The 121896-nt window shown below is 39.4% G+C and overlaps 1 protein-coding gene and 1 long non-coding RNA gene across 11 annotated transcripts in view; both read left to right on the forward strand.

The window, feature by feature from the left end:
- The window catches only part of LOC102149260 (uncharacterized), an 18371-nt gene extending 14225 nt beyond the window's left edge, over positions 1 to 4146 (forward strand). For both annotated transcript variants that reach the window (XR_011439340.1, XR_002808219.2), the window contains one exon: positions 3783 to 4146. This is a non-coding gene — a long non-coding RNA (uncharacterized lncRNA). The remainder of the gene's footprint in view (positions 1 to 3782) is intronic.
- Positions 4147 to 42653: 38507 nt separating this feature from the next.
- ARHGAP29 (Rho GTPase activating protein 29) lies at positions 42654 to 119460 on the forward strand. 9 transcript variants are annotated; one of them, XM_070268702.1, is made up of 25 exons: positions 42654 to 42741; positions 43461 to 43550; positions 46731 to 46869; positions 64483 to 64719; positions 74860 to 74994; positions 85178 to 85274; positions 85640 to 85712; positions 87915 to 87963; positions 88602 to 88739; positions 89648 to 89712; positions 90145 to 90255; positions 90353 to 90433; positions 90640 to 90828; positions 91773 to 91910; positions 103385 to 103542; positions 104088 to 104227; positions 104504 to 104608; positions 106871 to 106969; positions 107983 to 108122; positions 108396 to 108584; positions 108864 to 109001; positions 112831 to 113063; positions 114314 to 114644; positions 114776 to 114884; positions 117348 to 119460. In XM_070268702.1, the coding sequence occupies exons 4-25, from the start codon at positions 64515 to 64517 to the stop codon at positions 118229 to 118231; spliced, it is 3807 nt and encodes a 1268-aa protein (XP_070124803.1). In that variant the 5' UTR covers positions 42654 to 42741; positions 43461 to 43550; positions 46731 to 46869; positions 64483 to 64514; the 3' UTR covers positions 118232 to 119460. The 9 variants fall into 9 exon arrangements, 7 of the variants coding, with proteins under 7 accessions (XP_070124803.1, XP_070124802.1, XP_070124800.1 ...); XM_070268701.1 differs by lacking the exon at positions 42654 to 42741 and having other exon boundaries at positions 43380 to 43550; XR_011439342.1 differs by lacking the exons at positions 42654 to 42741; positions 43461 to 43550; positions 46731 to 46869 and adding an exon at positions 47088 to 47248 and having other exon boundaries at positions 114208 to 114644.
- The last annotated feature ends 2436 nt before the right edge of the window (positions 119461 to 121896 follow it).

Below are 121896 nucleotides of genomic sequence, written 5' to 3' on the forward strand. Positions count from 1 at the left end.
TTACCAGATTGACTTGTGCATGTGAGGAAGCTTGTCACTGAGCTAACATCTGTGCCCATCTTCCTCTATTTTATGTGGGACGCTGCCACAGCATGGCTTGATGAGCAGTGCTAGGTCTGCACCCAGGACCCGATCCCAGGGCCACCAAAGTGGAGCTCGTGAACTTAACCACTACACGACCAGGCCAGTAGCCTAGGTTGACTTTCTTAAAGGCCAGGTCAGTGTGTATGCCCAATGATAGCCAATTTGTAAAATTTTTTGTTTATTTCTTGGTTTTAAGTCTTGCTTTCTAAGGCCTTTCCCATTATGAAAATTATAAACACTCCCCTATTTTTCCATTTAGTACTTTTATAATTTTATTTTGTATAGAACATACAGTTTTTTGTTTTTTTTTTTTTGAGGAAGATTAGCCCTGAGCTAACTGCTGCCAATCCTCCTCTTTTTGCTAAGGAAGACTGGCCCTGAGCTAACATCCCTGCCCATCTTCCTCTATTTTATATGTGGGATGCCTGCGACAGCATGGCTTGACAAGTGGTGCATAGGTCCATGCAAGGGATGCAAACCGGCGGACCCCAGGCCATAGAAGTGGAACGTGTGAACTTAACCACTGCACCACTGGGCCAGCCCCTACAGCTTTTTAAATACAGTCAATTTTTTTTGAATTGTTGAGAAGTGAATATAAAACTATTTTTTCCCAAATAAGTAGCCAATTTTTCCAACACCATTTGTTGAATATTCTATCCTTTCCCAGTGTTTTGAAATACTACCTTTATCTTACCTTATATTCTTATACGTGGTCTCTGGTCTGTGCCATTGATGTATTATCTATACCAGAAACAACTCCACATTATTTAATTATGATAGTTTCTTTGATAACTGGGAGGGCAATATTGCCCCTGTTGTTTTTGTTTTTCTCATTTTCTTGGTTATTCTTGTGTATTTACTTGTGAGGACAACCTTCGTAATCACTTTCTGTTCCGTTATAAAATCTCTTTAGGGTTTTGGTCATGACTTGCTTATATTTTCCATATGAAATGTTATCCAAAGTCATCCATTTACAATAAGGCGTGGAGGAGAAGATCAGATGTTTGAAGAGAGGGAAGGTAGGACATAATTGTTACAGAACGTGGAAGAGCTAGCTTCTCAGATTGTCCTGCAGATGAGGAGGCAGCCAAGAGTTTACAACAGCATCTGTCTGCAGTTTGGGGGGCTTTTCCTCAATGCTCAGCAGGAGCAGGCGCAAGAATGATTTGATTGGTTCACGCTGGGGTTGGGTGTGGCTGAGACAAGCACAACAGAGGGAGAGGGAGCAGAAGAAATGAAGATATTTTTATTTGTCTTCCTTTCTTAAAGATAGAATAGAAATAATGGTATTTTCTATTCACCAAATAGGAATATATGTGAATAAGTGAAGAGAGGGGCGACATTTTTATTTTCTTGTTCTTTTAAACATCTTAATAAAATAAAAATGTTAACTTGTGGGCAAGAAAGCTAAATTAAAACTGCTGTTTGTATTGTATAAATAATTTATCTTGTGTGTATATATAGATATATTTTATCATGTTATACTTGAGATACTTTCCTTGTGACAAGAGAGCACTTTTGGTGTAAACTCTTATATTTTGAATGTGTATTTCCCTAACATTTTCTTTGGTAGTAAGCATTCTCAAATGTATTCCCAGGGGGATCTAGAAATGTTGGTACACATCCCTTTGGCAGTTTAGGGATTTGTTAGAGTGTGGGAAAATTCCGAGGTTATTTTCAGGTTACGACATCTGAATATTTCTTTGCAGGTCCAAAGACCAGTTTGTTTTTAAAACTTTAAAGATAACATAGTCTTGTTCCTCCATAGAGGAGAAATTGCTGCTGTCTCTGAAGAAATATCATTCAAAATAAAATCCTGAGTTAGAAAATTGAGGACCTAAAATACAGATGAAATATAAAAGTCTACTAATGTTTCAAATTGCTTATTGGTTTACTGGACTTTGCTTTACTTAGACCAGCAAAGTTAAAGCATTATTTTCTGCTTGTTTGTTTTGGTGAGGAAGATTGGCCCTGAGCTAACACTTGTTGCCAATCTTCCTCTTTTTGCTCAAGGAAGATTGTCCATGAGCTAACATTTATGCCAATCTTCCCCTACTTTGCATGTAGGACGCCACCACAGCATGGCTTGATGGGTGGTGCGTAGAACCCAGGGCTGCTGAAGCAGAGTGCATGAACTTAACTGCTACACCACTGGGCTGGCTCTAAAGCAATATTAAAGAAAGTGGTCCTAAGGGACGTGACCATGGATATGATGGATACAATTATGGATATCACATACTAACCTTCTTACATTTTCCTTTCCTGTGAACCTAGGCTTCAGCAGGGTGATTCTCTGTTCCACTCTGTGGATATAATTCAAGATCTCTCTTCTAGGGCTTCCCAGACTCTTGAGATGCTCCCCATTCCTGTCCTGACTGCCTTGTAGCTGGGGAAAGACCTAAAGAAGCTGTAGCAATCCCAATGACACCCAAGGCTCAACTACTGCAAAGAAGAAGACACGTTGCCCTGTTAGTTGGTTAGGAAATGGCCTCATCCGAAGGCATCTGGCTGCTGTTTTCATAATTCCCATCAGCCTTCAGAATATTCTTGATGTCTCCTTAGCCATGGCAAGCTGGACTCGTGAAATTTTAAATGAGTTGTTCTTTGTTCCAGTCTAGACTCTCACTGAACCAAAATATGATCACATGGGGTGACTGCACCAGCAACCTCACATTCAACTGCTCTGCTCATGTATCTTGTGTGTGATCAACCACAACTTATACCCTATACTATGAAGTAAGATGGTGAAAATAAACATGAAACATCAATGTATTCTGACACATACCACCAATTAGAAAATTCGCATTTCAGATTCTGACTCCTCTTCTCCCACTCTCTGGATCCAATCATAAATCCAGTCAATTTTACCTAAAAATGTATCTCTTACAACCATCCCCTCCTATCTGTTGACACTGCCAAGTTCTTGATTCGAGTCTTTATCATCTCTTATCTGGTCCATTATGAAAGCCTGTTAACTAGTCTCTTTCAGTTTTTGAAAATGTGTATCTACTTATAGTACTTCTCCCCTTAACAGTTTCTTGTTTGGGCTTCTCTGCGCAAGTGGTTGATCTTAATTCCTTCAAGTTCTGGTCCTTACCTATGTTTCCTGCCTCATCCCTTCTGTCATTCTCCCATTGATGCTCTGTCCTCCTGCCACATAGAACTGCCTGAACTGGCAGTACTGTTCCCTTTGCGTAGGAGTGATATTTAAATGTTTAAAGAACGGGAACTGACCAATCAAAGCAAACCCCAGCAACCACTCAGAACTACTGCATTAGGGCATTCTGCTGAATGTCGGCTCTGGCTGATGTTTCCAGCACCTTGACCTTGATTCTCTCTCTGGGATCTTCTGTAGATCCTTTACATGGTCCACAGAGGGCTAGCCATTGAGCAGGGGCTGGAGGTAACGGACGGTGTCATTTAGAAGGGTTTATGGACTTGAAGACACCATGGTTAACATTTCCAGTACCTAGGTGGAGACTGAAGATTTGTACAGTAGGCACTATTTGCAGAACCTGAAATGACCTTTTACATTTTTGAGATGTCCTCAGAAAAATCACTGCCTCATCTCTGGTTGCTTCGTAAATAGTTTTGCTTGCTTCTATTTCTCAGGATTTAATCAGCAAGAGACATCCACCTCTCACACGGGCTCACTAGCAGATTGGTTTTTTAACCAGGCTCATTCTTTTAATTTCCAGGCTGACTAGGAAACATGATGTCCTGAAGTGACCTGAAAGTCCAGGGAAAAGTCCCAGTATCTTTTCCAACAAGAAATAAAATAATACACTCTTTTCCTCAACCCAAATCATGGCTGTGTGAACGGTCATCATTAATCATATTTCCTGCATCAGCATCATTAAGAAGTTATTATCAAGTCTCTGCTCAATGCAAAACACTAAAGTGGCATTGAGAGAAATTTAAACAAGTAACTGATGCAATCCCTGGGTGCCACGAGCTAACAGTCTGCTGCGGAGACAGGACCTGAACAACTGAAGGAAGAACTTTTACCAACGGAGCACATCACGCATGCTGTCAAATAATAAACACTGCAGTAGTTAAGGGGAAGAAGTGACCGTGTCTCTCTGTCAGTTGTGTGAGTCTTTCTGGAGCAGTTGGGTCTTGAGCTGAGCACCGAAAGGTGAGGAGAGTTTCAGCATTATCCCAGTAGGAGAAGCAGTCTATGCTATGGGCACAGATGACACAGGGCAGGGTGAAGCAGGGCCTTGACCTTGAGATGACGCTAGAAAAATAACTGGGGTCAGACTGCAAAGAGAATTGTGCCAGGAGGAGGCATTCGGGCTTTAGACCAGGAGCAGACCACTCAAAGTTTTGTTAAGCAGGAGCTTGACGTAATCAAAGCAGCATTTTGAAATATTAATCAGGCAATATTAATGGACAAGTGGTATGCTGGGAAGAAAAGTGGAATAATAGTAAACAGCAGGGGCTCCTGGGGCAAGCATTGGGTTTGAGTCTGGCACTGCCATGTTCTAGCTGGGCGGGCTTGGACCGGTTACTTAACCTTGAAGTCTCCATTTAATCTCCATTAGTCTTTATAAAAATAGAGATAATACCTCATTCTCAGGGTTATTATGGGACTAATAATATTTCACATTGATGCCTGTTGTCTCTTTTAATTCTTACATCAATGTTTTATTGCTGTAAAATATACGTAACGTAAAATTTACCATTTTATACACTTAAAGTATGCACTTCAAAGATGCTAAGTATATTCTCATTGTTGTGCAACCATCACCACCAACCATTTCCAGAACTTTTCTCCTCTCCCCAAAGTGAAACTCCATGTCCATCAAAAACAACTTCCCCATTCCCGGCCCCCAGCCCCTGGCAACCACCCTTCTACTTTCTGTCTCTATGAATTTGACTACTTTAGGTACTTCATGGAATTATACAATATTTGCCATTTTGTGACTGGCTTATTTCACTTAGCACAGTGTCTTCAAGGCTCATCCATGTTGTAGCATGTGTCAGAACTTCCTTCCCTTTTAAGCCTGAATGATATTCCATTGAATGTCTTACATCACTGTTTTATCATGAGAAAACTGGACTTAGAGAGGTTGACTTGTCCAAAATAACATAGCTAGTTAAAGAAAGAGGTAGGATTTAGACCAAAGCAATCTAATTCCATAGTGCCTCCTCATTTCCCCTCTATATCCTGCCTCGTATAGGCAAAGGGCTTACACTGCACCTGGCGCAGGGTGCCTATTGCAGAAGACATCCTATTTTTCTTGATTATCTAGTACTGCTTCCTCAGCTCATCTTGGTAACACAATTCCTCTTTTCCTTGATGAATTCTTTCTGTGATTGTGCCATCCCCATACAAGGGCCACAAGAGTGAGCATGTTACCCAGGTCAGGCCAACCAGAACCTTGTTTCCTACTCCCCACCAGGGCCCAATTCAGGAGTGGCCACATGGGTGCAATCAGAGTGCTATGAGGAGGTTGTGACCCAGGCTTGTCGCTGTCCATTTTAAGCCAAGCAGGGAGACGGAGGAGGTGGAGTCCTGAGCAATCATCTCATCCCTGCATTCAAACATGTCTAAAGCCAACCGCCCCCATCAACTTCCCAGATATATGATCCAATACATTCCCAGGTTTTGCTTTAAGCTAATTAGATTTGAATTTCTGTAACTTACAAGAGAAAGAAACCTGACTGATACTCTGGATCAAACGGCCCTCATGGGAATGGAAAGGAAAAAACTAACAAGAAGCATCGTGAAGCTGTGTGGTGTGAGGAAAAGGGAAGAGTCAAGAGTCCTTCTGAGGTTTAGATACCTGATGACCAAGAATAATTCTGTTAGTGAAAAAGTGGAAGAAGTTGCTATTTTGGATATGGAAGAGAAAAATTTCTGGTACTCCCAGGGGACCCAAGTGCTAGCTAGCTTCCAAAAGTAAAATGCACTTTACTTATGATTGCTAACCACTTTGCTCTCTTCTAGAATCTCAAACTCATGAAGTGTCCAAGGTCTGATTGGGATAGGGCTTTTGGACTCTGATCTTTATCCTCCATCCCCATTCAGTAACCTAGTGTGAATTCTTCTTCCTAATATAACCTGTTCACCAATCTACTTATTCATTCATGTAACACATACTTGCTGAGTTGCTCTATGTCAGGTACTATGCTAGGTGCTGAGGATACAGTGATGAGAAAACAAACATGGTCCCCTCTCTTTAAGGAGTGTGTAATCTAATGGAGAGAACAGACGTGGGATGGATGATCACACAAAGTAATATAATTAGAAATTGTGGGGTCCGGCTCCGTGGCCAAGTGGTTAAGTTCGAGCGCTCCGCTGCAGTGGCCCAGGGTTCGGATCCTGAGTGTGGACATGGCACCGCTCGTCAGGTCACGTTGAGGCGGTCCCACATCCCACAACTAGAAGGACCTGCAACTAAGATACACAACTGTGTACGGGGGGGTTTGGGGAGATAAAGCAGGAGAAAAAAAAAGAAATTAAGTGCTGTAAGAAAATGGAGTTTCATAAGAGGTATATTGGGCGGATCTAATTTAGATGGAGGAGGGTGAGGGCATTAAGGGATAGCTTCTCTGGGGAAATAATATTTGAGTGAAGGCCAGCCCAGGGTGAGAGGTCAACAATGAAATGAAAAGGAAAGATGGAAACCAGAGGACTTAGTCTCATTTACCCAAAGAAATAAGTGATTCACCCATTAGGAATGTGAGACAGTGGGGCTTGGAACTGGGTTCTTTGAAGTGGAGCTACACAGGTCCCTTAGAGCAGGGACTGGCAAATAGATTAGGTATTGTAGGGACTCCACGCCTGTTTCCCAGTCATCTCTCAATGACTCTGCTATTCATTTGTTCATTTACTTACTCATTCAAGAAATAGTTACAGAATACCCACAGGTGGGGGACATTATGCTAAACAACGAGGATTTGGGAGAAGGAAGACAATCATTAGTCTAGTTCTCAGCAGGAGGGCAGAGGTGCAAGTGGGCCCTTCCTGAAATGGCACCTAGATCTTTCCCTTAGGGAACCCATTAGACACAAACATACAAGTACGTTTGCTAAGCCTTCTTTCTCTAGGCGCTCACCTCTAGCAGACTTGTACAGTTTTTTCTTTCCTCAGAGATTTAAATCTAGTCCTTCCAGCAGAAGCAAACCTCCTTTTCCCACATAAAGCTAAGGAAGCGATCACATGGGGCAACATGGCAGCCTGACACCAAGCACAGCGTGGCTGCCCAGTCCTCCAGATAAACATGAGGAAAGGTCATCCAAACACAGGAAGACAGCCGTCCCCTTCCCTTTTCCTTCACCCCCTCCCCTTCCTCCCTGTGGCTCCCTTATCCCCAGAGGGTGGGCCCAGCCTTTCCCAAGTTTATTCTGAGAGCTCCAGGCTCCCACAGTGGAACGTGCTGTGGACATGGGAATACAACAGCTTAGCCAACAGGGAAAGCCAAAAATATAAATGGAGAGATTTAATAGATTCCTCTCCCTCTCTCCCAAAGTTATGGCAGAAATGTCTGCTATGACTGCTTTTACTGTTCTTGATATAAGTCAGCCCTTCCTTCTGAAGTTTATTGCATCTGTCAGCAAACACTTCGCAGAGAAAAAAGTTCAGCTCTTTCTTTAAGATCTCAGTGCCACTGCCTTGACTCACTAAACAAATGCAATAAAAAATTAAGAAACAAAGTCCAGAAAGCCTTGCATCTCAAACACTGGCAACGAGTTCAACAAGAGTACAAATAACACTCAAACTGCAGGAAAGAATTTATAAGGCTGACTTTCCTTTAAATCCACTATTGGAATTTTATAAATAACCAGGAACCCCGAGCACATAAATAGGAAGTCCTTTTATCTTTTACGGACATATTCTGATCAAAACAGTGGTGAGAACACAGGCTTTGGTTTTTATTCTCCACTTAGGAGAAAAAAAGGTTAATATTACAGGACTGGGTACCTCAATGCTTAGAAACTAGCATTTGTAATGAAACATTCAATATTAATTTCAAAACAGAAACAGTGTTTGAAAGCAAAGCATAATGGTGACCTTTCTCATTAGCTGTTGCTCAAACAAAGATATGTTCCAGCAATATCCGATGCTTCCTTCCTGCCAGGGCCTCCACCCTGTGCAATTTAAAACACTTGTGTAACATCCAAACCAGAGCGGAGGATGTGGTGGAGCTGAGGTTCAGCAGTATTGTGTTTATGATTTACTATTACTTTCTAAGTTTTTTAATGTTTTGTTTTCATAAATTTAATGCCATGAGTTGGATGAGCAAGATGAAATATATGAAATCATGTAAATGAACTCATTAGATACTTATTTACTCTTCTACTTCTCGATCTCTATTTTGTGGCAAATAGCATCATAGTTTTCTTGCCCATAAAGACAGAGATTTAGCTCATTGCTCTTTGGTAAATGTTTTTACGAATACATGGTAAGCAAAAAACAAAAACCATTTTTTTTTTTTTTTGAGGAAGATCAGCCCTGAACTAACATCTGCTGCCAATCCTCCTCTTTTTGCTGAGGAAGACTGGCCCTGAGCTAACATCCATGCTCATCTTCCTCCACTTTGTATGTGGGATGCCTACCACAGCATGGCTTGCCAAGCGGTGCCATGTCTGCACCCGGGATCTGAACCAGTGGACGCCAGGCCACTGAAGCAGAATGTGCACACTTAACTGCTGCGCCACCAGGCCAGCCCCACAAAAACCGTTTTTAAGGACTATGCTTAACCTGTTTTGTGTAAAATGCCATAAACACAAGTAAATACAAATCTAGGAAGAGAATATGATAAAGAAACAGAAAGAGAAGTTGAGAGAATGCTTTAATACAAGTAATCTTCATGTTTATCATGACCGATATTCCTAAATTAGGTAATATAAATTGAAAATGGTCAAAGTCAAGGTGATTTTTCCATGGAACAGTAAATAATGAAGAATTTTTCTCCTGGTCAAAGATCTGATGCTCAATCTTTACAGAAATGACCATAAATATTTAGTCCAACTATAAATGATATAAACTATTTATATTTTCTACAATGGGCATAATTTTATAATAGAAAAAAATGAATATGTGTTATTTTAAAAGTAATTTTATTTCTTTATACTTATGCATTGTAAAGTTTTCTAAAGTATAGTTACGTGAGTTAAAAAGAGCTACACACTAATAAATCCCATGAAAGACCAGGGAGGTGGGTGACTCTGATGAACATAAACCACTCAGGGACTATCCTTGGACCTGAGAGGGGAATCTTTCATTCTTTAACAGTGTTGCTAAGAATGGGGGAGCCCCTATTTCCCCAAGAAAATCTGGGCAGTACTAGGAAAAGGGAAGGAGGAATGAACAGTGGAGAGGCAACCAATGGCCGTCGAGGTCAGTACTTCACAGGGGTCGTCGCGGAGATTCAATACCATTGTGGATATAAGACAGTTTGCATAATGCCTGGTGCACATAAGTGCTTATAAAGTGGCAGCTGTTTTTGGAAGCATCATGAGAACACTGCTTTTTTACTCTTATTAGCCATCATATAGAATTTCAAGAATTGAATAATATGTGTGACAAAAAGGTACTGAGACCTTCAAAGAAACTTGTTAGAGCATGTACATACAATGAGTGTTGTTATGCAAAGCAGTCTTTTTGAGAATCTAAATGAACTTTCAAATGTTACTGCTATGCTTAAGATATTGTACCACTTCCATAATGGGCATCTGCTGCTGTTGTCGTCTCAACATTCCTATTTTGTTTGGAGAAACTTCCCCTCACTTACCCCTTTTGACACTGGAAAATGTGTCAATTACAATATCCCCTCTCCTCATCCTCTCTCCTCCAGGGGTGGTCGCATAACCCGGTTCTGGCCAAGCATGGTAGACCATCCCCCGTCCATGGTGACTGAATCAAGGGATGGGCTGAGACACAAGCAAGGTCAGTCTCCAGAAAATTTGGTCTTTGGACACTGGAAGAGTCTCTCTTTCTAAAGGATCATGAGCTGCAGTAGGTGAGCTTAGAGCTGCCAGTAGCCATCTTTCCATATGGAGCCATATGGAGAAAGTCTGTCTGTTGCAAGGGAAAATAAGGAATAGAAACCTCTTAAAAAAACCCCTTAGAAATGAGAAAAGAGAGTCCTGATAGTGTTCTCCAAACCTATGGATCCAGATGTGTCTGAAGCCACCTCTGCCGTTGGACCTCCCAGTTATACTAGCCAATAAATTTCTTTTTATTTTAAGCTAGTTTGAGTTTCGTTTCTATTGCTCACAACCGGAAGGATGCAGACTAATGCAACCTTCAAGGTCACAAGATCAAGCATCCTGCTCTTTTCCACAACTTGTCATCTTTCCAGCTTGTTTGTTCAACTATGTCTTATCACACAGTCCTCTGTCCACTTCTCCACTTTCGTTATGCATTTATCCTCTCCTGCCTTCACTTTCCTCCCTCTGCAACTTAGACTTATGGCTCACCATTTCAAAAACTCCTTTGCCTTTGCCTACATTTGGCAAAAATTCAATCGATGGAGACTATCTGCTTTCCCCACATCTGAACATGAGCAGTGAAACAAAACCAGAGAAAAATCACACAAAGGGCAGATTGATTTCACCCTAAGTTCATGATCACGCCTCAGATGGCCCCCCAGGCTGGTTCAGCAATCCTGCTACAGTTCTCTCGTTGGCTTTCTCTTGTGTTCCCCAGTGATAGCATCAAACCTTTCATCACTGTCATCTCTTCCCCCTACCCCATCACAATTGGCGACCTCTGCTTCATAGACAAAATGGAAACCATAAAACAATCTGCTAACATAACCCATCCTCTACTAATTCTCTCTTCTCATAGTAAAGGAGTTATCTTTCCTATTTAAGTCCCATTCATCTATCTGAGACTTGGGCCTCATCCCCTCCCACCTTGTCAGAAATTTGCACTATCAGTTTGCGCTCCTCTGCCTGGATCTCTAACCTCACTAGGCTGGATAGCTCTGTTTGCCTTGCCAGAGCCACCTTTTTTTTTTTTTTTAATAAGTTTCTTGCGTGTGTGAGGAAGATTCGCCTTGAGCTAACATCTGTTGACAATCTTCTTTTGCTTGAGGAATATTAGCCCTGAGCTAACATCTGTGCCATCTTCCTCTACTTTGTATGCTGGATGCCTCCACAGCATGGCTGATGAGTGGAGCAGGTCCGCACCCAGGATCCAAACCTGCGAACGCTGGGCCGCCAAAGCAGAGTGCATGGAACTTTAACCACTTGGCCATGGTGCCGGCCCCCAGAGCCGCTTTTTATCCTTCTTTACCTGCTGGTGCTGAGGGAGGCTGAAGTCTGGTGGTGTTGGCCAATGGGAAGCCCCAGCAGGAGATCTGAGAGAGGCAGGAGCATGAGCCAGGAGTATTTATTTCTCTGACTTCCTCCCTTCAAAGTCTTCTTGATTTAGCTGTTTCTTTTGACCAAAGTCATTGTCCTCTCAAGACAGCCCTCTCCTTCCGGGTTCTGGTAATTGCTCCCTTCCCTCATCCCTTTAAATCTAAGTAATTGTTGCGCTGTTTCTTGCCCCAGGGTACTCTACAATCCCTGTGGTCATTCCCTGTATTGTAACTACACCATTCTAAATAGTCGCTTCTTCAAATTACCCTCATATGTGTATTTCATCTGTTTCCAACTGACTGACACATTCTTCCTCTCTAATGAATTCCTCTCATCAACAGAGAAACATGCTCAAGTATCCTAGCCTTGCAGATGCTCAATCTTTACCTATCTGCTTTTTCTATCCTACACTATTGATCACACCATAGATCTTTCCTTAGTTTTAATTGTTCCATTTCTGAAATGTTAAACTCCAGTATCTGAGCACAATATCCTAACCTTATCAATGCATATTTTTTAATTGCATCGAAAGCACTAACCCCTTTGATACCCCTACTCCACCTCTAATTTCTCAGTCTCGTCTCGTCATTTCCTTCTCCAGGCAACTTAAAAACAAAGATACATCTTTTCAAACTTTTTCTTGCTTAATACTCTCAATTCCAGTTCTCCTCATTGTTCTACAAACCCACCTGGAAAAATCCCAGTGGGTCAAACCAACTATCCACCTTCTTAACGTTGATGGAGAGGAACATGCATTTGTACACATTGGTGTCACTATTCTCTTAACATCTCCAACCTCATCTCCAACTCTTCTAGGTGTCCGTACTCAACATCTTCTCTCTTCCCCCTTAACGACATAATTTCAAACCTTCTTAAACTGAAAGGAGGCATCTAAACTTGCCATTTTACCTTTCGCACCTCTTTTCTTGCCTTAATCCATTCCAATCTCTTTCAGTCTAACACTGTCCACTGAAGTTGTTTTTTTGCCACAGTCAGCAATGAAGTCTTGATTTCCCCATACAATTGAAGTTTTAGCTTTTACCTTATTCAGCCTCAAAGACATTTGAGATTGTTGTTGATTTCCTTCTTAAAACTCTCTCCTGCCTGGCCTTCTAGGACAATATTATCTCCTGTCCTCCTCTTCTCTCTTTTACCCAGGGTTCAGTCCTTTTCTCTCTTCTCATCTCCCTGTTATCTCATCTAGACGTTCCTTTTTCAGTTTTTTTTTTCTTTTGGTGAGGAAGATTGTCCCTGAGCTAACAGCTGTGCCAGCTCCCCTCTATTTTGTATGTGGGACACCATTTCAGCAGGGCTTGATGAGCGAACCCCAGGCTGCCGGAGCAGAGTGTGTGAACTTAACCACTACGCCACAGGGCTGGCCCTCATCTAGGCTTTCTCATCTACTGCCAATGGTCACTAGCATGACCAATCAGACACTGATGGTCCCTAAGTCGAGAGGTCAAATTTTACTCCTATGTTCTAAATTAGTGTATCTAATTGCTGAGACTTTTGACTGTATGTCTCACCAGTACCCAGAACTCAATATGTTACAGATTAAATGATTAGCATTTCTCTCCACGTTAGAGTCTGCCCAAGTCCTCCTCCTTTATTGAATGGCACCCTTTTCCATTTTCCCCATCATTGGTATCCAACTTTCTACAGTCATCTTTGACTCATAAGACATCAATTCTCACTCGTTCTTTTGATCACCAAGCCCTTGTTGATTCTGCTGTTTTCTCAATAGTTCTGAAATCCATTCATCCTCTCTATTCCTTCTGATCTCATTATTATTTCTTGCTTAGAATGTTACAACGACCTTCTAATCAATCTCTATAATTCTAATCTACCCATCTTCCATACCACCGAAAGAATGATCATTCCAAAACAAAAGTCTTAGCATGTTACTTCCCTTCTCAGAACCCTTGACTCTACATTGTCTTGAGGGTAAAATCCAGACACACTAGCATAATATAATAATTTCTAATAGTGTAAAATCCTTTGGTGGCAAGGATCAAAAAATAGCTCTTGGCTAGCTCAAGAAAAATAGAGAATAGTTTATTGGAAAGATATTGGAGAAGCTTATGGAACTGGAAGAATTGAACAACAAAGTGCCAGGAAGAACCTGAGCCTAGGCAACTGTGAGGATATCAGCAGCAGAAGTTTGAAAACCAGGGCTACCACTCATAATTGTGCTGATTGTGCACTATTTTTGGTGGCCTTTCTCTCCATGGGGTTGTCATTAACATGTCTCAACTTAAAGACTCCCAGGCTCTGTGTCCCTTGCTTCTAGTTTCAAAATTCCTAGGAATAATTTTCTGATTGGCCTAGCTTGGATAAGTCAATTAATCTCTAGACTCATGGGAGGAGCACATGGCACAGGTATGACCGTTGGGAACTCCCTTCTGTTATAGGGCATTCTCAAAGAACTGGGAATCACGGTGAGCTGAGAGCATATCTAATGGGTGTCCAGTATACTTTGTACTTCTTATCTCTCAATTTTCTTTCTCCACTATTCCTCAAATTCTATTTTATTTTCCAGCCACAGTGTATATTAGGGACTGAATGTTAGTGTCATCTCAATATTCATATATTTAAGCCCTAGCCCCCAATGTGACTGGAAGAAAATAAGTTGCTACTGTTTAAGCCACCTAGTCTATGCTATTTTGTTATGGCAGCCTGAGATGACTAAGACAGTGTGCCACTTGCTGTCTTCCCGAAAAAGTCATGCTCTTTCAGGCTATCTTGTCTTGTGACCTACCTGGTCTTCTCACCCACTGTTCACTGGGGCTTGAATTAACTTCTCCTTCTCTCTACCAGTATATCCCGTTTGCTTCTTTATCTTGCAAAAACTCATTCAGCTGTTAGAAATCAACTTAAGGATCACTTCCTCCAGAAAGGTTTCCTTGATTCTTCCAGGCTGATTTCATATTCCTCCTCTACATATCCATAGCTTCCTGAGCTCCACTTTATCACAGCTCTTATTGTAGTCCCCTATTAATGGGTCTATGTCTCCTACTAGCTTGTGAGATCTTTGAGGTCAGGGACTGGTATTTTTTTATCTGTATCTGCAGAGGCGAGCATAGCACCCAATTCATTATTGATACTCAACATATATTTGTAGGATGAATGACTGAAACTCACGGCTGCCTAGTTCCACACTCGGGCTGCATTCAATAGCACACTCTCTCCAACCCTCTATGCATTGCCTTGTGACACAGGTGGCTGTGAATGCACGACTCTCACTCATGAAATTATGAATACCTGGACAACAATTATTTTTAAGTTTTATTTTTGCATCATCCATGGCATCTCACCATGTACTTTGTACATGGTAGGTAGACAATACATATTTGTTAAAGAAATAAGTATGGTAGACCAAAAAAAAGCATTCTAAGCCTCAATAACAGATGTTCAGTGTAAAAAGAATGTTTATACTCCTAATGATTCTTAGGTGGATCAGATCACATCTGAAATATTGTGTTCAGTTCTGGGCAATGACTATGCATTCCTTCCTTCAAAAAATGTTTGTGGAGTGTCTACTTTGTGCCAAGCACCTTTCTTCTATGCCCAGGGCTTAGAAATTAAATACACTTAGGTTTGAATCCTAGTTTTGCCACTTACTATGTATATTGGTCAAGATAAGCTAGGTTTTGCTGCATAAACAAACAATCCCAAAATGTCAGTGGCTTACCACATCACGGTTATGCTTCTCATTCATGTGACATGTCCATCATGGACTAACTGTGGTTCTACTCACGTAGTCTTCACTCCAGGACCCAGGCTGCCTCATCTGAAACACTACTGGTTTCACAGCAGTGAGAGAAAGCACGGTGAACAATGCACTGGCTCTTAAAGCTTCTGCCAGAGGTGACACACATCATTTCTGCTCAAATTTCATTGGCTGAAGTAAGTCAGATGACCACATCTGGACGGACACAGAGAGGAGTGAATAAGGGTGAACAGGAATGTGATCTACCATGTTATATGCCCTAACCTGTTCAAGGCCCTGTTTTATCATTTGTAAGATAGTAATCATCTCTGCATTAATGACCGAGGTAAGGATGCAAAATAATGTATGAATAGGGTTTGATACATTGAAATCTCTCAGGAAATGGTAGCCATTTCAGTTTGAAAGTTTAAAAATCCTGATATTCAGCTTAAGAAATTACTATAAGCTGGGCCAGCCCTGGCAGCCTAGTGGTTAAGTTCAGTGCACTCCACTTTGGTGGCCTGGGTTTGGTTCCCCAGCGTGGACCTGCACTGCTCTGTTAGCAGCCATGCTGTGCTGGCGGCCCACACACTAAAAAATAGAGGAAGATTGGCATGGATGTTAGCTCACGGTGAATCTTCCTCAGCAAAAAATAAATAAATAAATAAAATAAGGAAAATAAATATTTTTTAAAAGAAGAAATTACTGTACTGAAGCTCTCCAAGCACTTCGGAATAAAGTAAATTAATTCTCTCTTCTGTTGAACTTTGAAGACCCCACTTACACTGTCTGAACTATGTTGTCAGCACTGGGTTGATGTTTCTTCGCATCAAGATGATTTTTGCCAGAATCAAGGTGATCTGTGAAGAAATAGGTTGGATAAAAATGCTATGATTTATTATTCATTTTTTCCGTTTAAGGTCTGCTTTCCAAACAGGATTGAAAGCAACTAGGACAGGGCTGTGTCTGACACCTTTTTGCATCGTTGGAAACTAGCACAATTCCCCGCCCAGGGGATTTCTTGGTACTGATAAAGGTGTTTAGAAACAGAATTGAGACTTTATGTCATTTCAAAGTATCCAGTGATTTTCTAAGTTGATAGTTACATTTTACGGATACTTATTTTTAAAAGGACCTTATTTATTTGTTAAATTTACACACCATTTTCTACCAACTAATATCAGAGCAAAGAGCACGGTTGTCTGACTTGGCACATAGGTCGAGTTAAAAAACTGATGGTAAGATTGCTTCTGGATTCACCCTTTGAAAATGAATAATAATTTACCCCTTTTTCATTGCTCTTCCTAGCATGACTAAAAGAAATTCTGTATATGTAGAAAGTTGAAAATTCTCTCTATGAGGCAATTGCTTCTGGTTCTTTCAAAAATTTGATAACTATGTGAGCTATCAAATGTGATTTTAAAAAATAATTATGCATTTAGGGGCATTCCAAAGTGAGACTTTGAAATACGTATCTTCCAATTGAACCTCTTAAGAAATCTCATTTGAAGTGAGGGACAGGAGTGACGCTTGGAAGTCACATGGGTGGTACCTTTGCAGACTTCTCTACACCACTCAGCCCTGTGAACCGTGCGTGCGTGGCCACCAGGCCATCCCTTAATGTCATCTTAGGCAGAACATCCTTCATGAATACGCAAGACTTTAAAGATAGGAGCAATGGTACCCAGGCTGCCATTCAAAATAATGGCCGCCTTTTTGGTACAAAAAACAGATCCCATGGGCCATGTTTGTAATCTCATTAAAATATGCTCAAAACAAGAATCTTACATCATTGGCATTGGGGTTTAGAATAATGCTTTCATGCGTTTTTTCTTAAGCTTATAAAAAGGATGCTGAAAGTTGGTCTGTGTCTTTGCTAGGATTTTTAACCCAGTGTTTACAAAGCTCTACATACTAGGGCCTAGAGTGTCAAGGGATAGGAAAGTGAGGGAAAGACCATGTCCACAAAAGGGGAAGGAATACATCCTCCCTTACTCATAGAGGGAGAAATACTGGTTTGAACTAGACTTGACTAGCTTAGATTCACTCAGATGCTCAGTCCTAATTGTTGCCTGGGGACAAGCCACACAGAGAGAGAAATCGTCTTAATCAGTTTACAAATAGCTCCTTCTTGGTTCTTCTTCAGCGTGAAGCAGTTCATAAATCTCTAGGTTGCAAGACTTCTTTTCTCATCATCCAGTAAAAAAACCTCAGGGCCACGGACATTCACACAGCAGAGAAGAGCCGTGAATGCTCTGAGAGATAGTAAGGAACTCTCAAACCCTCTTCCACCATCTTTCTCTTTCTGTTCTCTTTCATTTTTGCCAAGCATTAGCAAAAATGGACCATCACTTAAACCAATGCTTCCCAAACCTATTGGATGACAGAACCACCCAGAGAACTTTTTTAAAAAGACAGGGTTCTGGGCTCCAGCCCAGATCTTCTGAATGAGACTCTTTGGGTGGTAGGGCCTAAGAACCTTCTATTTTAAAGGTTTTTAAAGAAGCCTTGGGGATTCTGATTATCTGCCAACTCTGAGAAGTATTGAGAGGCTTGCCAGGCTGTGGGCTGCTTTGGTCTCTACCCTTGGTGAAAGAGCTATACCGGGGCCTTGGATCGTTTTGGCAATTAGAGAGATCTGGTCAGAACTATAGTCTCACTACCACGCTTCTGCTCTGCCTCCTCCCACACATACGCCATGCTCTCTTAGACACTGAGGAGTGCACACCCATAGACTAGAGAATATTCCATGCAGGGGCCTCAGTGACTGCATGTCCATCAACATGACAGTCCTAAACCATCACATCCCAGTGGAAAAAGTCCCCAGCGATGCTGCCAAAGCTGCACTTATTGTTCAGAATTGATTTTCACCTACCCTAGCTGCTTCCCATCCTGCTGTTTACACTGTATAGCATTTGTCCACTTGCGGGTAGCTGGTCCCTAGTTGAGTTTATCCAGAACCCCCTTTCCCTTGAGTGCTTGTAAGCAGTATGTACCTGCCAGAGAAACTTATTTCAAAGGAGAGGCCTGTGTGCACATAATTCAAATTCTACAGTTTCCAATGATAACGCTATTATGTGTGATTGCAATTCTCTAAATTCTTTCAGCTTATTTCCTGCCACCAGAGTGACGAATGCTTTGATACGTTCCTGAGTTTCTGTGATGTGCTGCCATGAAGTCCTGTAACTTGTCTCAATGATGGTGTTGATCTCAGGGTCAGCTTTAAGTGCTGGGCTGTTTCCAGGAAGAGCAGCCTCCAGCGCACCTCCTGCCTTGTGCTTGCCCAGAGAGATATGATAGTGCAAGGGCCCCAATTCCTTCCCTATCATGCTGTCCTGTTTGGCAAACATAAGGATTTAGTGTAATTTTAGAAGATTACAGATCCTTGTTTTAGAAAATGAGTTTAAATGTGTATACACATAAATCTATGTGAATATTTATAAACGCATATATGTAGATACATGTGTGTATGGTTGTGTGTATGTGTGATATTAAGATCTATGTGTACACCAATATACTATAAACACAAATTTTCTATTGTTTTTTGTATCTTAAAGAGCAATATTATAACTGTTTCTATATTTAATAATCATAACAGAGTACAGTTGTCACCTGAGATACAATTAACCCTTGAAATAGTTGAAATGTTTCTATGCCCCTATAAATCATTACACAAAGTTGGGAAGTGATACCTAGAAACTCAGGATTGATGGAAGACCTGGCACAGGAGAATGGAAGGGAGGACCTCAGTCTTTGCTTATCCCACCATTATTCTGTCTGTGAGGTAATTTGACAAATTCATCCCATCCTCCCAGTTATGGAAGAGGAATGGGTCATGCAACAGTTAGAAAATTGAACTGCAGTTTGCAGAAAAGAACAGGATAAACTCTAGGCATTCTTTCTCTCCTTTCTGAAACAACTTTCCTTCCCACTAGTGCCCTCAAGTTGTTTGTCTTCTTTTATTCTTTATTTCCCTAACTCTAGGGCAAAACATTTTTTTTTTTTTTGGAAAAAATATGAATAACATAACATTCATCGTGTTAACCATTTGTAAGTGTACAATTCAGTGGCATTAGATTTCCATACCTAATGGTGAATTCCATGCTCATTGTGGCCAGCTAATGTGGCCTGTGGGAGAGATTAACAAGAAAGTACAAGGGAGAACCCTGGAAGACTCCAGCCTTCCCATTTTCCTCCACAGGTCCTTACTGGTTTACTCACTTTTCAATTCAAGAGACTTTTACTGTAGGAAGGTTACCTGTAAAAGGCTATGCCATATTGGGTGGGAGATACGGCATTGAAGACCATCTGCCATCCTCCAAGAGTTCCTCATCTGCTGGAGAAGAAAGCCAGAACAAAAAACTAATCATTAAACAAAATACAATTTAAAAAAGTGACAAGAGATGGAAGGAGAAGGAAGAATTATGTCTAAGGGAGGAGAAGAGTAGTCCTGGAAGAACACAGTAAGAATAGTGCTTGGCATATAGTAAGTACTCAATAATTATTTATTGAATGAATGAATGAAATGCAAGTATGTGTGAATGAATAAATGAGTAAGGGCCAAATCTGAGCAAAGACCAGCAACTGTGAAAGTGTAAGGGAACTTGGATGAATGGTGTGTATTAGTGGTCAGGATGTATGGTAGGAGACAGCAGCAAGATGATAGGAGACAAAGTTAGAATCAGATTAGGAAAACCATCAGCCCAAAAGAGAAATTCTGACCAAATTCTCATCAAAATGAACAGACAGACCCTGAGGGGAAGACTACAGGTATAGTGAAAGTCCAAATCCACCTCACCCTTAGAGAGCCTCTGGACACTGGGGTGGGAATGCGGGTGGAGGTGGAGTCTGAAAATTTAGATAGAAATTTAGACCATAGAACCGATTCTATGAACACACTTACATAATGAGTCATAAAACAATGAAGTAGCAGTATGCACTTGACAAGCCTACTCAGGCTGTCCCTGTGGCCACAGAGCTGGGAAGACAGTCACTGTCTTCATGGCTCCCATTCCACTCTGAAAGATAGGAGGTAAATTAGTGATTCGATGTGATCTGAAGGGTGCAGTAATAAAGGGTATGTGCTAAATGAAATGGCACATAGTGGAAGGAGAGATTAGCGCCACCCCTCGGGGGTCTGGAAAACCTCATAGACAGATGACTTTTAAATCTAGTCTTTGAAATATGATGTAGAAGCTCATCAGTCAGAGAAGAGGGGCAGGGCATTCCAGGCAGAGGGTAGAGCACAGACAAAGGGGCATGAAATTGCAAGGCGAGTAAAGCATTGCTTCATACTATAAGCAGCTGGCCACTAATCTATGCAGAAATACCAAGACTGCTGGAGATTAACCATCTGGAGGACCCTCACAGCTGTTCTTTGAGAACCACTGTGTGAATGGGCAAAAGGAAAGCATGAGAAATAGCAAACCTGGCCAAAACAATCAAAGAAGCTAGAAAGTAGGACACTGTTGTCCCACATTCATATGAATGTTAGCTGGATTAATAATAAGTTGTTGGTCAACATGGTTCCTTACAAATGTACATTGTAATTAGTCTACTTTGATTCCTCACCAATGCAAATTGATCAATATTCTTACCATCTTGTTCTCCTACACATCAGAAGTTAGTGTTTTTCCTAATGGTCACATTTGTGCATTCCCCCAATAAGCTTGAATACAAGTCCTCATCGCTCCATGTCCTCTGAGACTTGTGATAAACCAAAACAGCAACGGGAGTTCTACCAGGCAGGTGGCCTACTGCTCTGGAACTATTAAGCATTTGCTCCTATTTATTGACAGTTGGGTTAATCCAAACCCATCTTTCCAGGCTGACATGCTTACTTAGTAATTAAAGTGAGGTTTTTATATGGTTTAAAATATTTTAATATGACAGTGCCCTGAGGGTCCTCAGCAAAGAGTTTGGTTCAATAAATTTAACAGCTAATTAAGACACCCTCAATTTCAACCTCCATTAAGTTAATTTTTTAATGAGTTTCAGAATGTCTCTCACGACATTTCTTTCCTAGATGTGGTGAGAAACACACACATGCACACGTGTACCAAGTGTGGATATTAGTTTTTGATTTGCCAGGCGCTAGCTGTGTAACCTTGGGAAAAATGGCAGAAGCTTTCTGGGCTGCTTTTTCCTTGTCTATATAGGAAAAGGTCTGGACAAGATTTTCAAAGTCCCTTCCGGTTCTTACCTTTTATTAAGGCAACAGCCGAACAGAGGTTCTTAGTAGTAAACTGTACGAGTCCTAAACAGAGGACCCTAAACTGTACAAAATACAGCGTGTGTGTGCGTTTAAATGTATCTCAAACTATCTAACGGCTTTGTGCAAGTAGTAGAATTAGGATTGGGTGTGTTATCAGTGTGCAGAAAGATTCCTTGAAAGATTTTATTAACTGGTCAATGTACAGATAAATTTATAGACAATCCGGAGTTGCCAAGATGTGTTTATTTCCCCAAACTACTTAACTCCTCTGCTCATGAGGGCTGAGATTGTTTTCCCCCCAGGAGCTACATGTTGGAGGACCCATCAGCAACTGATGGAGGAGCATAGCTTTAATGGACTCGCCTCTCTCCAGCAGGGATCCCAGGAGAAGGCAAGTCACCAGCCTGTCCTGTCCCCTTCCTTTCTGCTGTCACCATGTCAGGCAGATCACACCGTGGGAAATTTACCTTGATGGGGGAAGGAGGAGAAGATTTCAGAGAAAAGGAAAGAGGAAAATTAAACTGTTAACTATTTCACTGCTACAATTGAACTTCTTCTCCTTGCCATGTAGACTTATTTTTCCTCTTCCACACTAAGACGACACACATACACACACACGAGATAAAATGAAATGCTGAATCTGATCCACTAAGCACTTACAAAAATAATTGGAACTTTAAAAGAATAACTATTTTATAATTTGCTTAAAATCTTGGTCAAATGAGCATTTGCTTTCACCTTAAAAAGTAATTTAGGGGAACACGATCTGAGGAAAAACAAGGTCTGAACTGTCTCATTCAGGACCGCCAAATGTTGATTCTCCAAATCCATGACAAATCTGCCTTTCAGTTTCTTTGTGACATTACTCCCTCCCCCTGCATATTTAACTCATCTTTAAGAATGAGAACTTGGCCTGCTGTCCAGTTTCTTCAGAGCTAGATCTTCCCAGAACGGCAACATTATTTTATTTAAAGTCCATTGAATTCCCAGAATCCTAGAAATATCCCTATTCAAATGTTAGAATAAAAACACATTCCAAAGGAAGATGAAAAAGTGCACTCCACTCCAAAGCATGGAAAATTAAGAGTTGACTGTTTGGGAAAGTTTCTGCTGCGTCAATACCAGTTGAAAGCATGCCTGTTTTCATTTTCAGTCTTCATAAAGGCCTCAGTAACAATTTTGGGGTCACAGCTATGGTGGTTAAACCCTTTGGCTGGTCAATGCTAAGACTCTTAAATTATAATTATTTGCTAAAGTTAGCTGGCCTTTTACAATGCTCAGGATCAGGGTGACAAACATTACAGAAAAGAAACTGAGAAACATCCTGGATGAGTATTTTTTCCAATACGCCCATAACAGAACTACAGTGACAATGGAGAATTGAGACTCAGGACCTTCTAACACCTCTGTTGTATCTTTAAAAAGATCTCTAAAAATCACCTGTATGTATAAATAATTATGGCTTAATCTGGTCATTTAATACCTTTACAGGATTGTCCCTGTAAGACAGTATTCAAATTACAGCAATCTAACAAGACGCCCCCCCTACTCTATACTCTCTGAAGAGACAAATGCAATAATTTAATATCCAGGATGGCTTCCAGAACTTCTGGTAGGTTGAAAACCCTCCTGCAGGGAGTGTGGCTCTGCTTCTGCTTCCAAATGCCCTAATTTGGAATGCCCAAATTCCTAATTTGGAATAGAAGCTGAAAATCCCAGGTCTTTGGAGTACCAGAGTACCCCAAATCCAATAAATGGACTAATTTTTAAGTCAGAATCAGGAAATAGGAGACCTTCTGCCACTCTAATATATCTTTTCTTTCTCATTGCCTTCTAACGCTTCCACTTGTATATGTTCCGTCTCCTTTATTATTTTCCTTCCCCTGCTTATAACTTTTGCCAACTGGCACTCAATGATCCTACTGGACATTAGTTTAAACCAATGTGGGGACGAAGAAGACTCCCAGCCCCTGCCTGTCCAGAACCTGGGGGCAGGAAGAATCTTACTCGTGCTTTGCAAGGCTTGATTTTACACAGGTGCTACTCTTTTGCTATGTAAAGCACGGTTGAAATAAGCATGCAGGCAGGATCCATCCAAGATTCACATTTTTGTTCTGTTACCTAACAAGGAGGAGCTCCTGACCATTCTTCAGCATATTAGGGCAACAGAGTTGACTTCCGCACAACAAGTCTATCAAACAAATCATTGTCCCTATATGGTCGTGATGGGAAGGTAGAAATGGTGGTAAACATCCCTAAAACCAGTTAGATTTTTCCTTCCTTCTTGGTAGGATGTTTGCAAATGTAGTCATGGCAATAAACACAGAATAGCTGGCTGGAAATGTTAAAAGCAACTTTAGAAATCCTCCTGCCCAGCAGTTTCCAAACATAGTTCGTGCACATCAGAATTGCTTGCGGAGCTTGTTAAAAAGTTGGATTCTCAGACACTTAACCAAGACCTTCTAAATCACAGTCTCTAGGGTTAGGGCCCTAGAACGCTATTTCAAGTAAATATCTCATAGACAGCCGGGTTTCCGAAACACTGGCAGGCCTACCCACAGTTACTTGCTCTACGTGCTGTTTTCTGGGGCAGCAGCCGACAACTGAGAGTGAGCACGAAATCTCCTTAGAGAGGGTCAGGGGTCAAGGCAAAGTTAGGGGAACTACGATTCTTAAACATAAACTGATGATTTCTTTGAATAGACAATGTCAAGCTCTAGTGCGTGAGACAGTTACACCGTAAAGAGCCTGAGCCTATGGAGCAAGCTGGAGCCATGCTCCAACTGTTGTTATTCAAATACCCTCTGCTCCTGGAGAGTGGGGCTGAGTGGTGGGAGCATGGAATTGGCAGTGGATCATTGGCCCATCCTGCCAGAAGCCCCCTGATTCTCCAGGAAAGTTTAGTTCCCTTCTTCTATGTTCCTTTGGTACCCATTCACTGTCCCTACCATAGGGCACTTGTACAGTGTATTAAAACAATAATTGTCTATCCACTTGCCTTTTTGTCTACTGTAAACACCATCTAAGTATCTGTTATCACTGTATTGCCAACATCCCCGCAGCAAGCACTCACCTAATAATTGCTGAATGAAAGAGTTTGTATTTTTAGATAGTTCCAACTTGCTTAGAATTTTCTTGGCAGGATTCCAAATACGTTTATTTTGAAAAGCAACCTATGCACTTCACAATTTAAAGCACTGTCCCCTCTCCCGAGAACAGGAAACAACATTCACAAAGGTTAGGCCCACCCGCCAAATCCAGCTGGCCTGTTTTGGTAAATCAAGTCTTATTGGAATGCAGTCACACGCATTCATTTATGTTATCATTTGTTTTCATGATGCCACAGCAGAACTGAGTAGCTGCAATGGAGAGACAGACACCTTATGGCTTGCAGAGCCAAAAATATCTAGATTCTGGCCGTTTGCAGAAGGGTTTGCCCCCCCTGCCCTAGAGACACGTGGAACTGACTGTGTGACTTTAGACACATTGCTTAGCCTCTCTAAATCTCCGGTTTTCTCATCTGGAAAGTGAGGGTGATAAAGGCACTCTTTCTTCTAGGGTTCTTGTTTGGAATAAATGGGATAAACCTTGTAAACCTGCATGTAGTAGGTATTCAGTAAATACTAGCTGCCATTTTTAGAACTTTTGAAAACTTGCCTATGTTCCTTCTTGTCCGTTTTCTGCTATTCCTCATCTGTTTAAAAAATTTTTTTAATAAAAATCTTTTTCAATAATAAATAAAGGCATTCTCTAGCTTTAATGGAGGCCTTGCCATTTGAAAGAACTTTGGATTCAACCACTTCTTGTTGATAAACTACTCAACTCCTCAGAATAAAGACTCTAAAAAATTCCTTAATTCTATAAAAAATCCAAAGCAAGATCTTTGGGTGTTTAATAACCATGTTCAGAAATGAGATATTTGTTTTGCACAAGTTTCAATTATAACAGACATAAGGGGGCTTGACTTCAGATACATTTGTCCCCTCATTTGGGATCTATCTTACATGTTACACTATTGCCTCTAAAATCAAACTTCCATTTTCTTGAAAAAATGCAGAGGCGGGGGTGGAGCATTAAATACATCAAGTGGGTTTTTACAGCAAGAAAGGTCTGAATGATAAATAAGAGACCAAGCCAAGAATCTGAAAGCCATCTTTTACTTCGCATGTAACCCTCATAACCCTCATTGCTGGAAAGCCTGCTGACCACTCTTGTTAAAATAAATTACTTAAGTCCTTTAATCAGACAGATGTCCTCCAGAGTGGATTATAGGTCATGCAAAGGAGGACAGCTCTCTGACTCATCTAACATCTTATTTATTCATTTCTCTTTCTGATCATGGAGCTTAAATGGAATTTCAGTTTTTCCTTTAGCATTCAAGATTTCCAAAGTCTTGGCATTGACCAAGATCCTGCCCTACAGGAATTTATAGCAGCAGGCAACTCCTACCTTGACTCCTTTCGGTACTCATCTATGCCTCTGCGGAGTTATCTGCTTGGGCACTGTATCTAATTGCCCCTAGCAACAGGAACTTACAGTTTTTGTTAATGTGCAAGTCTATGAGGATTTGTATTTGAGATATTCACATGTTGGATTAGAATCTATCTAGATTTAAGAAATTTCTTTGGGGATTTTACCCTGAACTCCAGGGGATAAGCTCACTCTGCTCTGGTGTCAGTTTGAGTGAGGACCGAGAAGAAGCAGTCACTGAGAAGAATTAGACATGTCTGAGATTTACTGGGGGCAGAGCCCATGAAGGATATAGGGGGCAAGAGAGCGGGAGTAGGCAGGAAGAGACTTCAGACTGTGGCGCAAGTCTAACCTATGTGAGAGGAAAGAGGCGGGAGGGAAATTGGGTAGAAGGAACCTCAGACTGCAGCACAACTCCAAGGAAGGTTTGGCCAGGCCAATCCAGAGCTGAGATTGTCCATCAGAGATGTCTCACGTTGGGCAGAAATGGCCCAGCTCTAGGACCCCACCATCTCGGTCATTGACTGAGACCAGAATGGGAAGACTGGCTTCAGAGTGAACACTGGAGTGAATCCAAAGGTGCAATAGAAGGAGGTTATGCTACACATCTTGCGTCTGGTTCTCTTGAAGGGAGACCTGAGCAACACACTCCCATGGTCACCACAGTCCACCCCTTGCACCTCACAGATCCACTTCCACACAAGTTCAAAGAGCAGCTCCTCCATGGTTCCCATAGTCCTTTCTTGCTGAGGAGAAACTTAGAAAAAGAGGCTAGGGACAAACTACAGTCCCATCTCCCCAGTTAGTCTTAGAGTCAAAACTAGTATTCACCCTCTACCTCCTCTACCATCCATTCTAAATCTTTCTCATCCTCAACCTTCACTTCAAGACGTATTGGTGGCTCTCCTGGTGTTTGAACCAAACCCTCATCTCTGAAGGGTATTCATATCCTTCCTGCACCAGGGTCACTACATGCACGCATTCACAGTTACAACTGGATAACAGGTTATCAAGAGGTGCCCAAGTGGGTAATCTGAGTTCTACATGTGTGCATCCCTGCCCCATTGTATAAAAGAAGCCCCATCTCTCTTGCTCAGCAGGGTCAATTATTCTCGCCAAGATGGTATTTCACATTTTGTCTGCTGGTCTCTGGGCACAAGGATTCCAAAGTATCCAGGTGGGAGCTGTGCCTTGTAATTTAATGAGACTCGTTGCTCTCTCCCCTAGCAAGAGGGCATTTCTTTTGAGGACCAGGACTTGCACCCCTGCAGAACCCAGTATTACCAGGATGAGTCATTGGGAGTGATGGTGAGTGAGACTGCTCCTTCTTCCACATTTTGCATTCTTCTTACAGGGGATATAGTTTCATAAAGAGGTCTCTAAAAGGTATTGCATCTTGAAGGATAGCACTCCATTCTGTAGGGCATTGCCACTAAATTGACACTTCCACTGTACGTTCAGGAAGCCATTCCAGTACTCTACTGGGCTGCTGTCACTGGCCATTGTCCAGGAATCTATTGTAGAAGGCAGCTTGTAAGATGGCTCCTAATCATCTCTACCAACTGGTGTTCATGCTCTTTTGTAATTCCCTCCTCTTGAGTGTGAGCTGGACCTAGTGCCTCCCTTCTAACAAATAGAATGCAGCAAAAGTACTGGGATATCACTTCTGAGATTAGTTACAAAAGACTGGCTTCCATCTTGCTCACCTTCTCTTATTCTCTTACTTGCTCACTCTCATGGAAGCCACGCTGTGAGTCATCCTATAGAGAGACCCATGTGGCAAGGAATTGAGGGAGGCCTCTGGCCAACAGTCAGCAAGGACCTGAGGCCCTCAGTGTAACATCCTATGAGAAACTGAGTCTTGTGAACAACCCCATGAGTGAGCTTGGTAGCCGATTCTACCTCAGTCGAGCCTGGAGATGACTCCAACTCAGGTGAAATCTTGGTTGCAGCCTTGTGAGAGACCCTGAGCCACAGGATCCAGGCAAGTCACACCTGGATTCTAACCCACAGAAACTGTGAGATATGTGTTGCTCTAAGCTGCTAAATTTTAAGTTAATTTGTAACAGCAATAAATAATAAATATATATCCTTATCTTAGGCCATTCCTCCTTCTTTGCAAAGTAACTATTCAGGTACGCTGCTTGCAGCTCTGCCCATTGGGAAGATTTCCTTTCTTCACTCTCTTCAAGTCCATCCGTAAGGATGTAATACAGCTGCTCTCTATTTTTGGCTTGCTCCCATATGCAAAGCCAACCCATCCATAACTCAAGATCAAGCATGTTCCTTCTGTTTAAGCTGGTCAACCTGGGAGTCCCAAATGGCATAGGTAGGTGCAAGTTGAGGGAGAGATGCTGGTGTGACTGTGGTGAGTGACATAGGGGTCTGGACTACCCGCTCAAGAAGCTGACCCTCTTGTGCCCTCTGGTGTGGCTTGGGCTCAATCCCGGATGTACCAGTTCCATCTTCTAATGGACTTTACTGTTAGATCTGTCTTACTTTACGATTTGGTGAGTCCAAAATAACCCGACTCATAATGCGTAATTCTGGGTACTTGGTGTCCCATGGTCAAGCATGCCATATCTACCAGGGCTCAGTACCACATCAAGAGCTGTTTCTCAAAAGGGACACAGTGTTTAGCTGCAGATGGCATGACCATGCTCCAGAACTCCAGGGACCTGCACTGTGATTCTCCCACTGGGACTTACCACAACCCAAGCTTGTACTGGACCTGCTGCAAAGCCCTTTTCTGCACTGGGCCCTACTCAAAGCTGGCAGTCTTCCATGACGCTGGTATAAGGACAGGCACAATATTCCTAGGTGTAGGATTTGTTGCTTCCAGAACCCCAAAGGCTTATCAGGCACAAGTGCTTCCTTCTTTGTAGTAGAGGCTGTAAGATGCAATAATGTGTCTCTCCCTTTAGAGGCAGATCACAGTACACTCTTGGCCTCCAGACCCTGAAAACTTGATTGAAGTGGCAGATCGGTTTTTTGCCTGATCAGCATGATGATTACATTGATTCTGAGGGAAGCCCAGTCCTCTTTTTCAAACTTTATTGTGACAAGTGGGATAGTTAACATAGCCCTGGAGCAAATCTGTAATATTATTGTCATTTCCTTGACTTTCCCCACCTCCAACTTCCATGTTTGTCAATCTCAATTATATACTTGAGGATGAGAGAAATGACCCCTGTTTGGATCCATGGGCCCAGTGGACCCACTGTAAACCAGGCTTCAGCCAGGACTCTAATTATAAGCTCATGCAGCTCCCTATTATTTATTCATCTGTTTATTTTATGTCTCCCCAACTATGGTATAAGCTTGTTGAGAGCCACGTCTTTGTAGGTTTTAGTCTCTGCTGTATCTCCAGCACCTTCAACAGTGCCTGGCACACAGTAGGTGCTCAGTAATTGAATAAATTTCTTGCATTATTATTTTAATTTGCATTGCTTTAATTATGAGTAAGATTGTATTGCTTGTTCTGTAAACTGCCTTTTTCTCACTGTCACTGTTATCATTAAAAATATAATAATAATAGTAATAGCCATAATAATAATACATTTTGCTCCCTCTGTTCCTGGCCATCGATAATTACCATCTCAGAGCAGACAAAAGAGCTGATCCCTCTCAAAAATCTCATATCTAAGGTGGAACCTGGAGTGGTCTGGATTACTTAGAGACCATGATATATCCTAACCTCTTGTGTTCCTTTAGCATCCTGTTGTCAGCTGTAAAGAGACTCTTACACTGCATTATAATTGCCTTTTCACTAGTCCATTACTTCCCCTGGATTAGATTCCTTAAAGGAAGGAACTTTGTCCTTTCATCATGTATAACCAGGACCTCACCCAAAGCCTGACAAAGGGTGAGAAATGGATAAGTTAACTAAATGAATGTTCATGAATAAATGAATGAAGTCAGCCTGCCAGGGCTAAGCAGCAAATAATAAGTTTAATTTAGATAAAAACAGATTCCTTCTGAGCGTCACTCTAAAATGATACTCCATATTCAAGCACCAACATGGCAAATGATTCAGTTGTCTAGCTGGACCTGGGCCAGTACTGGATGCAACTCTGAGAGTTTGGGAAAGAAATATTTTCTGGGCTTTCACCCTGGGGCATTCATTGCTCTTTGGGGTATGTGATGAAATATCTATGTCTTTAGAAATAAACATTGCTTCAAAATACAAACAAGAAAAAAGGATTATACTCTGTTAAGACTGAAAAGTTATTACACTATGAAAAAACCTAATCTTACATATGTGTATATATGTGCATTTATATGTACATTATATATGTATATGTGTGTACATATATACACATGCATATATATATAAATAGTCATTACTGAAATCTAGTTTGGCTTAGTAGGAAAATACCAGAAGACAAATAGAAGTTAATGGCTCAGGGATTTGTTTATATTTCTATGATGGAAGATAATCTTTTGTAATTTAAGTAGACTTACTTTAATCAAATATATCAGTATATTCATCTAACAAACATTTGAGTAATATTTATTGTATTTACTGAACACTTACTATGACCCAGGCACTATTCTAGGCACTTAGGATATATTAATGACAGAGAGAAAGAGAAAGAGAGGGAGAGAGGGAGGGAGAAAAAGAGGGAGAGAAAGAAACAGAGAGAAAAATACTACAAAAAAACAAACTGAGGAAGATAAGATGGTTCAGGAATGCCACTGGGGGTCGGGGAGTGGCAGGAGTCGGGGAGGTAGAAGCTTGCAGAATTAAATGGCATGACTAGAATCAGCCCCATTAAGAAGGTGAGATTTGAAAAAACCTTAAAGAAGGGGAGGGAATTATTACAATGGATGTCTTTGAAATCAATGTATCAAATATTGTCTATAGGTCTTGCCATATGATACAAATATCTTAATTAAACTATCTGAATTAAGGCAAACATATTTAATTTTAAAAATCAAAGTTTTAAACAGAACTGTAGTTAATGAAATTTACCAATCATTGTTTCTGTTTTGTCAGAAGAAGCCTATGTTAACTGAAGCTTATACAGTGTGAAAATAAAGAGAGCTAGAGAAAGGGGGAAAAGAGAACAGAACAAATGTTAGCACTGCCAATACGCCAAAGATATGCAGTTAGTTCATCTGGTAGCCTGAGTATTCAAGGTCTCCTATTATATAGTGAAGACTGGGGTGGTTCAAGGGAATGCAATAATAATAAATCATTATTGGGGAGCATTTACTACTTGCCATACCCAGGGTTAAGCCTTTTTCGTGGATTATTTCATATAATTATTTCAAATAATTCTCATTTTATGAATAAGAAAACTGAGTCTTGGAGAGGTTACACAATTTACCCAAGGCCACAGTTAGCAAGTGGTGGGGTCAGGATATGAACCCAGATGTATTCGGCATCAGAACCCACATCTCACTCTTTACGCTATACTATCTCTCTGCTACATTTGACTATGACATCCATGTCTAAGATGGAAGATAAAATGTAGGTGAGTTAAATCTTCCCAAGAACAGATGAGAAATGTAAAGAGGATTTGACAATCACATTGCACTTTGACCTGGTCCCAGAACACAAGAAAGTGTTACTCAAGGACATTATGGCCATAATCTACGTTCAAGGCTTGTGACACTATAGCCTCTGGAAACCAAGGCTGTAGAACTGCATCCTGAGAACACACCAACAAGCCCTTTCCAGGGTTTGGGATTACTAGCACACTTGTTGAGAATCTAAGATAGTCCCATGATGCCCCAGTTCTATACTTTAGCAGGTCATATTATTTTGAGGCTCCATTGTAGAAAGCCAGACAGAAAATGCTGAACAGGCAACTGGCTTATTTCTAAGCTATGGAAGTAATTTTGACTCAAGAGAGTGTTGCATAAGCCAAAGATGAAGAAACCTGAGGAAGCCATGATAGAGTAATGAAAAGATTCCTGCGCTCAGCATAGAAGATCTAAGTTCTTGTCCTGGCTCTACCATTAACTCATGTGACCTTGGGCAAGTCACTTCATCTTTATGAGCCTTGGTTTCCTCATACATACAATGCCCAACACTGTAAAGCTTAAAGAATGCCAATGGGTGTGCTTCCTCCAGGAGTTAATGATTGGTCGTCACAAATAATTTATTTGTATATGTGTTTCTGGAACCAGAAAGTTTGGTTCAGAAAGCGTAGAATGGAAAACTCCAGTGCTGGGGAGACTACTGAATACTAAGAGGCAGGTTATTATTTAGTAAGGATTGGCCAACAGGTTTCCATTGACCTCTTTAGAACCAGAGTTTAGGATTGAGGTGGTTCTCCCAGGCTTTCTCTGTGTTCCACACCCTAAACCCCACCATGACGCAGATGAAAGGAAGCAAATGCCACAGCACTAAGGGGCCTAGTTCATGAAATGGGGATGAAAGAAGAGTGGAAGGGAAAAGAGAAGAGAGGCAGGAGATAGCGTTAGCTCTTAGGTCGGCCCAGCAAACACAATATTCAGGAAAAGTTAGCTCCTCTCTATCAGGAAAGGATAGAGACAGAATCCTATTCAAAGCTCTGATAACTCCTCAACATAGCTGGGCAGTGAGAGAATATTGACTTTGCTGAGAGTGGCTTCTGGAGTAGCACAGGCTTCAGTAGTTCCTATCTTTGCGTGGGCAAGAGGGAGCCCAGGAATAAGCATGCTCCAGAAGGATGGGAAAGACAGTGACCAGTGTCCATGAAGTGTCTGGCATTTGAGGCTAGCTGACCCACTACTCTGGATATGTCAGCCTATTTGCCTCTCATTCCCTACTTCCCTGCTAGCTTTACCTTAGAAGGGCCAGCCCTTCCTCTCATTCCATTTGTCTGAACTCTGAGTAGGTTTCAGTTTCTTTTAATCAAAAGCAGCTTGACCAGAGAGATTACCACCATGTGCCTTGCCTGCTGGCTCATAAAACAGGCCAGAAACAAGAACAGTGCTTCTCTCCAGTCTCCCTACATCCACATTCTTGGTTCTGTGCCAAGTCTGTAACAACTGCTAGAGTGGAGAGGCACCAGACTCTTCTCCTGGATTTTTGGACTTTGGTTTCACAAACTAAGAAACATCTCCTCACCCTCTTGGTTTGGTGTCCCCCGTTGCTTCTGGTGAAATAACCCCTTGCCCTGTAGCGCTTACTAAGGCGACCAGTCATGCCAACCTTTGAAGCAGGGGAATTTAGACAGTCAGCAGTAGTTCTAAGGAAAAAGTCCCTAGGGCTTGGGGAGCAACAGCAAGGAGAACAGATCCCAACTGTGTGATAAAAGCACCATGGTTTATTAATTGATGATATGGAATTGGGTAAGAACATCCCATAGGGGGATGATCAGGGCATTCTAGGCAATAATTGATGGTTTGTTTCTTAGAATTTCTTCAGATCTGAGTGGTTGCCCGTATTCTCCACATTCTTTCCCAAGGCGTGTCCCTGGAAAGGGTTTGCTGGAAAGGGATGAGACCATATGAGCCTGAGCTGCCCATAATCAAGCATTAGGCCTTATCTTCTCAGGAGAAAACTGAAATTCAAGGGGTTAAAATATCCTATCCACATAGCTTCTGGAGCAAGGCCAGAGTCAGGGAGGAGGCAGGGACCTCAGGAATGCCAGGTCATCCTTGCCAGGGCAGCTGATGGATACAGCTTACAGGGAAGCCAGACTAGGCCAGAAATGCCAAGGGAGGAGGGGAGAGCCAAGTGGGGAATGGGGATAGCATACGGTGGGCCAGAGGCCAGAGAGAAGGTCAACCAAGATGCTAATGCCAGAGATGGAGCTTAAACAAATGGGAGGCAGGAAGGACCAAATGGAAATTGGACAGGGAGGGATAAGTCTGGGGAGTGGAATAGAGTTTATTAAGATGAAACTGGCAAACTGCCACAGCCCTTCAGTGCACATTTAGTACACTCCCTTAATATCCTGAAGCAAGGCCTTGAAGTGTCAGTTTCTCACTGGACTTGCAGCACACGGGCTGGGGCGTGCTGCAAACAGAGAGGAAGCCCTGAGCCAAAGAGAAAGGGACTTGTCAGAGTCAGGGAAAAAGCTGGGGCAGAGGTGGCAGCCCAGAGGAGAGGATGGCAATAAGAGACCAAGACCAAACAAGGTATAGAAAATTCTGCCCCATTTCATAGGTGTCAAGGTCAAAGGGACAACGAACACAGGGAAACAGCTTAAGGGAATGGCCTCAGCCGCCTCTAGCAGAGACCATGTGAGGGCGGGATGGAGAGATTGTGAGATGTAAAGCTAAATCTTCCAGAGAAGTCCATCCAATAGGAGGTGGAGAAGAGCAAGAAGTGGTCCAGCCCCAGGAATGGGGCCAGCAAGGGTGATGCAAGGAAAGCAGATACCAGCTTGATGGTGGAGTACAGGGCAGAACTCCCCTGAGCAAACTCAAAAGCCCAAAAGAAGAAAGTGGAGAGGGGCTATAGAGAGCCATCCAGGGGAATTCAGGGAGAACCATTGCCCAAAAACACCAAAGAACCTGGGTCTTATTTCCGTCTGAGAACAGAAGACCATTTCTAAACCTCTGTTGACCATTGACTCGTAGGAGAACGGCCACTGATGTTCTTCCCATTCGGAGCCTTCTCAGGCTTGAAATGGGAGGGGTAGGCTTTGGATGTCTGGGTACCAACTATGAACAGTGGAGGTGAGACAAGGATCTGTATAGAATCTAAGAAAGAAAGACTCAGAGAAGAGCCAACAAGAACTCCTGAAGCTCAATAGGACTTATGCTAACTCATGGAAGAAAGAAATCAAGGGCTGCTATGGCGAGACGGCCACTCCAATGTGCTACCGCCAAGATTATGAATAGGCATATTCTTTCTGGAGACCAGCATGGCAATATGTAGAGTGATCCATAAAAATATGTCCAGCCTTTGACCAAAAACTTCCACTTCTAGGGATCTACTCTAAGGAAACGAGGACTGATGTGAACTCAGCTTTATGTACTAGGAAGCTCCCCATTGTGTTATTCATACCACACCAAATTTGCAAACAATACAAACATTCAACAGGAGAGAACTGAACTAGCTAGAGCAAGAAACTTCCGGAAAATGAACAATTACTTGGCCACACTAAATCATGCTTTTGAAGAATCCAAAATGGCATGAGAAAATGCTTATGTTGTAAAATGCTAAGTAGTAAAAGCAAAAACAAAACAAACAAGCAAAAGTAGAACGTGGCATATACAGAATAATTTCAATTTTGTGAAAAAATTTAAATATATCCATATCAAATATAATCTAATGTAATAATTTAATATTTTAATAGATATATTAAATATATCTATTTAAAACAGATATAAAGTAAATCTATATAAAAATACATGGGGGAAAAAGAGTGAAAGGAGGAATACTCAGGCATTAATAATCACTATCTTGGGTAGTGATATTATAAATTATTTTAAAATTCTCACCAACTTTCTAAAGTGAGCCTCTATTATTATAAACAGAAAACATAAATATATTGTGTAACACCCAAAGGGAATTAGGAGATGGGGTTTCTGCCTCGTTATGTGATACTTCATAATTGTACCTCAAAATTACACATGATCTACAAGGCTTCTGACATCTTCAGAGCACTGCTGTTTCTGACTGCAGATAAACCAGGCTCACAAGACCCCAAATCTTTTACTTCTAAATTACTGAAATCTTTCATTCTGTTGAGATGTAGCTATTCTTGACCTGTATGTATAACACAGTAAAGTCAAATGAGACCCAACCTTGATGGAAAAAACACAAGTGTTTCTTACTTCATCGTTAAATGGGATCAGTGTCATCATGACCCATGTGCCTCGATTTATAAGGCATGCCAGAGCTTCTGCAGGAGGTGTATTGGGAAAGGGGAAGCAGCAGAGCTGGGGGTAAGAAGGTCTACCCAAGCTAGAGTAATGGGCAGTCTCACTGTCAGTGTTTAACAGGGGACTGCATACTCAGGATCACTGGGATGGTATGTAAGAATTCTAACCTGACAGAATCCGGAAGTGGAAGATGAGGGTTTTTAATGTTTCAAGAATAAAGACAAATTTACCTTAGCTGTTGGTGGGAGTCGGGGGGATAAGAAGATGGTGTTGTGGGGATGTAGGATGTAAGGAAGTCAGGGAACACTCTTAACGGCCGCACACCGTGCATCACAGAGACTAGAACGTCATTTAAGAACTAGGAAGTGCTTTAGAAAACAATGCAGCTTGGGTTATCCTGCAGGCCCCTGGGCACTCAACAGTCTGACTCAAATGCTTTGCTATTTTTACAATGATGCAGCTCCTCTTGGTCTTTGTTTTTCCTGTTCCTGCCACTTACTGCCGACTTCCTGTATTCTTCTTGTCTCATGGCTTCTACTCACTAAGAGCATCTGCCACCTCATGGTTTCTGCTTTCTGTGTAAGTTTTTTCTCTGCATTTTCTTTTTTAAAGATTGGCATCTGAGCTAACATCTGTTGCCAATCTTCTTTTTTTTCTTCTTCTTCTTCTCCCCAAAGCCCCCCAGTACACAGATGTATATTCTAGCCGTAGGTCCTTCTATTTCTGCTGTGTGAGATACCGCCTCAGCATGGCCTGATGAGTGGTGCCATGTCTGTGCTAAGGATCGGAACCGGTGAAACCCTGGGCCGCAGAAGCAGAGCGTGCGAACTTAACCATTCGGCCACGGGGCCGGCCCCTCTCTATATGTCTTTACAACTTCTGTACCCACTACCAAAGAAGGAGGTCTCCAAAAACCCCCTATTTAAACTCTCCAACATATGAGGTCTCCTTGGTGCTGCTGTTTATCTTTTTGCTCATTGAGTAGAGCTCACTTGCCAGATTACTTCATAGAACACTGGTAGGCCTATGGATGGGCTACCCTTGGATGAGACATCCAAATTTGGTTGAATCAACTGAGGCCAGGTTGTAGGAGCTATTGCCAGCTTTCCTTAGAAGGGGCAATGGGCCTTCCAGGAATCGAGAGTATAAGAGATTCCTCCCCAATGCAGAGGAGCCCATCTAATCTGAGGCAGACCCTAGCCAGAAGTTAGGGTAAGGTTGGGATTGCCCTTAGAGAAATAAAAGTTGGTGAGGTTGTCAGAATCATGGTGCCAGGAGGGAAACTGAGTCAGGCATCAGGCAGATAGACAAGATACACATGGTAGAGAATGGGAAAAGACTACCACATAATGTACACTCGAATGCCTATGGCTCCCCCAGCCATTTCAGATTTCAGGTTTGGGACAGACAGTATGACAAATGGTGGTAGATTGGTGGATGGACTTCCTATCACAACAAGTTTTGGTCAGGATTATCTTAGAAGTGAGCCATATTGAACCAACACACTGGATGCCTTTGGCCCTTTGTAGAAATTTTTGGTCCTCTACAGATGCTTTGCTTTATATAAGGAGAGAATTTTCCTCCCGGAAGAGTTTACTCTTTAGCTAACAGGGGGTCAGGAAATACTTCCTGAACTTCTGACTTGAGAACTCTGAATTTAAACATTTAACACAGATTCTCCCATTCCCATCCTGAAAGGGCGTTACAGTTTTTAAATTATTTTCTTTAACGTGTGTATCAGTTTCCTGTGGACAAATTATCACAACATGGATGGTTTAAAACAACAGAAATTTATTCTTCCACAGTTCTGAAGCCTAGAAGTCCAAAATCAAGGCATTGGCAGGACCACACTCCCTCTGAAGGCCCCAGAGAAGAATCCTTCCTTACCTCTTCCCTGCTTCTGCTGGTCGCCAGCAGAGCTTGGCGTTCCTTGGCATACAGCTGCATTGCTCTAATTTCTACTTATCTTTATATGGCCATCTCCCATCTGTGTCTCCTTCTCTTCTTATAAGGACTCCAGTCATCAGATTAGGGCCCACCCTAAGCCAGTAAAACCTCATTTCAACTAATTACATCTACAAAGGCCTTATTTCCAAATAAGGTCGCATTCTGAAGTTCCAGGTAGATATGAATTTTGGGGGGACATTATTCAACTCAGTGCAACATGTTAAATGTTTCCCAATCCTTGGTCAAGTCAATAAGGGAAAGACAATCCTACGCTTTTCTTAGTCGCCATTGGATGAAGTCTATTTGTTGCTTGTATCTCTAAAATGGATACAGGATACAGAGATGACTGGGATTACGAAACCTTAAATCGTTTACCAGCTGCCTGGCACCACCATAGATTCTCAAGGGATGTGGGTAGAAAGGACTCTGGCAAATGAATACTGCTTGTGACAAACTGGCACTTTGGCTGTAAATTCCCATGGGGCCCCCCATTCCTAGAAATTTGGGCAGAACCCTGGGCTTCTGGTCTAAAGCCCTGAATAAAAAGAAGACAATGTTTTCTTATAGACCCAGAGTCAAGACTGCAATTTTCCATAGTGACAAAAGGTCAAAAAGGATTTACTCAAATGAAAAATAGCCCAAGGGAAAAAGAAAGTTGATCTGTACCTAGGGGAGCAGCAACACGAAGGATAAAGGTGTGAGCTTTGGAGTCAAGTCTGACATGAGTTCAGATCCTGGTTTGGCCACTTACTAACTGGGCGACCTTGTTCAAACTCATTAGTCTCTTTAAGTCTCAGTTTGGAACAATGGAGATAGTGACATCTTCCTCACGGAGCTATTGTGAAGAGTAAATGAGACAATCTATGTAACACGTGTTTAGTACATGGGAAGTACTAGCTACAATCATTACTAAGGCCTTGAACAACTGGCCTAAACTGCTCATATCAGGCCTTTTATCTCCTGGACCCCAGGCTGATTTCTACTGGAACTTCCTAGAGCAAGAAGGCCCTCTCATGTGGGGGGCACCCTCAGACCTTCTGTTGCCAGCTATGTGAGAGACAAGTTCTCCCAAAAGGCAATCGAAAGAGCACTCTCATATCAGCCAGAAGTTTTTTGTTTTGTTTTGTTTTGAGGAAGATTAGCCCTGAGCTAACACCTGCTGCCAATCCTCCTCTTTTTGCTGAGGAAGACTGGCCCTGAGCTAACATCTGTGCCCATCTTCCTCTACTTTATATGTGGGACGCCTGCCACAACATGGCTTGCCAAGCAGTGCCATGTCTGCACCCGGGATCCGAACCGGCAAACCCCGGGCCGCCAAAGCGGCACGTGCACACTTAACCGCTACGCCACTGGGGCAGCCCCTCAGCCAGAAGTTTTAACCTGGAGGTTGCAAACTGACAGTTCCTGGGCCAGATTCTGCCCCTTGTGAGTTTTTCTTGGCCTGGACAAAATTTTTAAAAGTTAGAATTTTTTTGCCACATTAAAAAATCCAAAGATGTTCTTCAAAAACCCAAATTTCTGGCTTGAAAAATAAGAAGACCAGGCAATACCATGCCTAAATTTTCTTACGACTAGAGTGCCCATATACTGTATTGCACAAATTGGCACACTTTTGAGAGTGAGAGGAGGCTCTATTAATAATTACACCTAAACAGCAGGCATTAACTGAGACTGCCTGGGGCAAACTGGGGTATGTGGTTGGTCACCCTATTAACATTCTCAGTGGTCTGGAGCTAAGTCGGAAAGAATGCCTCCTGTAGGGGGTCTGGCTCTCTCCGTCTGCCCTATCCCTAAGGTTTTGAGTTTTCAACCTCTATTTTAACACTATTTTAACCTAATAATTGGCCCCCTGTCACCAGAATCCAACACGTCTGACCTGGGCTTTTATCATCTTCCTTCTCTAAGAAGAAAGAGTGTGGGACGAGTCATCAATCAATGCATATGCTGGGCTTCATTCAGGTGCTATTAGGGATTCTGCTAGAATTTTCGGTAGTATAGCAACATCTATATAATATCATTAACACTTTGTCATCATCCAGTGTCTTATTAATTAGTTCTTCTCTCTCATTGGGCTATGTCACATGTGTCATAGGCTATGCCACATGTGTCACAATAATCATTTAGAGACATTGCAAGTTTCTTGAAGTACCTTGTGAATCATAAAAGCATTGGTTTGATAGGAACCATAAATCAATTCTTTGAAAATTCTTAATTTTCAAGGAGTCCCCATCCGATAAATGGATTGTGTTCCAAAAGTTTGCTTGTAATTCTAGCATAAAAAAACAAAAGGCATATTCCTATAGAAACAACGCTGTTGCCTTCCCATCACACGCACACCTACACACTCAAAATAAAATGTATTGCATATATTTCAAAATAAATACACCATAGACTATCCAAAGATTAGTACTGTTAAATCTGTCCCTGGGTATTAGTAGTTGGAACTCTGTATTTATGTAAGAAAAAGTATCTTCTTGGCGCTGGCCCAGTGGCGCAGCGGTTAAGTTTGCACATTCTGCTTCGGCTGCCCAGGGTTTGCCTGTTTGGATCCTGGGTAGGGACATGGCACTGCTTGGCACGCCATGCTGTGGTAGGCGTCCCACATATAAAGTAGAGGAAGATGGGCACGGATGTTAGCTCAGGGCCAGCAAAAGAGAGGAGGACTGGCAGTAGTTAGCTCAGGGATAATCTTCCTCAAAAAAAAGAAAAAGAAAAACTATCTTCTAAATATTCTTTTTTTTTAGGTAGTCACTCTTTAGGAATTCTGAACAAAGGCCAGTGGTGTCCATTTTACGGGCAAAATGTTTATTCATGTGGTATTTGCAGGATAGGTACAATCCGTATAATAAATATCAAATCTCCTTATTACCTAGAGTATTTGATGAATGCATAAAATGCTATTTCTTGGTCAAAGTGGATTATTTGAAACTTACAGTGTGGAGTAGAATTATCTAGAGCTGGCGGGTGTATTGGAAAAAGTCCTGCTTGAGGAGGCAGGCGACCTTGGCTTTGAGTTTAATCTCTGCTAATAACTAGTTGTGCAACTCTGGGTAAATAACTTACCCTCATGAGATACAGCTTTCTTATCAGAAATCTGAATAAGGATGACAGCAATAATCTATACTTCACAGACTTGGTTTGAAGATAATCTATGTGATAGAGCTTCATACACTGTGAAATGCTGTAGAACCAAAAATAATAGAAAAGTAAATGAACGCTTATTAAGCTCTTAGTATGAACCAAGCAGTGTGATGGAATTAGTATTATTAACTAGCCACCAATATTAATTGCAGTTGCAGCAATAGTATCCTTAAAATTGCCACTCTAAATCTTCCTCTGTGGAATACAAGTGAAGAGACCAGGGCATCCCATCTACTCTGGGCAGGAACCAGTTGCCTCCTCCCCATGAAAGAACTCACAGAGCACCAGGCTTGTAAACATCCTGCCTTCTGATTTTAATGACAATATTACAATGGCTATCGTGCCGCGGCCTGGCCTACACCCCACAGTAGGAGTGATAGTGACTCACTGAGACTCGTGAAGGTTATGAAGAAGAAAAGTCCCACTTAAAGAGTTGGAGAAGGGCAATTTTCAGTCAGACTTGGACTTAATCTTTCTATGGGTAGGGGAAGGAAAGGCTCTTGGGTCTAACCAGAACCACTAACAGTATTATTATTTGATTCCTAGAACTTAAATGGTATTGCTTTGTGTGTTAGTTTGCTACAGCTGCCATAACAGAGTACTATAGACTGAGTGGCTTAACAGAAATTTATTTTCTTTACAATTTTGGAAGCTAAAAGTCTGAGATCAAGGTGTCGGCATGGTTGATCTCTTCTGAGGCTTCTCTTGGCTTGTAGATGGCTAGCTTCTCCCTGTCTTCACGTTGTCTGTATGTATCTGTGTCCTCATCTCCTCTTCTTATAAGGATCCCAGACATATTCCATTAGGGCCTACACTAATGGCCTCATTTCAACTTAAATACCTCTTCAAAGACCCTATCTCCAAACAAAGTCACATTCTGAGGTACCGGGAGTTAGGATTTCAACATAGGAATTTTGAGGGGACACAATTTGGCCCATAACACCTTGCCAGATAAATCAGTGATTTACTTTGTTTTCAAGGAATTTTCCCTGTGATCTATATCTTCTTTACCTTTTCCTCCTCCCCATAGTCCTGTCTTGACCCCACTTCCGAAACCACCCTCCAGTTTTCACAGCACTTCCAACGCTGATTCACGAATACAGCCTTGCTATTGGCATCTGCAGCTCCATTTCACTGACTTACTGGTGTTCAAGAAAAGCTTGGGTAAATTAAAATACCAGTTCTCTGTGAAAGATCTTCAAAGAAGCCATCTAGAATCCACTGTTCCTTGACCCACATCCTATGCTTCTCCTTTTTTCAGTCTCTAAGTAACTCCAAGGTCTATGTCAAGATCTCCTGTCCACCGTTCTACTCATCTCCTTAGATTCTGGTCTCTTGGTAAGCTCTGTTTATCTTTAGCCATTTTTTCCAGATGGAACTCTTCTTTTTCCTCTTGGATCTTAGTCATTATCCAGAAGGAAGTCATTAGAAGTTGGCCTGATCTTGTTCATTCCACCTAAGAGTATTGTGTCACAGGAGAGATCTAAAGCATGTTTCACCTTGCAGCCCAAGTCAGGCTAACTCCTAAGCAAGGCACTTACTGTCCTGACACCTTGTTTGCCATTCCATCTGTCCTCCACCCTGCATACACTAAGCCGATAGTTTCAGTGGTGTTACATAACAGGTATTTCATCAGTTTTTTTGGCTAGTAGGATATACGGTTACATTTGTGACCTCATATACTCTAGTGCCATGTAGCTCCAGACAAAATTTAGTTACACTGATGAACATTCTAAATTGAATATGTCATCAAGCATAATAAACATGTCAAATCCATCAGTGGCAAAGGATATCAATCCACCAATGATAATCAATCAATACTTTTCACGGTCTTGAAGAAAAGTTTATAGACATTTCAAGATAGCAATATTATAGGATTAGCAACTCATAGTGATTTTTCCTGTATTTTATTTATTTATTTTATTTCTTCTAATTTAAGTCCCAGATTATCAGCTATTGAGATAGTTTCTGAATAAAATCCTTTAAATCCAGGTATCTAAACGATTGGATAATAACAGTTCTTCTGATGCTGTGGTAATGTCCTCTTGAATGAACTTAAAAGGAGACTTTGCTGAAACAGGTTTGTAAAACCAAATATTTTTCAACTTTTACAAGCAGTCACTTCCCAATCCTCTGGCAAGCATGCCACAGGCAGCCACCCCTATATAAATACGCAGTTAGAAAGATAAACACTCATTAAAGGCCCTAGTGGTAGCATTGTTTCTCAAGGTTCAGCAATATTTGTTCAGTGGGTAGATAAAGAAGAGATTAGCAATGTTTCCATTGGGCTCTAGGCCTTCCTAAAGCCAGCCAGCCTTCTCCCTAAGAGAAAGGCAGTAATCTGTGCATGCGTTCCAGAATGCCTCAGGATGACTTTCTACTTCGAGAGCAAACCAAGCTCCTCATCGATTCCATGCTAAGCCACCCGTTTTTTTAGGACCATTATTTTTTGTTAACATAATAAGTTAGACCTCCAAAATAATAAGAGTAAATGCGTAGAACAAATTTCATATTTAAACATTTTAATATAGCTTAAATATGTATACATTAAGCTAAAAATGATTCGGGTAGGTGCTCCAAACTAATTTCACAGTCTTTCAGACATTTTAAAGCCTTAGTCTATCAGTCAGTGTAGAAAGAGCCCTGGCCTTGCTTCCAATCTAATTAGGCCAATGACTAACCATGTGATCTCTGGGAAAGCTGGGCTGGGTTTTCCTTATAAAATAAAGGAGAATGGAGCAGATGAGTTCTAACATTCCTCCGACTCTGCAAATAATGATATTCTTTTGGGAAAAACAGATCTCATCTTCCTACCTCAAGGTTTTCGTGAGGATCAAATGGCACGGTGGGCTCCAAAGCACAGCGTCATCCATTGAACAGAACACACAGGTGAGGAGGAGCTGTATTTGCTTTCTTATCTAGTCAGCCTTTGGTGGAATAGATGAAAGAAAAGCTGTAGCAGAAAATGTTTACCTCTCCACTTTAAAAAAGAAGGAAATAATTTAAGATTCTAGAGTTATTTATGGACGTCTTTCAGAGAAAGATTGGGTGAAATAATTAAACTTGGCACATGTTAGTATGTTGGTTACAAGCAGCTAATGTAAAATCTCTGTCAAACAAAGCAATATGGTTCTCTTACCTGATTAAAACTTTCAAAATGTTAAACTAATCTTTTCAAAAGATAAATCTAGTATTTGGGCACATGCACGGTTATTTTCTTTAAACCTTCTCATTTAAAACAGGCGGAGTCTCTTCCATCACAGAGCTTACATTCCACACTAGTGAGGGGAAATAAAAAATACACAAACTACTAACATTACGAAGTCAGTAGAGGGATAAATGCTATGGCAAAATTTAAAGCAGGGCAAGGAAGACAGTGAACAGCAAAGTGGGGGAATGCTGTTTTCTACGGACTGGTCAGGGAATATGTCAATGATGTGGAACCTTTGAGGAGAGAGTGGAAGGGAGCAAAGAGCAAGTCACGTAGACATCTGGGGGAGTCCATTCCAGGGAGAGGGACTTTACAGTATCAGGGAACAGCAAGAAGGCCAGAGTGGCAGAGGACGAACAAGAAGAGTGACTACCCACTATCTTTTTCCAAGAAAAGTATGGTCAAACTTGTCTTCATCTTAACAGCGATTTTCATTAAGTCCAACAGAAACTGTTTATTGAACTTCTTTTGTTCTGTGCCTCAGTTTTTCACCGTAAAATGGGGATGATAATAGTACCTCACAGGGTTGCTGTGAGGACTAAATGGTGTACCAAATATAAAGAATAATTTAGACAATGTGCAGCACAGAATAAACCAGGGAGGAGCCAGTTTTTATTACTGTCATCATCACCTCATTATTTACAACAATATCAATAATTCAATTTTTTAGGCCAATAGTATTGTCTTGCACAAACCATTAATTACTGGGAGAGTTTGTTACACATCTTGTTAGGACATTAGATCAGGTCACGGTATGTGGTGATTCAAGCACAGAGGTTTATGTCATCATGTATCAGAGAGTTTAAAGTAACATAAACAAATTGGGGTTTGAAATGTAATACCTTAATCTAGACATAAAATGAGTATGATATCATATCCACACACTCGAGTTTCTCTGTGTTTTTTTCAGTCTCACTCAGTTTCCTCTCCTCATGACAACACAGAATTCTTGGATGTTTGCACAGTCTTTCACATTTGTTTCCAGCATGTTGTCTGAATTGATTCCTTGTTTCTCAATTACAACCATTATGGAATCAAGATTAATAACCTGCTTGGTGAGTTTTGTCCACTTTGGAATCTGGAGCCTTTGTACTCACTATGGCCTGTCGGGCTCTCCATGGTTCTTTCTAAATGCTCCAGCAGTGAGGGTCAAGGACAACAGCAGTGACCAGGCACCTGCCTGCATTTGGGCTACCCCTGCCTACTTCCATTATTTCTTCCCCTCTCCCAGGCATTTAACCATTGTCGAGGAGAGTCTGAAAGTGGATTTAAAGTTCACTAACATAACCGCTGTGCTTAGAACAATGCCTGGCATGTTGGAGGTAAACGATAAATATTTGCGGAGTGAATAAAAATAGGGTAGGTCTGCTGGATTATGTTGAGTTGTCTGAATCAGGCTGTAGTCGAAGCATGGCGGAGAGGAAGAGCCCCTGTCTGCTGCACTCTCCTGTGGGGCTGAGCTCCCACCTCCACCACCTTCGTTATCAGCCTCTTCACCATAGGAAACAGGGTAGCTGGGACAAGCTTTGCTTTAAGGCATGTGGTTTTTGTGGCCATTGCATTTGATTTCACTAGTTACAACAGCTTGAGCAGAGCTTACGGTTAAAACAAATGTATCCTGGAAGGATTTTTCATTCCTGGGCCCATTGATCATTCCATCAATATTCCTCCAGAAAATACTTAGTAGGAGCCCTTTCAGGACCCAACACATAATGTAATACTGTAGACCTGCACAATCTAATTAGTATAAATAAACACTACCGAGTAAAATACTGCATGAGAACAAGTGTCGCAAGAATAGGATTCTGTGTACCATGTAATGTCAAATAGGATGATTGATTTTCAGTGAGGACAACAGGAAGACTTCAGAGCAGAGGTGGCATTCTATCACAGAAAGAATGACGAACATTTCAATAGTCAGAGTGGCTATGTGCTATTAATACATCTTGTAATTATAAAATAGCAATACTACACCATCTGTCATATATGTTTCATTATTAATCCAGTATCCAGTTATGCCTCTGATTTTTTGTTTGTTTGCCTGTGATTCCTCATCCTCCACAGCCATGACCTTGAGCCACATTAACCAAGAAGCATTTACAGATAAAAAACAAGTTGGCTTGTAACGGCACGTGCTGGAACACCATTACAGGATTCGGTGGAAGTATTGCTCTTTATTCTTTCTTTTCTTTACCAAACACAAGAGCCACCTGTCCCAGATAACAGATTTTTGACGTTCGTTCTTTCTTGGTTAATAATTGTATTTACTTTATTGCAAAATTGAATTACCACCTTTCTCTGAGAATGTTTTCAAATATCATATTCCTCCTGACCAGTGAAGGAGAGTGGAAAATATGGCAGATTTTGAATATATTTTGAAAAAGATTTAAGGGGAGGATGAACTTGAGGAACTTTTCCAAATTTCCTTCCCATAATTTTACCCATTTATTCAGCTAATATTCATAGAGTGCCTGCTATGTCTCAGCATAGACGACAGGAAGGGTATTCTTGTCAGAGTTAAGTGTTACTAACCCATACTCTAACTATTCAATAGAAACGCTGTACTCTTTTTCATATATGATGTGTGATCCAACATCTAGATAAATACTTTAACTTAGGTTTTTTCGTTTCCCCACGGTGTTGATGAGTCCCATTACTCAAGGAGCATTTAATGGTAAGATGCAAGTAGGGGGACATACATTTCACGGTATTTATTGAGCAACTTCTATGAAACAGGTACTGTACATAATAGTTGATGTTTTGAGTAATTTAGTTGTCTGAAAATGACAATCAGTCGAAGAGAGAAAGAGTGGAGCAGTTTTAAAGTTAAACACAAAATGTATTTTTGTTCCGAAAAGGAGAATGACGATGTAGGAAGAAGGTGGACAAAACAAGTTGAAGACCGGATTCCTGAGCGGAAGGAATGTAAAGCGTCCACCTGAGAAATGTCCGCTTAAACAACACAGAGGACCTGCTCCCTGCTGGAGGACGTAAAAGGTGACTTATTCCTAAGGTTCGCTCCGCCTGTCCTGCCGCAAGCCGCACGGGGTGGCTAACACTTCCTGCCGCGCAGGGGACAGTCGCGGGCTGCGGCGCAGCTGACAGCCAGCAGCCGCCCCCACCTGCTGCGGGCGCCTTGCCCCGCCCCCCGCGCGCGCGGGCCAATGGGCTGGGCCCCAGGGGGCGGGCCGCGGCCCGGTGGGAGGGGCGAGGCCGGGGGCGGGGCGGCCGCGGCCGGCGCGGCGGTGGCCCTGGCTTTCGGGGCGGCAGGGGCTCCGCTGGGCGTCGGCGGCCGTGGGGGATGGGGGCGGCGAGCTCCAGCCGTCGGCGGCGGCGGCCCTGAGTGTCGGGGCATGGAGCGGGATGGAGCGCCGCGGTGAGTGTGGGGCCGCGGCGGCTGCGGCTTGGGGCTGGGTCCCCCGCGGCGGCCGTCCGCGAGTGCCGTCCAGCGTGCGGGCTGCCCACGCGGCGGCCCCGAGCGGCGGCGGCTGCGGGCTGCGCTGGGGGCTGGGGGCCGGGGTCCTCGGGGAGGGGTCCGAGCGGGGCGGGGGGAGCGGCCGGAGCGGGGGAGCTGCGAGGGCGCGAGCGGGCGGTGCGCGGACCCCGCGGGGCGGGATGGGTGCACCGAGTTAGGCGACGCCGCCCGGGCCGTCGGGAGAGGCTCGCCGAGCGGACTTTTCTCCCTTTCCAGCCCCCCGAAAGTCCTGCAGCCCCTCTCCCTGTCCTAACCACACGCCCTCGTCTGGCTCCTTGGGTAATTCAGGGTCTCCTCCCCTCCCCCCTTCCTCCCCGTTGGTTTCCTTCACCAGGTCTTCAGGGGTCTTCACTTTCGCCTTCCTCACGTGGAATCTTTTTGGAAATTGGGTGGTGTTTTCTGAAATTTCAGCCTGACAAATGCAAGGGCTGAGATAAAATAACAGATATCTCGTGTTCCATGTCTACCTTTTCTTATCACAAGTCGCCTCACCTAGGCCCAGGCTGTTTATTATTTTGGGGAGGGGGAAACTGAAGATAGAAAAGCACTCTCCTTCCCTTTCTATCCGAGTGCCCCCCTCTGGTGCGTCTCTGTCACTCTCTCCACACCACCCCCTGCCCCTTTTCTCTCTTCCCCCTGTAGCTGTCCCTTCAGCATTCTCCTCCGCCCCTGCCCCGTCCACCTTTTCCCAGCCTTGGTCCTAGGCAAGTCGTGTGCTTTGCAAAATAGGAATTGACAGGACTGCGGCTACTACGAGGAAAACCTATCCCTGTGATTTTGTTTCCCTGGATGTCCCAGGACCCGATGATGGAAAGCTTGTGCTCGAGGACGGCCTGCCTTTGGCCGTCCTTCCTTTGGCCGTCCTTGTCTTGGAGCCCCTCTGACGTGTCCAGGGTCTGTCTTGCTTTTTCACCACCACCCTCTTTAGAGACTTGTGAGGTTTGTTTACACCCCCTCCCACCCACCCCCCCCGCCCCCCCACATAGGGATTTTTGGATCTTTGACATTCTTTATCTTCTAAGGGTGGATCTCTTGGGGTGTTAGGAGGTGTTTTGTGAAAGTTCCAAGACCGCAGTGGAGCCAGAAGAGCCAAGGAGCTTTCTCTTCCACATTTACTTTTTCCTTTCCTCTTCTTTTTTGGGCATCAACTTTGCCCCTTATTCAGTTTGGCAGAGGGGGTTTCCTCTTCAAGAAAAAGAATTCAAAGTTAGATGTGAAAGTATTTAGAATGAGTAAAGAAATCACAACAAATTACGAGAGTCTTCGAGCTGTAGATCCCTTTCCTCGGAGATTTCAGTAGGCAGTTTGCCAGGAATGGGTACTGACTGAGAAGTGCTTTCTGATGGTATGAGCTGTGCAAGTGCAGAACCCTAACGCTTGAGCTCCATTAGCTTTATGGTGCAAACAGCTCTGGTCTCGTGATTCTAAGAGTTTAAGAGTGAACTTGAAGGAAAGTAAGATAGGCCTGGGTAGAAAATGTTTCAGTCCCCAAATGGGCAGGAAGTAGAACTTTGGCTGAGATGAAGAAAGCACTGTTCGGCAAATCTGCGTGGCTGGTCACTCCCACTCTGCCTACCTCCCTAAAATAGAACATCTGCGTAGATTATCAGCGCCCTCACCTCCCAGCTGTAAAAGCCCTTGACCTAGGAATGTGGGCTTCCACAAAGGCTGCTGTTGGTCCTAGGCATTAGTACTATGTTACAAAACTCGTGCCCAGAAGGCACCCTGGAAGGATTTTCATTCCTGCACCATTGGTGATTCATTCAGCATTCTCTCAGAAAATTTCCTGTGATCCCATTCAATATTAGACAGGGTCCTGTGGAACTTTCAGTCTATTGGGTAGAAGTAGACCATTCCGAATAAATAGAGCCCAAGGCAAAATGTCTTGGGTTACCCAAGAAAAGTATGTTGAAATCCTGGAGGAAAGTAGAAGGATAATTTATTTTCAGTGGAGGGAATGAAAAGGCATCTTTGAAGAAGTGATGTTTTGTGTGAGATTGAAGTTAAGGGAATGATTTTAATAAGCACAGAAGGCATAAGGGCCCTTCTGGGCAGAATTGCTGGTATCTCTAATGCATCCCAGAATGTCATCGATCAGCTTCCATGATTCTGCTTTAAGGCTATTTTGTTTGTTTGTTTTTAATTTCCCACCTCACCTCCAGCATGGTGTTGAGTCAACACAAAAAGACAGGTTTGTACCTCGAGAAACAAGGAGATTTAAAAGAAAGGGTAGGAACACGTTTTGATATGATGAGGATTTTTGTGGAGGATTTGTACTTCCTTCTTTTTATTATTACTCTGATGTGCAAAAGAGCTATTTGATCACTCTGCTTCCCTAGATAAGAATTTTTCTTTTTCTTAAAAAATGTTCCAGGGGCCAGTCCCGTGGTGTAGTGGTTAAGTTCGGTGTGCTCCACGTTGGTGGCTGGGGTTCACAGGTTCGGATCCCTGGCGTGGACCTTCATCATTTGTCAGCCATGCTGTGGTGGTGATTCACATATAAAATAGAGGAAGATTGGCACAGGTGTTAGCTCAGGCCGAATCTTCCTCAGCAAAAGAAAAAGAAAGTTTCCAGTATTTGTTGTTGAGAAAGTTTTCAAATGCCATAGGTTTCCTTTCTAAGGAAGAGGATGGAAGGTATTTTGTCATACAGAACATCCTATAATTTTACTTTTGATTTATCTAATATTCATTGAGCACCAGTGTGATGTGAGGTTTGAGTGAGTTTCGACAAATGTATACACCCATGTAATCACCACCGTAATCAAGATAATAGAACATTTCCAACTCTCCAGAAAGCTTCCTCATGCTCATTGGGAACACCCCCTACCCCCACACCACAACCCTTGTTCCCAGGCAACTGCTGTTGCTTTTTGTTACTAAAGGTTAAGTTAATCTTTTCTAGAATTTCATGTAAATGCAATCATATAGTGTATATTCTTTCTGCCTGACTTCTTTCATTTAGCATAATACTTTTGAGATTCATCCATGGTTTTTGCCATATCATGGATATTTATGGTTAAGTAGTATTCCACTGTAAGGCTGCAGATCACAATTGGTTTATCCATTTATCTGTGGATGGATATGTGGGTTGTTTCTAGTTTTTTGACTATCGTGAAGAAGGTTGCTATGTACATTTGTGTACAAGTTTTTGGGTGAATGTATGTTTTCATTTCTTTTGGGTATACAGTCACATGTTGCTTAATGATGTTTCAGTCAACAACAGGCCGTGTAGACAACGTAGTCCCATAAGACTAGTACCGTATAGCCTGGGTGTAGTAGGTTATACCATCTAGGTTTGTGTAAGTATATTCTGTGATGTTTCCACAGTGACCAAATTGCTTAAGATTTCTCAGAATGTATTCCTGTCATTAAGCAACACATGGCTGTATAAAAGAGTAGAATTGCTGGGTTGTGTGGTAAATGTATGTTTAACTGTATAAGGAAATGTCAAGATATTTTCCAAAGTGATTGTGTACTTTGTGTGGCAGCAGTGTATGACAGTTTCTGTTGCTCTACATCCTACTCCAAATTTGGTATTTCAGTCTAGTTAAAATTAAGAATTCTGGTAGATATTTATTGGTATCTCGTGGTTTAAATGTGCATTTCCCTGATAATAATGAAGTTGAGCACTGTTTCATATGCTTCTTGGCCAATTGTGTATCTTCGTTTGTGAAATGTCTGTTCAGATATTTTACTCATTAATTTATTGGGTTGTTTGTTTTCTTATTATTGAGTTGTTAGAGTTCTTGATATAATTTGGATACAAGTCCTTTGTCAGATATTTTCTCCCAGTTTGTGGCTTGTATTTCATTTCTTAACAGTTGTCTTTCAAAGAGCAGAAGTTTTAAATTTTGGTGAAGTCCAGTTTACTGATGTTTTCTTTTATGTTGTCTATCTGAGAAATTGTTCCCTAGATTTTCTCCCATGTTTTCTTTTAGAACAAGGATCCTCAAAATTTTTATTAAAGGACCAGATTGTAGCTGTTTTAGGCTTTCAGGCTATAGCACCTCAACTACTCAACTCTACTGTTGTAGCTCAAAAGCAGTTAATGACATACATAAATGATTGGGCATGGTTGTGTCGCCCAAAAACTTCTGTTTGTAAGAACGGGCAGCTGCACCCTCCAACTCTTGAATTTAAAAGACTGATAGTTTTAAGTTATGTGTGTAGGTCTATGATACATGTTGAGTTAGTTTTAGAGTATGCTGTGAAGTAAGGGTTGAGGATTATTTTTTTTCTCATATGGATATCCAGTTATTTCAGCATGATTTATTGAAAAGACTACCTTTTCCCTCATTGAATTACTTTGGCACATCTTGAAAATCAATTGGCTGTCTATATGTGGGTCTGTTTCTGGACTCTATTCTATTCTGTTGGTCTGTGTCTCTTTTCATGCCAATATTGCACTCTCTTGACTACTGTAGCCCTATAGTGGGTCTTGAAATTAGGCAGTGTAAGTCCTGCAACTTTGTTCTTTTTCAAAATTGCTTTGGCTGTTCCAGATCTTTTACATATTTGTATACATTTTATAGTCAGCATGTCAGTTTCTACAAAAAAGCCAGGAGGGATTTTGTTTGTGATTTCTTGAAGCTAGATCAATTTGAAGGAAATTAAAGTCTTAACAGTGTTGTCTTCCAATCCATGATCATGCTATGCTTGTCAATTTGTTCACTTCTTTGATTTCTTGCACTAATTTTTTGTAGTTTTAAATTTAGGATCTTGCACATGTTTTGTTAAATTTATTCCTAAAAATATCTTATTTTTTGATGTTTTTATACATGGTATTAGTTTCTAACATTTCAGTATCCAATTGTTTATTGCTAGTATGTAGAAATAAAATTTGTTATAGTATATTGATCTTGTATTCTGTGATCTTGCTATATTCATTTATCAGTTGTAGCTTATTTATAGTTTCCTTAGGATTTTCTGGGTACTGAAACATGTCAACTTGGAATAAAGTGTTTCACTTCTTCCTTTTCAATCTGAATGTGTTTTCTTTCTTTTTCTATTGTACTGGCTAAGACCTTCTTAAGTAACAATATTGATCCTTATCATAAGGAGGAACATTGTCTCTTTCATCATTAACTGTGATGTTAGCTGTAGATATTTTGTAGATGTCTTTTAGCAGGTTGATGAAATTCTTTTTTATTCCTCTTTTGCTGACTGCTTTAATCTTGATAGGTACAAAATTTTGTTAGATGCTTTTTCTGCATCTATTGAGATGATCACATGTTTTTCTCTATTGAATATTAAACTAAGCTGGTATTCCTGGGACAAACCCATCTTGGTCATAATGTATTATCCTTTTTATATATTGTTGGATTTGACTTAACTAAACTGTGTTAAGAAATTTGGCCTGTAATTTTTTTGTAGTGTTGTGTGGTTTTGGTATCAGGGTAATGTTGACCTCATAAAATGAGTTGGGAAGTGTTCTTGCCTCTTCTGTTTTCTGAAAGTTTTTGTAGGATTATTTTATCTGGCTCAATAGATTTCATCAGTGTGCCATCTTGGTCTGCAGTTTTCTTTGTGAGATGTTTTAAATTATGAATTTGATTTCTTTAATGCATTTAAGGCTATTCAGATTTTCTATTTCTTGTGTTAGGTTTGGTCATTTCTGTCTTTCAAGGAATTTTTCCATTTCATCTGAGTTGTTGAATTTATTGGCAAAGTTGTTTGTAACATTCCTTTGTTACTCTTTTAATATCTGTAGGGTGTGTCCTGATATCTCTTCTTTCGTTCATGGTATTAGTAATTTGTATTTTCTCTCTTTACTTTTTGATCAGTCTAGCTAGGTATTTATCTATTTAGTTGATCTTTTCAAAGAACTAGCTTTTAGTTACATTGATTTTTCTTTGTTGTCTGTTTTCTGTATTACTGATTTCTACTCTTGCCATTATTTTCTTCATTTTATTTACTTTGTGTTTAATTTGGTCTTTGTTTTCTAGCTTCTTGAAGCTTAGATCATTGAATTTAGACCCTTCTTTCTTTTTAATAAAGCATTTAAAGCTATGTATTTCTCTGACCACGGCTTTTGCTGTGTAACTTACACATTTTGAAATAATTGTGTTTTCATTTTCATTCAGTTCAAAGTATTTTCAAATTTCCTTTGTGGAAATTTGACCCATGGATTATTTAAAAGTAGATTTTATCATTTCCAAATATTTGGAGATTTCCTAATTATCTTATGGTTATTGATTGCAAATTTGATGTTGTTTGGGTCAGAGAATATACACTATATGATTTCAGCCCTCTTAAATTATTGGGATTTGTTGTATGGTCCCATATATGGTTTATCTTAGTGAATATTTTATGTGAATTTGAAAAAATGTGTATTCTGCTATTGTTGGGTGGAATTTTCTATAAATATCTATCAGATCAAGTTGGTTGATAGCATTGTTCAAATTTTCTGTATCCTTACAGATTTTCTGTTGTTTGTTTTATCAGTTAATGAGAGAAGATTGTTGAAATCTTAACTGTCAATGGGATTTGTCTATTTTTCTTTACAATTCTGTCAGTTTTTGCCTCATATATTCTGGATCTCTATTTTTAGGTGCATACACTTTTAGGATTATGTCTTTATGGTGAATTGACACATTTATCATTAGGAAATATTCTTTATTCTTGGTAAAACTTCTTGTCTGATATAGTAGAGCTACTTCTGCTTTCTTATGGTTAGTATTTGCATTGTGTATCTTTTTCTGTTGTTTTACTTTTTTTTATTGAGGTAACTGATTTATAACATTATATGAATTTCAGGTGTACATCATTATATTTCGACTTCTGTATAGACTATGCTGTATTCACCACCAAAAGTCTAGTTGCCTCTTTTACTTTCAATCTATCTGTGTGTTTATATTTCAAGTCTGTTTTTTATAGCAGTATGTAGCTGAGTCTTACTTTTTTATCCAGTATGACAATCTCTGCCTTTGTAGTGGTGTTTAGAGTATTTATATTTAGTGTAATTATTTATATGATTGGGTTTAGGTCTATTATCTTGCTGTTTGTTTCTAATTTGTCTCATATGTTCTTTGTTTCTTTTTCTTCTCGTCATGCCTCTTTTAATTTTTTGAAATTCCATTTGTGTCCACTATTGGCTTACTAACTGTATCTCTGAATATTTTAATATGCATTTTTAACTTATTGTAGTATACCTTCAAATAATCTTATACTATTTCACATGTAATATAAGAGCTTTACCATATACTTTCACTTCCCTCCTTCTTTACTTTGTGCTGTTGTCATACGTTTTACTTCTGTATATCTTGTAAATGCCACACACATTGTTATTCTTTTGTTTTAAATATTTTTTTTAAAAGGAATTTACAAAATAAGGCTTGTTTTGAAGCTTTGTTGTGGTGAGTCTAGAATACTATTTTTAATAGGGCTGGATTAGATGTACTGCTAACACATGCCCTTCTGGGATCTCTCCCTGTGTGTTCAATAGGTCTCTCTACTCTGGCTGATGAAAACTCAGAGGTCTCCCAGCCCTGTGGGAGCCCTGAGAATTGTTCAGCTACTGCTCTCTGGACATTCTTTGCCCATCCTTGTGGAGTTCCGCCCTACCCATGCACAGCTTTGTATTCAACAAGAAAATTAAGGAATTGCCAATGCAAATTTCTGGAGCTCTTCCTCTGCCTACTTCCTTCCTTTCTTGCACTCTATTCTACAGATTCTAGCTTCCCCAGTCTCCCTAAACTGTAATCCCTGTCTCCTCAGTTTAGCAAGATTACCATGCTCTGCCTGGCTTCCCTCTTCCTGTGCCATGGTCTAGAATGTGCCTCCAGGCAGAAAGTTGGGGCAGTGGTAGGTTTACCTCATTTGTTTGTGATCCCATCTCAGGGATCACAGTCCTGTGCTGTCTGTAGTCCAGTGTCTAAAAACAGTATAGTGGAAGGGCAAATCTGGTCTCATTTTTCCTGCACTTTAGATATATCTAAAATTTTAATTCTTTTTTAATATAGAGGTTTTTCTTTCTATCTTTTACCTTGCAATTTATTTGTTTAAGAAATTGTGTTGTTTGCTCTATAAAATGGCCCACAGTCTAGATTTTGCTGGGCACTTCCTGTCTTCTATATTGCTTATAAAGTAGTAATTGTGTCTAGATCAGGGTTTCTCAACCTTGACACCATTGACCGTTTTGGGCCGGATAATTCTCTGTTGCGGGTAGAGATGGGAGGTTTGAAGGTGCTCTCCTGTGCAAGTAGGATGTGTAGCAGCATCCTTGGCCTCTACCCACTAGATGTCAGTACAACCTCCTCCCTGGTTGTGACAACAAACAATGTTTCCAGACATTATAAAATGTTTTCAGACCCACTTTCTGTTATGAAAAGTAGACTACCTAAACTACAGAATCAATTTCAGGAATAGAAGACATCTGTCTAGCAAAAATAACAATGCTGACTATGTTAACACTGCAGAGAACACATGAAAAAGATTTTAGGGGCCGGCCCCATGGCCGAGTGGTTAAGTCTTCTGCGCTCTCCATTTTGGTGGCCCACGGTTTCGCCGGTTCGGATCCTGGGCGCAGACATGGCACTGCTCATTAGGCCACATTGACGTGGTGTCCCACATACTACAACTAGAAGGACCCACAACTAAAATATACAATTATGTACTTGGAGGATTTGAGGAGAAAAAGCAGGACAAAAAAAAAAAGGAAGATTTTAACAAAATGCAAGTTGAGGCTTCACAGAATGGCTGACTCAAAAACAACATTATAGAGGATATGAATTTCTGTTTGAGAAGGAAAAAATACCAGAGACAATAATCATATAAAATGGTAAAAACACAAGTAGTTTGTTTTCAATTATATGTTGCTTCTGTAAATGTTTTTCTGCAACTTATTGAGCAACATTTTAAGATGTTGGACTTCTACAATAGATATATAGATGGTTTTACTTTTTCTTTTTTTTTGAACACTTTACAGTTCAATTATAAACCAAGAATTTTGAATTTGCAGAAAGATATTGCAATAATGTAGTTTTCATACTTGAAACTTATTTTTTGATATAAAATTACTTTAAACAAAATGCAAGTTGGGGGATTAATAAAATAACCTTTTTAATTTAAAAGTGAAACTACTATTTTTGTGAATGTTCCCAAATGTCATTAGCCTCCTTCCTAAGGAAGAAGGGTGGAGAAGATGCCAGACAATTAATGTATTTTTTAAAAGATCCAAGAGAAGAATTGGGGTTGAGAGACTTCTCAACATTTCCCTCAGATAACCTTACTTAGAATGTAACCACCTACTCTTCATTGAAGACCCACTCTGTGTCAGGTTCTGTGCACCATAGTTGGCTGTTTTGAGGTGGTTTGGAGGTAGATCTGGTAGGAAGGGTCTTAGGATTAACCCAGAGCAGATCCAAGGGGCAGACTTTCTTCCCTTGAGCTCCCTAAGGGTTGCCCTGCCCCTACCCTCCTTGGCCTTCAGAATCCTTTCCTCTCTCCCAGTTGGTGTCCTTCAGTTTAGTCATCAGTGGTTTCCATGGTGAGTGTCCATGGTGTATCATTCTCCTCCAGTGGGGTTTAAAGGAATGTTTCATTTTTAGGTGTCTTCAGTATTTCTAGTGCTTTTGATCTTGGTATAGTTATGTTTAACTACAGGTAAGTTTGTAAAAATTAAGTCTGCAAAATTGTTGTAGAGCCCAGGTCATCAAGGAGCCTGGGGTTTTCACGTTTATTTTTTCCAGGTAAGGAGGTAGGAGCCTGATTGGCTTCACTTCTCTGGAACTGCTCGTGTGTGAGAGGTGTCCCTTTCCCTTTCTGTCAGTGGGTAGTCTCTCGATCCCTTTCTCTCTCTTTATCATCTGTGCCTCTCTTATCTTCCTTAATCTGTCTCCATCTTATTTTGTCTTCCTCTGCCTCCACTTATCTCTGCATCTTCCTCAGTCCTCTTTTCCTCTCTCTCTCTCTGCAATTGTTTCTCACCCTCTCACATCTCTGTTTGTCTCTCTTTCACTGCTTTTTCTCTTCCTCCTGTGTGCTCCTTTCTGTCCCCGTCACACCACCTCCTCCACCCCACATACCCTTTCTCCCCATCAGGACCTTTTTCAAAACATTGTCAGTGATACCACCAGTTCCACTTTTAACAAGGAACACAATCGTCTTTATTAAGGGGAATCGTGGATAAGAGCACAGAATAACTAATGTATGTTAAAATAGATGTAAGGGGGTGTTTGAGGTTGAGTGACTCCCTCATATTTCTTCCCCAAACCTTACATGTGATTAATTAGGGTTGCACTGCTGCAGCCCCATTTTGGCCTGGGGACCTCCCACCTCTCCTCTTAATTAGTTTGTTTCAGTTTAGGGCATCAACAGTTTTCATGGTGAGAGTCCAAGGTGCATTTTTCTTTTTAAGTATGGTTAGCGGGACAGTTTGGTTTGGAGGTTTCCTGAATATCTGTGCCATGTCCTTGGTACTGTTGTGTTTGGGGCTTGAAGGGGTAAATTTGTTTAAGTTGAGTCTGAAACATCCAGTGTGGAGCTAAAGTCACCAAGGAGCTAAGCATTTTCGTATTTATCTTTTCCAAGTAGCAGCTGAGGGGCCAAATTTGCTTTATTTTCTCAACATTGTTTTTCTTGTAAGGGTTCAAAGATATGAGAGATGTTCCTCTTCTCTTTGTCAAGGAGTATTTTCTCCCTTTCTCACTACTTCACTTACTGGCGCCATCATGCTCACTTTTTCTGTCTCTGTAAGTAGATAGTCTCCTCCTCTCTCTTTTATTTCTTGTTCTTATTTTCTCTTCCTGCCTTCACCAGTTTCTGCCTTCCTTGGTTTTGCCTCTCTCTCGCCCCCTGTGTCTGCACCCCAATTTTCTTTCTACTTCTTCTCACACTCTCCTGTGTCTTTTCCTGCCTTCTCCCAGCTGTGATAATTTTTCTGTCTGCCTCCACCACTACCCAGTCACCCTCCCCACGTGCCTTCTGTTTCTCCATCAGTTCTTTCCGAATGTACCAGCACTGAGGTAAATGATATTGCTTGTCCAGTGAGTAGTAGGATATGGGAGTTATGTACTTTCAGCCCCTCCTGCTTTCTTTAGTTATTCCACCTTTCTCAGACATTTTTCTCATTCTGAGCGAGTCTGAGAGTGCAATTGAAGAAAGTAATATAGGTCTAAGTGGAAAATATTACCCTCTACAGAGGGCAGAGTAGTTGGCTGGTTTCATTCTTCTGAAAAGGAGTTGAGCCAGGTCTGTGTTACACTTCACCTGTGTGGAGGCTTGTTCTGTTTTTGTTTTCTTAAAGCAGTTGGAGAGGGAACAACAAGGTGGTCAAAAGAAGTATCTCATCAGAAATGTAGATTGCTCATACGAGAAACTCGTATTAGCCAGCTCTAGTCATCAGGTGACTTATTCCTAAGGTTCGCTCCGCCTGTCCTGCCACAAGCCGCACGGGGTGGCTAACACTTCCTGCCGCGCAGGGGACAGTCGGGGGCTGCGGCGCAGCTGACAGCCAGCAGCCGCCCCCACCTGCTGCGGGCGCCTTGCCCCGCCCCCCGCGCGCGCGGGCCAATGGGCTGGGCCCCAGGGGGCGGGCCGCGGCCCGGTGGGAGGGGCGAGGCCGGGGGCGGGGCGGCCGCGGCCGGCGGGGCGGTGGCGGTGGCGCTGGCTTTCGGGACGGCAGGGGCTCGGCCAGGCGTCGGCGGCCGTGGGGGATGGGGGCGGCGAGCTCCAGCCGTCGGCGGCGGCGGCCCTGAGTGTCGGGGCATGGAGCGGGATGGAGCGCCGCGGTGAGTATGGCGCCGGGGCGGCTGCGGCTTGGGGTTGGGTCCCCCGCGGCGGCCGCCCGCGAGTGCCGTCCAGCGTGCGGGCTGCCCACGCGGCGGCCCCGAGCGGCGGCGGCTGTGGGCTGCGCTGGGGGCCGGGGTCCTCGGGGAGGGGTCCGAGCGGGGCGGGGGGCGCGGTCGGAGCGGAGGAGCAGGGAGGGCACAAGCGGTGGCCTGAGCCGATGATGACGATGATAAGAAAAGCAAACAGCACGTCCCCGGTCCGCGTCCTGTTCTAAGAGCGCTCCACATTTTAACTTCTTTACTCCTCAGGACAGGTCCCAGATTATTTAACTCATTTGTCACACGGGGAAACTGAGGTTAAAACGTGGGGGAGCACACAGACTAGTAATTGGCAGATTGCGGAGTTCAGCTCCAGAATCTGTACTGTTGACCGCTACCGAGTCTGGTCTAGCTGCGGATCCCGGTCCCACTCGCTGTTCCCTGACGGCAGCCCTCCCTCCGGCGGGCTCTCCTGCAAGGGGCGTCTTAAGATTTCCGTGGGGCATAGTTCTCCTCGCCTCTGTCTTTTGGGCTGAGATGGGGTGTTTGGTTCCAAGGCTTCCTAAGTCTTACTGGTTTTTCCCAATTCTGTTGTGGACGTGTTTGGGGCTTGACGGTTCTTTGGTTTTTGTTTTTTTGAATTTCATTTTGACGGATGAGCTTAAGTCTGAGATGTTTCAAGCTGGAGCCCTAGTGACTGACGAGCCTCGTGTATCCGTGTTTACCTTTCTTTACTCTCTTTCTCAAGAAGAAATTGACCTCATACCTCTTCGGAGGGCAGGACTTTTAGCTGCTAAAGGTGGGAGCTGAGCGCCCCTTCCCGTTTCCCTATCTTTCTCTGTGCCTGTATCCTTTGTCCGTAACTGTAATGTCTGCCGCCCTTTTTGGTTGCTCCATTTTCCCACTCTGTATTTAAATCCTGGGATGGGGTACGTGCTGTTTGACATTGGGAGGCTTTAGCTGGTCAGGGAGAGCCCTGCCTGCCAGGAATGCTAGACATTTTGGAGGCGTGGGAGGTTGGGCAGCTTCCTCTTTTTTAAACGTGCTGGGTTCTGACTGCACAGGAATGAAGTGTGTGTGTGTTGCACGTCTTTCTTTAGAAATTACGGTTATTTGCATGATATTGATAAACCTTTTTGACATGCCCTTATTCTGTTTGTGGGAAATGCTTTTAAAAAATATAATCAAAGACCTCCAGAATGAATTTTTTTGATTTTTTTTTAGCATCTTTAAGTAGATTCTTACCAAATCAGAAATTGTGCTGAAATGTCAGACTTCTCAAATATCTGGCGGTTTTTCCAGAGGTAGAAATAGTAAGATGGGAACTATTAAGTACAGATATTTGGAGCAGTTTTACACTTCAGTGAGACAGCCCAGTGGCTAAAATGAAAATACTTCTATAGGGATCCCTTTGCGAGGAGGTACGTGGGGCTTGATTAACACAGGCTACTGAAGTCAGAGAAGCCACATTTTGGGGTACTGGGAACTTAGCGTTCACATCTATAATGCACGTATTACTTAGAATTTGGAACATACAGAGAAAGTAGTTTTGCCCAGTAATTTTGTTTGCTACAAAGTTCTTTGCCAAGTGGATAAAACAGGATTTTAATGGTGATGGTTTTGAGTTGAAGAGGTGCATGAGAATTAGGGGAGTTTCACAAATATTTTGCTCAACAGTCTGTTTGCACAGTTCAAACTTCACTTGGAAGCCATTTAGTAGGTTTCCACGAAGTTAGTTAAGTTTCTGGAATTATTTCCATTTCTATAGTTCTTGCTCTCAATCTACAGATGTGTTATAGTGAAGCTACATCTTGTTCATTACTTAAATATATTTAAAAACAATTTCCCACAGTAAACACTGCTAGTAATAATGGCTAACAGTTACTGAGTCTTCATGATGAACCAGGCACTTTGCTAAGTGCTTTTTGTATTGTTATCTCATTTAATTAAATTGCCATTTGCAATCTGTTAATAACTGCGTTTTATGTAACCACCAACTAGAGGATGTTCGTTCTGGCACATGGGAAAATTAGTGTGGATGATCTTGGAAAGCCTGTCTCCTCCAAACTTTCTCATTATCGTAGTTCAGTTTTATGAAAGCTTGGATTAGCTTTATGTTACTAAAAATTTTTTTCAACCATAATGTTTCCTTTTTTCAGTTTGAAATATGAAAAGTACAGTGTATGTAACAAAATCAGTACATTACTCACCATAATGCTGATTACAGGTAGCGTATTTTCCTTTTCAGCTCCTCCCTTTCCCACCATTTTTGCTTGTTTCTTTACAGATTTTCTTAGTCTTGACTAAAAAAGTTTAAGCATTTTTGAAACACTTTTTACAACTTTGGGTTATTAATTGGACACTTAGTTAAAGTAAACTCTTTGCTGAGATAGGTGAATTGTTTTATTTGAAACTTGTGATACACGTCTTTAATTTTTATAATCATCTTTTTACCACTGACAATGACCAGTTCTCTAATTTACTAAACTAAAAGCCATCAAAATTAATCAAAGTGACTTTCTTAAGTAAGCTGCAAAAGTGATGTGAGGTTAGTTTTAATTAGTCATTTGTGAAAGAGCTGTCCAACAAGGCACTTGAGTGTTTTTTTTTGTTGTTGGTGGGGAGACCAGCTATAATGATAGTGCTCAAAAAATTGTCCTAGGTTCATTTTAGAAATTACCTACACATTTAAGCATTACTGTGAGCTTTGAAACTAGTTTAGATGTAGAAATTGCATTCTCAGAAATAATTTGAGATGAACAAGAATATTGAATAAAGGAACTTGAAAAGCTATCAGAGAAGTGTTGGGCACCTTATTTAATAATCAGAAGTAGAGAAACAATAATAGAAATCCAACTCAACTCTGATTTCAATTTTATGTAATCTTGCCTTTACTCAACTTCATATGTGTGGTGTTTTTTAAACATACTGTTTTAAAGATAAATTTTTAAATGCCACTTGTATTTTCCATTCAAAACACTGCAACAATCCAGAGTTAACTATTTTTGTTTCTGTAAATATTAATTGAAGCTTTATAAATTTATAAGCCCATTATTCATTCTGCAAAGTCATTATTCATTCTGCAGATAATTTTGAGTAGCTCATCCCTCCTAAGCCAAGCATTGAGCTGTGAGCAGAGAACACATGGTTAGCAAACAGACATGGTCTTGATTTTCTTGAGCTTATAGTCTAGATAGGAAGACATGAATCATCTATTTGAACTTTGGTAAATGCAGTGATGAAAAGTATAAGAATCCAACAGGAGATTCTGCTCTAGTTTGGTGGTGGTGGTTATGTGGGCAAGAGTGGTCCTGGAAGGTGTCTTTGAGGAAGTAATCTTTGAGCTGAGAGCAGAATGAGTAAACAAAGGGGAAGGAGTCCAGGCAAATGGAACTGCATATAGACAGGACCCTGAGTTGAACAGTCGATGTTTTTCAAGCTTTAGATCATGACCCATTACGAGTATGAAACCAATTTGGTGGGTTGCAACCAGCCTTTAAAAAAATGAAATGGGATTGGATAGAAAACATCTGTGTACATCACCTGGCCCCTTAGCCAGAATCTGTTTTATGTTTTATGCATTCCTACACACACACCACACACAAACATAACATGCTTAACGTGTATACTGGCTCATGGTGTAAAATTATTTCCTACTGTGGATCACGGTAAACAAATATTGTTGGAAGAGTGAGAAGGAGGTGTGTGTGTGGCCGTAGTGTTGAGAAAGAATTGTGACTCCAAATGACATTGCAGGGGTAGGTAGGAGCCAGATCTCATGTTGAGCCTTGTAGTGTACCAGAGCTTCTCACTTGTCTTTTGGAAGAGTTTTGAACAGAAAAATGACAGGATGAGATTCATGCTTTGAAAAGTCTACTCACTCTATTTGGAATGGGACAAGAATGGATGTGGAGAAATCACTAGAAAATTGGTAACAGTATCTCAGACAAGAAATGATGGTAATTTACCTAACGTTGTAGTAGAGATGGAAGTAGGTACATTAAAGAGCTATAGATAGGAAGAAAAAAATCTATAGAGTTGAGTGAGGTATAGGAAAGAATAAATGCTACAGCAATATATCTTACACTTGACCTGGAAATGAATGTTACCTAAAACTTTCTGTTGTAAATTTCCCAAAAGTCCTTAGTAATTCTACCACTTGAAAGTATCCAAATGTTCAAGGCAAAATATTTGAAAAATGTTTTAATGATAATCCTTGAGCTAATTTAATTCCTCCAATCATTTCCTTTTTGGTTTCAAGAGATGCAAACAAAATTAGGACTTTTAAGTCTGGAAAGGTAAAACGTGAGGATGAAGAAAAAACAAATTGAGATTTTCTTGAGTTGAAATATGTGCCAGGATTAGGTGTTTTAATAAATGAAGCCTTAATTTTGTGTGCCCTTTTAATCCTCACGCGAGCCTGTAAGCAAATTGTATGGGTTATGAGTTTAGAAAGTATTCAGCCAAGATTCAAATCTAAATCTTTCTCATTCCAAAAGATTGTGTTTTTAACTATACCATCCTGAAATTACCAAAAATATTGCTCTGGTAATCATACATTTATTTGTTCACCAATCAGGGTATGGCAGATTAATGGAGAGCCTTAGAACTTGTTTTCAACAAAGGAATATTCTTGTTGAAACTTGGTAACCCAGAATGTATATGTGCATGTTATTTATGAGAACTAGCTTTAATTCAACTTCTTTTATTTGCTGGACACTTCTATATCATTGTCTCATCTAATGCTAACAATAATCTTGTGAGGTAGGTGTTGTCAGGATGTTATTCCCATTTTTTTAAATGTAAAGAGCACACCAAATTGAAGAGATGATCAACAGCCTGTCAGGTCACACACAGAAAGTGATGGGGGAGTAATTTGAAAACACGTCTTTCTTTTTTCAAAGCTCATTTTTCATCTTTGTTTTTGAAGATGATATCATGGAGGGAGAATATGTCCTTCCACTAAGTGACAATTCAGAACAACTTTACAATTAAAAAAGTTCTGTACCTTAGGAGTTAAGAGGAAGTTATTAAGAGCGTGGATTTTGGCGACAAGGCAGATCTGGGTTTAAGTACCAGTACATCCTTTATCAGCTGAGAGCTTAGATAAGTTGTTTAACCTCCAATCCTCATGTGCCTTCCTTGTGAAATGAAGAGAATAGTTGTTTGCATGTCATAGAGTTGTCAAGAATACTAGCACTTAATAAATGGGAGCTGCTACTGTTAGTAGTGCAGTGTTTGTTGTTGTTTTTAATAGAATACTGAGGTGGGCTGTGGGCTATTTGTGAAAACCTAGTGTAATGTTGCCCCTGGTTGATGTAGTGTTTGTGTTTCTCTTTCTCTTTTGTTTCTTGCCCCCTTAAGGATTTCAGTTTTTCTGACCGTGATATGAAAGGATGATTGCTCACAAACAGAAAAAGATAAAGAAAAAACGTGTTTTGGGACCAGGCCAGCTCTCTACTGATGTTACAACTTCTGAAATGGGGCTCAAGTCCATAGGTTCCAACTCCATTTTTGATCCGGATTACATCAAGGAGTTGGTGAATGATATCAGGAAGTTCTCCCATATGTTACTATATTTGAAAGAAGCCATTCTTTCAGGTTTGTCAACTCTTTTCTCTTATCATTCTTACTGGATAGTTTGTGAAATTTTAAATGCCAGCCCAGCTACAGATAAGTGTGTACACAGTGGTAGGAACAAGGTATTCTGCTTTAGTAATTTTAGGGCTTGTTTTTTTGGCCAAATGTTTGATGTTTACAGTGTAAACTATTTTACAGTCAGATATGTATGGTACAATGCATAATAGAAACTTTGGTAAGTGTGAGGGAACAAGAATACAAAACACTAAAATCAGTCTTAGGTTCCTAGCTGTGCCCATCTGACACAGGAAAGTCTAGAGCATTGGAATTTTAACCTTCTTGTTAATGGTAACACAGTGCATTGATTGGTCTTTAATAAGCAGACTGATGTTTATAATTTACATTGTTGACACTCCTACCTTGATTCTGTTTTCTGTATTGTTCCTAAAACTTAATCTAAAATCACTGCATTTGAGTGAATTTTTTTTTCCTCAAAAATCAAACTTAATTCTCTTTTGGTGTTCTATAACCTATTCTTCAGTTAAGGGATAATCACAGAATTTATTTTCTGTCTAGTTAGAAATCGATAACGGAGCACCAGACTTGATTCTCCGGAATTAAAGGACAATGTGCATTTGCACTCCCTGACTTGATCTTAGTTCCTAAGTTTTTCAACTTTTTGTGCCTCTTTTATATCTAAATTTGATGGCAGTGGTAATTAATAAAGACACAGCTCCTATTTTGTGATAAGTAGCAGTTCATTTCCATATTCATAGTGGTATGTCTGGATGTAGAAAATGAAGATGCCTAGTGTTACTTATATGAGACCTCTTGGGGCTTCATAGATGTTTATAAAGATTTCAATAAATATTTTCTATGTATATGTTAAATATTCATTTTCTGATATACATTCTGAAAAACAGAAACAAAAATCACATCTTGTACTAAATGCTTCTTTTAAGAGTTTATTTCTAACCTACTGTCATTTTCAGGTTAAAATGCCCAAAACAACTGGACTTGAATTGTAGCATCAAAATTTCAATATTTGAATTTTCCTTAAAACGATAATCACATAAATCATTCCTTTGAAACTACAGATATATTCTTAGAAAAGAAGTTGGTCACACTCCTGTTCATTTAAATATCTTGCTTTTGAAGTCTAATTATGGATGATAAAGTGATAATGAAGTTATCTTGTTGTTATGGAAAGATATTCTAAATATATTAAGTATTATCCTGGTAACAGATTTCTTACCAAAATGACACATTTCCCATTTATTTAAAGAAGCATAGCTTTGTAATAAAGACTTGTTCTTGACTGGGTTAATTGTTTTAAATTTGTGTTCTAATTTATATATAGTGAAAGTTATTCTTTTTGATGTACAGTTAATTGGGTTAATTTTTAAGACGAAATTTAAAATGGTATATTACTTGACAAATCATTTACCTCAATTTAGGGTAAAATCTGATTTTATTTAACATAGCAATTTAAATGTTTTTTATTAATGTAAGTAAGATTTTTAGTTAGGATGTCTGTTTGTTTTTAATTGTTTTCCTTAGGAGATTTATATCATTTAAAATTCTCATCTTACATATTTATCCCTTGTTTCACGGATTTAAAATGATGGTAATTTAAAACAAGTTGGACCACTTCTTATCTCCACAGTTTTTTTATATGAATTTTAATTTGTGAGTAGACAATTCAGAGATTAGGAAGGAAGAGGATTGAAAGCTGATCCTAAGTGAGAAAAGAGAAAAATGGTAATAAGCATGAGATAGCAAAGGGGACTACCCTTGAGATAAGAGGAATAAAAGGAATACACATATGGGAATATTCATGTGCTTCTGTTTAATTTTGATGATGATTTTCAGCTTCGTAGTATATCAGACTATTCCTTATTTACTTAATAGAATTATTACAAGAATCACATGAGATATAATCTTCAGGAAAACAGGTAAAAAGTTTAAAATTCTGTAACTATTTAAAGTGGTATTATCATATATGTTCCTATAGGCATAGGCCATGCTTCTATCTTCCGGGTGTGGAGAAAGATCCCCAGACTTGTGCTGTTCTTTAGGACCACCATAGTTGTCAACTGTGGCCAGGCAGCAAAGAGCTGTTTCACTGTTTTTCTTTTGGAGTGAAGGAGCCTTGCCAGTATTTTGTCTTTTGCCTTTTTAAGAGGAAGGAGGTCAGATTTTTGCCAGTATGTATTACCTTTTAATTCATGTCACTTAGCTGTTAAAAAGCTAAAAGTTAGCTTTTAGGAATATGGAATGTAGGGGTACAAGTAAGTCATCTTTTGGTGTATTCTAATACCATTTTCTTTATATACTTCATCTGCTTGTCATGAGGCAGTGATGTGACCATTGCTTCAGGGGTTCAGTCACGTTGTTGAGGCTGGGCTTAAATGAATAGCTCTGTGATTGTTTTATAGACATATTTTTCTTTCCCTGAACTAGTTATAGAGATGATATATAATTCTGCACAGTGCTTTACGTTTTGCAGAGTGCTTCTAGATGCAAACTATTTTAATCACACAGTCCTCACAAAGGCAGGTACTTATAGCCCCATTTTACAGATGAGTTGTGTTTATAACTTAGATTATGTGATTTCATCAACCTCTTATTGCGGAGGAATGGTGGCTTCATTTGGAACCCAGAGGTTACGAACGCACAGTGATGTGTTCTTTCCTGCTATCTCAGCTGCTGCCCATGGCAGGTACTCTAAAAACGCTGCTCGGTGTTCATTATTTTATTAGCCAGTTCTTTTTCTGATGGGGATTATCTAGACCTGCACTCTCCAATATGGTAGTCTCTAGATATGTGGCTGTTTAAATTTAATTAAAATTAAAAATTCAACTCCTCAGTTGCAGTAGCCACATATAAGTACTTAGCCACCTGTGGCTAGTGGCTACCATTTTGGACCGTGAATATAGAAAAATTTCTATCATTACAGAAATTTCTGTTGGACAGTGCTGGTGTAGACATTTGGCCTTTATCAATCTCAAGAACATTTAGATGAGGAGCCAGCCCTGTGGCCGAGTGGTTAAGTTCGAGTGCTCCACTTTGGCGGCCCAGGGTTTTGCCAGTTCGCATCCTGGGCGAGGACATGGCACTGCTTGTCAGGCCACGCTGAGGTGGCGCCAGCATAGCGCAACCAGAGGCACTCACAACTAGACTATACAGCTATGTTCTGGGGGGCTTTGGGGAGAAGAAGAAGAAAGAAAAGAAGATTGGCAACAGTTGTTAGCTCAGGTGCCAATCTTTAATAAAAAAAAAAAAGGAGAGATGAATTCTTGAGCTATTTTTGATTTCTATAGCATTAAAAGGGAGCCCAGAAAAAGTTTGTAATGGAGCAAATTTAAGAATAGTTTACCTAGAAAAAGGAACTCTTGGGGTCTATTTGCAATCCCCTTCCTTAAGCCGCCTGTGGAGTGTGTAGCTTTCGTGCCCCTCTTTGGTTTGGATCAGCAGATCAGTTTCCAGCCACGTTATACAGTTTGGTTAAATTGGTGGTAAGGGATGGCAGAAAGAGCTCTGGAAAGAGAATTACATGATCTAGGTTCTAGGCTTAGTTCTGCTATTGACTAGTTTTGGAATATGGCTTAAGTCATATGATAATGTGTTAAGAATGAGGTGCTTGCACCACTTGCCATCAATTTATAATTCTGTGATTCAAAATTGGATTGGAGTTGGAGATTCTATGTTGTTCTGAATATTGATAGTTCAGAGCTGAAGAAGACAACTAGGTATTTGATTTCAAACTACATCGTGCAAATTTTAGAGGCCATGTGCCTCCCACTAGTCTATAGGATTTTTTTAATATGAGTTTTATGATAGGTATGTTAAGCGTGATGTTGATGAAAATTTCCCGAGTGAGAATGTGAAGCTCATGTTGTGGTAGTTGTTGAGGAACTGATTACAAAGAGTAAGTGTCTGCCAGAGAGCTCTGTGCCCCCTGCAGGGTTAAGATGTGTATGCAGTTTGTCTTTAAGGATTTTCTTTACAAATAAAAATGGAGAGCTAAATGTGGGAGATCAGAGGGCTGTGAAAACACTTGCTTGGATAGGGTAAGTGATAGAGTTTGTTGATTCTCCATCCACTGCTTATTTCTGGGAGCAGGTTATCCTGTGGTCTTACACAAGTAGCAGACGTGGAACTTGAAGTTTTAGATCTCTATCCAGTGTCATTAAGGTGCATTATGAGTAATTACAGAGGCAGATTTTGCTTCTTATATTCAAATGCTGAAGGCACTCAATTTTACTTATGTCTTCCATGTTTAAATATAACACTGCAGATTAGTATATCTGCAGGAGAAGTACCAATTCAGACTTATGGTTGTCCCGCTGAGGAATAATGTGTTCTGAATTCCAAATACCGGATTCATATATGTTCCTCGAGCTTATACAGTAATCTTAAACTCTGGCTTTGTGACAGATCTCCTCATTCCCAAGTGGGACACGAGTCAAGGAAGCTCAAAATCTGGGAATTTGAAAAGTGCAAGCCTTTTTAATTGGGCTAGGAAGAACAGTGCAAATTACTTAATTTTTCTGGTACTCAGTGCCTAGAAGTGTCCACTGCCATTTGAAGGAAAATCAGCAGATAGTCTAATATTTCTTGTAGCTTTTTGAATATCACTGTTTTTTAAATAAAAGTTTTCTGTTGCAGTGTGTACCTTGCTGTTCTGTTTTGTTTTTAAAATAAGCTAGAAAGGAAGACAAAACTTTATCATCAGTTTCAGATAAACTAGTTCTCTAGTTTTAAAAAAATGCTTTCTAATTTAAGAGTGTATCACTTTTATTTTGTAAAAACGTAACTGATCTCGTAAGTGATAGCTTCTGATGAATTCTAGGTCCTAAATTTGACAGAACTGTAGTCAAAAGAGGTATGTTAACTTTCTAAAGCAAATTTTATTAAGTGGAAGGAGTTAAATAAAAAATTTAATGCCATTAAATAATATGTTCTGTTCTGAGAGGGAAATTCTGCATAAATTTTCAGTCTTAACTGAAATCATGTCTTGTGGATTAACTCAGTTTTTTTTCCAGGGTGAATATACAGGAAGATGTATAAATTTATTTCAGACAAATTTCATTGAGTGTTAATTTTACCATTGATGACTGTTACTTAACTTTCAGCCTGTACAGTGTGCCAGAAATTTTCTGAAATATTAGAAACATTAAGTTGCTAGTCTCAGATACATCCTGCTGTATTCTTTTAGAAGTAAACTTCTCTAGAAGTGATTTCTAATGGATATCACTTAGGAGAAGTTAATGTGAATGTTAATGGGTTATGGCTTAGTGCCTAGAAGACATGAAATGAATTTCTAAGGAATGAACTGTGAAATACAGGTAGCTCATTTACTACACCTGTGCCAGCTCTTAGGCGATTGCTTTCCTCCTCTGCACTTGCCTAGAATGGTTTACATATTTAACACCATTTATAGTAGTAACTGGCATATGTGATTGGAAGTTAAAGCCTGTTAAATCAGATTGCCCAGTACCTGTCATTAAGCCGTAACTTGTTGAACCATGTCGATATGTCATAGTGATTAAGAGAGCAAGTTCTAGAGCCAGAACACCTGAGATGGAATCCTCATTCTGCAACTTGCTGATTGTGTATACCCTTGGGTAAGTTACTTATCTTCTCTGTGCCTCAGTTTCTACCTGTTAAAAGGAGATAATAGTACCCACCTCGCTGGGTTGTTCTGAAGATTGAATGAGGTCATATATGTAAAGCTCTTAGAATAAAGTGTTTTAAAATGTCAGCGGTTATTATTTTTACAATCCCCAAGTGGCTGGATAAAGAAAGCTGCTGTTCAGGCTTTGCTTTTATCCTGTAAATTCGCAAGTCCTTACAGCAAAAAAGGGAGTTTCCCAGTGATAAGTTCTGGAACTTTTTTCCTCCTTGTTGTTTTCATTGCTTTCCCAGATAGGTTAAGCTGAATTAACAAGACTGATTTTAAAAATTATTGTCATTTTTTTTAAATCAAGGAAAATACCATGGTTTTTTCATTTATTTACTTAAGCATTTCCATCAAGTGTTTGCAATATAAACACTGTGGTATTGTGTTAATGCATGAGAACCAAAAAGTGGAGCTGGCTAATCTGTTTTCACTTGATAAGATGAATGCAGGAGAAAATAAATGGCACAAGTGAGCCAAACAATAAATTAAAATTCAGATTACCATATTACAGGGATGGTAGATACACAAGCAAACATTGCTTGGGATTAGGAGTTTTACTCTTCTGGATAACTAGCGTTAAGACTTTGGCTGGACATTATAATATTCACATATATAATACCTTCAGTATAAATTAAATTTTATTGTATTTACACTGTGGCCACTATAAAATTTAAAAATTATCTTGATTTTAGTTATATGACTAAATTAAATGCTATAATTTAACTTGATAGGTATAGAAATATTTTTATAAAATATATTCTTAATTGTTTTACTTCCAAGTAATTTGCTAATTTAGATTTTACATATAAAATAAAAATAAAACAACCTTCCTGAAAAAATGAAAAGAGACATGAAAAATTTGTCTCTTTTTCATTAGCCAAAATATTGTGGGACCTTGCTATGTCTATTTGTTATTTAATGTAATTCTATGTGGGACAGATCTGTTTTCAAAGGTATTCAGTTTGAATGGCTTGCAGATTTAATAGGAATAATAGCTATATATGTTAAGACTGTAAAGCAGTTTTCTGTTAATTTATTTGATATTCACAGCAATCTGTAAGGTAGCTACAACAGGTGTTCTTATTAGTTCCATTTTACTGATGATGGATCTGAGATCACAGAAATTGAGGTTCGTATATGGTCATTTCAAGGAAGTGGCAGATCAAGCATCAGAACCTAGGTTTCTTGATCTAAACCTGTTGTTTTCTACCACAGTGGTCAGCCGCCTGTCTTTCCTCCGTGTTGGGGGAGAACAGTTACTGCCTCACTTGCTTTGTTCATCACTGCTGCTTTTTGGGGAAGGGGGGAGGGGGTGGCATTCAGTGTTGGTGAAGGAGCTGCTTAAACTCCTTAAAACTTTTTTTTTTACAGTTGTATTTTCCATTTGAGAGGGTTTCTGCTTCATTAAGATAAGTTGAAGTAGCTTTCGTATTTTATAAGGAAAAAGAACATTTGGTAAAAATGGAACATTTTTTCCCGCTTATGAAATGTAATTAAGAACTTGCTAATTTATGAAGTCCCAGCTGAAGTATTATCAGGATATACTGATGCTGATGTCCTAGTAGTTGACTTGTCCACTCAAATATATAGAAAGGTTATGAATCTTTGTAATTAACGTTTTCTTTTTTTAGCTGTTGTGTTCATTTCTGTTGATTTATAGGCTTCAGAAGTGTGTTCAATCATAGGAAATTGGACTTATTTATAGGGTAATCTGAGCTACTTATGAAATTTTTTACTAAATAATTCAGTTACTACTTTTTGTTATTTATGAAGTCTTCCTTGTAGGAAAAAAAGAAGTTCAAGGGGCCGGCTCCGTGGCGTAGTGGTTAAGTTTGGTGTGCTCCCTTTCGGTGGCCTGGGTTCACGGGTTTGGATCCCGAGCACAGACCTACACCACTCACCACTCATCAGCCATGCGGTGATGGTGATCCACATATAAAGTGGAGGAAGATTGGCATAGATGTTAGCTCAGGGCTAATTTTCCTCAGCAAAAAAGGAAAAGGAAAAAGAATTTCAAATGGTAAAACATTATGTTGACAGTGATTGGAATGTTTTGCAGTGATTTATAAGAAAAACTATAGCAGAGATTCTCAGGACCCCTTACACTGTTGAAACTTATTGAGGATCCTGAAGAGTTTTGGTTTATGTGTGGTTATTATTTACTGTGTTAGGAATTAAAACTAAGAAAATTGAAAAACATATAACAGTATTTTGATTTGGAACAACTTCAATATCTGTTTTTAAAGGCTTCCTGTATCTCTATTAAGCTAAACATGAATTCCTGCTGAAGTCTCCAACTCAGTGACCACATCGATCATTATAGCTTCCCCCCCCTGCTTATTTATAGATTTCCAGTCCAACAGTGAGATACATGGCTGCCACCATCCATTTGCCCAACTGTTCAGTTGCAGCATAGATGTATGGCAGCATCAGATTTGTTAACCTGAAGCCTCAATGAGAATACTTTATCAACTAGAGTACAGTACTTATGTGCAATTCCTTTGCCTTTTTTCTTATCAACTCCAGTCTTTTCCAAGGATACTTCTTACACCAACACCTGTTCTCCTGTATTTCTTTTTCTGTCATTGAAATTTGTCGGATGGATGTCAGATTTTCTCCTGAAGGCACTCTGTTCTCTCTGCTTCCGTCACTCCCTGAACTATTCCTCTTTGCCTCTTCCTGAAATACTCTTTGCCCCGATATACCCAGCTCCCCTCCTTTCCTGCTGCTCTTACTATACATATTTCTCTCTCTTGATAATGTTGCTAATGAACGGAATATTTGATGGATGATTTAGAATTTTTGTTTTTGTTTTTTATCCTAAAGACAGTTTTTGTTTCTAGTTATTATCTTTTAACATTTCTGGAAAAAATTAATTGTACAATTATAAAGTAACACTGTATTTTAAAAATGTTTTTTGTTTTTTTAAACTATTTCAGTAGGGAAGGAGTATAGTATTAAGAGCATGGCTTCTAGAATTATACTCCCTGGGTTCAAACTTTGGTCCCATGGCTTAATAACTTTTTAAACTTAGGTGTGCCTCCATTTTCTCATCCATACATTGGAGATTTTAAAATTATCTACCTAATAGGTAGATAAAGTTAAATGAGATAATATCCTTTAAGTACTTTTAACAGTGCCTAGCCCATAGGAGAAAGAAGAACCTGGCTACTTACTTCTGAAAAAATTGGCCATGAAAACCCTGTGAATAGCAGTGGATCATTGTCTGATAGAGCACTGGAAGGTGAGAAGATGGTGCAAAATGACCAAGCAGGGTTCCACTCTGCTGTATACAGGGTCACTAGGTGTCGGAATTGACTCAACAGCACCAATAAATAGCACATAGGAAGCACATAATAAATGTTAACTATTATTAAACACTAACGCCAGGTAAGGTTATGGAAAGGAAAATTACATCAGAGTACCGTGTTTTAAGGTGGTTGTCTTTTCATACTTTTGGGGATTACTTCAGGGTTTTAAAGGTTAGGATGATTATACTTCCTGGTTTTCCTGGATGGTGATCCAGAAATATGCCTGTTGTTCTGGTGTGATTATGAGTAGCACCCTCCTCCCCCTTTCACTTGTTAGAGTGTGTTTGTTTGGATGATAAATTATATGCACCTTATTTCCAGGGGTTATAAAACACTGTCTGCATCCCTCTGACCAAGGTTGGTGTAAATGAGAGTAGACAGGTGGGGACTGAGAAAGAACTCACACCTAAGAGAGCAGGGCCGCTCTGTTCAGCTGTGTGTGGCCAAAGAGGATGTGGTACAACCAGATTTTGATTTTTCAAGAATAGGCAGAAATCTGGAATTTTTGTAACGAGGCGATGCTCCAATTTTTCATTATTGGCAACTAATTCAATTTCTCTAAAAAACACAAAAATTCATTGAACCATATAAAGATATGTGTATTTTATCATAAATAAATTATATCACAGTTTAAAAAATGGGCAGGTCAAATGGTGGTCTTTATATATATGTCTGTGGGTAAATGACTTCCAATATCTGATCATTAATGCAAAGAATCAGTTCTAACATGGAAACTTAACATGTACGTGTTCTTTAATTTTAGTTAATATGTTAAACATTGTAGGGCTTTAACTCTTGTTACCATACGTATTATAAAAAACATTCTAGTAAAAACTACAAGGCAGAAAAAACTTACCTTATAAAGTTGCTTCAGGGGAAATTTGGAGAGCATATTTACTGAGAAAACTGAAAAAAGTGGTATTAAATTGACCATAACTGTGAGAGCCTCTGAAATCCTAACTGAACTAAAATGATTAAGGATTTTTTGAAGGCTGTGTAAATTGTATATAACTGCAATGGTGGAAATAAAAATGAACATACAGTAGGCAAAAATTGTGGAGCCACTGCTTCTACTTAAAATGTGTTCAAAATAGTCTTTCATAGTTCAGATTCCTGAAACTTGGTTTTGGAAACAAATTTTAAAAAGTTTTTTTCCTTTTTAAGACTGTTTTAAAGAAGTCATTCATATACGTCTGGATGAACTTCTCCGTGTTTTAAAGTCTGTAATGAATAAACATCAGAACCTCAATTCTGTTGATCTTCAAAATGCTGCAGAAATGCTTACTGCAAAAGTGAAAGGTAAGAAAGATATATTGCAAGTGGGTTGGTATGGGCAAAAAGGATCCTAGTGATACATTGTGCTCCATCATGACTATAGAGCCATCTCTTCTCACGGTGTTGGTATCGTGTGGATCAGGAGGAGTTGTGTGTACTTTGATATTTAAATATTCCCACTAAGTCACATCTAAAACTCTCTTAAAAATTAAAACTGTAGGGGCCAGCCCTGTGGCATAGTGGTTAAGTTCGTGCCTCCTACTTTGGCAGCCTGGGGATTGCTGGTTCGGATCCCAGGTGTGGACGTACACACCACTCATCGAGCCATGCTGCGGTGGTATCTCACATAAAAAATGGAGGGAGATTCGCACATATGTTAGTTGAGGGACAGTCTTCCTCATCAAAAAAAAAATTAGTTAAAACTTTACTTGAGAAGAAACACTCTAAAAGTACTAACTGAAATAAACAACAGACAGTTACAATTCTTGAGGTTTTTGGAAGAGTGCATGCTCTTTAGGTTATCAGTGTACAAAAAGTCTTTGTTATGTGAGGACAATTGGTGCTGGAAAATGGTCATTTGTAGTGACTCCACTTAAAGGAGGGAACCAAATGGAGAAAAAGAAGACAATTAAGCGACCTTATTTTGAAATGTGAAAAAATGAAACTAAAATTGTAAAATAAGTTTATTACGTGTGTGTGTATATTATGTCTGTGTGTATATATACTAAAAGAATCAAGAACTGGGACGTTATCCTCTGATGAAATGGTTTGCCACCCAAGAGTGTTCGAATCTCTTATTCTGGGCTGCAGGATATAAGGAGGAATGAGGGTGAAGGGAATATTTGAGAAGGAGGAGCCTGGAGGCAGGAGTTCAGTTAGCAGATTGTTGGAAGTACTGCGCTAGATGAGGGTCGACAGTCTCATCTAAGGCAGAAGCTGGGGTATGGTACCAGTGGAATGCGGTTGTTCCAGGAGAGGGGCTGGGTGTTGATTTGAGGAAATACAGGACAGGTTGAATGTCAGGGATTAGGTTGAAGTTTGGCGTTGAAGATGTGGACTTGAGAGTTGATGTCTAGATGGAAGAGGGCGACACCCACTCATGTGCAGAGTAAATAGAGGACTGAGTATGAGATCAGGGGGACAGAGAGAAGGTGGAGGAACCTGAGATGCCTGAGAAGTGGGGAGATGATCTGGAGAAAGATTTCATAGAAGTTAAAAAGTGCAGGCTTTGAAAAAATGATTGTCAGTGTTAAATGTCACTGATGGGTAGTATGAATTCAAATAATGTAACTATAAAAAGTTACTCACCATGGACTGAGTAAGGAAAGGAAAGGCTTCTTTGAGGAGAGGGATTACCTGTCCTAAGTCTGAAAGGTTGAGAGGACATTAACTGGGCTAGAGGGGGGTTGGGGGCTGCGACATAGGGCACTTGTAAAAGAACTCTGGATGTGAGGAACATGACGCAATTGGTGAACACACTCCTATCTAGAGAGGGCAAAGGGCAAGTGTCAGGGATGAGGCAGGAAAAGGAAAAAAAACCCTGCCAGTAAAATATAGTCCGTATACTTAAGAACTGCCTCGCCTACTTTTGGACATAGATTTATCGTGTTTGTGTAGTTCTCTTTTTTATGTATTTCAAGCATTAAAAGAAAAAATTTAGATGGTTTTAAATGGGAAAAATGGATAGCTTCTGTTATGACTTTTAAAAAGTCACTTAGTAACCACATTTATTTTAAAATAGATTGTTTATAAGTGCCATTTAACTTAACTTAGATAGGGAAATTTTTGTCTATAGATAGTAAAATTTCCATGTTGGAAATAGCGACGATGGTTCATTCGATTGTTGTCAGTGGCTATTGTGTGCAGTCAGGATGTCCTGGGGAAGGAGTGTGCCTGTGTGTAGTTGGTGTCCACATTCCAGAAACAGACTTGAGGAAGAGGCTTCTCAGCTGCCTTGAAGATCTTGTTTTCTTTGAGGTAAAGCAATCTTTTGAATATTATTTCCCGCTATGACTTTACCCTTTACCCTTGGGATTTTTGTTACAATTTTACTTTTGTGTTGGATGAAATTTAAAAGATTACTTTGGGGGTCAGCCCGGTGGTCGAGTGGTTAAGTTCGTGCACTCCACTTTGGCGGCCCAGGATTTGCCAGTTCAGATCCTGGGTGTGGACCTACGCACAGCTCATCAAGCCATGCTGTGGTCGTGTCCCACATAGGGGAACTAGAATGACCTACAACTAGGATATACCACTATATACTGGGGCTTTGGGGAGAAAAAAAAAGAGGAATATTGGCAATAAATGTTAGCTCAGGGCCCATCTTCCTCACTAAAAAAAAGAACAACAACAACAGAGTGCTCTGGCCTATTTCAGATGGTTCCTTTTAAAGAAAAAAGAAAGAAAAAAATGATTACTTTGTTATTGGGAAACTTATTCTGTCTCAGTAGGACTCCATGAGACTAGCAAACTTTAAAAATTGTGGGGTTTTTGGTGTAAATTTATCTTTTTAAATAACCCCCCCACTCTTATTGTTGAGACCATCTAAAAATATCATTGATACCCCAAATGAGAAATATTCAATGACCTGAAAAATTGAGGTCGAATCAGAGCTTACTTAATTTTTTCATTTAGTGATAATTTAGTTTTCAAACCCTGGAAAGGCAAGGAGGAGGTAGAAAGCATTTTTGAATGTCTGTTCCGTAGCAGTCTAAAGGTCTTGCATATACTACTTTAATGTTTTCCAAAAACCTCTAAAGGTACATTTTAATTTCTGTTTTAAAGAAAACCTTAAAGAAGAACTATTTGTATATTAGGATCACAAAGCTGTCAGCAAGGTGGAGATCATTTTGTCCTAACCCTGTGATTACATTTAAAAAACAAATTTGACCTGACTTGTTTTGGAGGCCTTAACTGTCAAGGGCATTTTGCAAATCTACCAAACTGTTAAAAAAAAAATAATAATACATACAGAATAACTTTAGAGTCAGGGAGGTATAATCTTGTTTGTGCTACAACAGATTTGAATGCATGAAATCTGTCTTACTTCCTAGGCATGACAAGTGCGTTGGAATAAAATTGCAGTCGTTGCCTCCTCTTATTTTTTATCTTAAATGTGGAATTTACCTTTTAATGACTTTGAAAGAGAAATCCGTGGCTTTTCCCCATTCATTCTAGCAGTGATTTGTATTTCCTGTGTCTCCTCCTGTTCTAAACGGGAAGCTCAGTCTGACAAAATATTGGCAATGTGGTAAGAGAGATACAACTTATTTTTGAAGTAGATAAAAACGTTTCGGCATTCAGCAAGTTACTATGTACTTGGTATTTATTTTCAATGATTTTGGTCAATCTTATTTGTAATATCAATTAAAAGGACCATTTATTTAGGTTTTTCAGGATCTGTATTTTGCCGTTTATTTAAAAATTGGCAAATAAAAAAGAAAAATAAGCTTTAGGTATGCATCCAAAATTGTAGAAGCCTTGTATTTGTTTCTCTTTTGAAAGTTTAATTTTTTTTATAGGCAATTCATTCACACAGTTTATAATGCAAATAATATAAAAAAGTATTCAACGGTGAAGTTTTTTTCTACCTCAGACTCTTAACCATCCATTCCTTTCCCTAGATAAGCAACAACTATTAGTTTTTGTCTATCTTTCCACAGAGGTATTATGCACATACAAGCAAAAACAACATGTTCCCTTTTTACCCCCCTCTTTATGCAAATGTCCCATTCTGCCCCTTACTCATTGTTCTCAGTTATCTGTACATAAAGGATTTCCTTGTTCTTTTGTTACTTTTTTCAAAGCTGTATGGTAATCCGTTACATTGATATACTATAACGTATTTAACTGGTTCACTACTAATAGGTGTTTGGATTGTTTCCAGTTTTTTTCTGTTACAGACAGTGCCGCGGTGACTTGCCCTGTAAAGTCCTAGATGGGTGGCTCCCAGGTCAGAGGGCGCGTGCATTTATATTTTTGATATTGCCAGATGTGCTCTGCGGAGTTTCGGCCCTCCTGACAGCAGTGCTGACAAGGCTCGTTTCCTGCACCTTTGCCAACAGAGCTGCTCACCCAGCTTTGTTATCCAGTCTGAGAGTAAAAATTGGTATCTCAGTGTAGATTTGGTTTGCATTTCCCTCATTTTGAGTGCAGTTGAATAGCTTTTCGTATGTTTCAGAGCCATTTGTACATTCTTTTATGTGAATTGACCTGTTATTCATTTTTTCTTGTTTGTTGGTCTTTTTTGTTAGTATTGAGTTGTAAAAACCCTGCATAAGTGAAATTAGCCCTTAATCTTTGATATAAGTTGCAGATTTTCTTTAGTTTGTTTTCTGTCCTTTGATTTGCTTATGGTATTTTGTTTTATTTTATTTTCAAGTTTAAGTTGATCAATCTTTTGTATGATTTTGGGTCTTAGTTTTAGGAAGGACTGCCCTGCTCTGAGATTATAATAGCATACTCAAGTGTTTTTTCTTCTAATGTTTGCATGGTGTCATTTATTAAATTTAAGTCTTTGATACATTGTAGAGTACCTACATGTCTAACTAATTGATCAAATAATTCATCTTTTCCTTGCTGATTTTGAGATGCCATCTTTATCATAAATACACTAAATTGTCACATATATTTATTTCTGGACCTTATTCTGTCCCATTGATTTGTTTGTTCATGTGCCAGTACCACACTGTTTTTATTGTAGTTTTAGCATATGTTTTAGTATCTGTTAGAGATAGCACCTCTTTCCATTACTCTTCTTGTTCAGGATTTTATTTTTCCATCAGTATTTATTTTTTTGTGAGGAAGATTCACCCTGAGCTAACGTGTGTGCCAGTCTTCCTCTTTTTTTTCTTTTTTGCTTGAGGAAGACTACCCCTGAGCTAACGTCTGTGCCAGTCTTCCTCTATTTTTTGTATGTGGGGTGTCTCCACAGCATGGCTGATGAGTAGAGTTAAGTCCAAACCTGGGATCTGAACCCGTGAACCTGGGCTGCTGAAGCAGAGCTCACGGAACGTTAACCACTTGGCCACGGGGCCAGCCCTCTATCAGGATTTTTGAAATGGCTTGTCTAGTTCTAAAATATATCCATTGGTACATTGAGTTATATTTATAAATTTATAAATTAATTTATGATTAAATTTATAAATTAAAGAGAATGTATATTTAGCATTTCTGAGAATATAGTATGCATTTCGTTTCTTCAAGTTGTCTTTTGTATTTCTCAGAAGCAACTTAAAGTTTTCATTTTGTAAATCTTGTAGCTTTTAAAAATTTTTTCCCCTAAGCATTTTTTTCCCATGAAAATGGTGAAAATTTTCTTCCATTATATTTTTTAATTCAGCGGTTTTCAAACCGTGGGCTCTGATTTGTGGCATCAAGTTAGTGGATTGTGACCAGCATTTTTAAAATATGACAGAGAATAGAAAAGAAAAGTGAGAATCCAGCTCTTCTTAAGGAGATACTAAATGTGTCTTAGTGCTTCTTGTTTTGACTTGATAGGGACCCCAAGGGAAACAGTTATTTAAACTTTCAGCAAAATTTTGATGAGATTTTGAAGAACGGCTAATGGGGGGAGAGAGTGGAGACATAAACACCAATTAGCAGGTGGTTAAATAGTCCAGACTAGAGACAAAATGTCGCCTTTAGAACTAAGTCAGTGGCAATGGGAATGGAAAGGAAGAACAGAAATATTTTAGAGGCCTTTTAAAAGTGAAGCTAATGAGCTAAGGAATGTATGGAAAAGTGTAGGCCCGAGGGCAGAGCAGAAAGGACCATAGAGTTCAGTTTAGCACAGGCTGAGACTGCAGCGCCGGTGGGTAAAGACGGGAAAGCAGGGAAGGAGTATATCCAACAGACTATGGGAAATGTGGGTCTGGAGCTCAGAGGCTAAAACTAGTCAGGCAGTTTAAGGATTCATTCCCTTCAAGGTCTGAAAGTGGTTCTCTGGGGATAATGTGTAGAGAAGAAAGCCAGGAAGAGAACTGCAGGCTCAGTGGGAACGACTGTGTGAAGTGCACATCATCTACAGTTAGGTGTAGAACGTGAGGGCTCTCGTGTTTACCAGATACCAAGCCCTGTACCCTACGCGCTTTATGTTTATTTCCTGTCATTGCTTTCAATAATGATCTGTTTTCCATATGAAGAGACTGAAGTTAGGTAATGTATCCAGAGTAACTCAGGATGTGGTAGAGGCCAAATCTGAACTCAGGTCTGAAACTCTGAAGCCTTACCTCTTGGCTTGCTATAACCCATTGCTTCTAAGAGAGCAGAATAGTTCAAGATGGAAGGAAGCGGTTAATATTTGTAGTAATAGTAGCTGACATTATTGAGGATGTACTTATTGTATGCCAGACACTGTTAAGCTCTTTACATGGATTATCCCATTAATCCTCACAGCAAATTTCTGAGGTCAATACTATTGTTACATCAGCTCCCATTTTGCAGATAAGAAACCTGGGATGTAGACAAGTTTGTCCAAGATTGCATATTATTAAGTGGTAGAGTTGCAGAATGGTCAAGTAGGATGAGAACTTAGAAGAAAAAAGACAGGGGCCGGCCCGGTGGCGCAGTGGTTAAGTGCGCACGTTCCGCTTCTCGGTGGCCTGGGGTTCGCCAGTTCGGATCCCAGGTGTGAACATGGCACCACTTGGCACGCCATGCTGTGGTAGGCATCCAATATATAAAGTAGAGGAAGATGGGCACGATGTTAGCTCAGGGCCAGGCTTCCTCAGCAAAAAGAGGAGGACTGGCAGTAGTTAGCTCAGGGCTAATCTTCCTCAAAAAAAAGAAGAAAAAAGACCTCCAAGTTTGGCTAGTAGGAGGTTATTGTTGACAGTGTTCTTCACTGGAATTGAATGAAAATAATAACTAACATTTATTGAGCATTTTCTGTGTAACACGCTCTGTTTTGACTTCATTTAAGCTTCACAACAATTCTCAAAATGCGTATTATCTCCATTTTATAAATGAGGAAACGGAGGCACAGAGCACGTAAGTTACTTAACCTAGTAAGGGACAGTTAGGATTTAACCTAGGCAGACTGGCTTCAGAACCTTGCTTAACCAGGGGTCATCAAAATAACTACCAGTGGACCAAATCTGACCTGCTGCCTGTTTTTGTTAATAAAGTTTTATTGGAACACAGCCAGTCTTATTTATCTGTCATCATATCTCATTCGTGTATGTATGGCTCCTTTAGGCAGAGTTGAATAGTTGCAACAAACCATATCGCCTAAGTCTTAAATATTTACTATTTAGCACTTTACAGGAAAAGTATTCCAACCCCTAATAACCATTAAATTGGATGAAAAGCCAAATCCTGGTCAAGTCAGACCTGTTGATACAGGTTTGGCAGTAAAGAAATGTTAAATTAGATTGGGTGGTACCTTTAAAAGAAACATGGTAAAATGAAAATTTTTTCACATAAGAAAGATTTGGGTATGTTACTACCATAAGAAAAATGTCAGGTGAGTGGGAGGCAGTGAAGCTATGAGGAAGGCGCAATGGTGGTGTAGGGTTTCAGAGAATGCAGGAGAGTGGGAAGATTTATTATTGGAAGGGAGCCAAAAACTCTTCTTTGAAACACTGAGCAGGAGCAGAAAAGAGAAAGGATATTAGAAATATAGGGCTGTTTCGAAATGGAGGCAAGGGGAGTAATAGGAATTTTCATTAGGTGAGTATCACCTCATTCATGTAGGGATGAAGATAAGGAAGGAGGGTCATTCAAATAATTGTCTTTCTGCTGCTCACGATTATTTTTTTTTTAATCTCCCAGTCATGTTTAATGCTATGAAAATGTATATTCATAGGAAAGAAAGAATAATTATTGAATTTTGGGTAGTGTTATAAAGTATTTTTTTCTTTAAAGTCAATAGGTTAAAGTTAGGAAATATGAGTAGGCTTTATATTTTGGCTGGTATTACATTATAAATTACTATTTAAAGTCTACTTTCTAATGATATTTTTAAAATAGCTTTATTGAGGTATAATTGACATACAATAAACTGCACGTATTTATAGTGTACAATTTGGTTAATTTTGACATGCGTACTCTTATGAAACCGTCACAATCCAGATCATTCATGCCCCTTTGTAATGCCTGCTTTCTCTGCCCCCTGTACCTCTCTTTCACCAATTTTTGTATGTTGTTTTCATTTTCATTCTGGTCAAAATACTTTCTAATTTCTCTTTTTTCTTCTTCGACCTGTGAGTTAATTTAGAAGTGTGTTAATTTAGTTTCCTAATATTTGGGGATTTTCCAGAGATCTTTGTCATTTCTCATTTAATTCCATTTAGTTACAGAACATATTTTGCCTGATTTGAATCCTATTAAACCCATTCAGACTTGTTTTATGACCCATAATATGGTCTATCTTGGTAAATATTCAGTGTGCATTTGAAAAGAACATGTGTTTTGCTGTTATTGGGTGGAGTGTTCTATAAATGTCCGTCTGGTCAAGGTGGCTGATAGTATTGTTGAAGTCTTTCATAGCTGTACCAATTTTCCATCCACAAGTTCTGTCACTTATTGGGAGAGGGGCATTGAAATCTCTGTCTATAACTATGAAATTGTCTGTTTCTCGTTACAGTTATATTAGTTTCTGTTTCATGCATTTTGAAGTTATTAGGTGCATAAATGTATAGAATTGTTATGTCCTCTTGATGAATTGCCTCCTCCATCATTATAAAATGATCTTCTTTGTCTCTGGTAGTTTCCTTGGCTCAGAAATCTACTTTGTGTGATATTAGGCAGTAAGCTGGGTTAATGGTAGAGTTCACCATGTTTGTTTCTATCTATCAGGATTCCTGTGCTGTGTTGCCTGATAGCCAATGTCTTGAAAACTGTTGTTTCATGTATTTTTGTCTGGGTTTCTTTTAGTTGTTTCAGGCAGAAGTGTAAGCCTGTTTTTCTGTCATGGCCAGAGCACAAGTCCAAAAATATTTTTTAAATTATTTACGATAGTTCTTAAGTTTTTCTTTTGGTTTGTATCAGGGATACTAAGAAGAATCTGATGAAAGATAGAGACCTTAGCTCCTCTTATCTACAAAGGCTTATACATGTAAAATCTTGGTTATAATTTCATGCGGTTTACAGGCTTGAGGTTTAATTCATCCTCGCTTAGGAATCCTTGCTTTCCAGCATTTTCAGCCCTAGTTACATATTAGAATCCCTGGGAGAGGTTTTGAACAAAGATCTGTGCTTCCCCAGACCTGTGAAATCTGAAACTTTGGTGGTGGGACCCAGACTGTGTTTAAAACTCTGTAGGTAATTCTGATCTTCCGCTAAGCTTAAGAACAACTCTGTTAAAGCAAAGGATGGGCTTCCTCTCCACCGGGTTTCTCTACCTTCCCTTTATTGGCAGGGATCCTGGGGAGGGTGGATACAGGGAGCCAGTTGCTCCTTACACTCATCCTGAGTAGATTAGGTTACTTTAAAAAAATTGCCAATTCCACCTTCAGATTTTGTCTCGATAAATTGTATCTGGGCTTTTAACAAAGATGCATGCGGAAGAAGTTATAGTAAGAAACCTTTTTCAGTTATGTTTCACAATTTGTTTTAACAAAACATGAAATGTTAGAATATCCCTATGGTAAACAAAAGACAGCTATATATCAATTAACATGGACCTCAGAGCCCAAGAGCCTGTAGGAAATAGGCTATAAATAAATAAGAATTTAAATTTTTTAAAGCATTGGGTGTTTTTTATGTGTTAGGCTCTATATTATAGATTTTATGCTATGTCGGATGTATATATGACTTCAATTATTGGTAATTCCTAGAGAAATTGTACTTCATATTGACTTAAGAGAGCCATAGTGTGTTTAGCTGTTTTAAAAAATGCCATGAAGCAAGAAGCAAGAGAAAATAGCACGGAGCACTCTTAGTGAGAGAGGTCTGGTGTGACGGACTTTGTGAGTTCAACACCGATTGATTTCACACCGAGTCATTTTTTAGATGTGTCGAATTATGTAATGCGTGGAGTAGTCAGTTTGGAATGCCAGCTACTTTTATGCAAGCTAATTCTTTTGTATGATTTCTTTAATGAAGAATTTGAACATCATGTCTGTTTTGTGTATTCGGCTTTTCAGTTTTCTGAATCTTCTAATGCTTCTAGAAGTAATGGTGGGTTTTTAAGGGATTAAATGACTTTGTATAAATGTAGTTTAAGATATTTTCACCCTCATTTATTGTAACCAACCTTTCTCTATAGCCGTGAACTTCACAGAAGTTAATGAAGAAAACAAAAACGATCTCTTCAGAGAAGTGTTTTCTTCCATTGAAACCTTGGCCGTTACCTTTGGGAATATGTAAGTAGAGGACTGTCATTTAGAGAAATTTGGGCCTAGGTCTTTCAGTGAGGGTATGTCCTATAATTGAGTAGATACATGAAAAGTAAAGTATTAACCAATATAAAATATTATTACAACTTTGGCAAAGCTACATTCTATGTTCTTTGATTACTGTGTTTGGAGGTGTCTTGATAGCTGTTTAGAAGCAGCTTCCATTTGCAAGTGGCTGTGGTTTATGTGAATAGATTCCTAGGAGTTTATTTCTAAGGGTCTTACTAGAAAAAAATTGGTTCTAGATGATGTGTTGAATGTAAAGCCTATGACAGAGCAGTGTAATGACTTGTCTTTTTATTTCTATTGCTTTTTTTTAAATCCCTGGGTAGCCTGACAAACTTCCTTATGGGAGATGTAGGCAATGATTCATTACTGCGACTGCCTGTTTCTCGGGAAAGTAAGGTAGGTCAAATCTGTGTGAGAGCAGAGACTTTAAAATTGTTAACTGAGTATTTCAATAATTTCCTAGTCTTAACCTCAGTAGTACTGTTTGATGGGTTTTGAGTTTAGCAAGCAAAACAGATCCGTTCATTTTAAATATGATAATTTATGATTAGTTTCCAGAGCAAAAGTTTAATTGTACTTTCTATGTGAAACTATCATTTTAAAAGAATGTATTTGATAATTTTATAGTGTCTTATGTAATGAGTCTCTATGTCATATGGTCCAAAATTTTAGTAAGGAATTCTTAACCATTTTTCCTTCCTAACGTTGTAGCAGATCTTAAAGTCTGGTGGAAACTTAGAAAAATAATACAAGAAGTAAAGAGGGTGTTAATCTTTTCACACATCCTACCGTTTGTTTGTTACCATGAAATGCTTATTAACAGGCCCATAGGTCTTAATTCTCCCGAAGAGCATCCCTATAAGTATGTCAGAGGATTGGGGCTCTGATTCCCACTTGGAAGAAAAATGGCATCAAATAATAGAACATGAGGAATGGATGTAGAATATTGCTTTAAAGATTTTTATAGTAATAGTAATATTTTCATTTGACTAAAATTTTTTCACCAGAAGCAGGATATTTAAACAAACGGTGTTAGGGACATATGTCGATCATTTCCTGTTAAGGATGATCAAATCTAAAAAGGATTTCAACAAATATTTGAAATGTGCCAAATACTTGTGTTATATCAAAATAATATAAAAACTTCAGGTCTTTCTTAAAATGATACAAAATATGAATGATTATTTAATGCATTTGTTATATGTACTACAATATTGGGAAAAAATTGTGACTATTTCTGAAGTCATCCATTGATGAATCGAGGAGGATAGTGTATAAACCGTATCAGAATGATGAAAAATTTTAAGATCTTTAAATATTTTACTATTATTCTGATTTTTCCTCAGTTTTATCTTTTCAAACTTACTCCTAATTCAGAACATAGAATAAAACATTATATCTGCGTGACAAGGCTCTGAACAATTTAAATTTTAGATGTGAATCATATTTCCTGTTCCTGTGCCTGTTGTGCACCCATATACTAATTCTTAGTAGGAAAATACTTTTTCCTTTCTTTTTTTCTTTTGCACCTTGTTTTCCTTTTTGCAATTTTTAATTTACCGTAGAGATTGAAATAAAAAGGTCTGTGATGCTATAATGCTAGTAATAAAATAAAATTACTTTGTTTGATGAAGAGTTTTGAAAATTATCTTTAAAAATAGTAGTTGCCATCTATTTAATAGTCCTTATTTTGTACTATGCACTGTGGTAAACCTACATCATCTTAATCCTAAAAATAGCCTTATGAAAGTGGTGTTCTTATCCCCATTTTACAGAAGGGCAAACCACAGTTAAGTGAGCTTAAGTAATAAGTGAGCCCAGTGTCAGACAGCTACTAAGTGCTGGAGCTGGACTTCAAACTCCAGTTCTCTGATCCGCTTTGCCCTGAATCCCTGCATACTCTGTGCTGCCCCCCGAATAGATGACATTTGTTTAAGATCTCACAGTTTTGGCATCTGATATTTTCCTGTACTGTCTAGTAAGGTAGCCACTTGTTACATCTAGCTCTTTAAATTTAAATTAATTAAAATAAGTACAATTAAAAATTTACTCCTCATTTACATTAGCCACTTTTCAAACGCTCACATAGCTACATGTAGCTGGTAGCTACTGTACTGAACAGTGCAGATACAGAAGATTTCCATCATCGTAGAAAGTTCTGCACTAAACTGTCCAATAGTCTTTCAGAGAAATGCTTGTCATAAAAGAAAATGGTAAAAGGTGGCTGGAAGAGACAGGGCTTTGTCTGCTCTTTGGATAGCAATCTGTTTAGATTGCTTCTGTAACTTCCTGACTAATATTTTTGAGATCTGTGGAATTTAAAGTTTTGAATGGATTCACTAATGTTAACTTAATGCTTTTAATAAACAATGAGGTTATTCATTCTTAGACCTTGAGAACTGCTGTTGTAAAAAGCTGTATAATTCTTATAAAATGTTCTGGCATTTAAGCAGACTTCTCAGGCCCTTTGAGTTCTAAATACTTGAAATTCCTTGGAAGGAATTATGTCAGAGTAACAAATTAGAGTGAAAAATTTCTGAAGCAAAGATCTGTTGTCTTCTGCTCTAATCTTAACTCTGTTTCCTTCCATGCTGTAAGTCTTTTGAAAGTGTTTCTGTGGAATCAGTGGACTCACCCAATGAAAAAGGTAATGCTGGAAGTACTTACAAGTTTTGTCAAACTTTTTGCAGTTACTTTCGATGAAGTTAATCGCTTCTTGCTTAGTAAGCTAAAATACTCATTTTTAACATAAAATGATGTGTAAAGTTTTACATGTCAAACTTAAGGAAGAACAACCTGTTAGAGTAGATGATAGAGACTGATGAAGAATTGCATAGGGCTTGTAACTTGATGAATAATAGAAATACACATTAAGATAAAAAATACATTATTATTTGAAACCATTTTAAGTTTAAATGGTGACCCTTTAAATTTGTCACTTGTATTTCTTTTTTTTTTTGTGAGGAAGACCTTCCGTGAGCTAACATCTGTTGCCAGTCTTTCTCTTTTTGCTTGAGGAAGATTGTCACTGAGCTAACATCTGTGCCAGTCTTTGTCTATTTTATGTGGGATGCCGCCACTGCATGGCTTGATGAGCAGTGCTAGGTCCACGCCCGGGATCCGAACCTACAAACTTAACCGCTATGCCACTGGGGCAGCCCCACACTTGTATTTTTTTTAAACCAGTTTTCATTGAAGAAAATTTTGGGATTGTGTGACTGCTTCTTTGTTTAGAGTTATGTGGTTATATTTAATATATCCATACCTTGATATTTCTATTTTCAGGAAATTTTTCTCCTATAGAACTAGACACCGTGCTGTTAAAGAACACTGACTCTGTGGAATTGGCTTTGTCGTATGCTAAAACGTGGTCAAAATATACCAAGAACATAGTTTCATGGGTTGAAAAAAAGCTTAACTTGGGTAAGTTGCCCTTTAGGGCATCTGATTAATTTTGGAATGTAAGAAATAAAGTTTGTGGTTCATTTTCTACAGACTATGAGTGATATGATTCCAAGTTAGTAGCTGTTTCAGTGTGGTAAATAAAGTCATTGTCCGTTTTCTCTTCTTGAAATAGGAAAGACTCTTCTTCCAATAAGCATACTTATTGAACATTACTCTGGGCCAACCTCTAGATCTGGGACACAAAGACAACTAATATACTGTCTTTGCCTGTAAGGAAGTCATACTCTAGTGGGTAAAAAGAAGTACAATCAGATAATACAGTAAAAGGAGATAACAGCAACAATAGATGTATGAGCAGAAAGCAACAGAAACCTATGAGGAACATCTTAATAGCTATTATATTCCCAGTGTTTTATAGCTGACAAAGTGCTTTTATGGTTGACAAAAATTCTCTCATTTAATCCTTACCAAAACCCTGGGAAGTAGGCAAGACAAGAATTGTTATCCCAATTTTACAGCTGAGACCAGCAAGAGAGGTGATTTGCCTAAGGTCAGATAGCAGATTTGCCTAAGATCACATACCAGTAATTGGAATAATGTAGAATTTATCCAGAGCCCGGGCTCTTTCTACTACATTATCTGTTTTTAATAGGGCATGCCCATGAGCATCACCTGAATAGCCTTATAAAAGGACAATGTGCAGGCCTAGGTGCCATCCCCCAGAGAGGTGAGGTCTAAGCAAGTGTATCTGGAAAGTCTCCCAGTTGATTTTGATGAGCACTTCCAATTAATAAGCACAGCATCATATCCTCATGCAGACTAGTATTTGCGATCGGTTTTTAATTGGAGAATTACCAATAATTTTAGAGTATGGAGGGGGAGAATAAGTTAATTTTACCCTCTAATGCCTTCTTTGACCTTTTCAGAATTGGAGTCCACTAGAAACATTGTCAAGCTGGCAGAGGCAACTAGAACTAACATCGGACTGCAGGTAAGTGTTGAGTGAACTACCAGGGTTCTTTACCAAGAGATCACTCAGATGGTCTCCGGATAGTGCCGTGCAAAATCAGAAAATTTCATAGTTAATATGGGAAAGAACCGAAACACTGAACTTTTTATTGACCAAATAAATTTTAAATTTACATGGATACCTGTTATGAAAAAAACTAGGAAATTCACAATTTTAGATGAATGTTGATTGGTTAGCTGCTAATTTTGCTAACTAGTTTTATAATTAATTATAATTAATTTTCCTCAGTATTTTTCTCATATAGTTAGATTTATGACTAGTCATTTTTCTGGGGAAAAAAATGCAAAGTCTAAACTTAAAAGTTCTCGTTTTGAAGAAGAAGAGTACTGGGCGGGGTCTAGAACTCTAGTGCCATTTCTATTGGAAAGTTTACTTTTCAATTTTAAATTCTAGGAGTTCATGCCACTGCAGTCTCTGTTTACCAATGCTCTTCTTAATGACATAGAGAGCAGTCACCTCTTACAACAAACGATTGGGGCTCTCCAGGCCAACAAATTTGTGCAGGTAAAAATTTATATGTACAATACACATTTATTTTAACAACAGCATACCTTTAAAAAACAGCTTTTCTTTCTTTCTTTTCTTAAAATACTGTGGACAGCCTCTACTTGGGAGGAAAAATGAAATGGAAAAACAAAGGAAAGAAATAAAAGAACTTTGGAAACAGGAACAAAATAAAATGGTGAGTATTGTGATGGAGTTTCATCTAGCTCTTTGTGAACGTCGAGAAGCCTCTGCAGCATCTGAGCAGCTCTCTGGGAAGATCGTTCCTGAACCCTATTGTTTTTCCAAAATGCTGTCTTGATTATCTTGCTGAATATGCTCAAGAAACTTGTACTTTAGGGTTACTTTCTCATTCTGTGTTTAATACTCTTCTTTTCTGTGTAGCTTGAAACAGAGACTGCTCTTAAAAAGGCAAAACTGTTATGTATGCAACGTCAAGACGAGTATGAAAAAGCAAAATCGTCCATGTTTCGAGCAGAAGAGGAGCATCTGTGCTCAAGTGGTGGATTAGCAAAGAATCTGAACAAGCAGCTAGAAAAAAAGCGAAGGCTTGAAGAGGAGGCTCTTCAAAAAGTAATGATCTTTACTTGTTACTTGCAAGTTGAATTAGCAATAATCTGCTCAGGCTTTGGTTCTCAAACTTCAGCATGCATCAGGGTCACCTGGAAGGCTTGTTAAAGCAGATGGCTGGGCCCCACCTCCAGAGTTTCTGATTCAATAGGTCTAGAGTTGGCTCCAGACAATTTCCATTTCTATCAAGTTCCCAGGTGATGGTCCTGCTGTTGCTGGTAGGGATCTACACCTCTCTCCCTCTCTCTTTTTTTTCTTTTTGGTGAAGAAGATTAGCCCTAAGCTAACATCTGTGCCAGTCTCCTGCTATTTTGTATGTGGGATGCAGCCACAGTGTGGCTTGATAAGTGGTGTGTAGATCTGTGCCCGGGATCCTAACCTGCAAACCCCAGGGCTGCCAAAGCGGAGTGCGTGAACTTAACCCATGCGCCACTGGGCCTACTCCTTTGTAGGGATCCACACTTTGAGAAGCACTATTCTAAGAGACTTTTGGTTATCTCTTGAATTTTTGGTTGGTTTTAGAGAAGGCAGTAGTTTAATGTTTTTTACTTGATGTTCAGGAAGTTCAATGTATAGACAACTGTGTGTATATGTGAACTAATTCCAATACCTGATAGAAAGGCTCGGCTGAAGCTTGGTATTATTTATAAAGTATAATTTGATAAATTCTGTAAGAAGATTATATGGAAAACAGTAAATATAAATAGAAAAAGCTGTTCAATAGAAGTGGACATTTATTTTATAGACAGTATGCTAATTGTAAATTGTACTTGACTATCCATTAAAGTTAAGTGCCCTTGAATTACTGATTGTTATCAGAATTTTGTGCATAAAATCATGTTTTTTTTATTTTTAGTTCTTTAAATTGAGCTTTACTACAGTAGGTAAGTGTTTTAAAATATAGGTTCTAGTGATCAGTGGTATTTTTTTCTGTGATCTTCCTGAAGGTAGAAGAAGCAAATGAACTCTACAAAGTTTGTGTGACGAATGTTGAAGAAAGACGAAATGATCTAGAAAATACCAAAAGAGAAATTTTAACGCAACTCCGGAAACTTGTTTTCCAGTGTGATCTTACCCTTAAAGCTGTAAGTAGTTTGCAATCATCAGTCTTTGCAGGCAAGAGTGAAACGAAGAGTCCACGTCTGCAGGAGGAGAGCGATGCTTGATGAGTCGGGATTCTTACAGGATTTAATTTCTGAGATAGTGGAACATTTAGAGTTTAAAAATTGACTTTCAGTTTTTAATAGTGGTATATAGTTTCAGTTACGTTTTTTATCTTGTCTCTCCTCCCCACAACGGATTGATTTGTTCAATTAAAACGGAAGTCTGAAAATTTGAAGTGGCCTGTAAGCCACTACCTTTCTCATCTCGGTTGACAAAATGGATTTGACTCCCGAAACTTCTGTCAGCACTATAAGATCTGTTCTTTAAAATTTGAGTAAACTAAATATTAAAATTGAACCCAATGATTTATTTGAAGACATAGCATCCTGCCTTCAAGCGTTTTCATTTGCCTCTTGAAAATAGTTTTTGTCAAATATTTACATACAGAAAACCTTTTTTGGGGGTGTACATTTCACGAGTTTTAACACATGTATAGATTAGTGTACAATACCCCCACTATCAGAATTCAGAACGGCTCTATCGCTCCAGAAAACTTTCTTCCTGCCGCGCCTTTGTAGTCAAACTCTTCACCCACCCCTCTCCCCGGTGAGTATTGATCTGTTCCCACATCTTTGTAGTTTGGTCTTTTCCAGAGTGTCATATAAATGGAATCAAATGGGATGTAACCTTTCGCGACTGGCTTCTTTCCCTCAGCATAATGCCTTTAAGATTCACCAAGTATGTGAATGTACCACAGTGTTTATCCATTCACCGGTTGGACATTTGTGTTGTTTCCGGTTTGGGCGGTTATGAATAGAACTACTATGAATATTTCTTTATAGGTTTTTGTGTGAACATAAGTTTGTATATTTCTAGGGTAAATACCTTCTTTAGAGTGAGATTACTGGGTGGTATAATAAATGTCTGTTTAACTTTATAAGTTGCCAAACTGTTTTCCAGAGTGGTCATGGCATTTTTCATTATAACCAGCAATTTCTGCATCCTTGACAACACTTACCAGTTGTTGCTTTTATATGTTATATGTTATATGTTGCTTTTATATGTTAGTTGTTTTGATAGATGTGTCATGGTAGTAGTTTTGTGTTTCCAGAATAACTGATATTGAGCATCTTTTCAAGGGCTTATTTACAATATGTATTTTACCTGTTTTTTAAATTGCGTTTTCTTATTGTTGAGCTTGCATCCATAGTCTTCCAGTCTGAAGCTTTTCTTTATTCTTTTAGCAATGTCCTTCAGGGAGCAAAAGGTTTTAATTTGATGGAGTCTAACTTATCGATTTCTTCTTTTATGGGTCATGCTTTTGGTGTTACATCTAAGAGTGCTTCACCTAACCCAAGGTCACAAAAACTATATTTTTTACTAAAAGTTTTATAGTTTGACATTGATGTATGATCTGTTTTGAGTTAATTTTTGTATAAGTTGTGATGTATAGGTTGAGGTTCATTTTTTGCATATGGATGTTGTATTAAAATTACACCTCTGGGATTTTAGTTTATGGAGGTTTTTATTTTATTTAGTTTATGGACTAATAACTTAGTTTATGGAGGTTTTTATTTTATTTAGTTTATTTTAGTTTATGGACTGAATGCTGACATGGAAAGTTCAATGTCATTGAAAGATGAATTACTTAACATTTCCCAAGATATGGGGACATACTTTGCCAGGCAGGGCCACAGGAAAAAAACCTGTTTTGGTCAAGCAGAAGCGGAAGTGAGGGGAAAGCTTAGTACAGAGCCTTATTGGGGTTTCCGAGGGAAAGGCAGGATAAGCAGTATAGGATTGGCTAGTTTGAATAATTCCAGGAGGCTTTGGGATACTGAAATGGTCTCTAGTTGCTTGGTATCAGGCAGGGGAAAATATTGGCTTGGTGTGTGAGAGTTAGGTAATGAGGTTGCTGGGGTTACATATGAAAGATGTGTTCCCTGCCTAAGAATTGGGTAGCCCTGGGAGGAGCAAGCAGTCTCTCCCTGGCCAGCAAGCTTTTTAAGATGTCAGAACATCAAAAAATACAGATAATAAAAAACATGATTTATACAGATGTCCACTTGTTCCAATACCATTTGTTGAGAACATTTTGTGACATCTCCATTGAGTTGCTTTTGCATCCTTGTCAAAAATCAGTTGACCATATTTTTGTCTATTTCTAGATTCTCTATTTTGTTCTATGGGTATATGTGTCTGTCCTTTTGCCAAAACCCTCCTGTGGATATATGTGTCCACCCTTTTCCCAAAACAGTGTCAATTACTGTTGCTTTATAGCAAGTCTTAAAATCAGATAGTGTGAGTCTTCCAAGTTTCTTTTTTTTCAGAATTGTTTTGAGTATTTAAGATCCTTCAACTTCCATAAATATGTTAGAATCAGCTTGTCTATATTTGCAAAAAATTCTACTAACATTTTGAATGGAATTGTGTTAAATCTTAAATCAGATTGAGGAGAATTGACTATATATGTGGCATTTTAACTATATGTGGAGTTTCCCAATCCATGAACCTAGTATATCTTTTGATATTTGATATTTTTTTAGTCAGCATTTTGTAGTTTTCAACGTGTGTCTGTCACATGTTTTGTTAGATTTAAACCTAGGTATGTATCTATTTATTTTGGGAACTATTGTGAATGTGATTGATTAATAGATAGAAAGATGCACACGTATAATTTATGTGTATGTGTGTATGTAGCTATACATACACACACACATTTATTTAATATCAAATTTCAGTTTTTCATTGTTAGTATTTAGAAATACAGTTGATTTTTGTATGTTGATCCTGTATCTTGCAACCTTGCTAAACTCACTAATTAGCTCTGGGAGCTTCTTTTGTAGAATCGTTAGAGTTTTCTACATAGAAAATCACATTATCTGCAAATAGGGACAGTTTAATTTCTTCCTTTCGGATCTGTATTCCTTTCATTTCTTTTTCTTATTACACTGGCCAGGACTTCTAGTTCATTGTTGAATAGGAGTCGTGAGAAAAGACATCTTTGCCTTATCCTTGATCTTAGGGGGAAAGCACTTAGTCTTTCACCATTAAATATGATGATAGCTGTAGGCTTTTTGAAGATGCCCTTCATCAGGTTAAGGAATTTCCCCTTTTTCTAGTCTGCTGAGAGTTTTATCATGAAGGTGTTGGATTTTGTCAAAAGATTTTTTTTTTGCGTAATTTGATTGATATGTTAATGTAGCTTTTCTTCTTTAGTTTGTTCCTATGCTGGATTATATGGATATCTGAGTGTTGATCTAGCCTTGCATTCCTGGGATAAGCTGCTCTTGGTTGTGATGCATTGTTCCTTTTATGTATCTTTCATATAGATATCTATATATCCTTTCATGTAAGTTGTTGATTTTATGTGTATAGAGTTGTTCATAGTGTTCCCTTATCCTTTCAATGTCTCAGTAGGCTGTAGTGATACCCTCTCTTTCGTTCCCGATATTGGTAATTTGTGCCTTCTCTCTCTCTAGCTAGTCTGGCTAGAGATTTATCAATTTTAGTGATCTTTTCAAAGAAACAGGTTTTGATTTCATTGCTTTATCTCTGTTTTTTAAACATTTTATTTAGTTCCGCTTTTTATTCTTTATTTCTGCTTGCTTTCGGCTTATTTTGCTTTCTTTTTAGTTTCTTAAAGTGGAAGCTTAGATTCTTCATTGAGACCTCCCTGCTTTTTGAATACAAATATTTAATGATTTAAATTTCCCTCTAAGCACTGCTTATCTCCATCCCACAAATTTTGAAATACTGTATTTCTATTTTTGTACAGATCAAAATATTTTCTAATTTCCCTTGAGACTTATCTTTGATCTGTGAATAACGTAGAAGTTTGTCGTTTAATTTCCAAGTATTTCAGGATTTTCTGGAAAGCTTCCTGATACTGATTTCTAGTTTAATTTTGTTATGGTAAGAGAAATATTCTGTACGATTTCAGTTCTCTTAAATTTGTTGTGGTTTGCTTTATGACTCAGGATATGGTCTATCTTGGTGAATTTTCCATGTGTGCACTTGAAAAGAATGTGTATTCTGTTGTTGACTGGATTGTTCTGTAAACATCAGTTAGTTCCTGTTGGTTTATGGTGTTATTTATCTTCCTGTGTCCTTGATAATGTACTTTTTACTTCTAGCAATACTGAGAAAGTCTCGAAGTCTTCAACATAGTGTATGTTTTTAGTTTATCAATTTTCGTTTTGTGTATTTTGAAACTCTGTCAGTTGCTTATACATTGATGGTTGTTATATATTCTTGGTGAATTGATCCTTTTATCCTTATGAAATGTCTTTTTATCCTGGTAATTTTCCTTGCTTTTTAGTCTATTTAATATTGGTATAGCTATTTCAATTTTCTTTTGATTATTTTTAGCATGGTATATCTTTTTCTATTCTTTTACTTTTAACTTTATCATTATATTTAAAGTGAATTTCTTAAAGTTCACTATAAAACATATAGTTCAGTCTTGATTTTTTAAAAGAAAACTCTTTGACAATCTCTATCTTTTAAGTGAACTGTTTAGACCATTTATTTTTAATGTAAATATATATTTAGATTTAGGCTTACTATTTTATTATTTGTTTTCTGTTTGTACCTTATGTTTTCCTTCATCCTTTTGCTGCCTTATTTTAGATAAATTGACAATTTCTTAGAATTACATTTTAATTTATCTAAAATACTTATCTTTATTTTTTGAGGAAGATTAGCCCTGGGCTAACTACTGCCAATCCTCCTCTTTTTGCTGAGGAAGACTGACCCTGAGCTAATATCTGTGCCCATCTTCCTCTACTTTATATGTGGGATGCCTACCACAGCATGGCTTTTGCCAAGTTGTGCCATGTCCGCACCCGGGATCTGAACTGGCGAACCCCAGGCTGCCAAGAAGCAGAATGTGCAAACTTAACCACTGTGTCACTGGGCTGGCCCCTAATCTATGTTTTAATTTGTCTATTATCTACATTTTAGTTTATCTATTGAGTTTTGTACTATATCTTTCTGTATAGTTTTTTTTAATGCTCGCACTAAGGGTATATCTATATAAACTTCTCACAGTCTGCTTAGAACTGATATTTTACAACTTGCAAGGTGGAATGTAGAAATTGTACCATCGTATGAATCCCTTTACCCACTTTGGCTTGTGATTTATATATGTATATTGCATCTATGTACATTGAAAACTTCACCAACAATGTTAGAATTTTTTCTTTCAAAAGTCACAAATTTTAGGGCCAGCCTGGTGGTGCAGCAGGTAAGTTAGTGCCCTCCACGTTGGTGGCCCAGGGTTCACCAGTTTGAATCCCAGGCATGGACCTACACACCACTCATCAAGCCATGCTGTGGCAAGTGTCCCACATATAAAATAGAGGAAGATGGGCATAGATGTTAGCTCAGGGCCAGTCTTCCTCAGCAAAAAGTAGGAGGCTTGGCAGCAGATGTTCACTCAGAGGTAATCTTCCTCAAAAAAAAAGTCATGTATTTTAGAGAAGTTAGAAAAAGAAAAGTAGTCTTTTATATTTATCATTTCTGTTATTATTCTTTTATTCCTGAAATTCCATCTTCTCTCTGGTATCATTTCCCTTTTGCCTAAAGACTTCCGTTACCATTTCTTTTATAGTAGGGATGCTGGCAATGAATTCTCTTGGTTTTCTTTCATCTGAGAATGTCTTTGTTTCACCTTCATTCCTGAAGGACATTTTCACTGGGTAGGGAATTCCATTCTTTTCTTTCAGCACTTTAAAAATGTTCCACTGCCTTCTGGCCTTCATAGTTCCTAACAAGAAATCCATAGTTGTTTGAATCATTGTTCCCCTATGTGGAGTGTGTTGTTTTTCTTTGGCTGATTTTAAGACTTTTTTCTTTGTCTTTGGTTTTCAGCAGTTTGATTACAGTGTGTGTGTGTGTGGATTTTGTTGAGTTTTCCTGTTCTGAGTTCTCCGAGTCCCTTGAATCTGCAAGTTTGACTCTTGCAATATTTGGGAAGTTTTTGGCTATTGTTTCCTCAGATATTTTTTGTAGTGCCCTCTCCTCTTCCTCTAAGACTCCAATGACTCAAATGTTAGACCTTTTGTTATTTATCCCACAAGTCTGGAGGGTCTTTTTTCCCACAATCTTTTTTCTCTTGGTTGTTTGTATTGTTCTATAGATCTGTCTTCAAGTTTACTGACTCTTTGCTTTGTTATCTCCATTTTTCTATACAGCAATCCAGTAAACTTTTTGTTTTGGATTTTACATTTTTCAGTAGTAAAATTTCCTTTTGTTCCTTTTTTTATCTTCTATTTCTCTGCTGAGATTTCAGTCTTTTCATGTTTCAAGATCGGTTGCCATTGCCTTTTGAAACTGTTATACTGCTTTCTGTAGTATCTTTATCTGGTAATCCAGATAGCTGAGTTATCTCAGCATTGGTGTCTATTTATTGTCTTTTCTCTTGTGGGTTGTTGAGATTTTCCTGGTTCTTTGTGTGACAAGTAATTCTGGATGATGTCCTGGACACTTTCCATATTACCTTATGTGGCTCTGAGTCTATTTTTGTTTTTTTCTGAGAAAGATTAGCCCTGAGCTAACATCTGCCACCAATCCTCCTCTTTTTGCTGAGGAAGATTGGCCCTGAGCTAACATCTGTGCCCATCTTCCTCTACTCTATATGTGGGACGCCTGCCTCGGCATGGCTTGGTAAGCAGTGCATAGGTCTGCGCCCAGCATCTGAACTGGCGAACACTGGGCTGCCCAAGTGGAGCACGCAAACTTAACTGCTGTGCCACTGGGTCATCCCTTCTGGGTCTTCTTTATAGCCTGTGTTGAATGTTGATTTTTAAAAATTGGAGCAGACATGTGATCTAGTTAGGTTCACTGTCCAGCTCCTGAGTGATTCCCTTCCAGGCCATCTGGCTGGGAAACTGTAGTCTCCCTGCTCTGCTGCCATCGAGGGACAGGTCGGGAAGGATATAGAGAAAGAAACAAACCCCTCCCTCTTCACACTGCCATTCATCTGGTCATAGACAAGAACTCCCCGCAGAGCTTTAGATGTCTGTTTGCTGCTGCAGCCATCGCTGCCACGGTCACAGGACTGCATCTTAGGGCTTGGGGCTTGAGAGAAAACAAACATGCAAAAGAAGCCCGAGGGTTTCCTCTGCTCTTTCAGTCACATGGTTTTGAGTAGGGGCTGAGTACTGGCTAGGAAACACAGTAGCAGGAAAAACAACAGGAAGAGCACCTCTGGATTTGTCATGCCTTGAACTGTAGTTTCTTTCCTTAATGTACCCACTACCATTTACTTTTCAGAGTCCTGAGACAGCTGATTCATGCATTCTGTCCAGAGCTGTTAGGTGAATTCAGTGGGAGACTGGGGAGTGAGCTTATCCCATCTGAATCACAAACCCTCCTTAAAATGTTTTTTGAGTGTTTAAAACTATATCTCATTCATTTACCAAGTTCTTATTACTTAATGTGTGATTAACTTACGGTCATTTACTTATGGAATTTTAATAAAGTGATTTAAAAGAATTATTATACAATCCCAGGATTCAAAATTACCTTGTAAGTCATGTAGGTGACCATTTACCTTTGACAAATCATTTTTACATCAAGCAGTAGCTGATGATAGCTAAGACTGAGTATGTGCCCGCTGGTGTGTTAAGCTCTTTGCCTACATTAACTCATTTAATTCTCATAAAATCCCTGTTAGGTAAATATAATTATTTTTAGCTCATTTTAGTGACAAGGAAACTAATTTAGAAAGCCTTTCTTCTCAACAGGCGGTCCTTGGACCAGTCACATTCTTGTTAATTTGGGAATCTATGAGGAAGGCAGAATCTTGAGTTTCAGTCCAGACTTTTGGAATCAGAATCTGCATTTTGAACAAGGGTCCCCCACTAGTTCATTTGCACATTAACTGTTTGAAGCACTTGTTTAGAGAAGTTAGGAATAACTTGATCAAATTCACCCAACATGCACTTGTAAAGCCAAGTTAGAACCAGGTTGAATGACTTCAGAGCCTGTGCTCTTAATACGCTGCTTCTTGCTGAATGGTTATTCAGCCTCTATTTGAACGACTCCAAAATTAATATGATGTTTATATTGAGCTAAAAAAATCTGTCTTCCTGTGGACCTGGTAAGGTCTTGCGCTGATAACATCCCTCCTCCCCAAGACAGCTCTTTCGGTATTTAAGGGTAACCTTTATCTTCATTCCCTGGATGTTTTTTTCCAGACTAAATACTTCCAAATCTGGTTACCTTTCTTCATATAACATGGTTTTAAGTCCTCTCTTGAGCTACAGTCTTTTTTTCTACATCCCTTTTAGAAAGTGAGGCTATTTGGTGATCCAACAATTATGATTTCCTTTCATTTGATGTGATGTAAAGAAGAGGTTACCTAACTTGCATGTAACATATCTATTTATGAATGCCAACTGTATAAAAGAAATGTAAGACAGATACTGCTGTCAAGGAGCTTAGCATTTTAGGGAACAAGAATTAACACATCTGAAAAACTGGGGAGCAGCATGTGTCAGTGTAAGAAGTAGACTTTGAGGTTAAAGCTCCCCAACTTAAAGCCCCAAACTCATGAAAATCGCTGCAGCTCATAATCTATAGAGACAGTTTCTAGAGAGGTTCTGTATATATCTTGGTGAGCAAAATTTCTTCTTAGCTAGAGTTCTGTGGAGCCAATTTAATCAACCAGTTTTTCTTGTTCTGTATGGGTCATATGGCATTATTTACATGCAGATCCAAGGAGACACCAAATCCAACATTCAATTTTTGAATATAGATATTATTTTCTAGGTGAAAACCATGACTTTCTCAGATTTCTTTATGTTTTCTTCTTCTCCATCAAAAGCAGGAGAAATTGGGATTTTTGGTGACTTTTCAATACCATCTCTCAAATTATTTAAAAAAAATTTTTATTTTCACTCTAGGACATATCATTGCAAATGTGATTATAGAGAAAAAATCATATGAAATATGAAGATGCCAGACAGTTAGGTTCAATCACTATCTTAAGGAAGATACACAAATCAGCTTCATGTCCCAGCAAAATTATAAATTATAGGCACCAAGAATTACTCCTGAATATTCAGAATTATCTTGAATCATGAAGTATTGAAGGGTGTGGGTTGTAAATCATAATTACATTACTAAGTGAGAGGAAGGATAAATGACCAAGTCAGTCACTAAAGACCTAATCAAATCAGTGGGCTTTGAAGAATGTGAAAAATTAGAACAAGAATTTTTTGTTTTGTTTTAAAGAGCATTCAAGAAAAATTTATCTTTTTTTAAAAAAAGTATAGGATAGAAAATAATATTATGTACAAAAATTTTTAAATTATTGCTGATTTATATGGGAGAAACTTTCCCCATTGATTTGAAATTATGGAAAATGTTATTTCAACAGATGTCAGAAAAATTTGTACTAATCCATGTGACCATGGACTAACTAAAGATTCTATGCAGGCAATGAAAGCTGGGCATAGAGTTGGAAGTCCTGTGTGCTTGAGTGAGCAATACCAGAAAATGTGCAGAATTACAGGACACCTTCTCCTACTATTCATTTGGTCATTTCCCCTTTACAAAGCACTTAGGACACTGTGCTGCACCCTGGGGACCTAGAGGACTAGGACTAAGCCCCTGACTCAGGGAGCGGATTGGAGGACAAACAGCTCCAGAGGCATGATGACTTTTTAGGTCCCTGTGAGCCACCCCAGTTAAAATGCCCAGCTGGTCCCACGGGATCGGCAGTGTGGGGTCCTCACTCTCCAGCATTTCTGTTAGGTGAGAGAGAAGGCTGAATAATTGAGGGGAAAAAATTTTAAGATTGGGCTACTGGTATACATTATTGCTTGTCTTTATTATTAATAAATATCCAGAGACTAGCATTCAGCAGATGAATTAATTATGCCAATATATTCATTTGGCTTTTTATATTATTGGTGTTTTTAACTATATTCATAAAGTTTGCTAAAAGAATTAAAAGCATACAGTTACCTTTAGTAAGTTCAGTTTACCATTAACTGAGGAATTCTCTGATCATAGCCAGTGCTGGACTTAAACTTTACCATTCGCAGTTTGAATTTCTTTCGTTCCTTGAAAGAGTTAGGAGACAAATAAGCTATTCTGTTATGTGCACTTTTCAAATATTATTTATGCTGAGTCTTCGTTTTCCTTGGGGGAATGCTTGTCTCCCTTGGAAAGGACTTCGAGACTAACCAGAAGCTCAGCATAGTATCTGGTATATCAAGAGAGATGAAGAGGAAACATGGCAGTCATTGAGTCGTTGAAATAACATGAAACCAGTCGAAATTTGGCATTCAGTCGCATTTGCCACACGGAGCTGGAATGGCTTTTTAAAAAATAAATCAGGTCATGTTATAGCTCTTACCACCCTTAAAGCCCTCCACTGGCTTCCCGTTGTCTTTAAATCCAAACTCCTTACCCTGGTTTAGACGACTCCCTCTCTTTCTGTCTCCACTTCCCAGTGTGCTTCCGCGCTGTTGACCTTCCTCTTTCTTGAGTGCGACAAGCTCTTTCCCACTCACTTTTGCCCTCTTGTACTGCCTCTTCCTTTTGTCTGGAGTGTCTTCTCCCTGAAACATTGCCCTGGCTCTCTCTTACATCAGATCTCAGTTCAGATGTCACCTCCTTAGAGAGGCCCTCACTAACCTACTATGTCAAATGTACCCTTCCACTAACGTACCTGGTCATATTCCTAACTTGACAATCTTACATGGGATTCATAACAGTTTTCAGTACCAGAAATTATCATATTTACCTAACTTGCCATAATATACCCAAAACCTAGGTTTTTGTGAACATTAAATTAGTTAATTCATGTAAAGCTCTCAGAATGGATCTGGCTCGTTGTGAGCACTCATCAGCTGCTGTCGTCGTTCCCGTAAGCAGTAGTAGTGCTAGTATATTTAGACGTTTGTAGAAACTTAATGGATAAATGGATTTTGAATAGATTAAAGATTACCTAATTAAAGAGCTGAGTACTGGAGGATACATTAGAAGTATAAAGAATTTCTATTTTTATAGGATTGAAAAAATGGAAGTCAAAATAATAGTGCTCTGATTGGAATTTTTTTCCCCATGTTTTTCACTTAAGAGTTTAAACAGTTGTGGTCAGACCATTAGACTACAGAGCTGGAAATCCTCAAAAACACATCCATTTCCTAAAATTGTGAACCCGTAGGGACATGTGGTTGTATTTTTTGAACTTTTCAGTTTAGAGACAGTTTTTCTGGAAATGATTGCCCCTAGATATTGGATTAAAACTACTTTTTTTTTTTCCCCTTACCTAGACCTTGCACAAAGTAAGGCAACATAGTATGCACATGGATGATATTCAGTGTTGTATGCTTCATTGTGTGGCCTTTTTGTTGGTGCTGTCACTTGAAATAAATGTCTATTTGCATAGCACGTATCCCATGAGTTGTTCTGCCTTTTGTCTCTGTGACCACAGGTAACAGTTAACCTCTTCCAGATGCAGCAGCTGCAGGCTGCCTCCCTTGCCAGCAACTTACAGTCTCTCTGTGACAGTGCCAAACTCTATGACCCAGGCCAGGAGTACAGCGAGTTTGTCAAGGCCACAAATTCAGCTGAAGAAGAAAAAGTGGATGGGTGAGAATTAATGTACAGATGAAATTATTGCAAGAGATAAAACCTGTATTGCTAAGTTCCTGTCTGGTATAAAATGGTGTGTTTTCTACATTGGCAGAATTGGCTTACAACTTTCTGAGTTTTTAAATATTATTTAGGATGTAACTTAGTTAAGCTTTCCATTTTGACAGAGAGCTCAGTTCTTTGAGATTTAGAAATCCTCTGAGAATGGCAAATTATGGTCATATCTATTTTGATTGTTCACAAATTTGACCTACATTTCCACAGAAGTTATACTAGAAAAGTTTAACCATGACATGAATTATGACTGGACTTTCACTACTCTTTTGCCGTGTGTCAGCTGTAATAAGTACAAATGGTGAATAATTAATTTTATTCACATCTCCTTTAAGCAGTTGAGCCACATAATATAGTTTGTTCTTAATATTTAGTTAATTTTGTTACTCTCCGTTCATTAAATTAACAGATTTTCCTGACAACAGAATAAAATATGCTGCTTAGTAGTCATGCTTCTGAATGATGACTTTTATTTGGGTTTTTCTTAGGAATGTAAATAAACAATTAACAAATACTCCCCACTCTTCTGGATACGGACCTGCGGACTCCTTAGAGGACGTTGTGCGCCTTCCTGACAGTTCTAATAAGATTGAGGAGGACAGGTGCTCCAACAGTGCGGACGTAACAGGTAGTTTTTCGCCTTAAAGAGAGACTAATTTATGAAACATCAAATTGATTCAGCATGATTTTTACATGAGTTGCAGCTCTGGAATTTAACAATCAGGCCTTGAATTGTAGCTTTTTGAGGCCTTATTCACAGCTGTAATCCCTATGCCTGTCTTGAAGTCAATAGTTGATTACTGTTAAAGAAATTTGGCTTCTCTCATTTTACATAATGTCAGTATTTTGCCTTATGAAATCCATCTTTAGCCAAGTTTTGACATTAAATATTCTTCTCTTAAAGGTCCTTCTTTTATACGGTCATGGACGTTTGGGATGTTTAGTGACTCCGAGAGCACTGGAGGAAGCAGCGAATCTAGATCTCTGGATTCCGAATCTATAAGTCCAGGTATGTAAGTATTTAAGCCTAGCAGTGAAAATTCAATGAAAGATTAACATAGTCCTTTTGGGGGATATTTTTTAACCACCTTATTTTTTATAATGAACTGTTTCATAGAGAGAAGTATATACATATATATCTACAGTTTAAAAAAAAATAATACAAACCCTCCTGTGTTCACCACCCAGCCTGAGAAACAGAGCATTATCAGAGTATTGGAAGGCACCTGTGCGCACCTCCTTGATAACGTTGCCCTCTCTCCCACCAGAGTAAACCATCATCTTGAATTTTGTTCATCATCCCCTTGCTGTTTCACATGTTTTAGTACCTATATCTAGTTGAGCTTTGCCTCTTTTGAATGTTATACAGATGGAATCGTACTATTCTTTTGTGACTTCTTTCATGCATCTTTTTTTTGTTTTTGAGATCCATATTGATGTGAGTAGTCATCTTTATTTTATACTATATGCTGATAGTATTCTATTCTGTGAACATAATTATCATTATTTATCTTTTGGATTGTTTTCTGTAGTTAATTGCTATAATGACCAGTAAGCACCAGTCCTTATGCTCTGATTACTTAATTTTTTACAATTGTGCTTTAAGTTACTTTCATATGAATAGTCTCATGCTCCTTAGAGAGGCAGAGTAGGTGTTTTGAACTTTAATCCCTTAGTGACTTCAAAGAGGCTAACTTGCCATAGGTTATACAGCCAGCAGGAGAAGAAGGTAGCACTTGAGCCCAGGAGATTCTTACTTCGAAATTCATTCTTTCTCCTCCGCTCTTCTGACAACGACTGCTTCAGTCCTGTTCTTCCTGCCTACGTTTCTTTCTCCTAGGATCTCAGCTGTGGGAGATGCATTATAGGATTTAACCTTCCTCAAAGTCCAAGGCTTTTTTTTTTTAGTCCTCTACATATTACAGAAATTTTATTCCTGTAAATAAATCTCTCAAATTTAAAGTTGGAAATAACTTCCATGCAGCACTGGGGTTTGTAGGCTTACTTTGTGTCCTGCTTTAAAACTGGCTGTGTTCAAGGGACACGCTGGAGATATGAGCCTAAGTATTTAACTGAATATTTGTAATTAGCTTTGTAAAAGCAAGGTGGTTCCAGCTGTCCCCTGAAATGAAGACCCAATTTAGAGCAAGCCCTAAATCATTGGGATCCTATAAGACTTCATGTGATAAAGACAAAGATTTAGAAACTGGTCTCATGGTAAATAGGTGAAGACCTGGGGATGCTTTGCCTGGGGGAGAGGAGCTGGGGGCGTGCCAGCTGTCCTCGAATGCTGGAAGTGAGGAGGGACGGGAGTCAGAGTGCTCGCTTGCTCTTTGGGGAGCAATGGAACCACAGGCTGGGATTTAAAGGGAGGCAGATTCTGCTCAATAGTGTAAGGAAGCCATTTTACAGTGAGAGTAGTTCCACGATGGAACATGTGACATGATTTCCCAGTCACTGGGGACACATTCAAAGCAAAAACTAGACAACAGCTTTTTAAGCATATTTTGAGGAGCGATCTTTTTGCAGAGGATGTTGGTTTAAATCATTTGTAAAGGCCTTTCTAACTCTGAACCTGAGACTGTTAAGGCCTTGAGTTAAGTGAATTCTTCCATGTGGATATGTTTGTATATCAGCAGGGAGCAGATAAACCTCATTACCTAGCTGGGCTGCTTCTGAACATGCATTGCTACACACGGCAGGGTCCTCTGCTGGCTTCGTTGTGTCCTGTGCTCTCAGCTCCCTGCCAGGGATCATGGTTCCTGGGTCCCAGTCTGCTGTCTTACTGGTGACATGAATGTGGTGTTACTGTTGTATTGCTGTATTCTAGATTTTTGTATATTTTAGGAAGCTTTATGTTACACTGTATACTTTTATTTATAACTTAATTCAGCAAGCATTTAACGACAACCTTTCCATTGTGTTAGCCCCTCTGTCATATACTAGATGTGAGACGTGAATAGAAAATACTCCCCATCTTTCTAGAGCCTACAGTCTCCGATACTTACTGTTAGAAGTTGGCAGTAAGGTCTTGTTGGGATGGATGTAAATTTGTGTAAATTTATTGGGAAAGGTCAGATTTGGTTAAATTCTCTTTTGTTCCCAGGAATAAATATCAGAATTCTCTGTATCCAAAGTCTGAGAATGGAAGCAAATTTTTACACTGTAGCTAATAAAATAGTATGACTTGTACTATTCAAAAAATGATACTACCCATTTCTAAAATTCTACAGTGAATGGCCAGGTAATTGTATCCACAATTTTCTTTTAGGAGACTTTCATCGGAAACTTCCACGAACTCCATCCAGTGGAACCATGTCTTCTGCAGATGATCTGGATGAAAGAGAGCCTCCTTCCCCGTCGGAAGCTGGTATTGTGCTTCCTGAATCGAGTTCCCACTAAACCAGTCAAAGCAATAGCACTGCATGATATTGGGAACATAGTATAATTTAAAGAATTACTTTGCTGTGTATTAAACAAAAGGCATTATAATGACTTAAATATATCCCAACAAATTATGTATAATATGGGTTGATAATATTAATCAAGTGTTAGAAATAGAAATATAAGAATAAGCAGCAAAACTACTAGATTTAAAATGTATTGGCATGGTCCTAAAATAGGCTAGATGTTTTGATCTTTCGTAAACCTAACACTGTGACTTAACTGTTAAAAGGGTTGCAGTGTATGGAAATTCTGAAAAACCTCTTCAAAAGAAATAGTGCAAGAAGCTAGGCAGGAAAAGTAAATACGTATACTTCTTGAAGACAAGGAAAGTTGTGGATTTTGCAGGATCTAAAAGAGAAGGCAGTTACCTTAGTGACTTAAATTAGACTCTCATAAGTTAGTTTTGTACTTTTGAGACCTCCAGACACCTCTTTTGGCATCAGTTCCTAAAATAATATGGAACATCTGACCTGGTAGGATAATGATGTATAACTACCTAGTGTCATCTCAAACTTTATAATGAATTAAGAATACTTTTTTCTTATTGCAAATAATGCTGACACACAAACCTCATATGGCTGGTTTTCTTTGAAGCTTTCGTAGGAGCGTTTTCTAAGAATGTAATTCCACCTATGTAACACTTCCCAGCTCTCTAAAGGGCATAATAACCATAAATTTGCTGATTCTGAAAACATTACGTCATGCCATTTTAGAAGTATCTTGCTGGTTGATGGTGATTTTTACTCATAGCTAAAATGTTTGATAAATGTGTGCCTCATAAGAGATCTATAAACTGGATGCTTATTTTGATGTTAACGGACTCAAAATAGTATAGGAATGATTACAAAGTCTAAAGATTTTTCAAAATAAGTATCATATGCTATGATTTTTCTGTCATCTTACAATTCTTATATATTAATCTATTTCTGTTGCAAGGACCCAATTCCCTTGGAACATTTAAGAAAACATTGATGTCAAAGGCAGCCCTCACTCACAAGTTTCGTAAACTGAGATCCCCCACGAAATGTAGGGATTGCGAAGGCATTGTAGTGTTCCAGGGTGTGGAATGCGAAGAGGTAAGAGCTTTCTGGGGTTACATTAGTTCTTTTGTGCTTTATTCTTTTTTGTTATTAATTTTACTGATTAGAATCTTTTGCAAATATATTTTTAATAAATTGAGCCACAGTGTGCATTCTGTAATTTCATACTGCTATTAAGTGTATTTTGAACACCACAAGCAATACCTTTTAAACTCATTTTTGTCATGTTACCACTCTACCTGTAGTTTTCTCAGTTGTGAATAGTTTCGAGGTGAGTTAACCAGTGTTAAACTATCATTTTTCTTGTAGTGTCTCCTTGTTTGTCACCGAAAGTGTTTGGAAAATTTAGTAATCATTTGTGGTCATCAGAAGCTTCTGGGGAAAATACACTTATTTGGAGCAGAATTCACACACCTCGCAAGAAAGGAACCAGATGGCATCCCTTTTATACTCAAAATATGTGCATCAGAGATTGAAAATAGAGCCTTGTGTCTACAGGTACATTATAACCCTCAAGATGGAAAGTTTAAAAAGATAAATGCCTGTGTGATTTGTTTTAATGATAACGAGACTTTAAGGGAAAACAGTGCTCTCAAATTTTAATAAGTAACCAAATTTATTCAGATTTATTTGGAAAATATTTCTTCATTTTGCCCTAATTTTTTTCTGAAAGATTAATAAAAATTGAAGTAGACGCATCAAAAATATTTAGATGTCTGCATTTAGCTATTTGTACTAGTGTAGAATTTTTCAAAAATTTTCCCCTTTCTTCTCAAGGGAATTTATCGTGTATGTGGAAACAAAATAAAAACTGAAAAACTGTGTCAAGCTTTGGAAAATGGAATGCACTTGGTAGACATTTCAGAATTTAGTTCACATGACATCTGTGACGTCTTGAAATTATACCTTCGACAGGTAAAGTTTTTACCCTTCAAACTACCATTAAATAGAAAAGAGCAAAAATATTTTGCTGATAACATTTGCTACAAGTATTTTCATTGACATAGACCATATTGATATCTAATTGTTAATGTACAGATCAAAGAGTGTGTAAAATAGATGTGCAATTTAAAAATAATAATAAAAACAAACTCTCCTTTCCCATCACCTAGCTTACGGAAATAAAACATTACTGTACCTTAGAGAAGGCCTCTGTGTGCCCCCCCCATTTGCAGCCCGCAGCCTCACCCTAGTAGTCTTCCCTCACTGTGTCAATAGCTCCTTCTCTTTTCTTTATACTTTTAATACCTGTTGTGTATTGCTAAGCAATGTATCATTAAGTTTGGAAAACTAAGTGGAAAGCGTAAATCTAGCTGTGTAAGGAAAGGCTATTATTCATGCTGTTATATGAAGGATTCAGTAAGTAGAATAGTGTCCACGTTATGGTCCAGCTGTACCTTCTCTGATATTTTAGAATAGCTGTTGTGAGAGGTCAGCGGGCAAGGTCGTGAATGCATCCTGGAAGTTCACCATATTTGGGGCCTCAGGCAGGGCTGTCCCCTAAGCTAGGTACTGGAAGTTCAGCAGGAGTATGACTAGGGAGCAGGCTGCTCTATATTTTTTCTGTCTGTGCTCACGGTTGTTCCTGCAGTTGACAGGAGTAGGTCCAAAGAAAACACCTCTACGAGGTGAAGTAAGTGGCCTCAGTGGCTTCAGGCAGCAGCTCATGGAAGGGTTGCAGGAACAATCGGCACATTGTCCTGATGAGCCAAGTACAGAAAGATCTGGGCCAAGCGCAGCTGCGTTCTGTCCTGAGGTGCAGGTGAAGAGACAGTTAGGAGAGTGGTGGTGCTGGACCTCAGCACGGCTCTGGGTGCTGCTCTCCATCTGGGTCCTTTGTAATGTGATGAATAGCTGTCATCCTGGGATCTCCACCCTCTTCTCTTTTCTGAGGGAACACCTGTCTTCTGTGTCACGTCTTCCTGTTTTTGTTTTATTCTCCTGTTTTGGTCATGCACATCCTTCAGCAAGGTGGAAATAAGAGTAAATATTTGAAGCCTTATTTATGTGTAAATGTATTTTGTAGTATTTTTGACTGGAAATGATTTTTCTTCAGAACTTTGAAGGCATTTTTTGTTCTATTTGAAGCCTGAGATCCTTCTTATTCCTGATTGTTTGTACGTGGCTTGTTGTTTTCTTTCTGAAAGCTTGTAATATCTTCTTTCTCCCCTATTATCCTGAAATTTCACGGTGATATTCCTTGATGTGGGTGTATTTCCATCCACGGTTTCAGACACTCCACGAGCCCTGTCATTCTGGTTACTTGTCCTCTAGTTCTTGGAACTTTTATTTTGTTGCTCATTTTCTCCCCGCTCCCCTCTCCCCTGTCCAATCTTCTATGTGTTTTCTTTCTGGAACTTAGTTTGGATACTTGACAACTTGTACTGGTTCTCTAGTTCCCCTACCTTTTCTCTATTGTTTATTGCTTTTCCTTTTTTTGTTTTTGTTTTAACACTTTCTCAGAGATTTCCTCAGCCTTATCTTCCACCCCTACTGTAAACTATTTCATTTCTAAGGTCATGTTTTAATTTCTAAGAACTCTGGTTTTCTCTGTTCCTTATATAGCATTCTTTCTTTTTTAATGAATGCAGTATCTTATCTACCTGAGGATATTCATAGCCCTGTCCAATATGAACAGAATGTGAGCCCCATATATAGTATTAAATTTTCTAGTAGCCACATAAAAAGAATAAACAGGGTGAAGTTAATTTTAATATTTTATTTAAAACATATTGAAAATATTATTTAAATATCTAATCAATATTTTCAAATTATTAATGAAATATTTTACCTCTTTTTGGTACTGAGTCTTCGAAATCTTGGTGTGTATTTTTCATTTAGAGGACATGTCAGTTTGGACGAGCCACATTTCTAGTGCTCAGTAGCCATATGTGGCTTGTGGCCACCATATTGATAGCACAAGTTTAGACCTTCAAGTTGGTTTTGTTCTGCCTGTTTTGATTTGTCTTCCATGGTTGTCTGCTTAAAATGATAGAGTTGGGAATTGAAATCTCTTTGGAAGCTCTTGAATACATGAAGGCTCTGCAGATTTGAGCTTTACTGTGGTATGATATAGGTGGGCTGTTTGGGAAACACCTATGTCTGTACCTCTAGGTGTCTACTCTTGGGCTGGTCTGATAGCCCAAAGAAGAGTCTTTCCCTGCCTAGAGATATGGTGCCAGAACCCTGGGGGCCAAGTACAGTAGAAGGCTCCAGGATCTGGGCATGCATGCAGTCCCTAAATCCCTATTTTTAGGTATTGCCCATCTATTCCTTGTGTTAGCATTGCCCATCCAGAGACCCTCTGTTTTACACTGCCCAGGAAAGAATCCCCAGACTTTGGGGGAACAGTAGCCCAGGAGCATGGAATGGAGGTAAGGATCTAGAGATCTAATGCTTCTTAGATAGCCCACCCTCGCCCAGCGCCAGAGGACCTAGTGCTGACAGTCCCTGAGTCTCCTTAGGGTCCTGTAAATCGTGTTGGGTCTCAGTCTGGGATTTCAGCTCTCTCAGGACTGCTGAGTCAGCACTTGTTCATGTGCTGTTCTGCTTGTGAAATGTTGCTTGTGTCTCCATTCCTATTTTCCCAGTCCTGTGGGCTTAATTGTATTTCACTGGAGTTGCTGAAGGGAAAGAAATGAGGTACGAAGGTTGGATCTGCCGTGTTAGCCCAGGAAACTATTGATAACTCTTTAAGCACGTTTAACAGGATTCTCAGCTGAGACATGGAGGGCAGCTACCTTTGAATGACTGTAAATCTCACGACGAATCGTCCTTTATCGCTTCGAGCCAGTCAGGGAGAGGAAATGAATGGAGCCCAGTGCTGTCAGTTCTCATTCTGTCTCAGGAATGCTATGGGACCAAGACTTTAGTGTGGGAAGCCGTGCTCGATTCTTACAGTAGGAGAGAGTAGCCTTCATTTTACTCCCATACCATGTGGCAAATCTGAAGCTCCAAGAGGTTCAGTGACCTCCGTCAAATCCCACAGTGGTGGAGCTGAAAGTTGATCTCAAAGCATCCCCTCTCAGGGATCAGCAGGAAAACTGGAGAAGCGGGCGCCTACCTCAGACGGATAGTATAGGGCATCAGCTACCCAAAAAACCCTGTATTTTCCATCAGTGAGCAGTGGAAACATTGAAATCAGTTATGCTTGTAGACAGACAGGGTGGTACATTCCCTTTGATAGTTTGTTGGAGAAACTTTTTCTTTTGATCTCCTTACAGCAATTCAAGTTGTATTTAAAAATTAGATAAATGAAATGTTGACAGTTTCTTTCTTGTAAGCCATATTATCTTATGCTAATCTTCAGTCTGACCTAAGTAAAACTCAAGCAATAAAATTCAGAATATAATCTTTTTCTAATTAATTTGACTTATTTTGTGGATTATCCTGCATTTGTTTCCACAGAACAGTTGAGATCATGTTGACTTCGGGGCAGTCATGAATGTAATTGGTATAGGATATGTATCAGAGTCTTTAAGTCCCATTATGCAGCTTTAGGTTTACAGTTTTTATTGATTATCAGTTAACTCATTTTTAATATAGATAGAATTTATGGTGATGATGTCGGATTCACTTTATAGATCACATCTGTAGCAAACATATGTAGATTTCTAGATGTGGATTGACCTTAAGTCTTGTTAATGTAAAGGGACATGCTAAACCATTCAGTAGCTATTCAGTAAGTTATTATCAGGGTAAAAATGGATAGAATGATATTCCTAACGTAATTTTATTTCTTTAGCTCCCAGAACCATTTATTTTATTCCGATTGTACAAGGAATTTATAGACCTTGCAAAAGAGATTCAACTTGTGAATGAAGAACAAGAGACAAAAAAGGATAGCTCTGAGGACAAAAAATGGCCGGGTACATCCATAGAAATAAACCGAATTCTTCTAAAAAGCAGGGACCTTCTAAGACAATTACCAGCATCAAATTTTAACAGTCTTCATTACCTCATAGTACATCTTAAGCGGTAAGAACTTTGTATAAGACAAGCGTCCATTAGTGGATGGAGGATTGACCAGTTTTTTGTTTTTGTTTTTTTGGTTTTTAAAAATTGTGGTAAGATACACATAGCATAAATTTACCATCTTAACCATTTTTGAGTGTACAGTTAGTAGTATTAAGTACATTCACATTGTTGTGGTGGTGTTTTTAAAATGAACATTTCATTTCTAATATGTGTTAGGGAAAAGGAGACAGTGAATGTATGTTCATGTAGCCAGCATCTTTTCTGCAGATGCCTCCTGTGTGCCAGGCCCTAAGTAGGGAAACAAGAATGAAAACAAGGTTTCTGCCATCCGTTTGCTGCCATCTGTCAGCTTTAGGGACAGACCTGCTGCAAGTGCAGTGCAGCATCATTCCTGTCATAACAGAGGTGTGCACAATATGCTGAGGAAGACTGGGGAGCAAGGGTCGTGAATCAGTGAAGGTAGCTCTGAGCCAGACTTGAAGAACTCAGAAGTGGTTTTGTGGCAGACAATGTGCAGAAGAGCATTCCAGGCAGAGAGTACCAGACACAGAGACATAAGAGACCATTTTGCATTTGGGAATTTGGTTAGGCTGGGATATAGCAAGCGTTAGCAGGAGGTGGGCTAGGTAGAAGCCTGATAAAGAAAGTCTTGCATACCTGGCAGATGAGTTGACTATCTTCCTTCTGTACTCAATAAAGAATTTTGAGCTAGGTATTTAACATGCTCAGATTTGCCTGTTAGCTCTTTCTGGCAGCGATATGGAGAATGGCTTGGAGGGGAGGCCTTTACTGCAGTTTAAATCTCCTTGAATAGTCATAGAAATAAAAGAGGATGAGAGCTCGAGGTAAAGTCAGAGCAGTGGGAGTGTCAAAAGAAGAGAGAGATCTTTAGGAAGCGGAATCAACTAGGCTTGAAGAATAGCTCTGGGCCGTGAGAGAGAAATCGACATTGGTGTTTGTTTCCAGCATAAGGACCTGGGAGGATGTACTGTGTACTAAGATGGGAGCAGGTTTTAGGGGTATTTTTTTAATTTCTGCTGGTAAAACTGTAGTAGTTCCTTCTACTTACTTAAATTTCATCCTAATACTGTGAAATCCAATTTGGTGTGTGGTTAATATTTAATCAAATATATCCTTTTCCTAGACTTATGTAGCCCATTTTTCCTCCACGCTTCCCAAGCCATAGTAAACTATCATCAAGGAAATCTAATAGGCAAATCTCATAGAACTTTGCGTGTTCTACTTCTCAGAGTCGTAGATCACGCAGAAGAAAACAAGATGAACTCCAGAAACTTGGGAGTGATATTTGGACCAAGTCTCATTAGGCCAAGGCCCACAACTGCTCCTGTCACCATCTCCTCTCTTGCTGAATATTCAAATCAAGCACGGTTGGTGGAGTTCCTCATTACTTACTCACAGAAGATCTTCGATGGGTCCCTTCAGCCACAAGAGGTAGTTGTGTGTAGTACAGGTGGTGTTGCACCTCAGGTTGATCAAGGCTGTTTTCCAAAACCTCTGTTGTCACCAGAAGAAAGAGACCCAGAACATTCCATGAAGTCACTGTTTTTCTCTTCAAAGGAAGTGAGTTTTGACCTTTATGAAATTGTGTTGGAACTTTGTAATGTTTATGTTAATAAGTTAAAAATCCTTGAACTGTTTATTTTGAGGTGTGTTTTACTTCTTCAAGTTTAAAAATTCTCTTCCATCAACAGGATATCCATACTGCAGATAATGAAAGCAAGATTTTTGAACCAGCTAAATCGTTTGAGGAATCAGAACGAAAGCAAAATGCATTAGAAAAATGTGATGCGTGTCTCATTGGTGAGTGGCCTTGTAAAATACATATTTAGTGACTTAAAACTGTGCCAATAAACCATGAATAAGAGCCAACCTGAGTGGAGTTGAAAGTCAGAGAAGGAAGCTTCACTAGTAAACGGATCTTTGCTCGCCATTAAGGAAGTTTCCTTTTAGTGTACCTCGCACGTAAATGAATGTTGTCCTTCACAATAATCCTTCTTACAAAAAGACATCCTGAAGTTCTAGGTGTTTTTTGTGCTCTTTCTGAAATATTTTTTTGTCTTTATTTTTGCCCTCAATTAAAGTCAGGGCAGGAAGGTGTTGAGCAGTATGATAATACGTTAGCATCTCTGTTAGTACAGATCATTGTATTGATCTAACTGCTAATAAAGAGTAAACTAGACTCCTAAAATTCAAAAAATTCAGACTTCTAAAACTTAACATTTTTTTCAAATGGTTTTACTTGTCACTTGCCTTTAACACATTAAGCACACATAAGCGTGTGTCTTTTTCATTGACTGTTGTCATTTTATTCACTGTTCGATAAGTTTAGTTGCAGTGATTGGTAACTGTCAAACTGGTGGAAAGATCTCCATTTGTTACAGTAATTCTGTATATTACTACAGCTAAATTCCGATTTTATTAAATGCAGCCATATCTGTTAAATTGATGTGTAATCAAATATCAGTGATCATAGCCTGATAGGGTCTAAAAAAAGTAAAAGAGCGAACATTCGTTAAGTACCTGCTGCTGTGTGCTCAGCACTGTGCTTATCATTTGATTCCGTTTGTCTGATTTGATCTTCATAACAGTTCTGTGCTATAAAGTAGGCAGTATTAGCCCCGTCCAACCCATAGCCTAATAGTCGAGAGAGGTTAAATAATGTCAAAGGTCATGCCCCTAATAAATTGTTCAGTCAGTATTTGAACCTCTGTTTGTACTTATTTCACTATCCCATGATCCAGGGCTCCCAATTAGGAATATGTAGTAATAATAATAAATGCTATTTTTTGAGTGTTTATTATAGATAGACCAGATAATTCTAAGCACTTTTTATGGTTAGATCATTTAGGCCACACATCAGCATAGCTCCAGTTATGATTCCTTTTTCACAGATGAGGACACTCAGGGACAGGGAGGGTGCCGTGCCCAGTACGAAAGCGGTAGAGCAGAACTAAACCCGGCCACTGGGCTTCAGAGTCTGCTCTCGTATCCAGTAGGCTATAAGTTTTTCCCACAGAACTTGAAAAATATTCTTTGGTGGGTGCCTACAGCCAGACCCCAAAGAGTCAGTTCCCGTAGAATGGTCTATAAATGTGGGAAGGACCTGGGAAAGCAGAACAAGAGAGCATCGCCCTAGAAGCCCAGGGAAGAGAGGTCAGCAGTCTCAGGGAGGAAGGAGGTCAGCTGAGACATGACGAACAGTGATCCTGAGGGGCACCTGTCTGAAGACCCCTGCCCCGAAGAGGAGCCTGAGCAGAGGGCTGGAACTTTCCAGAAATGGGAATTTTTTAGGGGAGATGCTGTAAAAAGGGACAGGGTTTGAAGGAGCTCAGGGTTCCAGTTTAAGAAAACATAGACCATGGTTCCAGACTTGATAGAAAAGAGAAGAAAATAAGTCAAACAGTAAATGGAGAGAACAGCATTTTTTACTTAGAAGTATTCGACCTTAATTGGACGGGATGAATGCTACAGTACATTAGTTTTTCAGATATGAGGGGTTTCTAAAGCAATTCTGTGATATGCTCTCACTGTGGCTTGAATGTATCTCAAAAGCAGGTTGAGTGAGTTGGCTAAAGCCTTGGGACTCAGGGCACACCTGCATTTGGTTGGTGTGTAAATTGGTGTCCCTTTCCTGATGTTAGTATACCAATGTCTGTCTGCTTATTGAAATTGTGACAGCTCTTTCACCCAGCAAATACTTGTTCATGTGCATTACGTAAAAAGAAGTGCTTAAGCAGGTGTTTTTTTAATTGACCTGCAGGGGATTTTGTAGCTGCTTATTATATTGATTTAAATAGAGACTTCTCACATTTTTATTTATTTTATTCAAAGTATGCCTTTAATGCTTTATGAATATGCAACTCCTCTGCATATATAACTGAGAATAACTTGAAAAAAATATGGAAGACCCCTTGGAGCCAGCCCTGTGGCCTAATGGTTAAGTTCCATGCTCTCTGCTTAGGCAACCCAGGTTTGGTTCCCAGCGTGGACTTTACACCACTTATCGGCAGCTGTGCTGTGGTGGTGACCCATATACAAAATAGAGGAAGATTGGCTCAGATGTTAAGTCAGGGCAAATCTTCCACAAGCAAAAGGAGGAAGATTGGCAACAGATGTTAGCTCAGAGTGAATCTTCCTCAGGAAAAAAATATATATGGAAGACCCTTGTTGTTTTGGGAGGATGTTCTTTTATAACTCATTCAGACTTTCTTGTTAACCACCTGCCATAAAGCTGACTTTTAAGTAAATCCTTTCGTTTTTCAGACAGCAAAGTGCGTTTCCTTGTAGACCAGGAGCTTGAATCCACATCACGAAAGATGGAAGATGGAAGATCCAAGCCACTTCCTCTGAAACCCAGTAGGGAAACAAACAGTGTTGAGAGGCATCCTCCACGGACCAAGATTAGACCTGTTAGTTTGCCTGTTGATAGACTACTGCTTCTTGCAAGCCTTCCTAATGAGAGAAATGGCAGAAATGCGGGAAGTGTTAATTCAGAGAGGTTTTGCAAGAATCCTGCCTTTGAAGGAGTTAATAGAAAAGACACGCCCACTGTTGTTTGTTACAAATTTGATGGCTTTGACCAGCAAACTCTACAGAAAACCCAGGAGAAACAGTATGAAAAAAATGACCTTACTGCAAAGACTCCAGTGATTGCACCCGGTGCGCTCCAGGAAAGAGGAGTGACGATGAGCGTCAGGCTCGGAGGGGACCACCCAGTCAGTGCCGCCCAGCCCAGTAAGCCATACACAGACCCGGTGAGGTCGGCTCGACAGGTGTCAGAGAGACGGTCCTCTGACTCATGTCCTCCCACTTCTGCCAGAGCACCCAGGACACTGCAGCCTCAGCACTGGACGACGTTTTATAAACCACATGCCCCCGCGGGGAGTGGGAGAGGGGACGAAGAGAAACCTGCAGCCGCCTCCGCAGCAGGGCCTCCTGGCACAGCTCACACTCCCCAGGGGCCCGCGCCGAAATCAGTTCCAAACTCAGAAAATGGGTCAGCCTGTGCCGGGCAGCCGGGCAGTCAACCTAAAGAGAACTCCGAGGAGCGGGACCTGCCGGACGTGCACCCCACGTGTCAGAGGCCCAGGCTAAAACGCATGCAGCAATTTGAAGACCTTGAAGATGAGATCCCACAGTTTGTGTAGGGCTGTCAAAATTCAGCTTTTCTATTTTTGTCGTTTTGTTTTGTGGTATTGTGTTTTGTGAAAGACATTTTTGACTGCAGGGCCCCTTTTGTAGGATTGCCACATCATGGACTTGGCTTTCTGTCGTCGTGTTGTGTTAGCCTCTGTTGGTTATACTGAATGGGAGAATGTTAGATAGGGCCACAGCTGTGCCTCACTGGAATTATCTGTGTTTTTGAAGTTGTGAATAAATAGGTAGACTCATATTTTTTTAAAGTTCAGTTGATTATTCCCATAAAATGGTCCATTTAAATGCATCACTAATATATGATATAGTTCTTGACTAATAGGTGCAATTGGGGAAAAACAGCTTTATTTTTTTTTAAGTGAAACTAAGTGCTTATTTATAAAAGGAATGTTTCTGAATGCAAGTGCCCAAAAGATCTTTGTTTGGTATGATTGTTTTTTTCACGCAAGTTTATACTGCATCTTTGACTATTTGTGCTTTTATGGTATGTATGTAACCTTTTATTTTTCAATTGGCAATTCACTTAACTTTTTAATATTCACACAATGGTCAAAAGGCTTGCAAATCTATATTTAATTGCATTTTAATTAATTGCCAGATTTTACATGTGGTAGGCAGTTGAATTGTACAAAGAAGATGCACTTAAACCTGTTTCTAAATTATATAGTTCAGTTATGTTTTATTTGGCTTTAGATGGTTTTAATACATTTTATAGTTTTTCACCTCTTGGCTTTGTTCTACATAAACTTTTGTTGTTCAACATTTTTGAACTTTTTGGTGTTTTATATAATGGTCCAAAAAAACGTTTTAAAATTCATTTCCTCTTATTATTGTCTGCGTTTCTTTTTAAAAACCATTCCTTTTGTATGAAATGTTTATGAATAATTTTATGTACTTTTTCTACCTGGACTTTTAACCATTGACAATGTATGTTTCATCTGAATCGTGCAAAGATTTATTTAAGTTGATTCTAAGAGTATAGTTCAATAAGCCTCATTGTTTGGAATTTGAGGGGTATAGATGATTGAATATATTTCATTTATAAAATTCCCATTTTTCAGAACTAGTACAGTTTTGTTATTTTCTGGGTTTTGTTATTTTGCCTAAGATAGGATATAAAGGGACAAAAAAAAATCCTCTTTTTGTATGTGTGAATTCTATTTTTAGTATATGCTTTTATATGACCGTGTTATACTTGATAAAATATATATCTGTCTATGTATAACCTGTTACATTATTTCAAGTTCTTATGACTTCTCTGCAGTTGTTGCCTCTTAGGGTATGAGACTTTAAGGTTTACTGACCATTGGCTTAGTGTCAGCACTTGGATCTCTACATCCCTTGACTACACCGTGGAATGCATTTTATGAGAAGTTGTTATATAGTTCTACGTGACATTAGGGACTAGAGAAACAGGAATAACTTGCCTTTTTATGCTGGAGCCTTCTTTTTAGTCTGCAGTGTACAAAATATAGAAGAAGTGTATTGCTGCAAAAACCTGAAAAGAAAGTAAGAGCCAGCGTTTATTGAGTTCTGCTGATTTCCTATGTAAATAATTTCATTTCAGGTTCACAGCAGCCTATGATGGGTAGGTAAGTATTTTTTTATTCCTGTGTTACAGATAAGGAAACTGAGGCTCAGTTAAATGATGTGCTCTCAGTTCCACAGATGTAGCAGTTGGAGTCAAGTCTCAGACACAGGGCTGAGAGATTCTGATGGTTAGTGCTCTTAATGACTCTATTATTACTAAGTAGTATCAGTAGTGTTTAACAATAGAAAATGCACCTTTTAAAAACTTGTTATTGTGGTAAAATATACATAACATAAAATTTACCATTTTTAAGTGTACAGTTCAGTGGCGTTAAGTACATTCGCATTGTTCTCCGTCCATGAGCACTATCCATCTCCAGAATTTTCTCATTATCTCATACTGAAACTTAGACAATGTACTTTTTTTTTTTTTTTTTTTTTTTTTTTTTAAAGATTTTATTTTTTCCTTTTTCTCCCCAAAGCCCCCCGGTACATAGTTGTGTATTCTTCGTTGTGGGTTCCTCTAGTTGTGGCATGTGGGACGCTGCCTCAGCGTGGTCTGACGAGCAGTGCCATGTCCGCGCCCAGGATTCGAACCGACGAAACACTGGGCCGCCTGCAGCGGAGCGCGCGAACTTAACCAGTCGGCCACGGGGCCAGCCCCGACAATGTACTTTTAAAACTCCTTCAGTTTTCTCTTATGGTATTGCGACAACTCAGTGAAAGAATATATCGTATAATTAACTGGCCTCTCTGTTTCCCCTCACTGTTAAAGCTCACAAGTGAAAATTCCACTTTTGGGTCCTTCCTGCCTTTGGGGCTCTCTGGCATCTTGTCCAGCTTCAGCCGTCAGCATGGAGATGCTTTCTAGTTTCCTGGGGCATTATGAAGTATTTCCTGAGAAGGTGTTGCTGTTATTAGGGCAGCCCAGTGTGCACTGTGCCCTGGTCCCCGATAATGTGGTGGCCATCATCCATCAGGACGTTGTTCTGTGACACGTGAAAAGCACATGAGCTAAGGGAAAGGGCAAGAGTGGAGGGTCCTTTTAGAGCTGCCCGACCACCAGAAAGTTTTGTGTGAAGCACAGTGTTCACGTTTGTGAAGTTGATCATAGCTTCCCTAGATAGGCTTGTTTTACGTGCTGAGAACTTAATTAGAATTTACGAGTGTTTAAAATTACTTCGAGTGTTCCTTAGGCAATGTATTTTTTCTGATACAGAGATGAAGTTGTTATGATCCCTGTGAGGGACTTGTGGCCTAGAAATCTCAGAAGCAAATGGAATCAAACCTCCCTTCCTTGGGTGGTTAATTTAAAGGTGGTACAATGGTTGCACTGTTCCCAGCTAACACTGTGTTACCTACAGTATTTGTACAGCTCTAAAAATCTCTTTAGATGGCAACCATTGTATATTTTTATGACAAGTTATAGTCAGTGTAATTCTCTGGATTTTTCTTTCCTAAAGGCAGGAAATTGTTTTGATGTGTTGATTTGATTTGATGTGTAGACAATTTGGTAACATCTAAAGTTTAGCAGAGTTGTTACATTCACAATCAATATGCAGAAGTCACTTGTATTCCTGTATATCAGCAACTAACAGAAAATGAAAGTTTTTAGAAAGATCTCTTAAAGCAAAAAAATTTGAAATACCCAAGATTAAACCTAACAAAATATATATAAGATCTTCAGAGAGAAAATTCTAGATTATGTCAACAGGCATTTAAGGAGATCTTAAATAAATGGAGTGCCCTGTGATGTACATGGATTGGAAGCCTGGATATTGTGAAGATGTTTGCTTACCTTATATTTGTTTATAGATTCAGTGTTATCTCATCCAATCTAATCTTTGAACCATTGGAAGGTAAACTGCAGACATGGTGTCCCATTACCCCTAAATACTTCAGTGATATTTCCTTAAAACAAGAACACTCCTACATAACCATAATATGACCTCAAAATCGGGAGATTAACGTTGACATATGATGTCTAATCCGCAGACCACATTCAGGTTTCACTGATTGCCCCAGTAATGGTCCTCTTTGCTCTAGCATCCCAGTCCAGGGAGATGTGGTGCATTTAGTTTTCCTCTCTCTTGTCTCCTTCAATACGGAATAGTTTTTCAGTCTGTTC

Source organism: Equus caballus, chromosome 5 (assembly GCF_041296265.1).
Source record: "Equus caballus isolate H_3958 breed thoroughbred chromosome 5, TB-T2T, whole genome shotgun sequence".
NCBI classification, from domain to species: Eukaryota; Metazoa; Chordata; class Mammalia; order Perissodactyla; family Equidae; genus Equus; species Equus caballus.

Bases quoted from the DNA above. Each gene is read 5' to 3' on its own strand.
- ARHGAP29 (XM_070268702.1), top strand. From the start codon at position 64,515: ATGATTGCTCACAAACAGAAAAAGATAAAGAAAAAACGTGTTTTGGGA. The intron at 89,713-90,144 runs GTAAGTGTTGAG...TTTAAATTCTAG, and splicing joins GAACTAACATCGGACTGCAG to GAGTTCATGCCACTGCAGTC. The intron at 106,970-107,982 runs GTATTGTGCTTC...TTCTGTTGCAAG, and splicing joins TCCTTCCCCGTCGGAAGCTG to GACCCAATTCCCTTGGAACA.